The sequence below is a fragment of the Hyperolius riggenbachi genome, chromosome 1 (genome assembly GCF_040937935.1).
Source record: "Hyperolius riggenbachi isolate aHypRig1 chromosome 1, aHypRig1.pri, whole genome shotgun sequence".
NCBI classification, from domain to species: Eukaryota; Metazoa; Chordata; class Amphibia; order Anura; family Hyperoliidae; genus Hyperolius; species Hyperolius riggenbachi.
In genome coordinates, this window is record NC_090646.1 from 496607815 (window position 1) to 496736270 (window position 128456).

At 45.5% G+C, this 128456-nt stretch overlaps 1 protein-coding gene across 5 annotated transcripts; it reads left to right on the forward strand.

The window, feature by feature from the left end:
* Positions 1-60740: 60740 nt before the first annotated feature.
* Positions 60741-121494, forward strand: DGCR8 (DGCR8 microprocessor complex subunit). Of its 5 annotated transcripts, XM_068243401.1 has the most exons (16): positions 60741-60849; positions 68830-68908; positions 69086-69326; positions 79396-80383; positions 80704-80863; positions 81177-81319; positions 83061-83325; positions 87349-87546; positions 89827-89928; positions 98982-99080; positions 99175-99257; positions 102210-102310; positions 111308-111414; positions 117763-117890; positions 118225-118338; positions 119766-121494. In XM_068243401.1, exons 4-16 carry the CDS (start codon positions 79661-79663, stop codon positions 119847-119849), a joined length of 2307 nt encoding a protein of 768 aa, XP_068099502.1. In that variant the 5' UTR covers positions 60741-60849; positions 68830-68908; positions 69086-69326; positions 79396-79660; the 3' UTR covers positions 119850-121494. The 5 variants fall into 5 exon arrangements, with proteins under 5 accessions (XP_068099502.1, XP_068099504.1, XP_068099500.1 ...); XM_068243403.1 differs by lacking the exon at positions 69086-69326; XM_068243399.1 differs by lacking the exon at positions 68830-68908.
* The last annotated feature ends 6962 nt before the right edge of the window (positions 121495-128456 follow it).

Genomic DNA, 128456 nt, shown 5'->3' on the forward strand with positions numbered 1-128456 from the left:
CTGTCCACTATATGGAATCAGATGCAATCATAATCTGTGTATAAATGGCTAGTTACTGTTGTTTGGAATGATTGTTGGTGATCGTTCTGGACTGTAGCTTGTAGCTAGCCAGAGACTGACTGAGATTGTACAAACAAGATTGTATAGCTGATGAGCACATTGAAATGCACCCGAGACGAGTACACTTAAAGATTTTATACTTACCCTGGGCTTCCTCCAGCCCCGTGAGCACCGATGCATTCCTCGCCATCCTCCCGAGTGCCTCCGTCCATGCATTGAAGAGTGACTGAGCCACATTACCAGGACCGATACCAGGCAATTGGAGGCACTCAGGAAGATGGCGAGGGTTGCGCATGGGTGCTCATGGGGCTAGAGGAAGCCCCGGGTAAGTATAAAATCTTTTAATTTTCCCATATCAGGTTTTCTTTAAGGAATGATCACTGCACAGACATGCTGCTCAGCTACTGTTTAGCAGAATGTTCTGCTCTATGGATATGGGTGATGAGCAGCAAATGAGCAAGCGGCACCCACAGTGGAGGAAGGACAGAAAGAAGCATTTGCTTATAGTTTGTACGTTAGAGGTCTGTCATGACATTGATGTTGTGGGACAGCTCTACAGGCACTACATTTTTGCACTAGACGATCATGACCAGATTTTTTCCAGGTGATGGTTAAACAATGAAAGTGTACCTTTAATTTTAACGTGTATGAAGGCAGTGGATCCCATACAGCCTTTCCCAATCCTCCCTCCGTGCCCTCGGTCCACAACATTCCCCCCATGTTTAAAACCACTAAAATGCTATTGTGAGACATCTCCATTTATGCCAATTTGCCAGCACTCACAAGAGGCAGTTGAGTGCACCTAAATAAGCACCGTGTATTTGGAGACCATTTAGTGATAAAAAAAAGTCGTCCACCGCCAAATGAAAAATGCCTGTATATGTTTCCCAGGCATTCTGAAAAACGACCTTGTAAACCGTAAATATAAACATGTAAATAATAACATGGCACTGTTCACCCCATGTTTTGTTCAGTACGCTTACTTATGTAACCGTAGGATTTCCCACACTTATAAGTGTCCCGATAGGAAGTCCTATATCAAACACCTTATTTACTAAATTCTCTGCTAATTTATGCATTGACTAAACTATCACCTTAGCAATGCCCTAAAGCTTCTTACCTTTTTTTGTTTGTTTACCAATGGATTGATTATAAGTTAGCTCACTTGTTGCTAATTAACTAAGGAACTTGCAGTGCTCATTATGGGTTTAAAGATAAGCAAGCTGTAGGATGTATTTGTTTTGTAAGAAATGGTATTAATGAGGAACTGTAAAAGCAAAAAGACTGAATTGATCAATAGATGACTGAATGTCAGTATTAATTACAGTAGTGTTTTATTGAGGATTTTTTTATTATTATTATTAAAAAAGGAATCGTGTATGTTTTTCTTTCTAACCAATACTCCTTTATAAAGTACCTTATCACATTTATATTTTTGTTTTGCTCAGGTTAAAGTGTCACCTGTCATAAGTAGCTCATGGAGCATTCATTTTTGGTGACAACAGGAGGATCTGAAGTATCTGTAGCAGTTTTGACCAGAAGGTTAAACATTTACAATTGCTTCTCTTGGTGATCATGACCAACAGGCCACTATATAGAAAGCTACACCATTTTAACCTGAAGGTCTTCGAAGCACATAAGGCATGCCCATTGTCCTGTCATCAGAAGTCACACCTTGGCAGGAAATGAGGTGCCTGTACTTTTGATTTCTCAGTATTTTGAAATTGTGAAGTTGCAAGGCGCTTATTTATTCAGTCACCTAAAATAAAGGCCTTTCTCACACCCCATTGTACCTTCATCCAGACTTTATGACCCTATAGTGAGGTTGGATGGTGCTATGCTGAAGCTGGTTTTCATATAACAGAGTGTTGAATGTTTTGAGAAAAATGGCATGTGAGTTTGGTTGTCTGAAATAAAGTCCCTTTGCTAGTTTGTTAGGCCAAGAATAGGATTACAATGGAGGTAACCTTTAGGAAAGTGTCACAAGATTGTTTGTTTTATTTTTTGACAGTCAGACTGCAGTGTCTTCGATTGCAAAATATCTGCAATGTTAGAAACTGTAATTAAACCAGAAACAAGTTCCATTTTCCAGTTTTTAATCGTGAAAAAAAATGCTCAAAACACATTTAAAAGATTACTAGCTTGAAAGTTCCAAAGATAGCCAGTGTGAATTTTCTTGACTAAGAACTGCACCTGTGATTTCAGTTAAAATAGTGTTAAAGTGAACCTCCGGACTAAAAATCTACTCGGCAGAACCAAAAAGGCTTGGTGTTTCTTTAACAGTTTCACAGCACCAGAACTTTGTTGTTCTTACCAAAGCATCGTTTTTAGCTGCATTTTTAGCTAAGCTCCACCCATCAAAGAAAAATGTGCAGAGCATGATGGGATTTCCTATGTTGTTGTTCACGTTGCCTAGCAACTGGTAGAGGTGCTCAGGTCACAGGACAGTTGGAACTGTCTCATGCTCCCTGTCACCTCCTTTCAACCAATAAGATGGCTGCCATCATGAAATCAAACATTTGCCTGTTCTTTTAAAACAGTGTGGGTAAGAGATTATATTACTTATCTATTTTAATTAACATAATTAATGTAACTTAATGACAGTATGTTTGTTTAGGCTGGAGTTCCTCTTTAATTATTTTCCTCAGCATCTCAACATTAATGCTGACAATAGGGAATCCCGCAATCGGCAACATGTATACCATATACAGCTGGATAATCCTCACACCTGTCAATGATGGAGGAGGGCTGAGCAGTGTATGACGTAACTGTTTGCAGGTTCCCCTCCAGTCAGCACCAGTAAGAGAACAATTGCTGCACTACAATCTAGGAGAGTTCTCATACTTCTTACAGAGAATATGCTCTGGCTACAGTTATTTTGGACCTCTAACAGTGTTTTGTTTTGAGCATTTTTTTTAAGCGTTTTGTTCAACCACTTGACGGCCGCAGTGGTAACCCCCCCCCCCCCCCCCCCCCCCCCCAAAGACCAAGCTCATGTTTGCATTGCTGGGCTTTGCAGGCTTTTCAGCCTTCTGCACAGCCCAGCTTAGGTGCCCAGGGATCGGATTCGCCTCCTTTTTTTGTCCCTAAGGGGACATGCTGCCGGAGGGGTCCGATCATTGCAGGCTTTATTTATTTATTTTTTCCACTTGCCTCAGCGAGGCTCTCTCTCAACCCGTCCTCCTCCCTCCCCTTCCCTCCGTCACAAGAATTGGAACAGGACAGCGATCCGTCCTGTTCCGCCTCTCACAGCCATCAGCCTATGAGAGGAGGGCGATCCCCGGCCAAACAGAGGCCGGGGATCGCTGATCTGTACAGCGCTGTACGCTTGCAAACAAAGGGGATTTCTTTCCCCTTACATTTACAAGCAGCCTGCTAGCCGCGATCAGCGGCTAGCAGGCTATTGACGGAGCTCCATTCCGTGAAGCGGCAGGGAACGATCGCGCATGCGTGCGGCCGTTCCCTGGAAAACTGCAGCCCCAGAACTTGACGCCAATTGGCGTTAGGCGGCCCTGGGGCTGCCGCCGCGGTCACGCCCGTTGGCAAGACGCGATCGTAAAGTAGTTAAAGGATTTGTTGCTGTGAGAGAGAGCAGTTTCAGTTTCCACTGAACAATGGTCTGCCTCATATCTCTCACCCACATGGGTGCTATGTGATTTGGCTTCCTATCAGTTGCTGCTATAAAACCGGAAATCTTTTTCATAGTTACAAGATGGTCTGTGTAAGCAGCGTTAGGTTGGTCACTTTCTTGGTGTTCTGTTTAATAGTGCTGCTTCATCAGCCTGTGCCGAAGCACTGCACCATTACTTTTCTTCATGCTGCTCTTCATATTACACTGCTTGTGGTTTTGACCATGCTTATTAAAGGTAATTAAGTCCTTGTATTATACAGAGGAGCAGGGAAGAAATAAATTTGTTTTAATGGAAACTGCAAAGCTAGAGCCTACAGTAGTTTTTGGGCACTTCAGTGTAAAAATCCACACCCCCCCCCCCCCCTCCCTAAACGAATATGGTGGTTTGTACAGAGCCCAAATTTACAGGATGTGCAGGAAACACCAGTGGCTTCCAACAACAGATTTCAGATCCTCAGACCATCGCCATTCCGTTATGATGAAGGAACAACTCCCAAGATCCTGCAGGGATCCAGGGGGGGGGGCTGAAACTTCACATGCAAGTAGCTATGAGGGTTCCTTAGATTCCTAAGCGACCCACCACTTTCAAGATGAGAACCCACCACCCAAAAACCAGATGAGGCATCACTTCAGTGTCTGACAAAAACATACAATTTTACACATTGAGGGCTCGTTTCCACTATCGCGAATCTGCATGCGTCCAACGCATGCAGATCCGCACATGTAATACAAGTGGATGGGCCTGTTTCCACTGTAGCGTTGTTGAGGTGCGTTTTTTTCAGCGTGAAAAAAACGCACAAAAGAGCCAACGATTTCGCCTGCGTCGGGAATCCGTGCGAATCGCCGCTAATGTATTTAATAGTAAAAACGCATGCGTTTGTTACATGCGTTTTTACCCGCGATTTCGCACCTTTTTCAATTTTATTTAGCCCTGGCAGTGTCATGGTTAATTTCGCATGGCACCCTGCCATGCGAAATCGCAGGCGAAATCGCGGGTAAAAACGCATGTGGAAACGCATCCGCATGCGTTTTTACAAGCGTCGGAATGCGGCCGAAATCGCGTCGCAACAGTGGAAACAAGCCCTCTCTGAAAACTTGACATCACTGATGCCTTTTGAAGACTACTAAAATGGGCAACCCCCACACTGGTAAATGTTACTGCGCTAGCCGCATACTAAGAGAATTCTGCAGTACAATGCAAGGACTACCTTCCCTTTAACACTTTTGCCCAGAAACAATGGCAGAATTATCTGAGGAATGGTGGAGCCCTTGGTATAATGGGATCCTGCCTCGTCACATTATGCTACTTTAACTTCCACTATGTATGAATGTGATGTCACTGTGAACTGTTGTAAGAACACGGTGTGTATGTATGTGATATCCTGAGCAGTTCAAGCTAATAAACCGCCACCTGTGATAGAACACTGGCTGTACAGATAGTCTTGATTGCCCTTACAGCCACAAATAATGTAGAATGACAGCTAAAGGTAGAGAGCATAGGTGAAAAATAGTAGTATAAGATTATTGCACTCTGATATATTCCTCTCAACTCCCTGCAAATATTGTGCAGTAAGTGGTTTAATCTCATGCAGTTGAGTTCCTTGAATTATTATTTTTCAAGGATATAATCACCATTGTTTGGAGGATCACTTTATTTCACGGAGACATCCTGATGCTCTTCTCTTTTCCGTAATACTGTACTTTGGCCATGTGCTAAAAATTTTATTTAGATTGCACAGTCCAGGTTTTGTTTTCTGTTTACTTACATTGTTTCTAAGCTCAGAGGTAGCAGCTAATATCTGTTACATCCCTACTGATAATTTCTGTGTAAAACGTTCTAGTTTGTGCGTCATTCAGTTTTTTCAGGTGTGAACTGCTCTTGTGCATTTTTACCAAAATTGTAACCATAGATGTGACACTTTTTGGGTGACTGCTGCAAGAATGGTCTTCTGTCATTAAGGGAAGCTCTTTTTTCACCAAAAAACCTGATCCGGTAGGATAGAGATTCTTCAGCAAGCATTAAGGTAGCCTCTTGGTTTTGGCATCATCATACCTTTGGCGGTAGTTTGTTAGCTGAATCAGGGCAAATAATCATGGCAATACTCTGCAATACCTATAGGCTAGTGTGAAGATTATAGGCAGGCTGTAGATGCTTGTCAGGTTAAAGTATCTGTACATGGGCAACTTTAACAGAATGTCAAATCTAAAGGTAGATCATAGGAAGAAAAAAATAGCATAATGTCATATGAGAATGTTTTAAATCCTTTAAATGCAAAAGTACACATTTCTTTCCTCGCTGGAAACAAATGGGAATTGTTTTGATCCAGTAGGAATTGCTGCATTTTTTATTTTCCTTTCTCTGGGGCAGAGATGCATTCATTTATTGTTTAAATGACATGCAAGTCAATCTTTTTCATGTCCATGTGTGTTTGAAGGGTCTGGCATCCTCGGAACAATGATTAAAGGGTAGCTAATAGCTCCATTCAGTGGAAGTGACTGTAGGTCTCACTGATTGAGGTTCTCCCAAACTGGAGAACATAAGTGATCCTAGAAGCCTGCATTGAATTTATTAAAAACATTTCAGGAATGATTAGGTGGCAATCGTGTAACTATCAGCTGGCTTTCCTGGACTGTAATGCAGATTGCTGAGAACTTATTGAGTACGCGATTGAATGTTTATGGTCTCGTATTCACCTACAGCAAAGAAAATGATTTTTTGGTGGGTGCACATAGGCATCTACCATCTCACACCTGCTTAACTGCTAACCTCACCTAACGACGCAGGAAGATGGATCACTGCGACATTCCCCGGTCCATCTCCCTGCCAGTGGGTGCACACAATGGGCGAGAACTAGAGTTCAAACAATTGCGGTGCTGTGAGTGGGAGTTGTCAGGAATTGTAAAGATCCAATCTACCATGACAGTTATCACCGTATGTTGCCAAACATAGTTTGGGTAATCGTGTGCCTGAACCCAAGTTGAAAGATCACGGAAACGATTGCTTGTCGCTCAAACAATTGTCAGAAAAATCGCATAGTGGGTAAGGGCCTTAAAGAGAACTCGAGGAAGGTATTTTAAATCTTCAAGGTGGCCTGCATCCGTGAACTTCCTCAAATCGGAAGCTAAGCAGCGACCTGGAAGGTACTTCCTGGGTCGTGGCTTAGCTTCCGATTGGAGGAAGCTCATGGAGGCGGGCAGCGGTGGGGACAGAGGTTGGGGAGCCCAGATACAATGACAACCTGCAGGTAAATAGAAGGCTAGCGACAAGCAGATTGTCGCTAGCCTGGTGCTTTTTTCAGGGGGGCACAGCAGCCCCTGAGAGGGGGGGGACGACTAGAGCCAGCAATACAGAGACACAGAGGTATGTGATTATGCACAGAACATTCCTCTGTGTTCTCTAAAGATTTAAAATACCTGCCTCGGATTCAGGGCTACCTGTCTTATGATATGATGGATATGATGTGGTCCATGCAAGAGTTAATATTTATGCCACCTGACGGCAGATCTTTTTAACACAATAAATTCAACTCCGGTTTACAAGACCATTTATAATCTCCACCCCAAGAGAACTTTTGTACCTCAGTTTCCATTTGTGAGCTAAGCCAGTTTTTCTAACAATGCTGACTCCAGATTTGCTGATGAATCAGAACAGTACTGCTAAGCACAGCTGTGAGGTCAGTGGTCCCTAAGCAATCTATGGGATGGATTCTGGGTTACATCACACAATGGCTCTCATTGCAGGTGATTGGTATGCTTTATAAAAACAAATACAAAGTGCACTCCCTTTTTACAATTATTTATTAAAATGTTCTTTTGCAATTATGGACTTCACAATTGTGTAATGTGTATATTTAATATGTGATCATACTTGATATGGCATTAAAAAGATATACCATTGAAACAAATGTGTGTGCAATTCTTCTAGTCCTCTTTAACCTAATAAAAACTACAGCATAATGTGCAGTTTTTTTCACTGTATGCATTGTTCACAGTTTACATGGACTCTGTAAAGTCATGAGTAAAGGGGCTGACTTGTTAAAGACGTAACCTTCAGGCAAGTTTACTTTCACTATGCTGAAGCTTTTTATGAATTACCGACCCCTCAAAAAAAGACATGTAACCACTAAGTGTCAGAAGTCTCCACAGTGGTTTCATGTCAGGTCTCACAAAATACAGAAGTTAGCAAATATAAGAATGATGGCCTCAGAGCTTGTGTTTAAAAAAAAGAAAAATCAGTTGGGACAGCGTTCATCTTTGTTTTGATATGCTTACTTTAAAGGAAGCCTGTAGAAGATAAAATAAGCTAGTTTCCTAGCTGTTATTCTGGTTGTCTGCATTTGTAGGCCTATACTGAGAGATTATGAAAGCTGCCATTTCTGAGCTCATTCTAAGGTTTTGTGTATGGATGTACTGCATTGGGTCTGTCCAAACATAACTTGCCCTACTCTAACACAGGTGAGAGTGTTGATGATCAGAAGGCTGGGGATCATTCTGTCATGCTGATTGAGGTAGTATCGCAGCCTATTTATTTCAATAGAGGATATGGGCCCTTGGAAATAGACCCATTGGTGTCATTTTTCATTCAATAAATCAAATGAGCATTCAGAAAATGTTTGAAGGAATACTATCAATGCCCAAGTGTTCTAAAATGACAACGTACAAATAATGTCTAAGTAGCGGTGTTAAAAGGACTCCGAGCACCTCTCATGGGCATGCCTTTAACCACTTTACCCCCCGTGGTTCGAATTTCTCCTTCCCTTTTTCCCCCTCTAAAAAACCAAGGGACGGAGAAATCCGTACCTCCTGCGCTACTGCCGCTGTCCACCCTCCCGCCGCTCGTGCACACTGCCACGCGCTCGCCCGGAGATCAATGAACAGGAAAATCCATTCCCGTTCGTTGATCTAAGCCCCCGCAATGATCTGCTGCTTCTATGAGAAACAGCGCAATCATTGTGATTTTCCAAGCCTCGTAGTTCTTCCAGTAAGCGTCCTTCCGGACGCTTACAGGTCGCATGACAACACACTCACTGTGGCCATCTTGTGGCCAAATAGTAAAACTACACCCTAAAGCATTTTACATATACAAATGCATTTGTTTTACACAATAAATTTAACTCATTATCTCCCACACTCCCCAATTTATTTATTTTTGTAATTAAAAAAAAAATACAATAAAATAAAAACATAAATCGTTACCTTAGGGACTGAACTTTTTAAATATTTATGTCAAGAGGGTATAACACTGTTACTTTATAAACTACGGGCTTGTAATTAGGGATGGATGCAAAACTGAAAAAATGCACCTTTATTTCCAAATAAAATATTGGCGCCAAACATTATTAAAACACATTTAGAATAAAATAATTCTTGGCATAATGTCCCACCTAAAGAAAGCCTAATTGGTGGCGAAAAAAACAAGATATAGTTCATTTAATTGCGATAAGTAATAATAAAGTTATAGACGAATGAATGGAAAGAGTGCTGAAAGGTGAAAATTGCTCTGGTGTTCAAGGGGTAAAACCCCTCAGTGGTGAAGTGGTTAAGCCAGACGACTTCCAACAAAGTCGTGCTATGACCCCTCTGGAGGAGCCTCTTGCAATGGCCATGCGTGTCACTTACTCTTCCTGCTTCATTCAGCGATGCACTACTCTAACAGAGAAGACAAGGGTGACCCAGAAGTTATAACATATGGCAGCCGCGATTTGTAAATTGAAATCAAAGGAAAACTATTTGGTGTAGAATGGCGATTCAGGCATCAAATGAAAGAAGAGAGCACAAGCTACAGAAAGGTATGCATCTTTAAGTACTTTGCAGTACTGGTCGGAGTCTTAAAGGCATGCCTATGAGAGATGTTTTGAGTCCCTTTAACATTTTTCCACTATTCATGTTAAATATCAGAGCAAAAGCTGTAATTCATTGTGTGTAGATTTTAGCTATGTTTGGAATGTCTCATGCCATCAGAATTTCAGCAAATGTGAAAGGAATTAGATAACAGTAATCAGATAAGCAATGAAATGTATACACCAGTACTTGGCAGCACTTCCCAAACATTTCCTATCTCAATTGAAAAATAACATGTTAATCGATAGTGTCCCTTTAAAGAGACTCCGTAACAAAAATTGCATCCTGTTTTTTATCATCCTACAAGTTCCAAAAGCTATTCCAATGTGTCCTGGCTTACTGCAGCACGTTCTACTATCACCATCTCTGTAATAAATCAACTTATCTCTCTCTTGTCAGACTTGTCAGCCTGTGTCTGGAAGGCTGCCAAGTTCTTCAGTGTTGTGGTTCTTTGATGCATCTCCCCCCTCCAGGCCCCTCTCTGCACACTGCCTGTGTATTATTTAGATTAGTTCAGCTTCTCTCTGCTCTATTATCTTTTACAAGCTGGATAAATCCTCATCTGAGCTGGCTGGGCTTTCACATACTGAGGAATTACATACAGGCAGAGCTGTCTGCACTCTGCAGGAAGAAACAGCCTGACACTTCAGTGGAAGAGAGCTGCAGGGGGAAAGAAACACACAAATGATCTCTTGAGATTCAAAAGGAAGGCTGTATACAGCCTGCTTGTGTATGAATGTATTTTCTATGTGTGGACATACTGTACATCAACCTACTTCCTGTTTTGGTGGCCATTTTGTTTGTTTATAAACAAACTTTTTAAAACAGTTTTTCACCACTTTTAATGCGGCGAGGAGCGGCGAAATTGTGACAGAGGGTAATAGGAGATGTCCCCTAACGCACTGGTATGTTTACTTTTGTGCGATTTTAACAATACAGATTCTCTTTAAGGCACAGGTATCAAACTCAAGGCCTGCAGGCCAAATGCTGCCCTCCATGCCAATTTTATGGGGTCCTTGTGCTTCAAATGTGCATCTTTGTAAACAGTAAAAGAATGACGGCATGCTGCCTTCCCATCCAGAGAACACAACGGTGACGGTGCTTCTGCTTGAAACATTTGCAGCAGTTGCAACCACCCATGGGACCTCCCAGCAAAATTAACAGGGGGTCCCCTCTTGGGGTCCAACCCCCCCTAGGGTGGCTGGTAAAACACACCTTTCCCACCAGTACCCTCTTCCCACATTGGCCTCAATGCAGACTTTACCGACCACTTAGCAATGTGTCAATTCATAAAGGCTGTTACCGCATGAAAAACTACAATTACCGACAAGAGAGATAAATTACCGACTTGGCTGTAGTTACTTCCAACACATCAGCAAATGTCAATTCATAAAGCCTTCAACAAGTGGTAAGCCTGACGATAGTTACTGACAAAAGTTACAAACACCTCTGGTGAGGTGTTAACAATGCAAAGTGCAGGGAGCCGAAGTCTGTGTGAGTCATCTGTGCAGGCAGGGAAAGTCTGTGCGAGTCATCTGTGCAGGCAGGAAAAGTCTGAGTGAGTCATCTGTGCAGGCAGGGAAAGTCTGAGTGAATCATCTGTGCAGGCAGGGAAAGTCTGAGTGAGTCGTCTGTGCAGGCAGGGAAAGTCTGTGAGTCATCAGTGCGAGTCATTTGTGCAGAGCCGTCTGGGTGAGTCATCTGTGCAGGGCAAATGAGAGATATCGCCACACTGCTCTATTTTACCGCTCAATGGGCTGTGGTAATTTACCGACCTTCAACGGCAGCTGGGTAAATCTTTATGAATTAGCACACAGACTGGGAAAATACCGAGTGCGGTATTTTCCCGACAAGATTTTTTTTATCACACTGCTTTTTATGAATCGAAGCCATTGCCGAGTAGTGTAATATTTACCTGCTCCAGCGATGTCAGTCTCTTCTGTTCTTCCAAGCATCTGCCCGCTTTATATTTCCATATCCTCCAGTTTATAATCATGTGACCTGCATTCCGAGCCAGAGGTATGCAGCATAGAGAATGCTGTCAGGAGGATCAGAGGAGTCCCAAAGCAACTCTAGAGTAATTAAATATTAACAGCGAGGAGAATGCCAGCGCATACCACTAAGGCTGCATCTGAAATGACCACCAGCTCAGTGTGTAGCACCTATATAGACTTTCTACACAGTTCGCATTCAATACAGATGCAAATCATATGCAAATCTGCTACTACTTATCATGCAAACAGGAAACTCAGGAGGAGGGGCTGGGAGCAGCTAACCTGACAGTTACATAGTTACAAAGTTAAGGAAAGGTGGGGGGGAGGAAAGGCTGCGCATCCCTAAACACATGCTGCAATTGAATGGTTAATTGCACAGGCATACACCGCCTCTGAAAGACTGAAAAATGCATGCCCTGCATCCAAGACAAGTGCTAACATTTATTAAACTAGGAGGTACTTTAGCTTCCAATATGGTTTGCATGCAAAGTATATTATACTAGACACTTGCGCCACGGTGAGGCAGACCTCCGGGCAAGTGACCTAACCTAAATTTAAAACCTCGGGAGCAGCTAAGCAGAAAAAAATGTGTAACTTACATTTGGTAGAACAGCGAGGAGAATGCCAGCGCATACCACTAAGGCTGCATCTGAAATGACCACCAGCTCAGTGTGTAGCACCTATATAGACTTTCTACACACTTCGCATTCAATTCAGATACAAAGCATATGCAAATCTGCTACTACTTATCATGCAAACAGGAAACTTAGGAGGAGGGGCTGGGAGCAGCTAACCTGACAGTTACATAGTTGCAAAGTTGAGGAAAGGTGGGGGGAAAGGCTGCGCATCCCTAAACACATGCTGCAATTGAATGGTTAATCGCACAGGCATACACCGCCTCTGAAAGACTGAAAAATGCATGCCCTGCATCCAAGACAAGTGCTAACATTTATTAAACTAGAAGGGAAGCATGCCGGAGACCAGACCAGAGCGGAGAAAAAGAGTGGAGACCCGGGAGTCGCGCCGGCGGAGCAGGTAATGTATGCGGGATGGGGGGAAGCGGCGGCAGCACCACCACCACCACAGATTGTGAACGGTTTCAGGCTGAAATCGGTTCACAATCTGTTTGCATTAAAGGTAGCCATACGATCCCTCTCTGATCAGATTCGATCAGATAGGGATCTGTCTGTTGGTCGAATCTGATGGCAAATTGACCAGTGTATGGTTACCTTAAGTATGAGACAATAAATGTTAAATCCTAATAAACAATTTGGCCCACAACTTAGACTATGTTTTAGATTTCGGTCCCTTATGTGATTGAGTGTGACACCCATGATTAAAGTGTTTACTCAGGTTGTCTTATTACAGCAGAATCCCTTTATAGTAAATTCCAAGGGACCAGGAAAAGTAGTTTACTATATCAGAAGTGGTCATGCATAGATTATTTATACAGACACATTTGCTGGGACCTAAGGACTATGTTTACTATATAGGAGTTTACTATAACGAAATTCTACTGTACTAAATTTGGAAAAAAAAGTGTTAATATGAAAATCGGTGCTGCTCAGCAAGATTTCGGATATCCGAGTTACCCAGATAATATTTTCCACTATCTGAACTTTGACTAGCAATTCGGATATTTTTTAAAATCCGAATAGGCTATCCGAGCAAACTTGGATTTCCCATCTAGAATCCGAAATCCGGGCGGATAGTTAGTTCAGATATCCGAGCAGAAGCCAAAATCACCTTCAATGGCAAAAATCCCTGAGAGAAAGAGATTTTTTACCTTCCTAACCGTTTTGGAAGCATTTTAAAGGCCACTTCCGGTTTTCAATCCGGATATCTGAATCCGACCAGATATTGCGTTCGGATATCCGATTCTACTCAGATACCCAAAAGTTTGGATTCGGATATACGATTCGGATCCAGATATCTGGGTATCCAAATCTATTCGGATTTTAAAAAAGGGGTATCCGAGCACCACTGATGCAAATATAGAGAAAGTCAGGGGATAATGGTGTTTGTTTTTCACACAACTATCGATGAGGTGAGAATGAAAGGTGAGATAACATAAGAAAAGTAATTTTGCAGTAAATACAAACTAACTAGCAAGCTCATGGTGAACCAGAACTCATTGGAGTGTGTGAGGGGCTACAATGGTCCTAAAAGCCCCCTTACAAATTAACAAGCTGACACATCATTGCATTCCAGCGGATCTGGAGGTGTGTTTAGCTTCTAAGGGCAACAATGGTTAATTTGCATATATACATCAGGATGCACTGGGAGACATCTCAAGCTCACTCCAACCTGAATTATCGCAAATACTTTGTTTTAAGAAAGCAAACTTTTGCAATAAATTAATCTTTAATTTGTACACATGGACACACGGAAAGTATACACACAGGTAAATTACATGTAATACAATTTAGCATAAAATACAGTATTTCATGCTTCTCAAACTCCTTGAACTGAAGTAAAACGCCAAATTCCCAAAACTGCATTACATGTTACATCTACTGTTCTACAGGAAGAAAATATTCTTGTTGAATAATGAACAGATATTATTCCAGATCTTCACAGGCAGGAAAATAACCATTTCATTTTTTATTTTTTTAACAAAGCAAATGCTCACACAACAATGATCATTAAGTTACAGGAAATGTGCTAACAACAGACTGCCTGTGCAGAATTGTATGGTTATTATGCATAATTAAATGTGAGAAGTCCAGTTTCATTTATAGAGATGGTGATCATTCTGTTTTTCCTACTAAAATGAATGTCCAAAAGGGTACTAATGCACCGTATAAACTTCCGGAGCAACTGAGATTTTCCTTAATGAAATATTATAGCATTGCCATCACCCAAAAGGAGCTATTTCCCCCTCTTTCGGTTGTGAAAGTGGGTATTTTATACAAAAAGGTTGGACTTCGGGTTAGTCCACTTTGAGCAGTTGCCCTCAGTTTGCCTTTCGCCAGCGATCGTCAAAGTGCTAAAGCAGTGTCATCCTATGAGGGTGTTCTCACTAAAGCATTTCTATTTTAAGAAAATTGAAAAGTGCTGCCTGTACCATTTTTTTTTTAGCAATTTTTCTTAACCTCCCTGGAGATTAGAGGTGTACCGAACGGTTCGCCGGCGAACGGTTCCAGGCGAACATTGGGGGTTCGCGTTCGCCTGCGCCAGGCGAACTTTTCCGGAAGTTCGATTCGCCCCATAATGCTCTATGAGGGTCAACTTTGACCCTCTGCATCACAGTCAGCAGGCGCATTGTAGCCATTCAGGCTACAGTAAGCCCTGGAGCCCCACCCCCCCTTATATAAGGCAGCCTCCGGCGGCCATTACAGTCACTCGTGTGCCTGCTCGAGAGAGGAAAGGGACAGCTGCTGCAGACTTTTTCTCTTAGGGACAGATTAGTTAGGTTCTAGGCTGCTTTGCTTGTTCCTGACTGATTAATATTGCTTTTAAAGCACCCAGCAACAGCTCTTTTCAGAGCTCAACCTGTACATTTTTTTTTCTGACACTTTTGTTGCATGCACAGCCTTGCTAATTGATAGTGTGTGTGCCACTGCCAGCAGCCCAGCACATTCAGTGACTGACTGCCTGTGTGTGTGACAGGGAGCTGCACATTGTACTACCCAGTACTGCATATACCCCAGTACCTGTTGTGTTTACTTAACCCACCTCATCACTGCATATACCTAGCGTTGTGTTGAGTAACCCAGCTCACTGCATCTAAGTCTAACTACCTGTTGTGTTGAGTGAGAACCCACCTCACTGCATCTTAAGTACCTTTACTGTATACTGTTCAGTGAACCCAGCTCACTGCATCTAACTACCCAGTACCTGTTGTGTTTACTTAACCCACATCATCACTGCATATACCTAGCGTTGTGTTGAGTGAACCCAGCTCACTGCATCTAATTACCTGTTGTGTTGAGTGTGAACCCACCTGGCCACCTCACTGCATCTAACTACCTGTTGTGTTGAGTGAGAACCCACCTCACTGCATCTTAAGTACCTTTACTGTTGAGTGAACCCAGCTCACTGCATCTAACTACCTGTTGTGTTGAGTGTGAACCCACCTGGCCACCTCACTGCATCTAACTACCTGTTGTGTTGAGTGAGAACCCACCTCACTGCATCTTAAGTACCTTTACTGTTGAGTGAACCCAGCTCACTGCATCTAACTACCCAGTACCTGTTGTGTTTACTTAACCCACCTCATCACTGCATATACCTAGCCTTGTGTTGAGTGAACCCAGCTCACTGCATCTAACTACCTGTTGTGTTGAGTGTGAACCCACCTGGCCACCTCACTGCATCTAACTACCTGTTGTGTTGAGTGAGAACCCACCTCACTGCATATAGCTAGCATACCCCCGAGATGGACAAAATGGACAAACCAGGTAGAGGCAGACCCAGAGGAAGGCCACCAGGCACCGGCAGGTCTGTGGCTGTGCGAGGTGGTGTTGCTGTGATTTCATGCGGACCTGCCCTAAAATACAGTGCTCAGAAGAAGGCACGTGCCATCACTTCCCAAAATCGTGAGGAGGTGATTGAGTATTTAACACAGAACACCTCATCTCCCACAGCCACCAGCGCTACAACAAGCACCACATCCGCTGCATTTGACACTTCGCAGGAGTTATTTGGTGGTGGTGGTGGTGAAATCACTGATTCCCAGCCACTACTGCAACAACAACAAGAAGGCGCAGGTACACCACCTCATACGTCTGAGTTAGGTGGCGATAGTATGGACGTAACGTGTGTGGATGGGGATGATGGTGGACCACCTGAAGTTTGTGCACTTGAGGAGGTGTCTGAGGAAAGTGCAGCTGGCCAGGAGGATTATGATGACGATTATACGGATACCACATATGTTCCCGGTAGAGGAGATGACCAGGGGGACAGTTCAGAGGAGGAGTCAGAGAGGAGTAGGAGGAGACGACTCCATGATAGAAGCAGAGGGAGCTCGTCCTCAGAAACAGCTGGGGGCAGTGTCCGGTGCCATGTATCGCCAGCTATGGCCAGGGAGCACACATGCCCTTCAACGTCAGCTGCTGCTGATGCCACCGTAGCGCCATCACCCCAGGGGGGCTCAGCGGTTTGGAAATTTTTTCACGTGTGTGTCTCAGATCGGAGCAAAGCCATCTGTTGTCTCTGCCAGCAAAAATTGAGCCGTGGAAAGGCCAACTGTCACGTAGGGACAAGTGCTTTACGAAGGCACCTGGAGAGAAGGCACAAACAGCTATGGCAAGAACACCTGAGGAAAAGAAGGACCCCTCAAAAGACAAGCAGCGGAGAACAACCGTGGCAGCCGTCACAGGGGGCTTCTGCTGCTCCACGTTCCCATGGTATTGTTCGTGGCTGGGGGGAGGAAGAATGGATACACTTTTAAACAATTTAAAAATACAACCATCTAAACTTTCAAACAATTTAAAAATACAACCATCTAAACTTTCAAACAATTTAAAAATACAACCATCTAAACTTTCAAACAATTTAAAAATACAAACATCTATCATTTTCAAAAAATTTAAAAAAAGGGCAAAAAAACTTGCCCTCCGTAAAACATTCTTGGCAAATGCTTTCGACTTGGTTTGTCTTCCGCTGGCTCAAGGGTCCATCTGACCACAGATGCCTGGTCTGCAAAGCACGGTCAGGGCAGCTACAGCATGGGTCTCAGCAGGCTCCCACTTCGGGCCGCAATCCAACCTTCATTCCACGCGGTGACAATGGCAGACTTGCCCTCCATAACTGATTCCCGTTAAAGGATTTAAAGTTAATTCATTTCAAATACACAGCAGGGCCTCGAAAGTCCGCCTCCTGTATTGTTATTTTTGGTCACTACCTCGGGGCTGGCGTGCATGCCTACCTGCTGCCCTCCTTGGATGTGTAGTGGTAGCCATTTCTCAGGCTCCACACCGGATTCCATCCCTCATTCCCCGGCCATTACCCGGGGTCACAAATGACAGACTTGCCCGCCTCCATATGATTCTCGTGAAAGGAATGGGGTGTCATCTTTGCCCGCCATAACTGGTTCTCGTTAAAGGATGTAACCTTCTTGGCGGTAACCCCGAACGTAGTTCGGGGTAAGCCGCCGGAGGGTGCCGCTCAGGCCCTGCTGGGCCGATTTGTTTAATTTTTTTTTTTGCTGGACGCAGCTAGCACTTTGCTAGCTGCGCCAGCACCCCGATCGCCGCCGCCGCGCGCCCGATCGCCGCTATACGATGCGGCGCGCCCCCCCCCCCCCCCAGACCCCGTGCGCTGCCTGGCCAATCAGTGCCAGGCAGCGCCGAGGGGTGGCCCGGGACTCCCAATGACGACCCGACGTCAGTGACGTCGGTGACGTCAACCCGCCCGTCGCCATGGCGACGGGGGAAGCCCTCCAGGAAATCCCGTTCTTTGAACGGGATTTCCTGATCGGAGATCGCCGAAGGCGATCGAAGAGGGCGGGGGGATGCCGCTGAGCAGCGGCTATCATGTAGCGAGCCCTGGGCTCGCTACATGATATAGGAAAAAAAAAAAATTTAAAAAAAACTGCCGCGCTGCCTCCTGGCGTATTTTTTTATACCGCCAGGAGGGTTAAAGTACATTCATTTCAAATACACAGCAGGGCCTCGAAAGTCCTCCTCCTGTATTGTTATTTTTGGTCACTACCTCGGGGCAGGCAGGCGTGCATGCCTGCCCGCTGCCCTCCTTGGATGTGTAGTGGTAGCCGTTGCTCAGGCTCCACACCGGATTCAAACCTCTCATTCCCCGGCCATTACCCGGGGTCACAATGGCAGACTTGCCCGCCTCCACAGGATTCTCATTGTAGCGGTACTGAAAAAGTACACAGCAAGTAGAAAATGTAAATTAAAAACAAAACGTAAGCTTTTTAACAATGCCATGGTAAGTTGAGAAGGAAGTCACACATTACCTGACATCACTGAGTGAGGAAGAGCAATCACGCCATGTTGCGCAGTAGTCCAGCATGGCCGTCACTACACAAACAGCTGTTTGCGGTGCGTTACACAGTGAGTTTGGTGTGTCAGTGTGAAGCAGTACTCTAATTACACTCCCTGTTTGATGTATACACATGCAAGATGTTTGAAAGCACGTTAGGCCTGCAATTTAGCATTCAATGTGATTTCTGCCCTTAAAACGCTGCTTTGCGTCACATCCAGATTTTTCACCGGGACTTTTGGCATGTATCCCACTCCGCCATGCCCCCCTCCAGGTGTTAGACCCCTTGAAACATCTTTTCCATCACTTTTGTGGCCAGCATAATTTTTTCTATTTTTCAAAGTTCGCCTCCCCATTGAAGTCTATTGCGGTTCGCGAATTTTTCCGCGAACCGAACCTTCTGCGGAATTTCGCGAACCGAAAATCGGAGGTTCGCGACATCTCTACTGGCGATATGATTCTTTCCGGGTTTTAAGGTTTAACAGTGGTGCAATTTCTTTGAAAGACTTTAAGACCCTAAAACCTGGGGAAAAAAATCATGCTGCTAGAGAACCTGCAGCAGCCCCTGCACTTACTCACCTCTCTGAGGTCCAGCGCTGCAGCCCTCCGCCATCTGGGTGGCGCTGTAACCCTGTAGTGAGATCACCGGCTGATGTCATGACGACAGACGGCGGTCTCACGGGGCGGAGGGTGCAGAGCCTCCATACACAGGAAGGAGAATGGCTGCCGGCGTCTGGATCCTGGGGGAGGTGAGTTAAAACACCCGCCGTGCGCTATGCTCTGCACAAGCCTCCCCTGCGGCTAATATGAGTCACACTCAGGGTTAGTACTTCTGTCTGCTTTTTTCCACCCCGAGCCTGACTCGTAGACACCACCGTGGAGGTTAAAGGAATGTTTAAAAATGCTTTGCAAAATCGCAATCGCTAAGTGCTTATTGATTGTGTTTTGCAGTGTGAACTAGGCAAAGAGGATTTTCAGTCATTTTCTTTTTTTTATATTTTATTGGTTAGGTCCACAGTGGAAGTTGCTTTGCATCCCCTGTAAGGCTCGGTTCACACAAATCTGTACATTTCCGGTCCTGTAAGTTTGGCATCGGTTTTCTATCAGTTTTACCTGACGGGAATGAAACTGCACACCTTTTATGTGTTAAAGTGCTTCTGAACCTGTTCTTCCATATGTGTACTTTAATTTGACACTGAACAAGCAATCACTGGGTAAAATGAATAAAAAGTGTGTGTAACATTTCATAGTGTTGTCTATTTTGTTTCATACATTCCTATTGCAGCCACCAAAATGGTGGGAGATGCAATCACTTCAATGGACTAAATTGGACGTGCGACATCACAGTAGCTACTTTCAGGGTCGGATTTATAGCTAGGCCACATAGGACATGGCCTAGGGTGCCAGATTTATTGTGCAAATATGGGGCGGCTAAGGGGCATTAATCTTTTAGAGTCCCTCAAGTATAAGTTCCAGTCCATCCGCGGCCGCCCTGCACACACCCACCCACCCACGTAGACGCAAGCTCGCTCTCTTTCTCTCTCTTTCTCTCTCTCTCTCTCTCTCTCTCTCTCTCTCTCTCCCCTCGTATCCAGCGCCACCGTCAAAGCTTCAGCTCTGCTTCCATCAGCCGCCGCTTTCTCCAGCCCGATGTCTCTCACATGTGACTCGCCAGACAGTCACATGTTACAGACACCGGCTGGAGGGGACAAATGCACAGCAGCGGCTGACAGAGGCAGAAGTTTCGGCACTAAATACGACCTGGAAATTCTCGGAGGTGAGTGACACAGTCCGCTACTGCAGCAGTGGGGAGGAAGGGGGAAGGCATCTGGCTACCTGGGGGAGGGGGGGGGGAGGTGTAGAAGTAGGCATCTGGCTACTTGAGGGGAGGGGGAGAAATGGGCATCTGGCTACCTGAGAGGGAGGGGAGAAGCATCTGGCTACCTGGGAGGGATGGGGGAGAGAGAGGCATCTGGCTACCTGGGAGGGGAGGGGGAGAGACATCTGGCTAGGTAGGTAGGGGGAGAGAGGCATCTGGCTATCTGGGAGGGGTGGGAGTGAGAGCATCTGGCTAGCTATTGTAATATTTCAAAAATATGACCAATACCACACACCTATGTTCAATTTTTCCCCAATTATGATAAAAATGATTGGAAACTGAGAAAATTGCTTGGGTGTGTATATTAATAAATTTACAAACACACACCATACAATCTTTAGAGAAATTGAAGAAAAATATCTGGCATTCCGGATAGATAAAAAGCGAAAAAAAAAAAACGGGAAATCCGAGCGGATTTTTCAGTCGAATGAAAAAAAAGCTTTCGATTTTATTCGGGAGATCCGATCGTTTTTATCGAATTGCCGTAAAATCGGATCATTTTATTGTATCGTGTGTGGCCACCTTTAGGGAGAGAGGCATCTGGCTAGCTATGGGGAAGGAGAAAACACCTGGCTACCTGGGAGGGAGAAAAGAGGCATCTGGCAATCTGTGGGAGTGGGGAAGCATCAGGATACCTTAAAGAGAACCCGAGGTGGGTTTGAAGAATATTATCTGCATACAGAGGCTGGATCTGCCTATACAGCCCAGCCTCTGTTGCTATCCCAAACCCCCTAAGGTCTCCCTGCACTCTGCAATCCCTCATAAATCACAGCCACGCTGCTGACAAACAGCTTGTCAGAGCTGGCTGTGTTTATCTCTATAGTGTCAGTCTGCTGCTCTCCCCGCCTCCTGCAGAACTCCAGTCCCCGCCTGCATCCCTTCCCTCCCTGCTGATTAGAGGGAAGGGGGGGGGGCAGGGACCAGAGCTATGCAGGAGGCGGGGGAGCAGCTGAGACTGACACTACAGATGTAAACACAGCCTCACAGCATGGCTGTGATTTATGAGGGATTGCAGAGTGCAGGGGGACCTTAGTGGGGTTTGGGATAGCAACAGAGGCTGTGCTGTATAGGCAGATCCAGCCTCTGTATGCAGATAACATTCTTTAAACACACCTCGGGTTCTCTTTAAAGGACAACTGTAACGAGAGGGATATGGAGGCTGCCATATTTATCTGCTTTTAAATACCAGTTGCCTGGCTATCCTGCTGATCTTCTGCCTCCAATACTTTTAGCCATAGACCCTGAACAAGCATATGGCGATCAAGCGTTTCTGTCATCCGAAGAAGCACCGTGGAGGTGCGATACATGTGAGCCATTTCCCCTGCCAGGCGAGCTGAGGAGTTACAGTCGGCACACGGTGGTAAGCAGTGCTTTGACGGCATTGATTATTTATTACAACACCGTGTGCTCCCATATTATGTTACATTTGACCGCAGACATCGATTATTGGATATTGGTCTGATGTTCATGCAGGCGGGTGTTTTTGTGTATTTATCAGTATAGATGCTTTATCATTGCCTTCTGTTAACACTTAGCATTGTCTGATATATGTATATATTATTGACCCAGCTTTGTCTGGCAGTGTGGATTGTTTTTATCTTTCTGGGATACGTCCTTAATAAATTTATTTATTACTTTATTCTGAATATTTGTGTGCAGTATTTTGCGCAGTCATGGATTTCTTTTTTGATGTTATGTATTATTGTCAGATCTGACTGGATTAGCTGCATGCTTGTTACTGGTGTGTCAGACACTACTGCAGCCAAATAATTCAGCAGGGCTGCCAGGTAACTGGTATTGTTTAGAATGAAATAAATATGGCAGCTTCCCTATCCCTCATTATTATTATTATTTATTGTATTTATAAGGCGCCAACATATTACGCAGCGCTGCACAATAGATAAATGGGTTAACATACAGGTAGAACATACGGAAACTCACAACAAAACAAGATCATGCAAATGATTTGATAACAATACAGTGTCATAGGTCAAGATAGAGACTGTTGAAGTCTACAAGAAGGGTGGTTGTGAGTAAGATTGCATAATCAAGCTGGAAACACTAGGGAGGAGGGCCCTGCCAGACGCTTACAATCTAAAGGGTGGGGTGGAGACAATAGGTGTGTCTTTTGAGAGGGGGTCTAACAGAACATATTATGATGCTGGTGTAGGGGGGTATGCGAGCGTGAAGAGGTGAGTCTTGAGAGCTTGTTTGAAGGTATTAAAGGTGGGGGCGAGTCTGACGGCTGGTGGGAGAGAGTTCCAGAGAGTAGGGGCAGCCCTGGTGAAGTCCTGCAATCGTGCGTGTGACTGAGTTATGCGAGGTGCGACTAGGCGCAGGTCATTGGAGGATCGGAGGGGGCGGGCTGGTATGTGCCTGTGGACCAGATCAGAGATGTAGGTCGGGCAGGTCTTGTGCACTGATTTGTAGGCCAAGCACAGGATTTTGAAATTGATCCTAAAGCTGATGGGGAGCCAGTGTAGTGCTTTACAGAGCAGAGTTGTAGAGGCGCTGCGGTGAGAAGAATGTATCAGTCTGGCTGCCGCATTCATTACCAATTTAAGTGGGTCAGTACGGTTAGAGTGGAGGCCAGTTAAAAGAGAATTGCAGTAGTCTAGGCGGGAGATGACAAGGGCATGGATAAGGAGTTTAGTGGTGTCAGGGGACAGGTAGGAGCGGAACTTGGAGATGTTGCGGAGGTGGAAGTTGCAGGATCTGGCAATACCTTGGATGTGGGCTGTAAAGGAAAGTTCGGAGTCCAGAGTAACGCCTAGACAGCGGGCTTGGGAGGTAGTGTGGATAGTAGTATTTTCAATAGTGATGTGCAGATCTGGGAGGGGTGCAGCTGTGCGGGGTGGGAATATTAGAAGCTCAGTCTTGTCCAAATTAAGCTTCAGGTACCTGGCAGCCATCCAGGAGGTAATGGATGTGAGGCAGGCAGAGACTTTGTCCATGGTAGAGGAGGAGAGATCTGGGGTGTGGAGATATATCTGGGTGTCGTCGGCATACAGGTGATGATTGAAACCCATGGAGGAGATGATTTTGCCAATTGAGGCAGTATAGAGTGAGAACAGTAGTGATCCTAGGACGGAACCTTGAGGAACACCAACTGAGAGGGGTGTAGGAGTGGATGAGGAGCCATTGAAAAATACTGTGAAAGAGCGATTGGAGAGATAGGAGGAGATCCAGGCTAAGGCTAGGTCCTGAATGCCCATTAGCCGCAGGGAGTGGAGGAGGAGGGAGTGGTCGACAGTGTCAAATGCCGAGGAGAGGTCCATGTTACAGAGTTCCTTTAACCCTCTGGGCGATACTATTATATCGCCCAGGAGGTGGCGCAGCACTATTTTTTTAAATTATGTAGCGAGCCCTGGGCTCACTACATGATAGCCGCAGCGCAGCAGCATCCCCCCACCCACTCCGATCGCCTTCGGCGATCAGAGTAAGCAGGAAATCCCGTTCAGAACAGGATTTCCTGCTGGGCTTCCCCGGTCGCCATGCCGACGGGGCGGGATGACGTCACCGACGTCATGGACGTCGTGACGTCAGAGGGAGTCCCGATCCACCCCTCAGCGCTGCCTGGCACTGATTGGCCAGGCTGCGCAAGGGGTCGGGGAGGGGGGGGGCTGCGCGGTACGGCGGCGATCGGAAGTTACACGCAGCTAGCAAAGTGCTAGCTGCGTGTAACAAAAAAAAATATGCAAATCGGCCCACCAGGGCCTGAGAAATCCTCCTGCGCGATATACCCCGAGCTCAGCTCGTGATTATCGCTCAGGAGGTTAAGAGAGGGAGAGAGACATCTTGCTAGCTATGGAGGAAGCATCTGGCTACCTTGAGGGAGGGAGAGGGGCATCTGGCTAGCTATTGGGGAAGAAGAGGGGAAAGGCATCTGACTACCTAGAGGGAGGGGGGAGAGGCATCTGGCTACCTATAGTGGAGAGAGGGGCAAGAGGCATGTGACTATAGGAGAGAGGGGGAGAAGCATCTGGCTACCTATGGAGGGGGAGGGGGCATCTGGCCACATAGATGGGGGGGGGGGGAAGAAGCATCTCCCTACTTACATTGCAAGGGGGGAGGGGGTTAAGATGCTATTGGTCATAGGGCGGCTGGTGACAGTTGGCCTTGGGCGGTAAAAAAAAACAAACTACAAATCCAGCCCTGGCTACTTCAAGGTATGGCATTAAAATGCAGCGACACACATTAACAGTATACACACCCACACACTCCATTAAAGTGCCTCCCTTAGGGGGAAATTTGTTTGATGTATTTATTAAATATTGGTGTTCTGATCCCTTTGAAGGTGTCCATTAAAGAGACTCCGTAACAAAAATTGCATCCAGTTTTTTATCATCCTACAAGTTCCAAAAGCTATTCTAATGTGTTCTGGCTTACTGCAGCACTTTGTACTATCACAGTCTCTGTAATAAATCAATGTATCTTTCCCTTGTCAGACTTGTCAGCCTGTGTCTGGAAGGCTGCCAAGTTCTTCAGTGTTGTGGTTCTGCTATGAACTCACCCTTTCTGGCCCCTCTATGCACACTGCCTGTGTGATATTTAGATTAGGGCAGCTTCTCTCTGCTCTCTTATCTTTTACAAGCTGGATAAATCGTCCTCTGAGCTGGCTGGGCTTTCACATACTGAGGAAATTCAGACAAGGGCAAAGCTGTTTGCAAGAAGAAAAGAGCAGCCTGACACTTCAGTAGAAGATAGCTGCAGGGGGAAAGAAACACACAAATGATCTCTTGAGATTCAAAAGGAAGGGTGTATATAGCCTGCTTGTGTATGGATGTATTTTGTATGTGTGGACATACTGTACATCAACCTACTTCCTGTTTTGGTGGCCATTTTGTTTGTTTATAAACAAACTTTTTAAAACTGTTTTTAACCACTTTTAATGCGACGGGGAGCGGCGAAATTGTGACAGAGGGTAATAGGAGATGTCCCCTAACGCACTGGTATGTTTACTTTTGTGCGATTTTAACAATACAGATTCTCTTTAAAGGTACAACTTTTCCTTCAGATTCGATCTTTTGACGCAATTTGATCAAAATTAGTCGGAAGGCAAATATCGATAGTTCCCATTAATGTAAAGATTTAAAATGGTTCAATATAGCCTAAATAAGGCACCTTATTTGTGGCTACAAGCACTATTAGGCACTGCTATTTGGCCTGAGGAAGTGGGTATGCACCCACGAAACGCGTTGCCAGTGCAATAAAATTCTATTAATACGTGAATTTGTCTTCATTGAGGTAAGCCACCTCACTTTTAACGTATTTTATCTGCTCTGGGCGCCTCTTCCCCCTTTTTCCCCACAGTAAGGCCTGGAACCCACTACAAATCGCTATCCCTAACCGCAATCGCTAGTGTTTTGTATGAGCGTTTTGTAGGCGATTTCATGAGCGTTTTTGAGAGTGATTTTAAAAAGTGTACGGTTTTTGCCAGCGATTGTGTAGCAATTAGCGTTTTTAATTCTGATTGGTCCTTTCAATTAATTTTAATTTTTTTACAGTGTGCAGTAACTTAAGAACGCTAGCAAAATCGCTCTGTGCAGGTTTTGATGAGAGATTAGGCCAGCGTTTATATACTTTACATAGCAGAAACGCTAACGATATAAAAATGCTGCATGTCCTGCGCTTGGTAATCGCAATCGCTCCAGTGGAATTTGGCCCATCCATTAGCTGAGCATTTAGGAAAATCGCTAGTGGTTTGAATCATTCCCTAAACGCTCAGAAAATCGCTCTAGTGGGTTCCAGCTCTAAAATCTTATCTTAGGTTATCTTTAAGGGCTTGTCCAAGGGCGCTTTTGGGATGTTTTTTAAGCACCGGCAATTTTGAAAATCGCCCTCAGGCCTGGAACCCACTACAAAACACTATCGCTAATCGCAATCGCTAGTGCTTTGTATGAGCGGTTTGCAATCGATTTCATGAGCGTTTTCAGTAGCGCTTTTAAAAAGTGTATTCAATTTGCCAGCGGTTGTGTAGCGATTAGCGGTTTTAATTCTGATTGGTCCTTTCAATTAATTTAATTTTTTTTACAGTGTGCAGTAACTTCAAAACACAAGCAAAATCGCTCTGTGCAGGTTTTGATGAGCGATTATGCCAGCGTTAATATACTTTACATTGCAGAAAAATGCTGCATGTCCTGCGTTTTGCGATTTAGTAATCGCAATCGCTCCAGTGGAATTTAACCCATCCATTATTAACTGCGTGTTTAGGGAAATCGCTAGCGGTTTGAATCGCTCACCTTAAACGCTCAGAAAATCGCTCTAGTGGGTTTGAGCCCTAAAAGCGCTTGTGCAATGATTCCCTATGAGAGTGCTCATATCTGAGTGGTTCGATTACGATCCGCTCACCAAAGCGCTGCCTGTGCCATTTTTGGAGCGATTTGCCTATAATGGCAGGTGTAGGGAAATCGCTTGGTGTAGCGATTTCCCAAGCGCTTTTAAGAATAAATACATTGTAATTATTCTATTCCGGGTGAAAGAGTTCACTTCCTGACTGATGTCAGGAAGTGAAAAAAAACCAATCGCTCTGCACAAGTGCTTAGAAAAGTGCTTTACAAAATATCGCAATGCGCAGGTAAGCACCGGGAGGCGCTAAAAAAAAAAAAACACAAAATCGCAAAACGCTGGTGTCAGCAATTTATGGGGTGAACAAGGCCTAACTGTTTCTTTGATGTATAAATGCTTCAGAAAATAGCACTGCTCTTCTTAATAAATTAGTCGGAGAGCTCAGAGAAGCTATTTTGCATAGATAACAAGTTTAGTTTCTTAACTCTTCCTGTGCTGGAAACAATATGAGACTTGTATCTTTACTACTAATGTGCTATTTCTTAGCTGTACTACACATACAATTCATTATATCATAAGTTTATTTTCACTTCAGATTCCCTTCAAACTTTTGGGGGCCGACGTAGGTTGAATCTACGTCCAGTAGGTGGTGCTGCCGTCCTGACTGGACGTTGATTCAACGTCCGCGCTAACACACCGTCCCGACACGATCGTGCGCACCGGAGAGGGGAGATTAAGCTGATCGTAGTGATCACTTTGAAAGGATGAGTGGGTCGGCACCACCAAATGTATTCAAAAGCTCTTTTAATCTCCTGAGCGATAATCCCGAGCTGAGCTCGGGGTACGTCGCGCAGGAGGAGTTCTCAGGCCCTGGTGGGCCGATTTGCATAAATTTTTTTTGTTACACGCGGCTAGCACTTTGCTAGTTGCGTGTAACTTCCGATCGCCGCCGCTCGCCGATCCACCGCTACCCGCGTGCCGCGCATCCCCCCCCCTCCCCGACCCCTTGCGCAGCCTGGCCAATCAGTGCCAGGCAGCGCTGAGGGGTGGATCGGAACTCCCTCTGACGTCACGACGTCCATGACGTCATCCCGCCCCGTCGCCATGGCAACCGTGGAAGCCCAGCAGGAAATCCTGTTCTGAACGGGATTTCCTGCTTACTCTGATCGCCGAAGGCGATCGGTGTGGGTGGGGGGATGCTGCTGCGCTGCCCAGGGCTCGCTACATGATTTAAAAAATAGAAGCAGCACCGCCCAGCGTGACATCACGACACGCCTCCTTACCGCGCGTACACGCTAGCAATGCAGTCACTGGCTCCACTTAGCGTCCTGGCAACTAGTCATAGCGACCAAGCTCTGCCCTCAGAGAAAAAACTTTAACCTAATGCAGCAAGCGACAGAAGGAAAAAAAAGGATTCTAAAACCCCAATATTAAGGACAATATAGCAGATAATATAGGGATCCATAATGCTCCATTCTAATTTAAAAAAATACTGACGCTTGCAACACAAAAATCTGGCAGTGATAAAAACTTACAGTTCCCCATGGATAGGTCAGTGCAGTGTACCAATATAAAATCAGATAAAGAGCACCTAAAAAGTAATGATAGAAAACATAAATAAAGATGTATGAAACACAATGTAGTTGATATCTCCTAGCTAAAAGAGAACCCGAGGCGGGGTTCTTACAACGAAATCCCCATACAGAGGCTGGGTCTGCCTATAGAGCCCAGCCTCTGTTGCTACTCAGATTCCCACTAAGTACCCCCTGTGCTCAGAGAGACCCCATAAATCACAGCCGCGCTATGCGGCTGTGTTTACCTTTGTTATGTCAGTCTCGCCGCTCCTCCGCCTATAGCATCGCTCCAGTCACCGCCCACGTCCCTTCCCTCCAATCAGCGGGGAGGGAAGGGACGTGGGCGGGGACCGGAGTGATGCAGGAGGCGGGGGGAGCGGCGAGACTGATATTAGAGAGGTAAACACAGCGCGCTGCGACACGCTGTGTGTCGGCAGCGTGGCTGTAATTTATGGGGTCTCCCTGAGCGCAGGGGGGATTTAGGGGGAATCTGACTAGCAACAGAGGCTGGGCTCTATAGGCAGACCCAGCCTTTGTATTGGGATTTCATTGTGAGAACCCCGCCTCGGGTTCTCTTTAATTAAATACAGAACCTTAAGTCATATTACTTGTTGAGGCCGCCTGGTCCCATAACCTAATCCAGCACGCTTCTTTCCGAAGCAAGGCTTTCTCTCGACTCCCTCCCCTGTAACTCCCAGGGATCCCATCAATCAATTGGGAAACAGTATGTCTATGGTTATGAAAGTGTTCAGCCACTGACAAATTGCAATGGGGATTGCATATATCAGATTTGTGTGACGCAATGCGATCTTTCAATCGCTGAGTCGTCATACTGACATACGATAAGCCACAAGGGCATGTCAGCATGTATACCACATATGACGAATCGCAATTGTATAAACCATTGATATTCAAAGGAGTACACAGGGAGGGATGCGAGAACGTTTTGCCTCTTATAACGTTGTTACACATATGGCAACAGAGGCATGGGTACATGCCACGGCGGCCTTCGCTTGGACGTGTAGGAATGCCCGCCGTAATTTTATCGCGCACCGTCGGGGCTCGTTTAAAAGACATAAGGGGTGGGTACCTAAACTCAGGGATAGTAGGCAACCTGTCACGAAGAATATGCTAATGTTTGCGGATGCTGCGAGTAATTGCATCACTACAAACATTGTACGTGGAGACAAAAGGCACTCTGGATTCCATGCTCCCTGTACTCCTCCTACTCCTGGGCCTGAAACAGCGATCTGGATTTATCCACCATCTTTCGTCCATGTGCCTCACATGTAGACATGCTGACAATTCTGGCCACTCTAGAGAGTTGGCTATGTGGAATACTCTTCTTGGTGCCCACGGGGTGGAAGCTGCCAAAGTGAAGCACTGAATTACGATCCGTGCTCTTCACATGCAGATCCGTCTCCACCCCCTTCTCACCAATGGAGACTGATACGTCCAAAAATGGGACATTATTGTTGTCAGCGTGAGTAGTGAGACGCACGTGGTTGCACGAGCTGTGGAGTTGTGACATGAACTCCTGCAAGCTGCTCGGTGGCCCCCTCCATACGCAAAAGATGTAATCGATAAAATGCCACAGCACAAAACGTGCTGGTGGAATAACGTATTAGTGTGCACAAAAGCTTCCTCATAAAGCCCCATGTACAAGTTTGCGTAGAAGTGGCCACATTCGAGCCCATCGCAGTGCCGCATTTCTGTATATAATACGCCCCTGCAAAAGAAAAATAAATAAACTTCAAAACAATCTCAAGTAAAGTGATCCACCGGGGCGGTGGTTGTTATGGACACCATTGTGTATGAGGCCGAGGTGTTTCGCCAATTGGCTGACACCGAGGTTTATGAACCTATTGGGTATGACCCTGTACTGATGATTCGAACTAAAATTGATGTAATATTAAATTCTGCATTAGAAACTGGTGTTATAGATGCGGGTTTATTTAGGTATCTCAGGGAGGAACACCCTAGCACTCCCCATCTTTATATATTACCCAAAATTCACAAGCGGCTAGATAGACCTCCAGGGAGACCCATAGTGGCAGGGGTAGGTTCGATATTTCAGTGTTCTCCCCAGAGCCTATTACCCGGGCGTAGCGCCCGGCTGGTCTCAGCTTCCCGCCCGCCTGTGGTTACAGCGTGCATCAGATTTTCTTCTTCCACATTCAATGCAGTGTGCAGCGGCTGTGTTATTGGAGCCAGCCGCTGTCACTCACACTATCTCAGCCCTCCCCTCAGCTCCTGCATAGCCGTGATGTTGAGGGGCGGGGAGAGCCTGGTGGTAACTGAAGTTACACAGGCACCGCGGGAACTTCAAAGGAGCTGGAGCTAGTGAATCCCATCCCGATCTGCATGACTATTATGCAGAAGACGGGCTCTCTTCCTTCCTCCAGCAAGTCTTCACATCTCAGCAAACTTCCCAGCATGTGCTCCAGCCCCACCTCCAGCCTCGCAGGTCAGAAGTCAGAGCACAGGGAAGAGTGTGGGGCAGCGCTCGCTCATGCCGGGGAGACAGCATTGCAGGGCAGATGGTTATCTGTTTATCCCTGGTAAGGTGGTGACTGATAGCTATTAGCTGCCTCTGCTGCTGTGCCTGGTGTAGCGTCACCTCTATGGCCCCCTTTCAGATGCACTTTGCTGGGAGGAGAGGAGACAGACATTTTTACAGCTCCTATTGCTGTCCTTCCCCCAACTGCTCTGCTCGGTGATGTTACATTGATGTAAACCTGTCTGCAGACCTCCTGCAGTGTGCTGTGCAAGTTACAGGAGCTGTGAGAGTGCTGCATTCTTGTATTACATTCATATTTAGATGGTACTGCTTGCAATCCTCTCCTCTGTGACCCACACAGTGTTGTTGTTTTTATTGCCCCCCCCCCCCCTTCCTTTTCCACACTGATATACATATGTTTTCTTCTACCTTTAGTCTGTCTCTCCCTCTCACACATTTCCCTTTGTCTCTCACACATTCCTCCTTGTTTTTTCTTTCCCAGTCCTTTTTCCCCCTCTGTAGTACATGCTGCTTAGCACATAGACAAGCAACAAGCATGTGTACATCATGCTTGTGTGCATGTGAGATCTTCCAGTGTAACTCCTCATCAGTAGTTCCCAGTGTGTTTCCTCCTTACCCACTTCCTCATTCAAAAGCACCCAGCATGATCCACCTACACTCGTCCCTACCAAATAGCACCCAACACGATCCACCCTGCCCCTCCCTACCTAGTAGTGGCACCCAGCATCACCCTCCAACTCCACCCAACGTGACCTTACTTCCCCACCCGGCTACTTTTTCATGCCACCCGGCTGGTTAGAAATTCTGGGGAGAACACTGTATTTGTCCCCATTGCCAAGTTTATTGATGGTTTTCCTCCAGCCTCTGGTGCAGCCCTTGTCCGCAGGGCTGATTGTGATGGCAGTATTCCTCTGCAATCCACTCACTGCCCTATGCTGGTACAGGAATTAAATTGCATTGGATCTTAACAATGTAACAAAGTTGTTACATTGTAATAACTTTGTTACATTGTAACTGATTAGTATATTTCCGAGGATATTGCATGGGAACTGGCTTGGTAACTGACAGGTAAGTATTAATGGTTAATTAAGAATATTAAAGGACTTTTTTCGTGGTTATGTTTTTTGTTCAATTAAAATACTTTTTCTATGTGTTTGTGTGTTTATTTACTTTAAACTCTTAAAGGAAATGGGTAAGGGGTACAAGTACCTCTATACTCATTTCTCCTGGGAGGGGGGGTGGGCATCTGGGGGACCCCTTTTTAAAGGGGACTCCCAGATGCCACCATGAACCCCCCACCCCCCCAGGAAATCGCGGCCTCCACCTCCACCGCCCATCGGAGGTGGAGAAGAGCCCCTTGTCCTTGGATTGGAAAAGGGCTCGGAGGGGGAGGGGAAAGCTTGGCTGCCCCTCCCCTTCCGAGACCCCCCAATCCATGGACCATGCAGGCTGGTATAGTCAGGGTGCGGAGCCCCATGCGGCCGGTGCTCCGCATTCTGGCTATCCCAGTCTGCATGGGGGACAAGGGGTTAAAGAGGTCTGGGAGGGGGGACCCCACGTCGTTTTTTTTTTAAATTTCCCACACTCAGAACGAAGTAAGTAAAACTCCTCCCACTTGGGGGAATCTATGAAAATAAAACACTATTGTTACCTGTGCAAAAAAACTGACATTTTCCGCATTTAAAAGACATTTTTGCCCTTGAAACTTAAAAATCGATTTTCTCAAAAACTATAAGGTCTTTTTGAAAAAAAAAAATGTTCCTCTTATTCCCACTGATCCCCTTAATATACCCTGTGAATTTGGTGTTCCTAAATTTTAAGCAGGCTTTGCTATTAACCGTTAGTCGGCGGGTTTTTAAATGTATATATTTTTCCTTTGAAACTTTAACATCGATTTTCTCAAAAACTATAAGGTCTTTTTGAAAAAAAAATCTTTCCTCTTATTCCTTCTGATCTCAATATATTCTCCAAATTTGAGACTCTAAGCAATTAAGGGGGCTTTGCTATTAACCCTTAAAGTCGGCGGCTACCTAACATTGATCCATGCGTCAACTTTTCCGCTTGGCAGCATGACCTTACGCATTAATTGCTAGTAGGAATTTACGCGTAAGCCAATAACGTAACAACCTGAATTACGGTATTCTTACGCGTAATTGCGTAAGGGCTATGCGTAATTACAGACATGTACCGTAAATGAATGTCTACGCCGTAAGCGTAATTCCGTAATAGCGTAAAATTACGCGTAATGATCCGTAAGCGTAGTTTTTTCCATTATGCCCAGCACTGGGTTGTCTGCCTTTCCCAGCGCCTCCTGCGTCTGCCTCCTGACCCTCCCACGGCTCCCCCATTTGGGGATGGATCTCTGGAGCCAGTGCTGGAGGCATCAGATACAAGATCACCACCCAGGCCCGAACCAGGGATTCTTGGTTTCCGTCCTTTAGGAGGCTTTCCTCCTCTGGGTCCAGGGCATCTTGGTGCTGGTTGTTTCTGCCATGCATAGACATACCTAGAGGTGTGATCTGCTGGGATCCCAGGGAGTTACAGGGGAGGGAGTCGAGAGAAAGCCTTGCTTCGGAAAGAAGCATACTGAATTAGGTGATTGGGAACTATGGGACCAGGCGGCCTTAACAAGGAATATGACTTAAGGTTAGTACAATAGGTAGGAAGGGAGGTGCACAGGACTGCCAGACTGGGTCACTCCAGAGTGCTCAAAGCCCAATGCAGTAGCAACAAGTCAAAAAACTGTAGAGGTCCAAACGGCTGGGCACATCCAGTAAAACCAGACCTTTATTCAAAAATCCATTAAAATGCAATACATGCAGACACAGCAGTAGTCAGCCAGGAGAGAGGGAACAAGCAAAGTAAAGATGGTCTACAGCTGTTTCGCACTCGGCTCAGGAGTGCTTCCTCAGGAAGCACTCCTGAGTAGAGTTGGGCCGAACCTCCGATTTTAGGTTCGCGAACCGGGTTCGCGAACTTCCGCGGAAGGTTCGGTTCGCGTTAAAGTTCGCGAACCGCAATAGACTTCAATGGGGATGCGAACTTTGAAAAAAAAAAATAATTATGCTGGCCACAAAAGTGATGGAAAAGATGTTTCAAGGGGTCTAACACCTGGAGGGGGGCATGGCGGAGTGGGATATACGCCAAAAGTCCCCAGGAAAAATCTGGATTTGACGCAAAGCAGCGTTTTAAGGACAGAAATCATATTGAATGCTAAATGACAGGCCTAAAGTGCTTTAAAACATCTTGCATGTGTATACATCAATCAGGTAGTGTAATTAAGGTACTGCTTCACACTGACACACCAAACTGTTCACTGAACAGAACAGGTATGCAGTGGCGGGTTCACTAAACAGGTATACAGTGGCGGGTCCACTGAACAGAACAGGTATGCAGTGGCGGGTCCACTGAACAGAACAGGTATGAAGTGGTGGGTTCACACAACAGGTATGCAGTGGTGGGTTCACAGAACAGGAATGCAGTGGCAGGATCACTGAACAGGTATGCAGTGGTGGGTGGGTTTGTCAGAATCTCATATTAATGCAGAGAAATGATCATCCCCCTTGCCCAAATCGTATAAAAATGTTAAATGGTTTGCAGATAAATTGAGTGAATTTCAAGATCCGTGAGTACGGGCAAAATCAAAATTAGATTGTGTACTTTTCAATGTTATTATTGTAAGTGAGCTGTTTATTCCTACAAGGTTAAAAATGAGATAGTATTGAAGAGATGTTCACATGTTTACATGTCATGCAATATTGTTGTGTTAGTAAGTTTAACCATCTAGGTCAAGATATACACTGCTTAGCTAAGTCTATTTTATACGCACGATGTTAATCACATAGTGCTCACACAAATCTAATAAGCTGATCAATAATATACACTTTATTTCAGATTGTATAAAAACAGTTAGGCCATAAGCCTTGTGTCGGCCATTACCACTTATAACCACAGGAGGCATCTCTTGTGCCTGCTACTACCACTTATAACCACAAGGGGCATCTAGCTAACCCCATCTAAAAATAAAGGGTGAGGTAAATGTTATAAAAAGAACATGACTTCATGTAAAATCCCCTACCCCGACGCCATATTGGAAAAATCACAATAAATAGGCCTAGCAGGCTAGCACATTATAGCATCAAGCCTGAAACTCTACTGAGATGATTGAGGCCTAGCAAGAGACTGCCTTCCATTGTGATTCTGAAACCCAAGAGAGGTAATATGCAATTATTCTTGGTGAATTCTTTGACAATTAGTCTATATAAACGTTAAAGACTTGTCTTTTTAAACTTCAGCAGTTTTTTGAGTTTTTAGATAACTTTTTTTCTATGCTATAAGTTTTACTATTCAAATTGCAATTGCAAGCTTAGAAGCAATTATCAAGCTTTGAAGGATTAAGATATATCTACTTTAAGTTCTTTATATAAGAATAGAACTTCATAAATCATCTTTTAAGGATAAAGCTATATTGTGTGTAACATACACTGTTCAATCTCGAGACAACAACAATCGATGAAGCATAAAAGCTACAGCAGAATATTTGCTATATTGAAATGGACTCTTTTAACTAAAGGAACTTTGAAAATGTATTTTTGGATGAAAATGTATTTTTTGGATGAATTGACAACAACTGGAGAGATGTGTATTCCTGTATATAAATGCTTTATCTATTTTTCTTAACAAGATAATTTTATAAAATTCAACAGCTGAGTGTTGCGTTTTTCTTTCAGAGGTAAAACTGTTAACCTATAAATATTCTGTTTATAGTGAGCACGCACCCACTTCTGTCTAATTTTGGTTATGACGCTTTTAAGGCTGGTCCTTTACTGAGTTGGTAATCATTTTAAGCAGATATCGATCAGATATTTGACAGGTTCACAGAACAGGTATGCAGTGGCAGGATCACTGAACAGGTATGCAGTGGTGGGTTCACAGAACAGGTATGCAGTGGTGGGTTCACAGAACAGGTATGCAGTGGCAGGATCACTGAACAAGTATGCAGTGGTGGGTTCACAGAACAGGTATGCAGTGGTGGGTTCACAGAACAGGTATGCAGTGGCAGGATCACTGAACAGGTATGCAGTGGTGGGTGGGTTCACAGAACAGGTATGCAGTGGTGGGTTCACAGAACAGGTATGCAGTGGCAGGATCACTGAACAGGTATGCAGTGGTGGGTGGGTTCACAGAACAGGTATGCAGTGGTGGGTTCACAGAACAGGTATGCAGTGGCAGGATCACTGAACAGGTATGCAGTGGTGGGTGGGTTCACAGAACAGGTATGCAGTGGCAGGATCACAGAACAGGTATGCAGTGGTGGGTGGGTTCACAGAACAGGTATGCAGTGGCAGGATCACTGAACAGGTATGCAGTGGTGGGTGGGTTCACAGAACAGGAATGCAGTGGCAGGATCACTGAACAGGTATGCAGTGGTGGGTGGGTTCACAGAACAGGTATGCAGTGGTGGGTTCACAGAACAGGTATGCAGTGGCAGGATCACTGAACAGGTATGCAGTGGTGGGTGGGTTCACAGAACAGGTATGCAGTGGCAGGATCACAGAACAGGTATGCAGTGGTGGGTGGGTTCACAGAACAGGTATGCAGTGGCAGGATCACTGAACAGGTATGCAGTGGTGGGTGGGTTCACAGAACAGGAATGCAGTGGCAGGATCACTGAACAGGTATGCAGTGGTGGGTGGGTTCACAGAACAGGTATGCAGTGGTGGGTTCACAGAACAGGTATGCAGTGGCAGGATCACTGAACAGGTATGCAGTGGTGGGTGGGTTCACAGAACAGGTATGCAGTGGTGGGTTCACAGAACAGGTATGCAGTGGCAGGATCACTGAACAGGTATGCAGTGGTGGGTGGGTTCACAGAACAGGTATGCAGTGGTGGGTTCACAGAACAGGTATGCAGTGGCAGGATCACTGAACAGGTATGCAGTGGTGGGTGGGTTCACAGAACAGGTATGCAGTGGCAGGATCACAGAACAGGTATGCAGTGGTGGGTGGGTTCACAGAACAGGAATGCAGTGGCAGGATCACTGAACAGGTATGCAGTGGTGGATGGGTTCACAGAACAGGTATGCAGTGGCAGGATCACTGAACAGGTATGCAGCCAGGAAAAGCTAAGCCTAACTAATCTTTCCCTATGAGAGACAGACAGCAGCTCGCCCTACTCTCTCTAATGCAGGCACACGAGTGGCCGTAATGGCCGCCGCTGCCTGCCTTATATAAGGGGGGTGGGGCTCCAGGGGCTAGTGTAGCCTAATTGGCTACACTGGGCCTGCTGACTGTGATGTAGAGGGTCAAAGTTGACCCTCATAGTGCATTGTGGGGCGAACCGAACTTCCGGAAACGTTCGCCGGCGAACCGTTCGGCCCATCTCTACTCCTGAGCCGAGTGCGAAACAGCTGTAGACCATCTTTACTTTTCTTGTTCCCTCTCTCCTGGCTGACTACTGCTGTGTCTGCATGTATTGCATTTTAATGGATTTTTGAATAAAGGTCTGGTTTTACTGGATGTGCCCAGCCGCTTGGACCTCTACAGTTTTTTTAATATGACTTAAGGTTCTGTATTTAATTAAGCGGGGGGGGGGGGGGGGGGGGGGGGGGATATCAACTACAGTGTGTTTCATACATCTTTATTTATGTTTTCTATCATTCCTTTTTAGGTGCTCTTTATCTGATTTTATATTGGTACACTGCGCTGACCTATCCATAGGGAACTAAGTTTTTATCACTGCCAGATTTTTGTGTTGCGTCAGTATTTCTTTAAATTAGAATGGAGCATTATGGATCCCTATATTATCTGCTATATAGTCCTTAATATTGGGCTTTTAGAATCCTTTTTTTCCTTCTGTCGCTTGCTGCATTAGGTTAAAGTTTTTTCTCTGAGGGCGGAGCTAGGTCGCTATAACTAGTTGCCAGGACGCTGAGTGGAGCCAGTGACTGCATTGCTAGCGTGTACGCGCGGTAAGGAGCCATGACATCATGCTGGGCGGCGCTGCTTCTCATGTTTGATTGGCCGGCGGCTTTCTGCTGCTCTGATTGGCCCTGCATGGTGAGACAGCGCTGGGAGAGGCTTCCACACGGTGTACGACGGCTTCGCTCTCATATGGTGAGTTGTAGCTGTGTTTACATTATCCTGAGTTTCCCATCAGGTCCGCCAGTGTCTCCGCCCACTGGGAGTGTGTGTGTGTGTGTGTGTGTGTGTGTGTGTGTGTGTGTGTGTGTGTCCCCGTTTGTGAGCAGTTTGAAGAAGGGCTTGTTAGCCCGAAACAGCGTCTGTCACTGCTGTTTGATGACTCATTAAAAGAGCTTTTGAATACATTTGGTGGTGCTAACCCATTCATCCTTTCACAGCATTGATCCCAAGAGACACTGGGACGGGGTCGTGGCACACCTGCTTGTGCTCTGGTGCTCCTCACTTCACCTTTTGACAGCTGTGGCGGTAAGGGGGAAAGAAGAGGATCCACTCACCTCCCTGCCGTTCCCGCGACGATCGGCGCTCACCACCGCTCTTGCCAGCATCTCGGGTCGCGGCTTGATGACGTCCCAGGACTTAGCTTCAGTACGAGCGGGGATGTCAGAGAGAGCGGTGGTGTCTGCAGCAGCTCATCGCTGGAGCCTGGAAGGTGAGTCAAAGCTGCTGCTGCTGAAAGGGGGGGACACCTGGCCACAAAGGGGGACACAGCCCAAAAAGCCCAGCAACAGGATCCAGCTGCCTGACCCCCCCAAACGCGCACCCCCTCTCTCCCATGGAAAAGTGCCTGGTCCTTAAAGAAAAACTCCGACCAAGAATTGGACTTTATCCCAATCAGCAGCTGATACCCCCTTTTACATGAGAAATATATTCCTTTTCACAAACAGACCATCAGGGGGTGCTGTATGACCGATGTTGTGGTGAAACCCCTCCCACAAGAAGCTCTGAGTACCGAGGTACTTCTGGCAGTTTCCTGTCTGTGAACCCTGTTACATTGTGGGGAATAGCTGTTTACAGCTGTTTCAAACTGCCAAAACAGCAAGCAGCAGCTATAGCACTTGCCAGCAGTAAAAATGTCACCACGTAATAAATGTCAGAATATAAATCAGGGATTTAAAATATTTTACAATGGGCAAACACTGACTAAATCATGTATACATAATTGTAAAAATGATGCACTTTTTTTTATTACATTATTTTCACTGGAGTTCCTCTTTAGGGGGGGGGGGGGGGGTGTTAGGCGGCTGGTCCTGAAAGGGTTAAACAATACCACTGTGATGAGTAACTGTAAAATGTAAACATACAGTGCATGTTTACACATACATATGAAATGTCCATTAAGGCTAAGTCCACACTGGTCCGTTCAGGATCGGATCCGTTTCAAACGGATCCGTTTTTTCTAAACTTTTTTTTCTCCCCCGTTTTTCCAGAAATGCATTTTTATAGCATACGTTTCCAGTTTGTGGAAACGTATGCCCAGCTGTGGGGGGAGAGGCAGCCACCATGCTGGAGGGGAATAGCAGGCAGGACAGAGGTGGCAGCGGTCAGCAGGGACGTCCCCCCCTCCCTCACCTGGGTCCCCCGTTCCCGCCATCCCTCCAGTTACATTCTGCAAAACTTGTTACAATGTATAGCAGCCGGGAGCTTACCTTCTCTCCACTTCCTCCGCTTGCCACGTCACTGCCTGCAATGCCCTCTATATTTCGGAGGGCAGCATTGCCAGCAGTGACGCAGCGAGTGGGGAAGTAGGAGAAGGTAAGTTTCCCGGTTGCCGCTGCTCTACATTTTAACAAGTTTTGCTGCATGTCGCTGGAGGGGGTAGCGGGGACAGGGGACCCAGATGAAGGGGGCAGCGCCTGACCGCTGCCACCCCGGTCCTGACTGCTATAACCCTCCAGCATGGCAGCCCCCTCTCCCCCCACAGGCTGTGACACAGAAACAGATCAGTTTCTGTGTCCAAATCTGCCTGTGTAGAGGGTGATCCATTTTTCTATTGCCTGCCACTACCCCTGCTTGTATCAGGATCCAGATCAGTTGCGTGAAAATGCAGCAGATCCGGACCTTCCATTCAGTTTTTGAAAACGGATCTCCACAGATGGATCCATTTTTTGTTTGGGTGCTATTTAACTGCTATTCGTGGCTCAGGTTTTTAAAACGGAGCCACGGATCCGTTTCCAGACTTAATGTGAACGAGCCCTTAACCCTCAATAGAATGCACTGAAAATGTATTTCTTATATATACACGTCACTTACAAAAGGTATTACTAATCCAATCACTCTGAACCTATTTTAGACAGCTCTGGAACTAGTAAATATCCTTGTAGGAAATTCCAAACCAGGGGTCAGGAACCTTTTCGTCTGAGAGAACCATGAACGCCACATATTTTAACCTCCCTGGCGTTCTGAAAAATGCAAAAAAAAAAAAAAAACCTTCCCGCGGCCGTAGCGCCGCGGGAAGGTTTTTTTTTTTTTTTTTTGCATTTTTTTGTTATGTGGCTAGCCTAGCGCTAGCTACACGATGCCACCTCCCTGCAGCATCCCTCCTACCCCTCTGATCGCCGCCGGCACCTATGCCCGTCAGGAAATCCCGTTCTGAACGGGATTTCCTTCAGGGCTTCCCCGTCGCCATGGTGACGGAGTGATGTCATCGACGTTGTGACGTCACAGGGAGTCCCGATCCGCCCCTCAGCGCTGCCTGGCACTGATTGGCCAGGCTGCGCACGGGGTCTGGGGGCCCCTACTACGCGGCGGCTAGCGGCGCATCGGCGGCAATCGTAAGTTACATGCAGCTAGCAAAGTGCTAGCTGTGTGTTAAAAAAAATTTATTAAAATCAGCCCACCAGGGGCCTGAGCTGAGCTCGTACAGAACGATATTGAGGTTAAAATGTAATTCTGTGAGAGCCATACTGTCAAAAACCTGAGCGGTTCTTGCCTTTTTCATGATTCCTAACTCAGTAAAGGACAAGCCCTTAAAGCGTTGCTATCATATAAATCCGGCATAGTGGGGTGTGAACCCTCTATAACAGTAATTATAGATTGACGGTATACCTTGAAATGAATCAGAGCACTCAGTATATGATTTCATATAAAAAAAAATTGTATTTGCTTATCATACAGCATATATACAAAATATGAACAGTTCCAAGTAGTGTTTCCTTCTAACAGTATTCCATCTTATCAAGGCTTTAGAGCCAAGCAATTATCAATCTTCTAAGTATATTCAAAAAGTAATATAACAGTTGTGTTATGTAGAATAAGATCAAAAGTAGTCTCATCTGTATCAATAGCTGTGTACCTAGTAGCTGTGTAAAACTTGTAGTAATCTTCTTAACCATTTACTGACATTCTAACGTATTAAAACGTCATGTTTACCGCTATTAACAGCAACATGACGTTTTAATACGTCCCGCGTTCCCGCCGCTGCTACCGCCGTGTGTGCGCCGCTACCGCCGCCATTACCGTCGGGCTTCCGTGCTGGGTGATTGGGGAAGAGGACCGAACGGTCCTCTACCCAATCGCAGTGCCTGGAGTGAATGGATGTGACCGGGAACAGCGGCTACGTCCATTCACAATAACAGGAAATGTAACAATTAAATAAAGTGAAGAAAAAAAAAAATTGAACATTTCCTATGAGTGTTCACTAGCGCCATCTTGTGGCAAAAAAGTATATTACACCTACAAAATACATTCATTTTCAAGTACATACAGATCTTAATAAAATTACACTTCCAACCCTCCCCCCCCCCAAAAAAAAAACACTTGTAAAAAAAAAAAATCAGCTAAAAAAAATAAATAAATAGTTGCCTTAGGGACTCAGCTTTGTTAATTTATATTTTATGGGGGGAAATTAATTTTAATTTATTACATAGGGGCTTGTAATTATGGCCAGAATAAAAAAAAAACAGTACAGAAAAATAACACTTATATTTCAAAATAATATACTGTCGCCATACATTGTGATAGGGACATAATTTAAACTGTTTAATAATCGGGACGACTGGGCAAATAAAACGTGTTTGTTTTATCCACAGGATAATGTTTAATTTTAAAACTATAATGGTTGAAAACTGAGAAATAATGATGATTTTTCTTCTTTTTTTTTCTGTTTTTCTCATTAAAACGCATTTAGAATAAAAAAATTCTTAGCAAAATGTACTATCCACAGAAAGCCTAATTGGTGGCGAAAAAAACGAGGTATGGATCATTTTATTGTTATAAGTAGTAATAAAGTTATTAGGGAATAAAAGGGAGGAGAACTGACAACTGAAAATTGCTCTGGTCCGTTAGGATAAAAACCCTTGGGAGTGAACTGGTTAAAGAAATAGCATAAAAAATAGCTTAAAAAAAAACAAAAACTTCTTGCTAACATCTTAACAAAACTTAAAAAAAAAAAAAATTAATAAGGTAAATCACCAGAATATTAAGCATATTACCCCTTCTCTGTCATGCTCTTCAGCATCTAGAACCACGTGTGGTAAGGTAGCTTCTGCCTCATGTGTCTTTTCAGGAGATTGTTGGGCTTCTGCAAACTATGAGCTTTCAGTTCCTACTTTTATAGGGGTTGGAGGCAATATGGCTGCCTAATCTGGACTTTTCCTGAATCCCAGGTTCTGATTGGCTAAAGCTTCCGTGCGTCAAACGCTATCTTTGACATTTAAAATACCCATAACACTTTTTTGTTTTGAATACCTTAATCATAATATTGATTATAAATTCTTAACCACTTGACCCCCCTGCCCGTACGAATTTCTCCGTCCCTTTTTCCTTCCTTTAACCCCCAGGGACAGAGAAATCCGTACTTTCCGCACTCCGGCCGCTGCCCGCGCTCCCGCTCGCTGTAGCGCGCACTCCCGCTCGTAAACACGCCGCCCGCCCGGAGATCAATGAACGGGAAAATCCATTCCCGTTCGTCGATCTAAGCCCCGCAATGATCCGCTGCTTTTCCGCTAAGCAGTGCGATCATTGTGAAAAAAAAACAAAAAATAAAAAAAATTACCCAGCCTCCTAGAACTTCCTCCAAACGTTCGGAAGGACGCTTGGAGGTCGCATTAAACAAAAAGTTACTGTTGCCATCTTGTGGCCAAATAGTAAAGCTACACCCTAAATCATTTTTCAAATACAAATTCATTACTTATACACAAAAAATTAACTCATTACCTCCCACACTCCATTTTTTTTTTTCAATTAAATTTTTTTTTTAAATTTACAATTAAAAAATACATAAATAGTTACCTTAGGGACTGAACTTTTTAATTTTTTATGTCAGGAGGGTACAACACTGTTACTTTATAAACTATGGGCTTGTAATTAGGGATGGACGCAAAACTGAAAAAAATGCACCTTTATTTCATTTCCAAATAAAATATTGGCGCCGAACATTGTGATAGGGACATAATTTAAACGGTTTTATAATCGGGACAAATGGGCAAATACATTTCATGGGTTTTAATTACAGTAGCATGCATTATTTAAAAACTATAATGGCCGAAAACTGAATAATAATTTTTTTCCCACATTTTTCCTATTTTCCCATTAAAACATATTTAGAGTAAAATAATTCTTATCATAATGTCCCACCTAAAGAAAGCCTAATTGGTGGCGGAAAAAACAAGGTATAGTTAATTTCATTGTGATAAGTAATGATAAAGTTATAGATGAATGAATGGAAGGAGCGCTGAAAGGTGAAAATTGCTCTGGTGCTCAAGGGGTAAAACCCCTCAGTGGTAAAGTGGTTAATTACCTTATCTTGTGGGAATTTATGTAGGTTTACAATGTTTACACATTCTAATCAGGTCATTTCTGATGCAGTTAATTAAAAATTTACGTTACCAGCCATCTTGTCTGCTGGCTGCCCCAGACATTAAGACTAAACCATGTCATTCATGACGCATTTCTGATAAAGTGTTCTCTGCTAATTAGTTTTTGGAAGGTGTCTGTACTTTCCCACCTGTAAGAGCCTTCAGCAATTTAGGGCTTATTGAAACATACAGGGCTTCTAATATACTTATTTAAAAATAAAGCTTATTATATACTTCTTCTTAAAACAATTAATCATATAAGATATAATTGCATATTAAATCTTAATATAAAATCATGTTGTATATATTTGTCTTTCTTATAAAATAAATATTATATGTCTAACCGGCAGATGTCGCTATCTCATCATAAATAATCTATTAATACTAATGATCAGACTATGAAACCGCCAGGTGGCATCATGGAATCATCTTTAACTAATTGGGAAAACCCCTTGTTTTATATCTCTTTATTTTGACTTTCTCTGTCTGGGAAATGTTTATCTTTTCTTTCTGGCCTTGGCCTTCAAGCAAAGAAACATGTAAACAATTGTCTAGCTTACAAGTTAAAATAACCTTATAAAAATTTCACTGTCTCTATCACTGGCAGAATGCAGTTTACATGTATTAAATTATATTATAGGTTTTAACAATAATTATTTCTCTCTTTAGAAGGACTGTATTGATTATTAATATTTAGATTAATAATATATATGTGTAAGAATTGATAAAATGTACATATATAATTATTGCAGTAATGTGAGTTTAACTTGCTTCTCTGTCTTCACACAGAAGCCTCTTTAAATGTGAAGGCCACGCACTAACAAACAAGAATGTTCTAGCTTTTTGTAACTATAATAATCTTATAGGCATCACAGCTAGAGTTGGGCCGAACCTCCGATTTTAGGTTCGCGAACTTCCGCGGAAGGTTCGGTTCGCGTTAAAGTTCGCGAACCGCAATAGACTTCAATGGGGATGCGAACTTTGAAAAAAAAAAAATAATTATGCTGGCCACAAAAGTGATGGAAAAGATGTTTCAAGGGGTCTAACACCTGGAGGGGGGCATGGCGGAGTGGGATACATGCCAAAAGTCCCCGGGAAAAATCTGGATTTGACGCAAAGCAGCGTTTTAAGTGCAGAAATCACATTGAATGCTAAATGACAGGCCTAAAGTGCTTTCAAACATCTTGCATGTGTATACATCAATCAGGTAGTGTAATTAAGGTACTGCTTCACACTGACACACCAAACTCACCGTGTAACGCAGCGCAAACAGCTGTTTGTGTAGTGACGGCCGTGCTGGACTGGTGCGCACCATGGCGAGAGTGCAGGTTTTGGTGGCTTTACAGCCCATATGGTCGCCTGGCTGATGTAGCTGAATGACAGAACAGTGACTGTCCAGCTGATCAAATTTGGTCTGACCACAATGAGGCAACGACCTTATTATCGTGGGTGTGCCCCCCGAGACACTCATCTAGGCGCCGGTCATTGCTTCATTGTGATACGCAAGCCCCTTCACCACGGCAAGGTAATGATCACGAAGGGGAATGGGCGCATGTACATGCCTTTTCTTTTGTTGTTGCAGCTGCCCGCAGTGCAGCCAGAAAAATTAGGCAGTCATGTACACGCACCAGAAAAATTATTACAGCGGCCGCTGCTAGCAGCGGTCTAAAAAATTCAGCAATCCGCCTGGAGTCCCGGACCCTGTTGGTGGTGGCGGAGAAGGTAGTCAAGCGGCCTGCAGGCAGACATGCTGTGTGGAGGGACTGGGAGCGACTTAGTCTTCTTGGGGCAGGCCAGGCAGCCAGTCACACGGCATGCAGGCAGAGATGCTGTGTGTGCGGGGACTGACTTAGTCTTGGGGCGGGCAGCAGCCCTCCGGGATCCATGCCTCATTCATTTTGATAAAGGTGAGGTACTTAACACTTTTGTGACTTAGGCGACTTCTCTTCTCTGTGACAATGCCTCCAGCTGCGCTGAAGGTCCTTTCTGACAGGACGCTTGCGGCAGGGCAGGAGAGAAGTTGGATGGCAAATTGGGACAGCTCTGGCCACAGGTCAAGCCTGCGCACCCAGTAGTTCAAGGGTTCCTCATCGCTGTTCACAGCAGTGTCTACATCCACACTAAAGGCCAGGTAGTCGGCTACCTGCCGTTCCAGGCGTTGGTGGAGGGTGGATCCGGAAGGGCTACGGCGAGGCGTTGAACTAAAGAACGTCCGCATGTCCGACATCACCATGAGATCGCTGGAGCGTTCTGTCTTTGACTGCGTGGACACGGGAGGAGGATTAGTGGCAGTGGTACCTTGCTGGCGTTGTGCCGTCACATCACCCTTAAAGGCATTGTAAAGCATAGTTGACAGCTGGTTCTGCATGTGCTGCATCCTTTCCACCTTCCGGTGAGTTGGTAACAGGTCCGCCACTTTGTGCCTGTACCGAGGGTCTAGTAGTGTGGCCACCCAGTACAGCTCATTCCCCTTGAGGTTTTTTATACGAGGGTCCCTCAACAGGCAGGACAGCATAAAAGACGACATCTGCACAAAGTCGGATCCAGTACCCTCCATCTCCTCTTGCTCTTCCTCAGTGACGTCAGGTAAGTCAACCTCCTCCCCCCAGCCGCGAACAATACCACGGGAAGGTTGAGCAGCACAAGCCCCTTGCGATGCCTGCTGAGGTTGTTCTCCTGCCGCTGTCCCCTCCTCCTCCTCCCCCAAAGAAACACCTTGCTCATCATCCTCTGAGTCTGACTCGTCTTCTGCACACGACTTCTCTTCTTCCTCCTCCTCCCCCCTCTGTGCTGCCGCAGGTGTTGAGGAAACAGCTGGGTCTGATGAAAATTGGTCCCATGCCTGTTCCTGCCGTAACGGTTCCTGGTCACGCTCATTCACAGCTTCATCCGCCACTCTACGCACAGCACGCTCCAAGAAGTAAGCGTAGGGAATTAAGTCGCTGATGGTGCCCTCACTGCGGCTCACCAGGTTGGTCACCTCCTCAAACGGCCGCATGAGCCTGCATGCATTTTCCATCAGTGTCCAGTTGTCGGGCCAGAACATCCCCATCTTCCCAGACTGTTTCATTCTACTGTAGTTGTAGAGGTAGTGGGTCACGGCTTTCTTCTGTTCTAGCAGGCGGGAGAACATGAGCAGGGTCGAGTTCCAGCGAGTCGGGCTATCGCAAATGAGGCGTCTCACCGGCATGTTGTTTTTGCGCTGAATTTCCGCAAAGCGTGCCATGGCTGTGTAAGACCGCCTCAAATGCCCACAGAACTTCCTGGCCTGCTTCAGGACATTCGCTAAGCCAGGGTACTTTGCCACAAATCTTTGAACCACTAGATTCATGACATGTGCCATGCAGGGTATGTGTGTCAGCTTCCCCATATGCAAAGCGGCAAGCAGATTGCTGCCGTTGTCGCACACCACGTTGCCTATCTCCAGGTGGTGCGGGGTCAGCCACTCATCCACCTGTTTCTTAAGAGCAGCCAGGAGAGCTGCTCCAGTGTGACTCTCCGCTTTGAGACAAGACATGTCTAAGATGGCGTGACAGCGTCGTACCTGGCATGCAGCATAGGCCCTGCGGAGCTGGGGCTGTGTAGCTGGAGAGGAGAACTGCCACTCAGCCAAGGAGGAGGAGGACAGCGATGAGCATGTAGCAGGAGGAGAGGAGGTGGCAGGAGGCCTGCCTGCAAGCCGTGGAGGTGTCACAATTTGGTCCGCTGCGCCCTGCTTGCCATCGTTCACCACCAGGTTCACCCAATGGGCTGTGTAGGTAATGTAGCGGCCCTGCCCGTGCTTGGCAGACCAGGCATCCGTGGTCAGGTGTACCCTTGACCCAACGCTCTTCGCAAGAGATGACACCACTTGCCTCTCAACTTCACGGTGCAGTTGGGGTATGGCCTTTCTCGAAAAATAAGTGCGGCCTGGCATCTTCCACTGCGGTGTTCCGATGGCCATAAATTTACGGAAGGCCTCAGAGTCCACCAGCCGGTATGGTAACAGCTGCCGAGCTAACAGTTCCGCCACGCCAGCTGTCAGACGCCGGGCAAGGGGGTGACTGGCCGAAATTGGCTTCTTCCGCTCAAACATTTCCTTCACGGACACCTGACTGCTGCTGTGGGCAGAGGAGCAGGAACCGCTCAAGGGCAGAGGCGGAGTGGAGGAGGGTGCCTGTGAAGGTGGAAGGGAGAAAGCGGCAGAAGCAGAAAATGCACCTGATGGAGGAGGAAGAGGAGAAGGAGGGTGGCTTTGCTTTTGTGTGCTGCTGCTGCTTTTGCTCAGGTGGCCATCCCATTGCTGTTTGTGCCTTTTCTCCAGGTGCCTTCTTAAGGCACTTGTCCCTACGTGAGTGTTGGCCTTTCCACGGCTCAATTTTTGTTGGCAGAGCGAACAGATGGCTTTGGTCCGATCTGAGGCACACACATTAAAACATTTCCACACCGCTGAGCCACCCTGGGATGTGGGCACTATGGGGACCTCAGCAGCTGATGCTGAAGGGCAAGTTGGCTGGCTGTACATAGGTGGTGATACATGGTGCCGGACTCTGCCACCAGCTGTTTCTGACGAAGAGCTGCCCCAGCTTCTTTCAGCAACTTCTCTCCTCCTACTACTCTCTGACTCCCCCTCTGAACTGTCCCCCTCTTCATCTCCTCTATTGGGAACATACAGAGGATCCCTATTACCGTCATCATCGTAGTCATCCTGCCCAGCTTCGCTTGCCTCAGACAAATCCAAACTTGCACCATCAGTAGGTCCTTCATCCTCCTGACACGTTACATCCATAGTGTTGCCGCGTAACTCAGACATATGAGCTGGTGAAAATTCATCTGGCTGTAACAACAATGGCTGTGCATCAGTGATTTCAACACTAAATAATTCTTGCGAAGTGTCAAATGCAGCGGAAGTGGTGCTAGTAGTAGCGCTGGTGGCTGAGCAAGATGAGGTGTTCTGTGTCGCTAAATACTCAACCACGTCCTGACAATCTTGGGAGGTGATGGGACGTGCCTTCTTCCGAGCACTGTACTGTGGGCCAGGTCCACACGAAATTACATTTACACGACCTCGCGCAGACCTGCCGGGTGGCCTTCCTCTGGCTCTGGCACTACCTCTTCCTCTACCTGTTTTGTCCATATCGGGTATGCACGGAGTGGTATATCACACTGCGTGCACTCACGTAGGTAGGTGGGTTCACTTAACTGCACAGGTATGCGCACTGATGCGGTGGGTTCACTGAACAGAACAGGTATACAGTGGCGGGTTCACAGAACAGGTATGCAGTGGCGGGTCCACTGAACAGAACAGGTATGCAGTGGCGGGTTCACTAAACAGAACAGGTATACAGTGGCAGGTTCACTAAACAGAACAGGTATGCAGTGGCAGGTTCACAGAACAGGTATGCAGTGGCAGGTTCACTGAACACAACAGGTATGCAGTGGCGGGTTCACTGAACAGGTATACAGTGGCGGGTTCACTTAACAGGTATACAGTGGCGTGTCCACTGAATAGAACAGGTATGCAGTGGCGGGTTCACTGAACAGGTATACAGTGGCGGGTCCACTGAACAGAACAGGTATACAGTGGCGGGTTCACTAAACAGAACAGGTATACAGTGGCGGGTTCACAGAACAGGTATGCAGTGGCAGGTTCACTGAACACAACAGGTATGCAGTGGCGGGTTCACTGAACAGGTATACAGTGGCGGGTTCACAGAACAGGTATACAGTGGCGGGTTCACAGAACAGGTATGCAGTGGCAGGTTCACTGAACACAACAGGTATGCAGTGGCGGGTTCACTGAACAGGTATACAGTGGCGGGTCCACTGAACAGAACAGGTATGCAGTGGCGGGTTCACTAAACAGAACAGGTATACAGTGGCGGGTTCACTAAACAGAACAGGTATACAGTGGCGGGTTCACAGAACAGGTATGCAGTGGCAGGTTCACTGAACACAACAGGTATGCAGTGGCGGGTTCACTGAACAGGTATACAGTGGCGGGTCCACTGAACAGAACAGGTATGCAGTGGCGGGTTCACTAAACAGAACAGGTATACAGTGGCGGGTTCACTAAACAGAACAGGTATACAGTGGCGGGTTCACAGAACAGGTATGCAGTGGCAGGTTCACTGAACACAACAGGTATGCAGTGGCGGGTTCACTGAACAGGTATAGAGTGGTGGGTCCACTGAACAGAACAGGTATGCAGTGGCGGGTTCACTGAACAGGTATGCAGTGGTGGGTTCACAGCACAGGTATGCAGTGGTGGGTTCAATGAACAGGTATACAGTGGCGGGTCCACTGAACAGAACAGGTATGCAGTGGCAGGTTCACTGAACAGGTATGCAGTGGTGGGTTCACAGCACAGGTATGCAGTGGTGGGTTCACAGCACAGGTATGCAGTGGTGGGTTCACAGCACAGGTATGCAGTGGTGGGTTCACAGAACAGGTATGCAGCCAGACAGGAACAAGTTAAGCCTAACTAATCTTTCCCTGAGAGACAGTCTGCAGCAGCTCGCCCTACTCTCACTAACGCAGGCAGCACACGAGTGACCGTAATGGCCGCCGCTGCCTGCCTTATATAAGGGGGGGTGGGGCTCCAGGGGCTAGTGTAGCCTAATTGGCTACACTGGGCCTGCTGACTGTGATGTAGAGGGTCAAAGTTGACCCTCCATGTGCATTATGGGGCGAACCGAACTTCCGCAAAGGTTCGCCTGCGGGACGCGAACGCGAACCACTGAAGTTCGCATGGAACCGTTCGCAGGCGAACCGTTCGGCCCAACTCTAATCACAGCCTGGAAAATGCTGAGATGTCATAAAGCAATATATTAAAGAAGTAACCCAACTTTACAGTTTACAATGAAATTTTGCATAGAACATTAAAATTTAAAACCTATACATGACAGCTTTTCCTGCATAAATAAAACCGTTAGAATTCTGATAATACAATATGTTTTAAACTGGGACAGTGTGCATGCGCAGTGGTGGGTTCACGACCCTGTTGCCATGGTGATGTGTATACAGTTGATCTGCCAGACAGCGAAAGTGTCAGACATGTCTTCAGCTTCTCTTGTGTTTCAGCAACATCAGCAATTTCCCCGAGAGCCAGACAGTAGAAATACCAACAGCTTTAGCTAGCTGACTTGGGGGTTGAATCACTTTGTGGGACGAGATCCCCGCACTTTGGCCCAATAGGCTGCCTGTTGAGTGACAGGCAGCCTATTGGACCAATCAAAGTGCGGGGATCTCGTTCTACCATGTCACTGGACCTGACAGGGTCCATAGTGGGATAACTAGAGCAGTTGTTCCTTTTGGGGGTAGCGTAAGTTAGTAGTGCATGCTACAGCAGTAGCGTGCATTACTTTGAAAATTGTACTTGCGCTGCCACACTAAGCTGTGCTGCTTGAGCAATGTAGCTAAGTGAATCAACCCCTACTGATTTGTCTGTGAGCCAGATGTAGCCATCAAAAGACCACATCTGGCTCCTGAGCCATAGGTTCCCTACACCTATTCTAAAGTTTAATTTAAATCTATAAAAACTAAAAAATTCACTAGCAAGGATTTATACAAAGATGCCGATCTGCATTCTCACATGTCACTATTCTAGAGAATGGACTGAGCAGCTGTCATTGAGAAAGTAGTTTATACAATAAAAATCTTGAGACTCCCTTATGAGATGCACTAGTCAATGACCTGCCAGATTAATAATACCCATTTTAAGTGACAGCTACATAGGGAGAAATTCATTGAAAATGCAATTACTCCTAAAGAAATATATTTCTTCCACGAATGTGTACACATGTATTTAACGTTTTTACATTATAGTGGTCCTTTTCTGTCTACCAGATTTTTCCCTCATATCCTTAGTGCAGCCTGGAATGTATAGTGCTGCACCATCCCTGGATCTTTATCCTACATTCACCATCACTGGATACACTTCTGCTTTTCTTTATTACCTCCATTTCTAATATGGCGCTAATCCTGACATAGCTTCCAGGATGGCTTTGCAGTTCCACACTTCATGTGCTTGTGCACAAAATTAACTCTAATTATCCCTCCAAAAGAGGGAGTTGGTTGGCAGTTTGGAGTTATGGCTTTATACAAACACCTGAATGCACCAGGCACTGCACCACCACTGTCCCTAAATCATTAAAAGAAAGCTACCCTGTGGGGAATCTCTCTCCTTCCCCCCTAGCCATTCCACGCCTGGGCCTTCCTTCCCTAAAGGGAACCTAAACTGAGAAGGATATGGATTTTTCCTTTTTGCCACAGCCCCTCAAGCATGCAGATCAGGTGCTCTGACTGAAGTCTGACTGGATTAGCTTCATGCTTGCTTCAGGTGTGTGGTTCATCCAATACTGCAGCCAAAGAGATCAGCAAGACTGCCCAGCAACTGGTATTGTTTAAAAGGAAACATCCATATCCCTCTCAGTTAAGGTTCCCTTACAGGGAACCTAAACTGAGAGGGATATGGATGTTTCCTTTTAAACAATACCAGTTGCTTGGCAGCCCTGCTGATCTCTTTAGACACAATAGTGGTTGAATCACAGACCTGAAACAAGTATGCAGTTAATCCAGTCTGACTTCAGTCAGAGCACCTGATCTGTATGCTTGTTCAGGGGCTGTGGCTGAAAGTATTAGAGACACAGGATCAGCAGGAGAGTCAGGCAACTGGTGTTATTTTAAGGCTAGTTTCACACCAGGACGTTGCGTTTTAGGGGACGTTATGGTCGCATAACGTGCCCCTAACGCAACGCCTGGTGCTACCTAAGGTGGACGTCAGAGTGAGCCGTGTGGTGCAGCTCACTCTGGCGTCCGTGATGCGTACTATTGTGTGCATGCGGCATCACGTCGTCCCGCCGGCCAATCGCTGCACAGAGCGGCCGCTCCAGGAAGTAAACACTGCACGTCACTGAGTGCAGTGAATATTAATTAGCCATGTGCCTGGCCGCTCTCCGCTCCTCCCCAACGTTACTGAGCATGTGCAAGCAGTCTAACGCGGCTCTGCCGCTTAGAAAATACTGCATGCAGTACGTTGTCTGGTGGCGCAGCGTTACTATGTAACGCAACGTGAGCACTGTGAACAGCCCATTGATTTTTCATTGCTGTGCGGTGGGGTGCGTTACAGGCTGCTCTAACGTGCGCCTGTAACGTCCCACTGTGAAACCAGCCTAAAAGGAAAAATCCATACCTTTCTCAGTTTAGGTCCCATTTAAAGTGGGGACATATGCTAGTGTATTCAACATGATTGTGTGTTCCTTTCCTATGACCGCTTCATACTTGAATTCAGTGGGGCATCTACAGACCTCTGGGCTCCAATGCAGAATTTGATACATTTAAAAATAACAACAATAATATTTTTATAGCGCTTTTCTCCCTGGGGACTCAAAGCGCTGTGACCCTGCATTATGCAGTCTCAAAGGCTCGGGAAAAAGAAGTGTTTTTAGCCTTTTTTTAAAGCTGTCCGGAGAAGGAGCCTCTCGTACTGATTTTGGAAGTGAGTTCCATAGAGTAGGGGCTGCATAGGAAAAGGCCCGAGCACCAAATGTTGTGTATCCTGGGAATAACTAGCTTCATCGGAGGGTGCGTGGAGGGGAATAAAGATTTGCTATGTATTTGGGTCCCATGTGGTTTAGGGCCTTGAATGTCAGCAGGCAGACCTTAAAATTGATTCTCCAAATTACTGGCAACCAGTGAAGAGTTTGCAGTACTGGGGTGATGTGTGAGCTGCGGGGGACATTGGCTAGGAGTCTGGCTGCAGCATTCTGTACTAGTTGTAAGGGGTGCAGAACCTTTTCTGAAGATCAGATGAACAGGGCGCTGAAGTAGTCTAGGCGGGAGGATACAAATGCATGAACCAGGGCAGGTAGGTCTTCAGCTGGGATAAGGTGTTTGATTTTCGCTAGATTTCTTAGATGGAAGAAGGAAGACTTGACAACAGCTGATACCTGCTGTCTGAGTTTTAGATTTCCATCTAGGATCACCCCAAGGTTTCAAACAGTCCTTATACTGTATGATATCTCCCCCAATTGCTAGTTTGAGGTGGTGAGAGTTTTGAACTTTATCCATCATGAGCAGACCACATACCACCAACACCTCTGTTTTGTCAGAGTTCAGCCTCAACCAGCTGGTGTTCATCCAATTTTATAAATCCACTAGACATGCACTTATGGATGCTGATGGGTCTTGAGTGCCAGGCTTGAAGGACAGGTACAGTTGTGTGTCATCTGCATAAAAATGGTATCCTAGGCCAAAGTTCTGGATTATTTTGCCCAATGGGAGTATGTAGACTGCAAAGAGTAATGGTGATAGTACAGAACCCTGTGGAACTCCATAGGCCAGTGGCACTGCATTAGAGTAGTGTGTGTCCAGACAAACTTGTTGTGTCCTGCCAGATAGGAAGGTCTGAAACCAGCTAAGAACAGTACCCCTTAGGCCACAGTAATTCTTCAGTCGCTGGATTAGTATTTCATGATCCACAGTATCAAATGCTGCAGACAAGTCAAGAAGAATCAGAATTGAGCAATCACCCTTGTCCCTTGCAGTAAGTAGATCATTCATTACTCGGACTAATGCCGTTTCAGTGCTGTGCCTTTTCCTGAATCCTGACTGAAAATTATCAAAAATCTTATCAGTAAGTCTGGATTCTAGTTGGTTGCCCCCCCCCCCCCCCCTCCTGCCCCAGTATGCTAGCCAGATGTGCCCTGCTTCCTCCCCCCCCCCCCCTTCCCCTGTATGGTAGCCAGGAGCCCCAGCATAGACAGCCAGGAATAGGTGCCCCCTGTATAGGTAGACAGCCAGCTATAGATGCATCCTGTATAGGTACCCAGAAACATGTGCCCTCTATATAGGTAGCCAGGAACAGGTGCCCCCAGTATAAAAAGCCAGGAATAGGTGCCCCAGTATAGGTAGCCAGGTGGTGGGACGGAAGCAGCGGCTGGGTGGGTATTCGGATAATTAGGGCTCTTTTCCACTAGCTGCGTTTTTGCCAAAAATGCATGCGTTTGCTGATCCTTAAGTGAAGCCTGTTTAAAATAAGAATCTTGGGTGGTCTTTTGCACTGCTGCTTGTGCACCTGCGCTCACCAATGTAGCACGTGGGGAGTACCGCTGCGACCGTGGCCACTACACCACTTCTTGAATTCCTGTACCTACCAAACCAGCACCAAATAACATGATCATTTATTTTGTACCATTTGCCTCATATAAAACTTTGTTCTACCCTATATAATAAAGGCCCTGTCCCCGAGTCGTCCTGTGTTGTGCCTGGCACTCATGCGCGGCATGTGGACGAACTTCAAGCAGCGGAGGGGGGCAGGTGTGCATTGCAGGCCAGTTGCGTCCGTGCCTTAGCACCCATTTTTTACTAGTGTTGTATAACTTTGTTACGTTATGACTGCCTTCCTTTGCACAATTGTAATTATCGTCCAGCACTGCGTAATATGTTGGCGCTTTATAAATACAATACATAATAATAATCAATCATCATCATCATCTAGACCCTGATATTAAAATCCCATTACTTTTTCTGCGGGAGCTGCTAATTGCATAGTATGTGGTGGCCTTTACTAAAGGTCTTCACTAAAAAGCAGCCACTTTACCAAGGCACTAGGTTTTGAGTTTCAAAGGTGCTCCGAGCGCCTTGTCCCCTTCTGCCTTGCACGTTTTGTTTCATGAAGTGAAGTAGCCAGGTACCATGAATTGAGTAGCGAATAGGTTCTCTTGCTGATGTTCAGATAATAATAATAATGGCAGTATTTGTATAGCGCCTTTCTCCTGTCGGACTCAAAGCGCTTGCGAGGCAGCCACTAGAGCGCACTCAGTAGGCAGTAGCAGTGTTAGGGAGTCTTGCCCAATGAACTCCTTACTGAATTACTGGCTTACTGAACAGGCACAGCCGAGATTCGAACCCAGGTCTCCCATGTAAGAGGCAGAGCCCTTAACCAGTACACCATCCAGCCACAGATAGAGGTAGATAAGCAGCATTAACTATCTCCTATCACCAGTCCTTGCTGCGCTCACTCTGCGCTGCTATTGGCTCGCCGTGCTATTTGATTTTCCATTGGAAGTGAGCTTGCCATGCACTCACACCTCCACTGCTCCGCTAGCCTTGCTCCTGTCCCCTTAGCTGATTGAACAGTGGAAAGACGCAGTTATGTACTGCCAGTTGCTACCTTTAACATAAAATTCGGCATCCCTTGCATCCCCTACCAGCGTGCACGAGCTTGTGGGCGTTCCAGCTGCTCTTCTCCTCTACAGTTTTCTAACGGAGAGCTGCACTCCGCCGAACAGATCATCTGAGCTCCTCCCTCTACTGCAGTTAGCGGTGTAATTAACTCCATGTGCCTAGAATTGACGTAATAGAATTTCATCTATTTACATTACAGGGTACCACGGTGTCAGCACTGACAAGTTTCCATCCAACCCACAGTGGTGGTGATAAGAGGGTTGAATAAAAGAACAGAAACAGACGAAGAGCAACGGCGAGAGACAAACAAGATGAGACTCCGTGATGTAGCTACACTCCTTGGCACAAAGAGTTAACCTATAGACCAGCTGCAGCAGAGGGAGGAGCTAGGTGACTTCAGATGATCTGCTTTGTACTCGGGAAGGAGCACAGCTTTCCATGCCACATGCTCGGTAAGGAGGAGGGTTGCTGGAACGCCCACGGGCTCGAGCACGCAGGTAGGGTATGCAGGGCATGCCGAATTTCACATAACACATGTGAGGAGTCTAGGTGATGTACTTTGTCGAGATACATTATACCCAGACTACTTTGGTAGAGTAATTTTATAGGTTAGTATGTCAAACTAATATACCTCATAGAATTGTACTACCTTGTAAGATTGATTGACAATTGATATGTCAATTTGTCTAGGTATCCTACTCAATGCAGCTTACCTACCAAGTAGGATAAAACGATAGAGATTTATTTATGACAAATAGACCTGACTGTCTTAGATTTTAAATAAATATAAACAACAACAGGTAGGATAAATTGACAATCGATTTGTTAATGTGTCTAGACATCCTACTTCATCAAGATTTACTACTAATTAATTTCTTAGTTACAGGTAGGATATATAGACAATTGATATATAAAGGTGTCTAGATATCATAGGACATCTACATCTCCAACTTTATAGCTAAGTAGTTTCAGGTAGGACAACTTGAAATTCGATAAGTTAATGTGTCTAGATATCACACTTCATCAGGATGTACTACCCCAAGGTTAATATTATCAGGTATAATATATTGATAATTGGTACCGGTATATAAAATGTGTCTAGATATCCTACTACATCTAGTTTTCCTACTTTCTAGGTTTATATTTTTACAAGTAGGATAACTTGACAATCGATATGTTAATGTGTCTAGATATCCTACTTCATCAGGATTTACTACCTTAGGGTTTCTATTATCTGGTATGATATTTTTCCAATTCTCTATAATAAAACACCCTGTATCTCTGCGTCCCGTTGTCCGTATACAGGTCCTTCTAAAAAAATTAGCATATTGTGATAAAGTTCATTATTTTATGTAATGTACTGATAAACATTAGACTTTCATATATTTTAGATTCATTACACACAAAACTGAAGTAGTTCAAGCCTTTTATTGTTTTAATATTGATGATTTTGAAAACCCCAAATTCCTATCTCAAAAAAATTAGCATATCATAAAAAAAAAGGTTCTCTAAACGAGCTATTAACCTAATCATCATGAATCAACTAATTAACTCGGCACCTGCAAAAGATTCCTGAGGCTTTTAAAAACTCCTAGCCTGGTTCATTACTCAAAACCGCAATCATGGGTAAGACTGCCAACCTGACTGCTGTCCAGAAGGCAATCATTGACACCCTCAAGCAAGAGGGTAAGACAGAGAAAGAAATTTCTGAACGAATAGGCTGTTCCCAGCACCTCAGTGGGAAGTCTGTGGGAAGGAAAAAGTGTGGCAGAAAATGCTGCGCAACGAGAAGAGGTGACCGGACCCTGAGGAAGATTGTGGAAAAGGACCGGTTCCAGACCTTGGGGGACCTGTGGAAGCAGTGGACTGTGTCTGAAGAAGAAACATCCAGAGCCACCGTGTACAGGCGTGTGCAGGAGAGGTCGGTGTCGGGCAGAGGGGAAGAAGGAGAGGTCGGTGTCGGGCAGAGGGGAAGAAGGAGAGGTCGGTGTCGGGCAGAGGGGAAGAAGGAGAGGTCGGTGTCGGGCAGAGGGGAAGAAGGAGAGGTCTGTGTCGGGCAGAGGGGAAGAAGGAGAGGTCGGTGTCGGGCAGAGGGGAAGAAGGAGAGGTCGGTGTCGGGCAGAGGGGAAGAAGGAGAGGTCGGTGTCGGGCAGAGGGGAAGAAGGAGAGGTCGGTGTCGGGCAGAGGGGAAGAAGGAGAGGTCGGTGTCGGGCAGAGGGGAAGAAGGAGAGGTCGGTGTCGGGCAGAGGGGAAGATGGAGAGGTCGGTGTCGGGCAGAGGGGAAGATGGAGAGGTCGGTGTCGGGCAGAGGAGAAGAAGGAGAGGTCGGTGTCGGGCAGAGGAGAAGAAGGAGAGGTCGGTGTCGGGCAGAGGAGAAGAAGGAGAGGTCGGTGTCGGGCAGAGGAGAAGAAGGAGAGGTCGGTGTCGGGCAGAGGGGAAGAAGGAGAGGTCGGTGTCGGGCAGAGGGGAAGAAGGAGAGGTCGGTGTCGGGCAGAGGGGAAGAAGGAGAGGTCGGTGTCGGGCAGAGGAGAAGATGGAGAGGTCGGTGTCGGGCAAAGGAGAAGATGGATAGGTCGGTGTCGGGCAAAGGAGAAGATGGAGAGGTCGGTGTCGGGCAAAGGAGAAGATGGAGAGGTCGGTGTCGGGCAGAGGAGAAGAAGGCGAGGTCGGTGTCGGGCAGAGGAGAAGAAGGCGAGGTCGGTGTCGGGCAGAGGAGAAGAAGGCGAGATCGGTGTGGGGCAGAGGAGAAGAAGGAGAGGTCGGTATCGGGCAGAGGAGAAGAAGGCGAGGTCGGTGTCGGGCAGAGGAGAAGAAGGCGAGGTCAGTGTCGGGCAGAGGAGAAGAAGGCGAGGTCAGTGTCGGGCAGAGGAGAAGAAGGCGAGGGCAGTGTCGGGCAGAGGAGAAGGAGAGGTCAGAGGAGAAGAGAGGTCAGTGTCAGGCAGAGGAGAAGAGAGGTCAGTGTCAGGCAGAGGAGAAGAGAGGTCAGTGTCAGGCAGAGGAGAAGAGAGGTCAGTGTCAGGCAGAGGAGAAGAGAGGTCAGTGTCAGGCAGAGGAGAAGAGAGGTCAGTGTCAGGCAGAGGAGAAGAGAGGTCAGTGTCAGGCAGAGGAGAAGAGAGGTCAGTGTCAGGCAGAGGAGAAGAGAGGTCAGTGTCAGGCAGAGGAGAAGAGAGGTCAGTGTCAGGCAGAGGAGAAGAGAGGTCAGTGTCAGGCAGAGGAGAACAGCGGTCAGTGTCAGGCAGAGGAGAAGGGATCATTTTAAAATTTTACATTTGCCCCCCTTGTATATTTTCATGCAGAGTTGTCCAGCGGTTGTGCATTCAGTTAAATAGACACAGAAGTGTCCTAAAAATCATCTTTTTATTTAAAAAAATGTGTTTAACATCATAGCCCTACCTAAACCGTCACATCCCCGCAGCTGAAATCTAACTAAATCCCCCATAACGCCCCCCTCCCTCTCCCCCGCAAAATCCACGATTTTCTTGTTCATGGATTTTGCTGCTGTAGGAGGCAGAGCTTTCAGCAGCAGCTCTGCCTTCATGTGCGCCTATCAGCGCATATCTCCTCCCCTTCCAGTAAAGGAAGACAGAGGAGCGGGGGAGAGGCGGCGATCCGGCGCTGATAGACGCATGGAGAGGCAGAGCTGCAGCTGAAAGCTCTGCCTCACACGGAAGCACTGCCCGGATTGCCCCCCGGTGAGAGGGGGGGGGGGGGTGGGGGGATTTAGTTAGATGGTTTAGGTAGGGCTAGCATGTTAAACATTTTTTGAAAAAAAAAGAGGATGGTACTTATCCGTTAGCCGGGCGCATCCGGCAGGTGGCGCTAATTACTATTCCCCCTCCAGGCCGACATGGATAGTAGGGAAAGCTGTAACTCTGGTGGAGTTTTGTCGCCACCTAGAGGATGCGCCCGGCTAACGGATAAGTACCAAGAGGATTTTCATGAGACATCAGTCTCTTTAAATACATTACTGCGTTTCCTCATCTAACTGTGGTCTTCTCTCCGTGCCCGGTCCTCGTCCTCTCACACCGACAGTGCCATCCACAGGCTTTTAGTTTTCTTCTCCCTCCAACAGCTGCAGCATCCAAGGGGTCAAACCTTTAGGCACAGGATAGAGGGGGTGAGTGTTAGGCAAACAGGTAGTTTCCCCCAGTATCAGTATAGGCAGGTAGGTTCCGCCAGTATAGGGATAGCGAGGTAGGTTCCGCCAGTATAGGGATAGCGAGGTAGGTTCCGCCAGTATAGCGAGGTAGGTTCCGCCAGTATAGGGATAGCGAGGTAGGTTCCGCCAAATATAGGCAGGTAGGTAAGTAGGTTCCGCCAGTATCAGTATAGACAGTTAGGCACCCCAGTATATGCATAGGCAGTTAGGCACCCCAGTATATGCATAGGCAGTTAGGCACCCCAGTATATGCATAGGCAGTTGTCTCTTGTCTCTATTGCACGTGGTAGCCTTCCTGCCCCCCTCCTACCATTCTTGCTCGCCAGTCGCCACCCAAAGATAAATTAAGCAAAAATAAACTTTGAAGACATGCAATAAATCATTTCCCACCTCCACCGATTTTCAGTGAGCATAAATAAACCGATTTCATGTAAAAAACATTCCCCACTTCACCCGATTCTGGATCGTCACACAGCTTGTCTCTATTGCACGTGGTAGAGGCTTCCTACCCCCCCCCCCCCCCCCAGATACTTTCTCGCCACCAAAAGATAAATGAAGCGCAAATAAACTTTTAATGTATGCAATAAAGCAATCCCACCACCTTATCAGATTCTAGGTAGATGCAGCTCGTCTACCGACCTGCGGAAAAAACTCTCACTCTCTCTCAGCCTCCAAGTTATGTTGTTGGCTCTCGTAGTAGCCCCCCTATACCAAACTGCTCTCTCCTCCTCCGCTCCCGGACCTTTTGGCTAACCACGGCGCGGCTTGTCTCTTTCTGGCTCTGCTACACGACACGTATAGTTCAGTCCCTGAAGGCACAGATCTATAAGCCGCGGATGGATATTGAGTGATTTAACTAGAGTTGTTCTGCGCATATGCTGTGCGCGTGCGCAGTTATGAAGGTAGAACAACTTGATGGGAATTGAGAATCGACAGGACACCGGCTCGTCTCTGCAAGATGGCGATGGGAATGTCTCAGGAGCGGAGACAGTGATCTGCGGCCGGTAGAGGTGCGTGCACGGTGGCTGGAGGGTGGCCGCTGGACTTTGCTCCTATATATAGCAACAACTAGAGGGGCTGGGCAAAGTGCGAGCTGTAGGGAGCAGCTAGTCTGGCCTGAGTGAGGTTTTCTCCGCCTATCGCTGCCTGCAGCACCTGGCCTATTCTGCTAGAGTTCTTCCTGTTGTGCTGTGTACATATAAAGATGCATGGAACTACTACCTAGATCTCTATGTAAAGCTGTGTAGCTCTGGCCCGGGGAGAGGGACTGCTGAAAAGTCAGCATCAGCACTAGTTATTTCCAAATGCAGCTTACCTCTTTTATGCTTCTTTTTCATTCTAAAATCCAGAATTAAAGCTGGGTACTTTCTTCTTAAAGGAGCCATCAGGCAACGTAAAGTAAAATGAGTGGTACTTACTGGGGGCTTCCTCCAGCTCCAAGCTCCCAGGATGTCCCTAGCCGCAGCTCTCCCCGCAGCCGTTCGCCGCAGGCCCGTCCCGGTCCCCGGCGGCTGCGTGAGCGTCGTCGTCAATCACCGACACGTGGGCTGGAGCGGACTGCAGTAGTTCTGCGCTTGCGCAGTCCGCTCTGGCTCACGTGGCGGTGATTGACAACGCCGCTCACGCAAGCGCAGTACAGAGCGACCTGGAGGTTGCTCTGACGTCATCGTCGGGGACCGGGTCGGAGCTGTGTCGAACGGCTGCGGGGAGAGCTGCGGCGAGGGACATCCTGGGAGCTTGGAGCTGGAGGAAGCCCCCGGTAAGTACCACTCATTTTATTTTACGTTGCCTGATGACTCCTTTAAAGCACAATACTATTTGCAATGGCTTAGTACTCTCTCTTTGCTGTGCTGGAGTCCCAGATTCATATCTCAGCCAGGATACTATGACTATGTAGCGTGTGTGTTATCTTTGTGGGTTTTCTCTGGGTAGGTGGGCTTCCTCCCACATCCTGAAAACATATAGACTGGTAAATTGGCTTTTGCTCTCCCACAATTAGCCCCAGGCGGTGGTAGGTATGCAAGACTGTTAAGCTAGCCATACACTGGCCCGATTTGCGGCCGTTTCGACAGCAGATTCGATCACTGGGATCGAATCTGCTGCCAATCGTTCACGGTAAACGCACCCGCCGATCCGATTTCCTCCCGAAATCGGATCGGTCCGTCGATCGCGCTGTGCGGAAAAATACCGTTGATCCCGCTGGTAGGGAGCGCGTCGCTAGCGGCCGATCCGGTATACATTACCTGACGCTGGCTCCCGTGCATCTTCTCCGCGCTGCACCGCTCTGTTCCTGCTTCCATCCCAGCGTACATTAACTTCCTGTGTCACTGCAGTGACCAGGAAGTTCAAATAGAGGGCGCTCTATTTGAACTTCCTGGTCACGGAGTGACACAGTGTACGCTGGGATGCGGTGCGGGGTGCAGCGCGGAGAAGAGGACCCAGAGCCAGCTTTAGGTAATGTATACGGGGGGGGGGGACAGGCGGCAGGAACAGCTCAACAGATTGTGATCGGTTTCAGGCTGAAACCGATTCACAATCTGTTTGCAGTAAAGGCAGCCATACGATCCCTCTCTGATCAGATTCGATCGGATAGGGATCTGTCAGCTGGTCGATCTAATGGGAAATCGACCAGTGTATGGCTACCTTTTTACTACATTCACGTATGATACACACCCCCCACAGTCATCTGAACTGTGTGTGTCCTTGGAGGCAATTTTAAAGACTTTTTAATGTAAAATATACAGTGCTGCCCATAATTATTCATACCCCTGGCAAATTTTGACTTAAAGTTACTTTTTATTTGACCAGCAAGTAATTTTTTTGATGGGGAAATTACATAGGTGTCTCCCAAAACATAATAAGACGATGTACAAGAGGCATTATTGTGGAAAAAAAATCATTTCTCATCTTTTATTTACATTTGAGCAAAAAGTGGCCAGTCAAAAATTATTCATACCCTTCTTAAAGGGGAACTGAAGTAAGAGGTATACGGAGGCTGCCATATTTATTTCCTTTTAATCAATACCAGTTGCCTGGCAGCCATGCTGGTCTATTTCTATGCAGTAGTATCTGAATAACTCCAGAAACAAGCATGCAGCTAGTCTTGTCAGATCTGACTTTAAAGTCTGAAACACCTGATCTGCTGCATGCTTGTTCAGGGGCTATGGCTAACAGTATTAGAGTCAGAGGATCAGCAGGGCTGCCAGGCAACTGGTATTGCTTAAAAGGAAATAAACATGGCAGCCTCCATATACCTCTCTCTTCAGTTCCCCTTTAATTATCAGTGGAAAATCCTCTATAGGCTATTACTGCAATCAAATGCTTTCTATAATTGCAGACCAGCTTTTTGCATGTCTCCACAGGTATTTTTGCCCATTCATCTTTAGCTATGAGCTCCACATCTTTCAGGTTGGAGGGTCTTCTTGCCATCACCCTGATCTTTAGCTCCCTCCACTGATTCTCAATTGGATTTAAGTCAGGACTCTGGCAGGGCCTCTCTAAAACATTAATGTTGTCTGCAAACCATTTCTTCACCACTATTGCTGTGCGTATTGGGTCATTGTCATGCTGAAATGTCCACTGGTGCCCAAGGCCAAGTTTCTCTGCAGACTGCTTGATGTTGTTGAGAATCCTCATGTATTGCTCTTTATTCATGGTGACGTTTACTGTGATTAGGTTCCCTGGTCCGTTGGCTGAAAAAGACCCTCAACGCATTGGGCTCTATTCACAATCTTACCGCTAAATTACCACTGCATTTTTTCCACATTCACTAAAATTTTCTGCATGTTTTCCACATGCAGGTATATTGCGGGCAAAAAGTGTGGTAACAGGTGTAAACTGGCATTACTTGCGAACAAAGCACTTAAAGGATACCCGAGGTGACATGTGACATGATGAGATAGACATGGGTATGTACCGTGCCTAGCACACAAATAACTAGGCTGTTTTCCTTTTTTGCTTTCTCTGCCTGAAAGAGTTAAATATCAGGTATGTAAGTGGCTGACTCAGTCCTGACTCAGACAGGAAGTGACTACAGTGTGACCCTCACTGATAAGAAATTCCAACAATAAAACACTTTCCTAGTAGAAAATGGCTTCTGAGAGCAGAAAAGAGATAAAAAGGCTCAATAGTTCATAGATTAGCTCTGACATACTTCAATGAATGTGTAATTGAGCAAAAACAATACAACAATTCAAACTTAAAAAGTAGATTTAAACATAAAATAAAACTGGAATATCTTAGTCATGTTTAGGAGAAGGAAGATAGATACACTTGTTTACTTCATTAGTTTATTTTTGCCTTGGGTGTCCTTTAAGCCTCCAGACTCCATTTAAAGAGGAGCTGTCAGCCATACTATGCCAGGATAAACGCACACACATATAAGTAGATAAATACTAGCTCTACTTACATGACAGATGTATTGCACTGTCCACGATTTCATTTCAGTGAATTTTATAAAACAAAAATACGGAAATGCAGAGAATTCTGTTCCCTGGCAGGGGCCATCTTTATTCCCTCCAGCGAAGCCAATGCTGAGGTCATTTCCTCCCTTACCCCCCTTCCCTCCTACCTACAGCAATTGCCAGCGCTATATTACTGACACCCCTGCATCCATGAGAACCCCCCAGCCCTGCTACTATATCAGTAGTGATTCCCCCTGTATTTACCCTCAGCCCTGCAGCGTCCATCTCGTCTCCCAGCATAACAGCACTTAGCAGGGAAGAATATATGCAGCTCCAGCACCAGAGGAGAATCTGTGTGCTCTGCGTGTGTTCTTCCCCGCTGGGCTCTGTGGTGCTGCGGGCGGGGATGTTGCGGGGTGGAGGGATAATGCAGGGGGAGTCCCTTTGTAAATGGTGGCGGGGCCGGGGTCCCCATGGATGCGGAGATGCCCGCTGCCCCCCGAATAAAGTTACGGAGATGCCGACAGAGTGCAGGGAGGGGGCGGACAGTGCAGACGCGAGGCGGCCAATGAGAGAGGGACAGGCTTGAGTGACACAGGCTGCAGCCAATCAGGCTGAACTAGCTGTGTCTGGGCAGAAAAGCAAAGGAGAACTCCCTCCCGCCCCAGCCTGCACTGCATCTTCGGTTATGCGGCCTCTTGCTGCGGCCTTTAGAGATGGGGACATGAGGATTTATCTACAATTTAAAAAAAAAGTAAGATTTGTTTTTAAGTTAGGCATTGCCTTTTTAGTATCCATTTTATCTTTATTACCGATAGAAATAGGGAATAGATTTTTGTTTTTAAGCCTATCAGCGCTGCGCTGCGTAATATGTTGGCGCTTTATAAATACAACAAATAAATAATAAATAAATAACAGTTACTCTTTAAGCCAATGGGAAGCAAAATATATCACCTGCTACTTGTAGGTGATAAAAAAATCAGTACTTAAGGCAGAAATAATGCGCCCAGTTTTCATTGTGAATTTGGATCTTTTTTTTGTGGTTTACCTTTATGTGGAAAATTATTGTGAATAGAGCCCATTGGGTTTCCACCACCATTGGGGATGGTGTTCTTTGGGTTTAAGGCTTCTCCTTTTTACACCAAAAGAAGGAAACATCATTGAGGCCAAACAATTCAATTTCTGTTTCATCTGACCATAACACAGAAGACCAGAAGTCTTCTTCTTTGTCCAGATGAGCATTTTCAAAAGCCAAGCAAGCTTTTGTGTGCCTTACCTGGAGAAGTGGTAACCTCCTTGGTCTGCATCTGTCGAACCCAGCAGTGTCCAGTGTCCGTTGGATTGTCTGCCTTGAGACGTTGCTACCAGCAGAGCCCAGATTCGCCAGGATGGCCTTAGTGGTGATCCTTGGATTCTTTTTCACCTCAATACTTTGCACTGTAGCCACTGGAACTTGAAAACATTTAGAAATGGCTTTCTAGCCCTTTCCTGACTTGTGAGCAGCTACAATGCACAGCCGCAGGTCCTCACTGAGCTCCTTTGTCTTGAGGTGCGTACACACATGCGACTATAGTCGTTTGTAACGATCGTTCCCCGATCTTTACCAACGACGATCGTTACAAAAAACGAACCAACGACTATTAAGGCAAACGACGAGCGAGGCAAATCGCTACAAAACAAAGTTCTGTCTTGGCGGATTTTTACCACCGACGATCGTTAGCAAAAGTGGTACATCGTTGGAAACGATCGTTCGTACCAGGCTGGACATGCGTATTTCACTTTTTCTCCAAGGAACTTCACAATTTTATGCGCAGGCGCATAAGTGCTTTTACGTGGTGTAACGTTCGTTCTAACGATGTGATCGTTACACACTTTTTACAACTAACTTTACTTCGGTCGTTCTTTCGTCAATTAAAAGTTCGTTCGTCGTCCTCAACGAACGATCGTTGTCGCATGTGTGTACGTAGCATAAGCCATGACTGTCCAAAAACCAAATGCAGAGAGCTGCTGTTTTTCACCTGTTGAGTTGATTAAAACAGCTGTCCCCAATTAATCAGGGCAAATTGGATGCTTTAGAACAGCTTGGACTATTTGGAATGGTATAAAACTTTGGATTTTCCACAGACTGTGACAGTTTGTGAAAGTTATGAATAATTTTGGACTGGACACTTTTTGCTCAAATGTAAATAAAACCTGAGATTTTTTTCCCCCACAATAATGCCTCCTGCACATCGTCTTATTATCTTTTGGGAGACACCTATGTCATTTCCTGTCAAAAAAAAAAAAAATACTTGCTGGTTGTATAAAATAAACTTTGTCAAAATTTGCCAGGGGTATGAATAATTATGGACAGCACTGTATGTAGTGTGCGTGTATATCAAGCAACATCCAGACAGTTATTTTAACCCCATGCAGGGGGCGTAACTGGAAATCACTGGGCCCCCCTGTGAAACTTTGGTCGTCCCCCCCCCCCCCCTGCTTTCTGCACAGGTAAACTGAGAACCAATGTCATTTAATTGGCTAGTGCACACTTGAATGTGTTTTCCCTATGCAGATAAAAACAGACAGCAGTGAAGCACTGCATGCATTTTCTCTATCAATTACATTGGCTTCTGTGAAAAGCGTGCATTGTTTTACACATACAGACACACAGTGCAGAAAACGCACACTGAAAACAGGCTGATGAGTGTGCTCCCAGCCTGGGCTTATTACTCACTCTGTCCATCTTTGATGGAGCAGAACTTGCTCTGCAGACTTCTCAAGCATCACTACAGTAAAAAGCACTTGGGGAGGGGTAGAGAGGTTGGGTGCTGGGCGCTGTAGCCTGCATCATACTGAATAGGGCTGTCTACAAAACTTTGTACAATTCGTTATCAGTGGCTGAGCAGATGCAGTCATTAGAACAATTGTACCGAGAGCAGAAAGTTGTTTTTTTTTCTCTCTGTGCCCTTAGTTTTCAGTCACTCAGGACAGGGGGGAAAAATTCTCACCCCACGGGGCCCCCCTGCGGCCTCTATTTTAGCGATTTCATAGCATTTGCGATGGATGAGTCTCAATTTGGTGGATTCAAATGCACTGTGCTTCTGGGTATTTTTAGCGTTTTAAAATCCCATGCAAATTGCTTACATTTACGATTTATGCACGCTTTGCCTGTGCTCCTATACTTTGCATTGAAGTGAAAGTGCTCACAAAATGCTGCATGTTCTGCAATTGTGATTTTCAAAATGGCAATCTCTCTAGTGGGCTCACCTGCATACACTTTCATTAGCAAAGCATATTTAAAGCGCAGGCGATTCTGAAAACTTCAAAATTGCTCAAAAAATAGAGCTCTAGTGTGCCCCAGGCCTCAGGCTAGTTTTCCACTGTACCCAAATTGCAGAGATACGCAAAACCCTAAGACACTGGCAACTTAATGGAAACTGCAGGAACACGGTTCTATTAGAGCAAATGTGGCGCCTCCATAATTTTCCCTGTATTTGCATTTTGGGTTTAAGTTTATGTGAGCCCAGGAAACCTGAATACCCAAATGTGCTTCTAATTTTTTTATGCAATTTCCCTGTTTTTTTTCCCCCCTAAGAATCAGGAGCTAGTATACTTGACCCGGCAAGAAACCTCATAGAGACAATTCTCCAATCACAGCACCCTCTTAGGGCCTGGTGCGCACCAAAACTCGCTAGCAGATCCGCAAAATGCTAGCAAATTTTTAAACGCTTTTTTTTTTATTTTTATGAGGCGTTTTACGGATTGCTGCTGCGGATTTCAGTGTAGCATATTTCATATATTGTTACAGTACAGCTGTTACTGAACAGCTTCTGTAACAAAATAATAATAATAATAATCCGAACATTTGTATAGCGCTTTTCTCCTGTCGGACTCAAAGCGCTCAAGAGCTGCAGCCACTGGGACGCGCTCAGGAGGCCACCCTGCAGTGTTAGGGAGTCTTGCCTTGAACTCCTTACTGAATAGGTACTTGACCTAGCCAGGATTCGAACCCTGGTCTCCCATGTCAAAGGCGGAACCCTTAACCAGTACACTATCCAGCCACTACTGGATGAGCCTCACCCTGGGAGAACCACCTTCGTGATCATGGTGTCTCCCCTGCCAGGTAAGTATGCTCTGATCTGCCGTTTTTCAGAGCGGTTTGCGTTTTTCCTATACTTAACATTGAGGCAGAAACGCCTCCGCAATCCAAAAAAATGCCTCACCCCGGGAGGATTCGTTTCTTCAAAACGCCTCCCGCTGTGGTGTGCACACCCCCATTGAAATACATTACCCTAGCGTAAACGCACAAAAAGCCTCTCGGTGTGCCCCAGCCCCTACATCACAAAGCGTTGTGATTTGTCCAAATAGTGTGGGCGTAGTTTACGACAACCTATTGGAAACAGCAGTTAAAGAGGGTGCTGTCCACCCAATCACTGTATTCGATTTTCCTATGGGGTTTCCTGCTGGGTCCCCTATAGTAGACTGAAGCCAAGAATCACTGCTGCAGATGATTATAGCACTATATAAACACATAACAAAAACAAAATACACCACTTGTCTGTAACTGATCGGTTTTTTTTTTTTTTTTTTTTTTTTTTTTTTTAGCTCTATAGCACCAACACTGCAGAGCACTTCAAAGCAGCAGGGTCAGCCATACTATGCCAGGAAAAAAACACATATATAGGTAGATAACTACTTGTTCTACTTATGTAACAAATGTATTACACTGTCCATGTTATGATTGCAGTGAATTATATGTAGTAAATAAAGAGAATTCTGCTCCTGGCATTTACCATTTTGATTCCCTCGGACTGAAGCCAATCCTGATGTAATTTCCTCCCTTACTTTTTTTTTCTCCTAGACTCTGCACCTTCATATCTGGCTTGCTTTGTAAACACGAGAGCACAGCTGCATAGATTGTATTTCTCAGTAGCACTGAACTGCCCTCAGCCAATCAGTGAGGAGCATGAATGTGGGAGGGGAAATGACAAGCTTCCTTCTCGACGGCAATGATTTATTACAGCAGCAACATTTCTGAATAGATTGGAGTGCATGCAATGCAGGGTGAGATTCCAGGCTGCACAATTAACACCATACAGTAGGTAAATAGAATTTTATTTTGTGGCTGACAATCCCTATGCCCATGTGGCACATAGATTACAGTCAATCAATTACAGATACTCCTGAACTCAACTCCTTCTATTCATTAAATAATCTGTTTAACTGGAGGTGTGGTGTATCATCTTCATCTTATGAGTTTAAACAAAATTCCTCTAAATTTTGTAATGTTTGCCCTGCCTGTAAGAGCTCCTTACATGTTAGCTATTAGTTTGAGTGAACTGCTATGTCTTTATTTCGATTGACAGTTTATAGAGTACACAAGACAATTCCTTCTTGACCATACTGTACAGTGGTGTGAAAAACTATTTGCCCCCTTCTTGATTTCTTATTCTTTTGCACGTTTGTCACACTTAAATGTTTCTGCTCATCAAAAACCGTTAACTATTAGTCAAAGATAACATAATTGAACACAAAATGCAGTTTTAAATGATGGTTTTTATTATTTAGTGAGAAAAAAAACTCAAAACCTACATGGCCCTGTGTGAAAAAGAAATTGCCCCCTGAACCTAATAACTGGTTGGGCCACCCTTAGCAGCAATAACTGCAATCAAGTGTTTGCGATAACTTGTAACAAGTCTTTTACAGCGCTCTGGAGGAATTTTGGCCCACTCATCTTTGCAGAATTGTTGTAATTCAGCTTTATTTGAGGGTTTTCTAGCATGAACCGCCTTTTTAAGGTCATGCCACAACATCTCAATAGGATTCAGGTCAGGACTTTGACTAGGCCACTCCAAAGTCTTCATTTTGTTTTTCTTCAGCCATTCAGAGGTGGATTTGCTGGTGTGTTTTGGGTCATTGTCCTGCTGCAGCACCCAACATCGCTTCAGCTTGAGTTGACGAACAGATGGCTGGACATTCTCCTTCAGGATTTTTTGGTAGACAGTAGAATTCATGGTTCCATCTATCACAGCAAGCCTTCCAGGTCCTGAAGCAGCAAAACAACCCCAGACCATCACACTTCACCACCATATTTTACTGTTGGTATGATGTTCTTTTGCTGAAATGCTGTGTTACTTCTACGCCAGATGTAATGGGACACGCACCTTCCAAAAAGTTCAACTTTTGTCTCGTCGGTCCACAAGGTATTTTCCAAAAAGTCTTGGCAATCATTGAGATGTTTTTTTAGCAAAATTGAGACGAGTCTTAATGTTATTTTTGCTTAAAAGTGGTTTGCGCCTTGGATAGCTGCCATGCAGGCCGTTTTTGCCCAGTCTCTTTCTTATGGTGGAGTCGTGAACACTGACCTTAATTGAGGCAAGTGAGGCCTGCAGCTCTTTAGATGTTGTCCTGGGGTCTTTTGCGGCCTCTTGGATGAGTTTTCTCTGCGCTCTTGGGGTAATTTTGGTCGGCTGGCCACTCCTCCTGGGAAGGTTCTTCACTGTTCCATGTTTTTGCCATTTGTGGATAATGGCTCTCACTGTGGTTCGCTGGAGTCCCAAAGCTTTAGAAATGGCTTTATAACATATACCAGACTGATAGATCTCAATTACAGTAGTTTTGTTCTCATTTGTTCCTGAATTTCTTTGGATCTTGGCATGATGTCCAGCTTTTGAGGTTCTTTTGGTCTACTTCTCTGTGTCAGATATCTCCTATTTAAGTGATTTCTTGATTGAAACAGGTGTGGCAGTAATTAGGCCTGGGGCTGACTACAGAAATTGAACTCAGGTGTGATAAACCACAGTTACCGTATTTTTCGGACTATAAGACGCTCCGGACTATAAGACGCACCTAGGTTTAGAGGGCAAAAACCAGGAAAAAAAATACTACTAAACCTACTTGCGTCCATAGTGCAGAAGTGTCTTATGGACCCCTTCCCATGTCTCTATCTAAGTAACTCTGCCCAGCTACACTAACCATAGCTGCCCCCACCAAATACACACTACACTACACTAACCCTGATGCCTCCCCCCTTCAGCTACACTGTACTACACAAACCCCCTCCCCTTCTCCCCTCCCCCACCAGCTACATTAACTAACCAGTACAAGAATATTGCAGATCTCACCAGTCTGGGTGACAGCAGCTTCTTCCAAAAGTAGCTGGGTCCAGTGTGGGTATCCAGGCTGGTAAATGCTAAGGAGGTCCGCAGCGGGCTCAAGCAGCCGGTGTTCCAACATTTTAACATACATTGACCGGCATAGCAGCAGCCGCGGTAATGGCTGGCTTTGATGTTCTCGCCCTGCATCAGCGCAATCTTAAGTTTCTTAGGGCATAGCAGGAGCCGATGTGATCACCTGCGTGACTGAGGTTTTTCTGTCCATTCATCAGCGTGATCCAAAGTTTGCTAGCTGCATACCAGGAGCCGCTGTGATGACCGGTGTGGCTTCCATGACATTCTTTTCCTCCATTTGTCCGTGCATCTGCCCTGCAGAGTTTCCTAGTTGCCGCTGTGATGATCGCCGTGACTTTGTCCCTTCATCAGCAGATTCTGGCACGGACATACCATAGATCTTCAGCCGCTATAACGGCAATGTCCTCAGAGGCTTCCGTACTGCTTTTACTGGCGCCCTCTCATGACCTGCCACGCACGTGCGCCGGGGACATGGAGTAACACCCAATAAACAAAGCAGTACGGAAGCCTCTGAGGATATTGCCGTTATAGCGGCTGAAGATCTATGGTATGTCCGTGCCAGAATCAGCTGATGAAGGGACAAAGTCACGACGATTATCACAGCGGCAACTAGGAAACTCTGGATCGCGCTAAAGCAGGGCAGATGCGCGGACAAATGGAGGGAAAGAATGTCATGGAAGCCACACCGGTCATCACAGCAGCTCCTGGTATGCAGCTAGCAAACTTTGGATCGCGCTGATGAAGGGACAGAAAACCATCAGTCACACGGTGATCACAGCGGCTCCTGCTATGCCCCTAGGAAACTTAAGATTGCACTGATGCAGGGACTGAACATCAAAGCCAGTCATTACCGCGGCTGCTGCTATGCCGCTCAGAGACACCACTGCGGACCTCATTAGGGTTAATTACAGCTCACAAAAGACAAGCGGCAGAATAGGTAAAACTGCTACATTCGGACTATAAGACGCAGTAACTTTTTCTCCCTACTTTTGGGGAGAAAAAGTGCGTCTTATAGTCCGAAAAATACGGTAAGTTATTTTTTAACAAGGGGGGGGCAATCACTTTTTCACACAGGGCCATGTAGGTTTTGAGTTTTTTTTTTCTCACTAAATAATAAAAACCATCATTTAAAACTGCATTTTGTGTTCAATTATGGTATCTTTGACTAATAGATAACGGTTTTTGATGAGCAGAAACATTTAAGTGTGACAAACATGCAAAAGAATAAGAAATCAGGAAGGGGGCACATAGTTTTTCACACCACTGTATATGAATTGTCACAGGCTGCTAGAAGACTGTTGACCATGTTCCTAAATTATTTTAACTGGCGAAAGTCACTATAGGCCTTTCGTTAAATATTCCTATAAGGCTAGGTTCACAGTGGGCATTGCTTTCCCTGTAAAAGCAGCAACAGAGCAGGATAGTTGCGCTGCACGTTATCTGTGCATTGCGTCGCATACTGTGAAACATACAGTCAATGAAAAGTATGCTTCACTGTTCACACATGCATTTTGTGGTAATGTGTTACATCCAGTGTGTTGCAAGGCTGCACGCCATTAAAGCAGACCTGAACTCAGGACTTCTTCTTTTCTCTAAATGACATGCAACAGCATAATAACCTTTAACCTCCCTAGCGGTATGAATGAGTCTGACTGGTCCCAACAAAAAATAGCTGGAATCGGTAAGGACAAGCCAAGCTCGTCCAGTAATTACTGGGATCCCCGGCGGCACCTCGTGGCTTCCCTGTGCGCATATTCCTGTCTTTGCGGTGATCTCTTCCTCCGTTGCTTCCTGTCCCCCGCTGTGCCTCTCTCATGACGCTACGTGAGCCCCCTGGTGTCGGGCATACACCCTGTCATCACATCAGGTGGCAAATTCAATTTTTTTTATGTATTGGATTCAATACAAACATCTGTATTGTATCCAATATAGTAAATTCTAAGTGTTAAAAGGAAAAAAAAAAAAAAATATGGGTAGAGAATTACACAAATAATAAAAAATAATAATAAAGTTTAATTTATACTGAACGCATGTTTGTGGACAGCTTGCAAGACCATAACTTGCAAGGGGTATGCAAAAAATGTTTACAATATAAAGAAACACTTTAAAAAAATTGTATGGTTTAACGCCGGGGAGGTTAAAGAAAAATATTTCTTTGCTACAGCTGATACAAATCCTGCAATAAATCTGCAGTGTGTCTGCTTCCGACCTACTCTACTGCGCCTGCGCGAGTGCCGCTGTCAATCAAGTCCATGTTGTCCACTGTGCAGATGCAGTAGTTCTGTGCCTGCACAGTATGCTGTGGACAAGGTGGACTTGATTGACAGTGGCGTTTCACGCAGGTGCAATAAGGACGACCTCAAGGTCGGCCTCTGCACCAGCGGGACCCTGGGCCAGTGGCTGCGAGTGAAGATGCTGGGTGGGAATGTTGCAAGGGCTGGAGGAAGCCCCGAGTAAGTATATCATGGGGCAGCACAATTTGCTTTGTTTCCTTTAAGGAAAAGTCGCCTTACAGAAACACCTAGGGCTGTGGAGTCGGAGCAGTTTTGGGTACCTGGAGTTGGAGTCGGTGGTTTCATAAACTGAGGAGTCTGATTTTTGTACCGACTCCACAGCCCTGGACACATTACTGACTAGTGCTAAGGAAAGATGAGGCAAATAATTTGCTTGCACTCAAATTTAATGTAACTCTATTTTTTTATGGTGGTGGTGGGGGGGGGGGGGGGGGGGGTGTTCAGTGTGTTTTAATGTGTTTTAAACTACTTACAGTCTATACAGTACTGTGTCAGGTAACAAAATACCGTATGTAATAAAAACATTACTGTATATTTTGTACGTGATGGCAATGTTGTTTCTGTATATGAAACATTGTAACTTGTCGTTTGTATATAGGGCACTATCTGTACTGCTTTTCTGCTGTTTAAAGAGTCTGTATTCTCTTTTTGCTTTTGTGTCAATTGTGGGCACTCATTGAAGTATGAGAGTAATGAGAAGCATTTTGATACCGAGCATGTGACTGTAAGCACTACTAATCCTAACCACAGCAGCTTAAAGGGATACTGTAAGGGGGGGTCGGGGGAAAATGAGTTGAACTTACCTGGGGCTTCTAATGGTCCCCCGCAGGCATCCTGTGCCCGCGCAGCCACTCACCGATGCTCCGGCCCCGCCTCTGGTTCACTTCTGAATTTCAGACTTTAAAGTCTGAAAACCACTGCGCTTGCGTTGCCGTGTCCTTGCCCCCCCCCCCTGATGTCACCAGGAACGTACGGCGCAGGCACAGACCATACTGGGCATGCGCAGTACGCTCCTGGTGACATCAGCGGCAGTGAGGACACAGCAACGCAGGCGCAGTGGTTTTCAGACTTTAAAGTCTGAAATTCCATGAGTGAACCAGAGGCGGGGCCGGAGCATCGGTGAGTGGCTGCGCGGGCACAGGATGTCTGTGTGGGACCATTAGAAGCCCCGGGTAACTTTAACTCATTTTCCCCCGCCCCCCCCCCCCCCACTCCCCCTACAGTATCCCTTTAAGGGAAATTAAGGGAAAATAAATAAAAGCAGTTTAACTTACCTGGGGCTTCTTGCAGCCCCCGCATTCATCCTCTGCCTACGGCATCCTTCCAAGATCCTCCGGCCAGCAACAGTGACCCCCTCAATGCTGGGTAGCCACACGGCTCCTCATCACGTCCCTGTGCACAGCAGCGTTCTCCGCATGCGCCATACAGGGAAATCGCTACTGCGCATGTGCAGAACACTCCCGGCCCTATGCGCAGTTGCCTCCAACTGGCCATGACTGACCAGCTTTCAGGGATCGCCGCTGCTTCCTGGAGGGTCGAAGAAGAATGGGGTGGGCAAAAGATGGCACCAGAGTGCGTGGATTCCCGTCTTCTTAGCAGCGATCTCCTCTTCTTCTTCGTGCCCCTTGGCGTGTCACTCAGATGTGTCACCCCCTTGTGTTGGATGCACGTAGCAGCATCAGTTCAGGCATCAGATTTATATTTTTTCTATTGAATCCAATACAAACATAAGTATTGCATCCAGTGCTTGCCAGGCAGCTGGTAGTGTTTACAAGGAAATAAATATGGCAGCCCTCCATTTTTTTCACATCAGTTATCTTTTTAAAGTGGATCGAACTATTGCACAGGACAGAAGGAAAACATAGCGAAATGCACCCTGTATGTATTCAGAGAGATTAGGCTGTCTAAGGGCTGGTTCAGACGGACGTCTGCGTAGCGTCGCGTCTGGGGGCGTTGCGGCGGCTGAGCGGTCAGGCTTTCAGTAGCCTTCGGTCGCGTCGTGATGCTGTTGCGGTTTTTTTTTTCCCGTAGGGGAACATTAGCCGTCGCGGTTGGCCGCTCCCTGGAAGCTACATGTTGCTTCCAGGGGCAGCCCGAACGCTCGCGAAAATCGGGACCCGAACGCCGCGTTCGGGTAAAAGCGCGCAAAAGCTTGGTGTAAACGCTCTCATTCACTTGAATGGGAGCGTTTACCGCGACGGTCCGAACGCTTGCGGTAAACGCTCCGCAAGCGTCCGTCTGAACCAGCCCTTATTCTCCCTCTTTTGTGTCTAATCACAAGTTGTAATTTGATCCTACCCAAGAGACATAAACCGGAGTCCCTGCAGGAAACCCACACAGACACAGGGAGAACATACAAACTCAGTGTAGATGGTACTCTGACTGTGATTCAAAGCAAGTCAAAAGTGCTAACTGCCTATGGCAGATAAGCCGATAAGCCCATTTGAAAGCCCTGGCTGTAAACAATACGTCTGCTTCCATGAATCAGGAAGTAGAAACTGCAGATTTATTTTAGGAATTGTGTCAGCTGTAACATGTATTTTTTGTTTTGTTTAAAGGTTATTATGCTGTTGTGTATATTTTAGAGCAGAGAGGAGTTCGAGTTCAGGTCCGCTTTAATTAACAAGGATTATTCTACAAATGAAAGAGATGAAGTAACCCCCCCCCCCCCAAAAAAAAAAAATCATATAAAGTCAAGTGAACCTCTTCCTTTTCTATACTTGCTACATGCAGCCTCTTGTCTATGTACAAACTTGTTATCAGCTGCAGAGGGTAATTGCATTTTTTCTATATTACAAAAATTTGACATCTTTGTGAACAAAGCCTGGTACACACCTGAAATTATAATTGGCCAATCACTGACCAATTTTACCACTTCCATGTAGTATGAGAGGCAACATATATTGAATACTATGAGCAGATTGTCTAGGTAAGCTCTCATACTAGATAAACGTATTAAAATTGGTTGGCCAGTTATTGAGTGTGTACCAGGCTCTCATATTGGATGGATGTAGTGAAATTGATCAGTGATTGGCCAGTTATAATTAAAAGTGTGTACCAGGCTTAGGCCTCTTTCACATTACATAGCGCATGCACAAACCCGATTTCATGCACGCCTTATGACCTGTGGCATTGCATTGGGAAGTTGCGTTGCAACACTGATAAGTGGCGGTAGTTCTAAATCACCTGACGGGAAAGCGCCGCAGCTGGACGATTAAAAGCTCCCAGATGTGTTACAACGGAATGCTCTGTCTAATCTAATGAGAAAGTGTAACGATTGTGGAATTCTCTCCAGTATCAGCGCACAAGACGTGCGCTGACACTGCGGAAATCCTCCACAAGCGTATAATTTGCGGGAACCCAGCAAAAGGTGCATTGCACCTGTAGAGGGAAATTCCTGTCGACAAGCGGAGCTGTGGAGTGCAGAGGAACGGCTCCTCTGCCCTGCCACACACGCCAGACAGGAATTGTACGAATGGAAGAAACGCAGGGCAAGATAGCCCTGAAAGAGAGAGATCAAAGCGACAGAGGGTATGTGTGTTCACCAAACTAGTCGCCACCCTGCGACGATGAACACACAACCAGGAAGACAAAGCGAGAAGGCAATCGCCGGAGATGGCGATTGCTAACGGCGACACAAGACCGAATAAGCACAGATGAGGAATGTATGTTTGTCCACCAATCTAGCCGCCACCTGCGATGGTGGACACACAACAGAAGAAACCAAGTGAGAACGCAATCGCAAGAGAAGCGATTGTGGAAGAGAATGAGCACAGGGACAGATTGTATGTGTGTGCACTAAACTAGTCGCCAACCCGCGACGGTGCATACACAACAGCAGATATGAAGTAGGAACGCAATCGCGAGAAGGGCGATTGCCAGAGGTGACACAAGGCTACAGCAAGGCAGAGCACGAAAGTAGCAAAGGCACAGCAAATCATACAATGAGGAGATACGGAAAACAACAAACGCTAGCTAAACGCGAAAACACCGCACTCATTCGCAACAGTGCACGTGTTTATGCGCGGACCGCGTGATAAGCACAACAGAGACAAGCACGCCTAACTAACCACCGACAGACAAACATGAAACAGAGGACGCGAGCGCTTGCTTAACGGTTACCTCACCGAGCCTCCAGCAAGCGTTCGTAGCAGACAAGACAGACACACGAAAACATGAATAAGCGAGAGATAGTATCCACAGCACTAGCGAAAGTGGCTAGTGCGATCCAGGAAGACAGAACAGAAGGATCCACAGCGCTAACGCAAGAGGCTGGTGCGATCCAGGGAAACAGATCAGAAGGGGCTACCAGTAACAACCGCTGTTCCGGTTAGCACCCAGACACACAGAACGATTTCCTGTCGACCAACGCTGGGACAGGACAATCGCAACATACAAACAAAACAGATAAGCAATCCTAACTGCACTAGGGAAACCTGCCTAGCGCAGTCCCAGGAATTACTCTAGGCTAATCTTCAAACAAAGAGCAAGGCTGACACTCCAGGCGAGTGTTCCACAGGACTAACTCTTATGACCAGCAACTTACTGTGGGAAACATAGCTCTTTATAGAGCAAGCCCACAAGGGATGTGGCTAGGCAATCTGCATGACAAACGTATGCAAATTCCTCAGCAGCAAGCTGCACAACTGACAAAAGGTCTCTCTTCCAGAGACCTGCAGAATGCAGACCTGAACAGTGGTCAAAAGGCTGCCTGCCTGTGCAGGCAGCCACGTGGATCCTCACAGAAAGTTAACATGACAGTCAAATAGAATTTCATGTTACTTTTCTCAACGAATCCTAGGATTGATCCGTCGAAACGCACGGATCAGCTCCTAGTGTGAAAGAGCCCTTAAACTGAAGTGAGGAGAATATGGAGGTTGCCGTATTTATCTCCTTTAAAACAATACCAGTTGCCTGGCAGCCCTGCTAATCTATTTGGCTGTAGTAGTGTCTGAGTAACACCAGAAACAAGCATGCAGCTAATCTGGTCAGATCTGACAATAATGTCAGAAACACCTGATCTGCTGCATGCTTGTTTAGAGTCTGTCGCTAAAAGTATTAGAGGCAGAGGATCAGCTGGGCTGCCAGGCAACTGGTATTGCTTAAAAGGAAATAAATATGGCAGCCTCCATATCCCTCTGACTTCAGTTGTCCTTTAAGACTTTTGCTCACATAAATAGTGTTGCAAAGGCTACTGTAGTTAGAGACCTCACTATGACTGAAATATAAGACATACGTCTAACAAGTGTCACACATGTCAGACTTTTAACTTGAAGTTTACCTTTAGTAAAGCATGGCGGACAGGATAACAAATGGCCATTTACATTTTGGCCTTCTTTCCTGCAAACCTGAGATGATGATGGAAAAGTGAGGACTGCTATTGTTATTTTAGATGCTGGCTGTGTGCTCATCCAATGAAATCCCTTTCTGGTGTGGTGAATCAAGTATTCCGACCAGGACTATCAGACATCGGTTGAAGTTTAGTTTTCTAGGAGAGCAAATCACTAAATGGGCTGACATGACAGCCAAATGGCTAGCATCTTCTAAAAGCATTGGCAATGGAAGACCTCAGGTTCACCAAACCAACCAAAAACAAAATAGTTTCTTTGGTCAGTATTTTTAACGTGTGTTTTTTCTTCTTTCTTTTTTTGTTTTCTTCTCTTCCCGCCCTTCCTGTTTTTCAACAGGTAGAAAAAAAGAGCATCAAGAACCACAATGTCTACCAAAGGATTACACTTATTAAGCTGAATACATTGTGATTTCCAGTAATAGAGACAGTATTTCTGAAGGCTGTCTACATTAATGAAAAGAGCAATGTAGTCAGCTTAACTGACTCCATCTGAGCTACCAGTGGAATAATGCATTGCACAAGCTGGACATTTGCCTGCTAGAACTAGAAGTAATAATTTGTTAAGTGCATATATTGTTTAGTCTTTAGAATTCGTGTTAAGTATGGATCAATGTGAGGGTTTTCCCCCTCTCCCTGATGAACCTGGATGCAAGGAGATGAAGTTCACACTCGCTTGTCCCCCACCACTGCCGCCAAATGAAGAGCCTCCACCACCTCCCCTGCAAACGTCCAGTGACGCAGAGGTAATGGACGTTGGCTCTGGTGGTGATGGACAGTCACAAACCCCAGCTGGGGACCTGCAACTAAGCAACGGAGCACAGCTACTCACAAAAGGCTCGTCTACGTACAAGAACCATCCTACAGTGATAGATCCATTACAATGTGACCAAAGCCCAAGGACAGCTCGCCATGCCCCACCCGTTAGGAGGTTTACCCCCGATCTTAAGCTACTTAAAGATGTTAAAATTAGTGTAAGCTTTACGGAGAGTTGTAAAAGCAAGGATAGAAAGGTGCTTTACACTGGAACAGGTCCAGAGAGTCCAGTAGACGTAGATAGCAATAAAAATGTCAATGGAGACGTGCATGTTTGTCCATTTACTGGTAGTAGCAATGGCGAACATATGGGTAGTGATGACAGTGCAAATAGGACAAATGAGGACCCGGAAACAGATCAGGAAAACAAAGTGGAATATGCTGTCCTTGATGAACTGGAGGATTTCACAGAGAATGTGATGGAAGTTGATGAGGATGGTGCAGAATTTGTATCGGAGGAAAATATGCAAAGGGATAAGCTTGATGATGAATCCTTGATATACAACTATGAGGTATGTTTGTAAATGCTAACCAACCCTGTGCCCTACTAATTACTAACATTTCATTTATTTGAACAGCTCGCCTGTGTAAAGAATTGTGCTTTGTCATATGCATCCTAACCATGCACTGGTCAGATCTGTTGACTGTATTTTTCTGGTTGTCCTGTGTTGTATTGCTGTGAGTGTTGTGCAGTTCAGCAGCATATTGTAGACATTCTTTGCCATCCTTTCTAGCTCCAGACTTGGAGGTACATGCTTGTTCTCGGTGTAAAGGGGATTTGACCTCTCCAAAATTTTGGAAGAGGAGAAGTGCCTGATAATTTGTTTTGCAGGATGATTTTGATAATGATGTGGATGCACTATTGGAGGAGGGCCTTCACACTACCAAAAAGAGAAGACTAGAAGAGAAATTTGATGAAGACAGCGACCACCACTCTGACGGCGAGACCAGCATTCAGCCTATGATCACCAGGATAAAAACTGTTCTAAAAAGTAAGTAACTTTTCCTTAATTTTATATATATATATATATATATATATATATAAATAAATAAATATACACACAACACACAACACACCACACACCACACACACACACACACACACTCACTCTATCTATCAGTTGTACATGATAATCCTGTAGAAAAGCGATGTGAGCACAGTGAGATACTTTTAGAAAAGAGATCAGCAATGTATAGGAGGGAGGTTTTTGATGAGATGCTGTAACTTTTTTTTCTTTTTTATTGGTGAATAAAAGTTACCAGAGACACATAAGAATATTTTCTTTTTATGTGAAATCTGTTTAGGTCGTGGACGTCCTCCTACTGAGCCGTTGCCTGAAGGATGGATTATGACATTCCACAATTGCGGCATTCCTGTTTACCTGCACAGAGAAACGCGGGTGGTGACCTGGTCCAGACCTTACTTCCTCGGAACTGGAAGCATCAGAGTATGTCTCAAGGAATCGCATCCCATTATTTTCTAACTTTTTGAAAACTTTTGTTTTCTTCAAAACTTTTTTTTGTTTCTTTTAATATTTTAAAGTGTACTTGAGGCGAACTTTGGGTGCAAAAGAAATGCTTACCTAAGAAGAGGGAATCCTCTGGATCCTGTAAAGGCTTTCCATGCTGTCCTCTGGTCCCCAGTCGCCCTCCAAAGATTACCAACAAGGGCTTCTCAGTAACCACATTGGGTCACACTTCTCTTCAGGCACCAGTATGGCCATGCCTGCCCAATACGCCGGAGCTGCTTATTAACGAGAAGCCAGAAGAGGAGCGTGGCCCTGATGTTAATTAGGGTCCCGGGCAGTGGCATAGGACAGCGTGGGTTGTCTCTGTAGGATGCAGAGGTTTACCTCTCCTCTGCTATTTAAACTTATTTACACCATGAGCGTTTCTAGCAACAGGAATAGGCATTCTTATGCTTGAATATCTGCAACCAGAGCCCAATCAATCCTTGATGAATGAGAAGTAAATAATTTCTGGAAATTACTATTAAATCTGGTGATGTCTTCTGAAGTTTTTGCCCCTTTCCTCCCTTAGTATGTCCAGTGACTGATCATGGGAGGCTCCTTGAAGAAAATGTATAGTTTACTTTGTTGCAAAATTATCATTATGAAGAAACATAGAATGTACGGAATAACTTAAGTGTTTTTTGGTGCTCCATAAAACGTTTTGTCTGAGCGATTACTGTAAAGGCTAATAACCATGTTCTCTAGATCAGTCTTTATAAAGTCGGACAGCAGCACAATTTTCCTTGTTAGGAGTTAGGTCGTAAACCTTGTGTGTGGCAGTGACAAACCTAGTTCTTAAGGTCATTGTTGCTCTGTATAGGAGCTAAATGAACACTAGAGCAGCAGTGGATGCCAGTGAGACAGTCTAATCTTCTAACCTAGATACTTTACCATTTAAACCAAAATAAAAATATGACACTGTAGAAAAGTCCTATTTAGGATTAGTTCTATAGATGTTCATTTTCACTTCAGGCTCATGTTAAAATTCTGGAGAGTAATGCAGGCCATTCATGTATCAATTTTTTTCCCTTTCCCAATTTCCAGCCCATTCAATCATTTTGACTGTACCTGACAGTCACCTCTTGCCCCAACATGTCCGATCAGTTAATTTTCCATCAATTTTGGGCAGGTTACTGATCTAAAGCCTGATCAGCCGTGTTGTAAAATTGTAAAATGCATGAGAGGGACAGGTTGGGGAAGGACATGTGGCCTAACGATGGCCACAAAGCATTGCACTGCATCGAGTAGTACAGTGCTTGCAGTTCAATGCTTCATGCTGAAATCTGTTGAAATTTGTGATGTGGTGCACAGATGGCATATTATCCAATCAAATTCCAGTTCTATGGAGATAGCAAATTATGCCAAGTCAATCTATTAACAGCCTGTGTCTAGCTTTAAAAAAAAATTGGGTGTTCTTTGAATTTACTTAAATCCATTTCCTAGTTCTCTACCAGTAATAGTTATTTTACTGTACAGTATTAACAGTTATTAACCCTATCAAGTCCTGGGGTGAATTCATCCAGCACTGTTATTCCTGGTTAGCAGTCTATGAAATTTTGGGTAATGTAGGAATTCTTAATTTCTTGTCTGTTTTGCTGTGTAAATTATTTTGGATGATTATTTTTTGAACTGTAGAAGTTCCAGTTGATATGTAGCATGGTGCAATGTTTCTTTCCAGAGACATGATCCTCCTGTCAGCAGTATTCCGTGCTTGCACTACAAGAAAATGAAGGATAATGAAGAAAAGGAGAAAATCAGTGATATGACTCCAGTCCGTGCTCCCTCTGTATCTACCGATGAGAAGAATTCAGAACACGGACCTGAGGAAGGAGAACAGCCAGCTACTACTGATAGTATTTCTTTAGAGGACAAAAGTGAAATCGCACAGGGAGCACTTGGACAAGTTAAAGCCAAAGTGGAAGTCTGCAAAGATGAATCCATTGGTGAGTAAAGAAGTAGACTGCAGAGCTATAAAATAAAGGATTATTCTATTTTTTTTTTTTTTTTTTTTTTTTACTGATTTTATTAATTTTATGCATAATCAATCCAAGCATTAAGAGCAAAAGCCTACAAGAGTTACAACTGCATAGGTTCATCGACAATTTTAGATTTCTTGATAAAAGAGAATATCAGCTAAATCTAAACAATATCAGGTTAACTACTAAAACCCCAAATCCTATCCCTTAACACCCCCCGCATCCCCGGTCTGCATTTGGCAGGGAGAATTGGGAGGAGATTGGTGAATAATTATAATTTGGAGATTTATACTTGATGTTAAAGGCATATTTTGCCCCTATGGATGAACTTGAGTTGAGACTCCAAGTTTCCCAGAGATAATTTCATCAACAACCCGATACCCTTCCAGTGTTTTTGTTTCCATATATCCCCTAGGTATTTCCTTTGCCCATTTTGATAGATTATGAAGTTCTTTATTGGACGTATTTATTTGTTGCAGGCTAGCTTGAATATTTGACAAGGAGATTTGGGGAGGCCAGAAAGCTATCAAAGCTATTCAGTGTAGCTACCGTGGCTTTGCTAAGAACATGGGCTTGTAGTTGGCCATAGAACAGGAAATTATTCCCAGGAATATTGAATGTAGGCCTGATCTGTAGAAAAGACAACAATTTACCATCATGGAGGTTTAAAAGCTGATCTCCTCATTCCAGGCTAGGAATCCGACATGGGCTAGGCTGGCCGAGAATCCCCTGTGCCCTCAGGAGTTAGGAAAAAGTTAGCGGAAAATGACACTTTGTGAAAAAAAAAAAAAACAATAAAAATCAATTTCCGCTAACTTGTGACAAAAAATAAAATCTTCTATGAACTCACCATACTCCTAACGGAATACCTTGGGGTGTCTTCTTTCTAAAATGGGGTCATTTGTGGGGTTCCTATACTGCCCTGGCATTTTAGGGGCCCTAAACCGTGAGGAGTAGTCTTGAAACTAAATGTCTCAAAATGACCTGTGAAATCCTAAAGGTACTCATTGGACTTTGGGCCCCTTTGCCACACATGTGCCACACATGTGGTACCGCCGTACTCAGGATAAGTAGTATAATGTGTTTTGTGGTGTATTTTTACATATACCCATGCTGGGTGGGAGAAATCTCTCTGTAAATGACCAATTTTTTTTAAATATTTTTTTTTATTTTTTTTATACACACAATTGTCCATTTACAGAGAGATTTCTCCCACCCAGCATGGGTATGTGTAAAAAATACACCCCAAAACACATTATACTACTTCTCCTGAGTGTGGCGATACCACATGTGTGACACTTTTTTGCAGCCTAGGTACGCTAGGGGGCCCAACATCCTATTCACAGGTCATTTTGAGGCATTTGGTTTCTAGACTACTCCTCACGGTTTAGGGCCCCTAAAATGCCAGGGCAGTATAGGAACACTCAAGTGACCCCATTTTTAGAAAGAAGACACCCCAAGGTATTCTGTTAGGAGTATGGTGAGTTCATAGATTTAATTTTGTCAAAAGTTAGCGGAAATTGATTTTTATTGTTTTTTTCACAAAGTGTCATTTTCCACTAACTTCTGACAAAAAACAAAATCTTCTATGAACTCATCATACACCTAACGGAATACCTTGGGGTGTCTTTTTTCTAAAATGGGGTAACTTGTGGGGTTCCTATACTGCCCTGGCATTTTAGGGGCCCAAAACCGTGAGTAGTCTGGAAACCAAATGCCTCAAAATGACTGTTCAGGGGTATAAGCATCTGCAAATTTTGATGACAGGTGGTCAATGAGGGGGCGAATTTTGAGGAACCGGTCATAAGCAGGGTGGCCTCTTAGATGACAGGTTGTATTGGCACTGAAGTGCAGGAAGCGCAGGATGTTCTCAAATCGTGACCTGGACATGGCAGCAGAGAACATGGGCATGTGATTGATGGGTGTCTCTGGGTGATTAGAGGGGAAAATAGATGCAATCATAGCACTGGGGAGGTGATCGGAAGGGGATCTGAGGGTTTGACCAAGTGATCAGGAGTCCACACGGGGCAAATTAGGGCCTGATCTGATGGGTAGGTGTGCTAGGGGGTGACAGGTGGTGACAGGAGGTGATTGATGGGTGTCTCAAGGTGTGATTAGAGGGGGGAATAGATGCAAGCAATGCACTGGCGAGGTGACCAGGGCTGGGGTCTGAGGGCATTCTGAGGGTGTGGGCGGGTGATTGGATGCCCTAGGGGCAGATAGGGGTCTGATCTGATGGGTAGCAGTGATGGGGTGATTGGTGGGTGATTAGATGGCAGAATAGATGTAAAAAATGCACTTTGGAGGTGATCTGAGGGTGGGTCTGCGGGCAATCTGATGGTGTGGGTGGGTTATCAGATGCCCGTAAGAGGCAGGTTAGGGTCTGATCTGATAGGTGGCAGTGACAGGTGCTGATTGACAGGTGATTACAGGGGAGAATAGATGTATACAGTACACGGGGGGAGGTCTGAGGTCGTTCTGAGGGTATGGGTGGGTGATTGGGTGCCCTAGGGGCAGATAGGGCTCTGATCTGATGGGTAGGAGTGACTGGGTGATTGGTGGGTGATTAGATGGCAGAACAGATGTAAACAATGCACTTTGGAGGTGATCTGAGGGTGGGTCTGCGAGCGATCTGATGGTGTGGGTGGGTGATCGGATGCCCGTAAGAGGGTCTGATCTGATAGGTGGCAGTGACAGGTGGTGATTGACAGGTGATTACAGGGGAGGATAGATGTATACAGTACACGGGGGGGGGGGGGGGTCTGGGGAGGATCTGAGAGTGTGTGTGTGGGGGGGTTGATCAGGAGCCCCCGGGGGCAGTTTAGGACCTAATCAGAAAAATAGTGTTGACAGATAGAGACAGGGAGTGATTGATGGGTGATTAGGGGGGTGATTGGGTGCAAACAGGGGTCTGCGGGTTGGGCAGGGGGGGGGGGGTCTGAGGGGTGCTGTGGGCGATCAGAGGGAAGGGGGGGCAGATCAGTGTGCTTGGGTGCTTACCAGCGTGGCTGCAGCCTGCCCTGGTGGCCCCTCGATCACTGGGACCACCAGGGCAGGAGGCAGCCTGTATAATACGCTTTGTATACATTACAAAGCGTATTATACACTTTGTATTCGGCGATCTGGCAGCTAGTAACCCGCCGCCGCTTCCGAGCGGCCGGCGGGTTACTGCGCAAGGGGGGCGGAGCCTGTCGCCGACGGCTGATCGCGTCACGAATGATGCGATCGCCGCATAACCACGCCCTGCCGATGGGCGTATTGCGGTCGTTTGGGCCCAGCCCTAGCCACCGCCCATCGGCTGTGGGCGGTCGGCAAGTGGTTAAAACAAAAAGATTTTAAATTTTGATATCGTCTCCTCAGCTGAACTAGGTAGACTTAGGCCTGGTTCACACTTAAATCTGCACATGTCCAGTCCAGTCCAGTCCAGTATGGGCATGCCTGTCAGTTATGTATCAGTTTTGCATACGTTTTCTATCAGTTTTACTAAAATGACAGGACTGGACTAGACCGGAAATATACAGATTTATGTGTGAACACAGCCATAGAAACACATGCAAAACTTGGCAAAAACTAACAGGACTGGATACCTTTTTTCTGTGTGAACCAAGCCTAAACCCTCAGTTATGATGTTTCCTGCTCTACCACAGGCAACAGTGTTCTAAACACAGTGTAGAGAAACATGAGTGCTGGAAAGATGGTGGTGATTACCTGAAAGTAGAAGATGAATAATGCAAAAATTGCTCACGTGCAGTTCAAAAACTTAGCAAATTGCTAATTTTGATAAATTCTACACAGTAGGCACACACATGTATCTGTGCTGGGGATTTAAAGCAGAGAGAAGATCATGATATGGTGAGCTTAGATAATGATACTAACTGTACATAATTTTGTATTCATTATGGTAAAAATACAGTATATAACCAAATTGTTTTACCACATTTTTAGCGCCTCTCCTCAATAAATTCTGTTACCTTTTTTATACCACAATAGATCTTGAAGACTTCCGAAGCTACTTAGAAAAAAGGTTTGATTTTGAACAGGTCACTGTAAAGAAGTTCAGGACGTGGGCAGAAAGAAGGCAGTTTAACCGCGAAGTGAAACGCAAGCTGGCTGAATCCGAAAGACCAATTTTACCTGCCAATCAGAAGCTTATAACCCTGGCTGTTCAGGATGCACCAACGAAGAAAGGTTTGTTGCATGAAGTTGGTGTAGCTTGCATGAACATTTCAAGGTGTAGCTTGACTAAATAAAATTAAAAGGGTTAAGCAATTTTAAGGCAGAATTCTGAACAAAAAAGCAATTCTTTAAAAATGATTTACCATGTTTTTGTGTGGCTAAATCACTATTTCCAGAGGAGACACATAGGCCCTTATCCAATTAAATTTTCTCCTGAATTTTCTCCCTGTTGATAATTTTTAATCTTATCTAAAAATACTTTTCAGTACTAACGGTAAGCACTTGATAAAAGAACTGAAATGCAGGTAAGAAAGTAATATCAAACTTATGATTATTTTTATTGCATTCCACTTCCATGTTTCACTGCGGTGATGTACTCAGTATTTTTCTTCCTCCGAACACAGCTATTCCAGTTGATGCCAAAGAGCACTTTTTTTGTATTATCTGACCACAGCACTTTCTTCCAAGCCTTTCCTAAATTACTTTTTCACTTCCAGCCACTTACAGGCCGTGGGCTCCCTCGCCATCTCTGCTGGCCGGCCCGGTATATTCTGTTGCCCATGTGAGGCAAAGTCCAACTGTACAAATATACCAGGCTGGCCAGCAGAGGATCGGAGCGATCCGAGGAGACAGCGAGGGAGCCCCAGGGCTTGGGGACACCCCAGGTAAGTATAAATGCTTACATTATATTATTACATATTTTATTTGTCTCAGGTATACTTTAAAGGATTTCCGAGGTGAGGATTAATATTTCTGTTTACTCACCTGGGGCTTCTTCCAGCCCCTAGCAGCCGTTTCAGTCCCTCGCTGCAGCCCCGGTCCGCCTCTGTGTCCTGCTGGCATTTGCCTGTCTAATTCCCCCTCATCTGTGACTAGTCACAAGTTGTAATTTCATCATTCAGCTGGGTCAGCTGACTGCCATGGCAGAGCACCTAATTGGTAAACACAGGATGTAAACAATCTTTCTGCTTCCATGAAAGCAGGAAAAAGACACACTGCAGGATTTGTATCAGCTGTATCAAAGAAAAGTTTTTCTTTAAAGGAGTTATCAGCTGTTTTTTAAAGAAAATAAGTGCTACTTACCCGGGGCTTCGTCCAGACCCAAGCTCCCAGCATGTCCCTCGCCGCAGCTCTGTAGTCAGCTGTTCGCCGCAGCTGCCTCTCGGTCCCAGGCGATGACGTCAGGTACACCGCCACATGGAACGGAGCATACTGCTCCCATAAAATTTACAAAAAGTAAATTTTTTTGTAAACTTAAAAATTCAGCAGGGGGTCAAATAATTATTTTCCCCTCTGTACATAGAAACAAGGATTAGTTGAGGCAGGAGAGGTTGCTTTCATTTGTGATAAAATGATGGTGAGGGTGGTGATAGTAAATGTTTATAGGATTTGTGTACATTATATGGTTGCGTGGCAAGCTCTTGTAGGCACAGTGAAAAACAATCCGTTTTAAAATGACCACAAAAGTCTTAAAGAGTAACTGTCAGGCTGCAGAAGCTAATTTAAACCTCTATTCTCCTGTGTTAAACAGTTTAGAAGGAAGCCAAAAAGGCAATACTGTAGTTAAAATCTCTCTTACATTTGATGTGTGCTTATCAGCAAAGCTGTTAGACCCAAGCTCTTAAGAGGACGCAAGCCGCATACCATACTGCAAAACATTCTGGGGCCCTCCCCTCGGCTGCTAATGAGAAGTTACAGGATCAAGTTTCAGCAGTTTGTAACTCAGTCCAGCACACAGCACTGAAAAATCTCCGGGCAGAGTACACTGCAGGAGTCTGCTATTGTTCCTAGCCACATGGCTAATTAATTGAATTAATATTCACTGCACACTAGTGTTATTCAGTACGAGCTTTTCTGTGATCAGGAAGCAGGCAGGACATGACGACACATTTGGCTTCATAGGAGACAGACAAACATGGAACCTGCCATGAGCTGTCAGGAGCATCATTCTCTGCAAATACTATATACAAATTCTGTGAAATCCAAACGTGGACAGTGAAATGCATATGTAATGTAAGTACAGCCAATCTTTAGCTACTGATATGTGTTTATTTTCTCTGAGACCTTATACCTAACAGCTCCTCTTTAAGTGATTGATAGAGATGCTTTTATGGCCTCGTCAGAGTTTTTTGCTATCATTGGACAAGATCACACTTTTGAATTTCATTGTATGACTGCAGTACTGTATGACAGGTATTTGCTTCCACAGAATTGATTAGAACTATGTATTCTTCATTCTATGCAATGCTACAGTGACCTGCTTTCATGTCCAATATTTTGTTTTTCTGGCAGAATTTGTTATTAATCCCAATGGGAAGTCGGAAGTCTGCATCCTCCATGAATATATGCAGCGTGTCCTGAAAGTTCGTCCTGTTTACAACTTTTTTGAATGTGGTAAGGATGTAAAATGTTTCACGTCTTATTGGGTGGAATTGAAGATGCAGATATAGATAAGTTTGTGTGTATATGTATGCATATAATTGTTTACAGGCCCCTTTCCTGTATATTAACCCTGGGCCACAGCCTGCTGCCAGACAAGCATCCCCCGCTCACTTGCTTCATAAACCTCACAGCCCTCTGTCCACTAATAGCCCCAACATCATTTACATCCATCCCACCCACAAACACACTCCCCCCTACCCTGCGGTCTCTGGAAGGTCCGATCTGTCCACAATAAACTTACAGCAGTCCACGACCTCTTCCTCTCCAAAACCCTCACCATCCTCGCACTCACTGAAACATGGCTCACTCCCTCTGACTCTGCCGCAGAGCCTGCCCTCTCCTATGGTTGGCTTCACATCAGTCACACCCCCAAACCAGGCAACAGGACTGGGGAAGGGGTGAGTCTGCTCCTCTCCCCATCCTGCACCTCCCGTGTCCTTACCCCACCACCCTGCCTACAATTTACATAATTCGAGGCCCATGGCATCCCCCTTTACCATCCCCTCCCAGCCATTGTTGCGGTCTTATATACCCCCCCGTCGAGCTCCATCACACACTTTCTTGACAACCTTGCCTCCTGGCTCCCACTCATCCTCTCATTTGACCTCCCCACCATCATCCTTGGGGATTTCAACATTCTCATCGATAAACCCAACAACTCTGTCGTGACCTAGCTACTCACCAACACCCCCACCCTCACTGCAGGTCACACTCTAGACCAGTGTTCCCCCAACCCTGTCCTCAGGGACCAACAACAGTGCATGTTTTGTGGAAATCCACACAGGTAGTTAATCAGCTCTGCCAAGATACTAATTACCTCACCTGTGATTGTGAGTGGTTTTCTGCAAAACATGTACTGTTGGTGGGCCTTGAGGACAGGGTTGGGGAACTCTGCTCTAGACCATGTACTCACTAAATTCACCACCATTACAGACCTTGACATCGCACCCTTCCCGTCCTTAGACTACCACCTTCTCACCTTCAACCTCCTCACAGAAGGCACCTCCAAACCACCCGCTCACCCACCTGGTTGATGGCGTGACATCTATGTCAGCTCAAACCCAGTGTCCTAGCCGACCCCCTCCATGCCCTCTCCTCCCCTCTCACCACCCAAACTTGTCCTAATCTTCCTGCAGTTCAGTATCCTCAAACCCTCTCATCGGCCCTAGAGGAAGCTGCTCCCCCAATATTCCGCCGCAGCTGCCCCCCTAACCCCCAGTCCTGGTGCACCACCCATACTCACAACCTCCATAGGGTAACAGGTGCCACTGAATGGAAATGGAGGAAAACTCAATTTAACCAGGATTTTCTACAGTACAAGACTAACCTGCTGCATTTTCACACTGCCCTTGCTGATGCAAAGCAGGAATACTTCACCAAGCTCATCGGAGCACAAGCATCCAACCCCAGCGTCTCTTTGCCACTTTTAACTCCCTGCTTAACCAGTTCCTGTCCCAACTACAGTATAATCACGTCATTGCAAGTGGCTTGTGAAAGCCACATGACGTGATTATAAGTTGTCCCCTTTTATATGAGCACAGCGTGCGTGCTAGCACGCACCTGGGCTCATCAACCCCCCTCCCTCTAACTACACTAATGAGGCATCCCCTCCCAGGTGTCCGATTTCCCCTCCCCCCCCCACCCCACCCCACACCCGATCCCCTGTAATTACAACCCTCCTCCTCCTCCATGCTGCGATCGGGCAGCATGGGGAATTACAAAGCAAACTCTCACCCAATCTTGTTCCTGCGGCGGCGATCGGCTCCCCTCCATTCAGTACCGCTGACAGCCTCTGTGCAGAATGGATCGGGTCCCGGCTTAATGACGTCATCAAGCTGGGACCCGATCCATTCTGCACATAGAGGCTGTCAGCGGTATTGAATGGAGGGGAGCCGATCGCCGCCGCAGGAACAAGATTAGGTGAGAGTTTTCTTAGCTTCCCTGCGCTGCCTGATCTCTGCAAGGGAGGGGGGGGGGTGGATGGGGATCAGTAAAGAAACACCTTTGCTCGGGGGGTGGGGGGGGGGGGAGGCGGAGCAGCACAGGATCAACAAGGGGGAGAGGGGGGGGGGGGGGTAAAGGGGTGCACACGCACCTGGCTATGGAGGGGGTGAATAGACACAACCAGATAGCTTGGGGGGGGGGGAGTGAATAGAGAAATCTGGATAGCTGGGGGGGGGGGTACTAAGGCCTGGCTGGCTGGGGGGGGGGGGGTTATCCAGAGGCACATCTGACCAACTATGGGGGAGGGAGGCACATCTGGCTAACTGGGGGGAGGATCGAATTATAAAGTAGGAAAAAAATAACTAAATAAAAATCAGACACAAAATGAAAAAATGCATTTTATTTCCAAATAATTTGTTGTCATCATACATTGTACTAGGATTGAACTTTAAATGGTGAAATAACCAGATCGAATGGAAAAATAAAATGTGTGGGTTTAACTTACAGCAGCAACTTTTATTTTAAAACTATAATGGCTGTAAACTGGGAAATAATGACTTTTTAAAAAATTTTTTACCCCTTGTTCCCTTTAAAATGCTTAGAAAATAATATAATTCTTAGCAAAAAGTACCACCCAAAGAAAGCCTAATTGGTGGCGGAAAAAACAAGGTATAGATCATTTATGTATGATAAGTAGTGATAAAGATATTGGCAAATGAATGAGAGGAGTGTGAAATGTAGAAAATTGTTCTGGTTTTTTAGGGGGGAAAACCCCAGGGACGCGAAGTGGTTAAACCAACCCCCCATGCCCCCACCCTCTGTTTCCTCTTTCTCTACCACGGATTTAGTGACCATCTTCACCAACAAAATTGTCTTTATTCGTCAAGAAATATCCAGCCTTCAATCCTCACCTCCCACTTCCTCCCATCCTGCTCCTCCTCTACCCTATGCTCCCCTCACCTCCTTCACTCCTACTACCATTGAGGAAGTCAACCATCTACTGCAGACTTCCCATACCACTACCTCCCCCTTGATCCCATCCCTTCTGACTTACTCCGTCCTCACTTCCTGGATTTGGCCCCAGTCCTCACTTCTCTGTTTAATCTCTTCCTATCCACAGGCACCTTACCCTCAGAAGTAAAGCAGGCCACTGTACTACCCCTGCTCAAGAAACCCTCCCTCGACCCCTCACTACCCTCCCAACCGCCGCCCTATTTCCCTCCTCCCCTTTGCCTTAAAACTCCTTGAGCGTCTGGTTCACAAACGCCTGACCCAGTACCTCAGTGCCAACTCCCTGCTATACCCACTGCAATCTGGATTTCGGCCTGCCCACTCAACCGAAACAGTTCTCACCAAAGTGTTCAATGACCTTGCCTTAGTTGAAGCTGAAGGCAAATCCTGCATTCTCCTCCTCCTCCTTGACCTTTCAGCAGCTTTTGACACAGTGGATCATCCCCTACTCCTCCAGTCCATGGGCATTCATGACCTCGCCCTGGCCTGGCTCTCATCCTACCTTTCCAACTGCTCCTTCACGACCTCCTTCAAGGAGTCCTCAACCCCCCCCCCCCCCCCCACCACCTCTCGGTGGGAGTCCCCCAAGGATCGGTTTTTGGCCCCCTACTGTTCTCCCTATACACATCCTCCTTTGGCAAGGTTATCTCCTCCATGGGCTGTAGCCTTCCTGGCGGTATTGACGAGCCTGACTCGTCCAGCAGAAACATGCTGAAAGCGGTATTGATGAGCTGAGCTAGTCAATACTGCCAGGGAGATTTCCTGTTTGTCTAGCCCGCCGGCTTCACTTTTCCCTCATCAGAGGGATTCCCCAGGATGGCTGGATGCCTGACTGCACGCTGCGGGTAGCGATCTGTGCTACCCCCAGCGTGCAGAACTAGCATCCAGCCACCCTGGGGAATCCCTGGGCAGCGGATCAGCGGGGCAGAGTTCTGCAGGGCTGGCGGGGACTCCCCCTCTATGCGGTGGGTGGGGGGTCCCTTCTGTACGGGCTGGTGGCCGGGCGGGGATCGGGAGGGAGAGGAGATGGTACAAGGGAGGGAGAGAGGCCACCCACAGCCCGCCCACATAGAAGGGGACTCCCCCCATAGAGGGGGGAGTCCCCGCCCGAGCCACCAGCCATACAGAAGGGACGCCCACCGCATAGAGGGGGAGCCCCCCATAGAGGGGCTTCAGACGGGGGAGCAGGGAATCGGAAGGGGGGGGGGGGGGGGGGGGACGACACATCTGGCTACCTATATCTGGCTACACACCTGACTACCCTTACATCTGGCTATACACCTGGCTACTCTTACATCTGGCTATACATCTGGCTCCCTATACATCTGGCTACCTATATACCTGGCTACACATCTTGCTACCTACATACCTGGCTACACATCTGGCTACCTATATACCTGGCTACACATCTGGGTCTTTTACTCACCATTGGCGTGCTGATCCCTGGTCCACGTACCTCTGATTGCTTACCCAGTGCCTTCTTCCATGTCCCTTGGCGGATTTTGCTTCTCCCTCGGCGATCACATGTCCCCCACTGATCGGCGGTGATGACACCAGGGTCACACAGCGTCAACATCTTGCAGCAAACAGTTTTTTTTTTTTTTTTGTTTGTTTGTTTTTTTTATTGACTTCAATACAATAACATGTATTGCATTCAATATAAAAAATTGATTGCAAAAAAAAATTAATTGGAAATTAATTGAAACACTTTTTGCACGGAAATCCTGGGGAAATTGAAAGCCAGGGTGGTTAACTATCATCTGTATGCAGATGACACCCAGATCTACACCTCCACACCCCTGACCTATCCACTACTACCATGGATAAGGTCTCCTCCTGCCTATCAGCCATCTCCCCCTGGATGTCCGCTAGATTCCCGAAACGAAACCTGGATAAACGGAATTAATGATCTTTCCACACCGGCCATCCCTGACCCTCCCAGATGTAAATGTCACTGTTAATAATGCTACCATTCGCCCTACCTCTCAAGCCTGCTGTCTGGGTGTCACTCTGTACTCCGCACTCTCCTTCACCTCCCACATCCAAAACCTCACAAAGTCCTGCAAATTCCACCTTTGTAACATCTGCAAGATCCGCCCTTTCCTGACCGCTCTCCCCACCAAACTTCATCCATGCCCTCATAATTTCCCACCTTGACTACTGCAGAGCTCTTCTGTCTGGTCTCCATATCACCCGAATTGCCCTGCTGCAGTCCGTCATAAATGCGTGAGCCAGAATTATCCAGTCCTCCCATCGCTGCACCACGGAGGCTCCTCTCTGAATCCCTCCACTGGCTTCCTATCCAGTCCTGAATCAGATTCAAGATACTGTGTCTGGCCTACAAATCTGTCCACAAAACCTGCCCAACCTACATTTCCAACCTTACTCAGTGGTACAGACCTAGCCACTCACTCTGCTCCTCCAATGAACTTTGCCTGACTGCCCCCCGCATCACCCAATCCCATGCACGCTTTAAAGACTTCTCAAGAGCCTGGCCAACACTATGGAACTCCCTACCTTCCCTCATTAGGGGTTTCCTCCTCCTTCAACATCTTCAAGAAGCTCCTCAAAACTCACCTTTTCACTCTGGCCTAAACCCCCCCCCCCCCCCCCGCCTATGCTCTAAACCCAAGTCATTTCTGAAACTTACTAACAAGTCAACTTCACTTTTGGCCTTCTCTAGACCAGAGCTTTCCAACCCTGTCCCAAAGTAACAAGTACAGTTCTTGTTTTGGAGGGAGCCTCGCAAATTCATAGGTGAGGTAATTTGTGTCTCAGCAGAGCTGATTAACTAGCTCTGTGGATTTCCACAAAATATACTCTGTTGGTGGGCCTTGAGGACATGGTTGGGAAGCCCTGCTCTAGACATCCTGCCTACCTCCCAACCCCCATTAGTGATCAGCTGACCTTGTGAGTGTTGTTATGCCTACAGGAGTCTGCAGTAAAGATTGAGATGCAAATTATACTGAGTTGATGCAGGATTATGCAAATGTATGCAGCTTGAATGTGCACCAGTGAAATGAAGCGATGGTGGGGTTAAGGGTCCATTTCCACTAGCTGGATTTTCACACTGCAGACAGCCACGGGTGTCTTCCGATTTGTGTTCTGGAAGTCTGGATGCTGCTGTCACTCGCTGCTAAGGGGAATCGGATGCATGCTGCAGAAATCTGGATGTAGTGGAAAAGGGCCCTTAGTTGGTTTATCTTCAATTTGCATATATTTGAATTACAAATTTGCTTATTTCGGCAACGCATTGACCACCCATACCTAGTTAGCTAACATCATAACTGAGTTTGTTGTTGGGTTTCCTTTCAATAAATTCCTCTTCAAAAATATAAATAAAGAGTGTAATTTTATTGAGTCAGCCCAGCAGAGGTATATAATTACTGGATGAGTGTAATAGATATGCTTACTAAAACATTTAAAAACAAAATATTGAATCTTTTATAAAAGTCATGTTAAAAATGGTACAATACAATAACATTTCTATAGCGCTTTTCTCGCATAGGACTCAAAGCGCTTAGGCTCTCTCAGATTCAGTAATTGGTAGTAGGATGAAGTATTCACACAACAAAAGTTATATTTCTGCAAATGCCAAACTGAACAGGTGGGTTTTCAGTCTGGATTTAAACACGTCCAGGGATGGAGCTGTCCTGATCTGTTGAGGTAAGGCGTTCCAAAACGTAGGGGCAGCATGACAGAAGGCTCTGGGACCAAAAGTTTCCAAGTGGACTCTGGATATGACTAGATTATTAGAACCTGTGGATCTGAGAATGCGGGGATTGCTACGCAGCTGCAACATATCTTTCATGTATCCAGGGCCCAGATTATTCAGGGATTTGAATGTCAGTAGGCCGATCTTGAATAGGACCCTCCATTCTATAGGTAGCCAGTAAAGGGAGTGCAGGACTGGCGTTATGTGGCAGTGACGAGGTTGGTTGGTTAGCAGTCTGGCAGCAGTATTCTGTATCAGCTGTAGGCGTTACAAGACCTTTTTTGGAAGGCCAGTGTAGAGAGCATTGCAGTAGTCCAGTCGGGAGGTAATGAAGGCATGAACTAAAGTTGGTAGATCTTCTGGGGGGATGAGGTGCTTGATTTTTGCGATGTTCTTAAGTTGAAAATAGGATGATTTCACCACAGCAGAGATGTGAGTTCTGAAGTTTAAATCCCCATCAATTAGAACTCCCAGGCTACGCACATGATCAGAGCTGCGTAGATCCGTGCCTCCTATTCCCAGTGGTGAAGACTGCAAGTTAAGTTGTTTTGTTGTCATGCGCTGCCCTCCGATCAGAAGGACTTCAGTTTTGTCTGCATTCAGTTTCAGCCAGTTGTCATTCATCCATTGCTGTAGTTGACGTAAGCAGGCGTTTACAGTTAGAGTTGGGTCTGTCACACCAGGCTTGAAGGAAAGATATAGTTGAGTGTCGTCCGCACAGCAGTGGTATGTCAGGCCATGTTTTTGGATTAGTTTTCCAAGCGGTAACATGTAAATCGTGAAAAGCAGGGGAGAGAGGATTGAGCCCTGGGGCACCCCATACTTAAGTGGTACAGGGGTGGACAGAAAGGGCCCCATTGACACTTTTTGGGTTCTGCCACTCAAGAAGGATTGGAGCCAAAGAAATATGCCAACAATGCCGCAGTATTCCTGTAGCCTGTTTATTAAGATGTCATGGTCAACTGTATCAAAGGCTGCAGAAAGGTCTAGTAGGACTTCAAACATTGTTTTTGGAGCTTTGCGACGTGCCAGGTTGATTTTATTTTATATTTTTTACTAGTGTTACATATTTAATTTATCACAATCTATAACAAAACAATGCACATTTTGTAGAAAAAGAGTTTCTACAACATTGCATCTGGTCTTTCCTGTTAAGATGGCAAAAGTCACTTTTTTTGCCACGTTTTAGTTTCTGTTCATAACAAGAAGTTACCAGGTCAGGTGTTTCCTTGAAAATGTATTCCTAACTCCCATACAGTACAAATGAGTGGTTACTTCACTTCAATATGTTAGGCTGCTGCAGTGATGTCATAGCTCCATTGTCTTACAGACACATCAGTTGCCATCAAGGGCTTAGTTGAGACTCTCTGGGCTCCATAACAAAAATCATAATTGGCCCTCCATTATAGTTGCCCCTGTTATAATCGCTCTTCCTGTAATTCACCCTTGTGATGCTGGATCCACACCATACAATTTTTCGGCAGATTTACCTGCCAGATCAGTTATTTCCAGCATTTCCGATGTGAGAATCGATCGATTAAATTTTTTTTTTTTTTTTTTTAATAATTTTCTGACTGATTTCTTTAGAAACAAATTGAAATCGGTCAGAAAATCGCTCAAAAAATCTATCGATTCTCAGATCGGACATGCTGGAAATAATCAATCTGGCAAGTAAATCTGCCAAAAAACTGTATGGTGTGGATCCAGCATTAGTGTCTTCCCATTATCATGCTTCCCTTTGTTGTGTACCTTATATTCTCCCTGGCCACCTGCAGAGCTAGCAACTGAGCATTCCAGTAGGCATTTTATCTACCCTGTTTCTGCTTCCAGATGCCATCATTCAAGTACTGAGCCTTCTAAGTCTCTTCTGCACCCTGCTTCTAGTGTCACATAACCTTTATGTGGCAAATGAAGTATGGTCAGGTGTAAGTCGTGGAGCTTACAATAAACGTTGATTTGGGTAATGCGTTAAATGACTAACATACATGATTTATTGCAAGCTTTCAAAAAATAAGTTTCTTCTTCAGGCATTATATAGAACTGGAACAGAACTGAACGTAACGTTGTTTGTGTTGTTGTCAGCAACCTTGATGTGGGGAGCAGAGGACATGCTTTTGAACCCAGGACACAGTGCCAGGGTACAGGAACAGAGAGGGAAATCTAGTACCAGCATGCTTTGCAGTGGTGAGGGAGATTTTTGATGCCCCTGGCCAGTCACTGAGGGGACCTTCCTGTCGTCTGGCCCCAAAACTGTGTGGTGATTCCTATACCCTGTTTACCTGTGTTGTATACATGGAAAAACTTGTGAAGTAACTGTGCTCTGCAAAATATACAGAAAACCCAACTGAACCTTTTGGAGCATCTGTGATTATCGATGGCGTGACCTATGGTAGCGGCACAGCAAGCAGCAAAAAGCTGGCAAAGAACAAAGCTGGTAAGGTTCGCTGAATTATGTAATGTTGGATTTAATGTTCTAATAGAACTCTGCATCTGCAGTTACTTTATTATTGGTTATGTTTTCATCTCAGCTCGGGCTACACTTGAAATCCTCATTCCTGATTTTATAAAACAGACCACAGATGAAAAGCCTAAAGACAGTGATGAGCTGGAGGTGAGAGCATCAAATAAGTTCTTCTTTTTAAGATATTTTTAAATGCATTGTTGCTTACATAATGTGATGCTTTTTAACCATTACCTTACTCAGCATCTCTAGCTCTTAAATGACCAGAGGATTTTTTTCACAAATAGGAGCTGTGATCACTTTGGCTCACTGTGATCATGGGCCCTTGCCTGAGATATGGCGCTCTGCTGTCATTGGGACAGCAGAGTGATCAGACTGCAGCATCACAGGATCGCGGCGAATAGTGGGTGCATGCGAACATGGAAGTTGAAATCTGTCCTGGCAGGAATCAGCGGCCACAAACAGGACGTAGTTTTCAATTGCGGTGGTTTAAATATGAAAAACAATACAAATGTCAGCGCAAGCAGTATAGTCCAAAAGGTGTGCAGCCAAAGTGATTGCTCCTTAGCCGGTATTGAGCGCGGAATCGATCCGGCTGGGTATCGGACACGTCGGAAATTATCAATCGAGCCACCACCGGCTCGATTACATGGTACAAACATACCGTGTATGCCCAGCATTAAATTCTAAGATTCCATGCACAGTCTTTTAGGATAAGACAAGGGGATGTTCACCACTAGTGGTTTAGCATGTCACGTGCTAGCTCCTGTGAGAAAAAACCCAAATACAATCCGACCTTATTTTGGTCACCTAAATTGCAGTAAGCATAGCAATATCCCTGGCGGTGGGCACTCGTGATGTGCTGAAGCACTAGTGGTAAAAATCCCCTTGTCTTATTCTAAAGGATTGTGCACTGAATCTTGGAATTGAGTGGTGAGATATATCATTATTATTATTATTATTATTATTATTATTTTTACATTTTATCTTTAATTCCTAGATAATGGTATTTGATACTTTCATCGTATTGCATTGTAATGAGCCAGTGGCAGACACACTGCAAGCAGGACCAGATTTGCACTCTTTACGGCCATAGGCCACTGTCAGTAGCCGCCCCCCTTCAGTATAGGTAACCAGATGTCCCCTCCCCCCTCCAATTTAGGTACCCAGATGACCCTTCCCCCTCCCTCCAGTATAAGTAGTCCGTTGACCCTTCCCTCTATTATAGATGGCCAGATGACCCTTCCCCCCCCCCCCACAACTCCAGTATAGGCAGCCAGATAACCCTCCCCCCCCCCCCCTCAAGTTTAGATGCCTGATGACCCCCCCCCCCCTCATGTTTAGATGCCTGATGAACACCCCCCCCCCCCCCCCCCCCGTCCCTAGTATAGCCTGCTGCCCGCCAGACCCTTGATCCTGTGGTGCCCTAGGCCATGGCCTATGTGGCTTAAATCCAACCCTGACTGCAAGACTGTGTTACATTAGTACAAATGCTGCCAATATCTAACTCCTATTTTTACAACCGCTTCATTTTTCCACCCTTCTGAGTAAGAGCTGGATACTCTTTGGCTATCATTCATAAAAGTATGTTCGGTAAAAAAAAACCTGGGCGGGAAAATATCGCATTCGGTATTTTAGACTTCTGTGTGCTAATCCATAAAAATGTTTACAGTTGCGATAGAAGTTCGGTATTTTCCCAAACTAGGCTGGTAGTAAAATGAGAGACTGCCTGAGTTGATACATTTTCTCCGTGCAGAGACAGCGTTACAATAAGAGGCATGCTCAACTTCCCTTTAGATGTGCATTTTTTTTTTTTTAAATTGCCTCTGTTTGTCCTGAATCTGCGCTGAATCTATCTATTAGTCTTTCTAAACAGTCTATTTAATTGCCACAGCTTAGAAGAACTTCAAGAAATGTTACACATGCAGGCTTTCTGATATAAAAAAACATATGAAAACAGGTACCCAAGAGGTTAAAAAACACAGCCTGAGGTATTCTGAAAGCCTTTTTTGTTCTGCTCTCAACACTGCTGCCTGGGAGATCTGTCATCATTAACTTTGCTATTATCCACACCCTTATCACCTCTTCAAAGCAATGGTATTCTCCGTCCCAATACCACCTGCTCTAATCTTTATGAATTGACATTTAGTGACGTGTTGAGATAATCACTGCAAAAGGCGGTAATTTACCTCACTGCTCAGGAATGTCAGCTTTTCATGCGGTAAGGGCTGGTGCACACCGAGCGGCTTTTTGGGCGTTTTCAGATCCGCTTGCGGCTGCGGATCTGCTTGGTCAATGTATCTCAATGGGGTGGTGCACACCAGAGCGGCAGGCGTTTTGCAGAAACGAAAAATGCCTGGGTGAGGCATTTTTGGATTTCGGATGCGTTTCTGCCTCAAGTTTAGGAAAAACGCAAAACGCTCTGAAAAACGGCACTTCAGAGCGGTTTTGCAGGCGTTTTTGTTACAGAAGCTGTTCAGTAACAGCTTTACTGTAACAATATATGAAATCTACTATACTGAAAACCGCAGCAGCAATCCGCAAAACGCTAGCAAAACGCCTCATAAAAATAAAAAAAAGCGTTTAAAAATCTGCTAGCATTTTGCGGATCTGCTAGCGGGTTTTGGTGTGCACCAGCCCTAACAGCTTGTTTGAATTGACATTTTGCGAAGTGGTCGGTAAAGTCAGCTGTTTTCAGCATTACCGAATTCGGGAATGCTTAATGAATGATAGCCTTATTATACTTTAATCACTTAACGACCAGCTAACTTTAGCTATTTCCATGAGGTTCTTATGAATGATGCTGTGTTGCGTAATTGATTAAAGCCCTCTGTATAATACTAACATGTCACTTTAAGTATATCTACAGTGTCTACAGTGTGGGCTTATCCCTGTGTGGGAAAGGTGCTTGTAAAGTGTTCCCTCCCTTCTCTCTTTTTTAAATTGTCTATCTACATTCATCCTTATGTAGGTCATTATCAATGCTTCAACAAGCTTACAATATACTTATGATGGTTTCTTACTTCCATAATGTAAATCGAGGATACAACCTTGCCAAAGTACAGTAATCTTTTTTTCTTTGCACTCTCTTTTTTGTTGTAGTATTTCAACCATATCAGTATTGAGGATTCTCGCGTTTACGAGTTGACAAATAAAGCTGGACTGTTGTCACCACATCAAATTCTCCTTGAGTGCCTTAAACGGTAGTATTTCTATGAGTATGACGCATAACTCGCATTCTGCTATAACCTAGGTTCTCAACGTGTGGTACACGTACCCCAGGGGGTACTTCAGATGGTTGCAGGGGGTACCCGAGCTTGAGTTACCAGTACTTAAAGAGATTTTCACACATAGTTTTCCTATTGTAGGACTAAAACATAACTTTTATTGTATTAGCGTTAAAAACGAATTGGCTGCTAGTTTGCAACCATGATACTGAACAGATAATGTAAGGGGTACTATGGTAAGTATATGAAATATAAGGAGACCTCAGAACCCCTAAACATTATAAGAAACATACATAAACACTACCCCCACCAACAACCAAACATACTTATAGGAAACTTTCTCAAGGGAAAAAGTGCTATCATGCAAAGGTGCTAAAACGTGCTAAGGTGCATGTATACATTTAAAAATACATCAGTATATGGTATAGCGTAATGGCTATATGGTAGCGGCCAGAATTTCCCAAATCAGGTTTTTGTTTGTTGGTACTTAGAGACCCTGTAACAAAAAAAAGTTTCCTTGGGGGGGAGGTACTTACCTCGGGGGGAGGAAGCCTCTGGATCCCATTGAAGCTTCCCCTATCCTCCTCCGTCCGACTGTGGTCTCACTGGGCCCCTCCAAAGTCACAGCCGACAATTTGTCAGGCTGTGGCGCATATTTACTTCCCCGCCTTCAGCGCAGGTGCAGTAGTTGCTCCGGGCTTGGAATAAGGCTAGAAATAGCCGATCCCAGTCCGCTCTACTGCGCAGGCAACTTTTGTCTGTGCAGTAGAGCCGACCCGGCTGGTGATCGGCTATTTCTGCCTGAGCCGAGAGCCGCTACTACGCCTGCACTGGAGCGGAGAAGGTAACTATTTACATGCTCACTGTTCAGAGGGGCACAGCGAGACCACCGTGAGATGGAGGAGGACAGAGGAAGCCTCGATAGGATCCAGAAGCTTCCCCTTTGTTAAAAGTTTTCTTTAAAGCGGCATTGTCACCATAAAAATCAAATTTCAACAGCAACTGGTCTGAGTGTATTAAGTGATAAAGATGATAATCCTGCATTCAAAACTTTTTTCTGCTGTTATGGTTTGGAGTTATCACATACCTTAGGAGCACTGGCCCTTTAATTGCCATTGCCAAACCGTTGCATTCTGGGGGATCTTTTTTTCTATAATAATCATTTTCTTCCGTTTATTTCCCCTCCTTCTAATGACATAAAACTGTGCACTTCCTAGTATAAACCTCAGTGGTAGTGTGTGAAGACTCTGGGAGGAAGGTGGGTAACGAATACACAATTAGCAAGAGCAGAAAAAAAAGTGAGAGAGGAAATGTCAGGAGTAGCTTCATCATGGTTACCCAAGATGGAAGCTGTCTAGAATAGGATTTTCTATTTTTCCTTTATAAAATTCACAGGAATCATAACGTGGACAGTGCAATACATCTGTTATGTAAGTAGAACTAGTATTTATCTTATATAATGTGTTTTTATTTCTAGGTTAGCATGGGTGTCACTTGTTCTTTAACCAAGAATAACAAATTTAGAATATTTGTAAATGATAAATCTTATTTAAACTACACCAAATTAGTATTTTAGCTAAATAAAAAAAATAGTAAATGCTTGGAAATTGTTTAGGAACTATTATCATATACTACAATTAACCACTTAAAGAACTTACGAGCCCAAATAGGTAAAAAAAAGAAAAGTACCTTAATCACTTTTAAATGCACGGAGGACGCCATCCGCACCCTCCGTGCAGTTCCGCCGGGTCCCCGCTACTGTGCATGGATCGGGGGGAGGGCCCTAGAGCTGCGCAGCCGCACTAACGTGTATGCGGACTGCGCAGCCGCAGCCAGCTCCGGCGGCCATCTTAGGAGAGGAAGGGGAGCCCGACCCCGTTTGTGGGGGCGGCACGGGTGGCTATCACACTGCGGGGACCCGGCGGAACTGCACGGAGGGCGCGGATGGCGTCCTCCGTGCATTTAAAAGTGATTAAGGTACTTCTCTTTTTTTACCTATTTGGGCTCGTAAGTCCTTTAAGGACTGCAGTCTTAAAACCCTTTAAGGACCAGACACTTTTTTTCCATTCAGACCGCTACAGCTTTAACGGTTTATTGCTCGGTCATACAACCTACCACCTAAATGAATTTTGCCTCCTTTTCTTGTCACTAATACAGATTTCTTTTGGTGCTATTTGATTGCTGCTGTGATTTTTAGTTTTTATTATATTCATCAAAAAAGACATGAATTTTGTCAAAAAAAGTTTTTTTTTTTTTTTTTAACTTTCTGTGCTGACATTTTTCAAATAAAGTAAAATTTCTATATACATTTTTGTCCACATATATTGTGCTACATGTCTTTGATAAAAAAAAACCCCCAATAAGTGTATATTTATTGGTTTAGGTAAAAGTTTATAGCGTTTACAAACTATGGTGCAAAAAGTGAATTTTCCCATTTTGATGCATCTCTGACTTTTCTGAGCACCTGTCATGTTTCATGAGGTGCTAGAATTCCAGGATAGTATAAATACCCCCCCAAATGACCCCATTTTGGAAAGAAGACATCCCAAAGTATTCACTAAAAGGCATGGTGAGTTCATAGGTTTTATCTTTTGTCACAAGTTAGTGGAAAACGACAACTCTGCTAAGTTGTGACAAAAAAAAAAAAAATGAAATCTGCCACGGACTCACCATGCCCCTCTCTGAATACTTTGGTGTGTCTACTTTCCAAAATGGGGTCATTTGTGGGGTGTGTTTACTGTCCTGGCATTTTGGGGGGTGCTAAATTGTAAGCACCCCTGTAAAGCCTAAAGGTACTCATAGGACTTTGGGCCCCTTAGCGCACCTAGGCTGCAAAAAAGTGCCACACGTGGTATCGCCGTACACAGGAGAAGTAGTATAATGTGTTTTGGGGTTTATTTTTACACATACCTATGCTGGGTGGGAGAAATATCTCTGTAAATGACAATTGTTTTTTGTTTTGGTTTTTACACGCAATTGTCCATTTACAGAGATATTTCTCCTGCGCTAAGGGGCCCAACGTCCTATGAGTACCTTTAGGATTTCACAGGTCATTTTGAGGCATTTGCTTTCCAGACGACTACTCACAGTTTAGGGCCCCTAAAATGTCAGGGCAGTTTAGGAACCCCACAAGTGACCCCATTTTAGAAAGACAACACCCCAAGATATTCTGTTAGGAGTATGGTGAGTTCATAGAAGATTTTATTTTTTGTCACAAGTTATCGGAAATTGATTTTTTTTCAGTTTCCACTAACTTGTGACACAAAATAAAATCTTCTATGAACTCATCATACACCTAACGGAATACCTTGGGGTATCTTCTTTCTAAAATGGGGTCACTTGTGGGGTTCCTATACTGCCCTGGCATTTTAGGGGCCCAAAACCGTGAGGAGTAGTATGGAAACCAAATGCCTCAAAATGACAGTTCAGGGGTATAAGCAATCTGCAAATTTTGATGACAGGTGGTCTATGAGGAGCCGAATTCTGTGGAATCGGTCATAAGCAGGGTGGCCTCTTAGAAGACAGGTTGTATTGGCACTGATGTGCATGAAGCGCAGGATATTCTCACATCACGACCTGGACATGGCAGCAGAGAACATGGGCATGTGATGTATTGGGTGCGTAGACCAATAAGACCGCAATACATTCTTTTTGACTAGACCCATGTTAAGAAGGCCCCAAAAAATGTTACGTTTGGAAACTTGGAGTGGTTTCCACCAAAAAGACTGGGCATGGTAGCTTCTTGGATTGGTGGTTGCACATTGTGTGGCATAACGGTTGGTCTCAGCCACAATTAAGTCATAGAGACCAGCAGTGATCAGGAAAAAAAATTCTGTCACTGCGGTGGGGCGGGTGAGTGTTTGGCCGGGTGATCAGAAGCCCACAGGGGGCAGATTAGGGCCTGATCTGATGGATAGGTGTGCTAGGGGGTGGCAAGTGGTGACAGGAGGTGATTGATGGGTGTCTCAGGGGGTGATTAGAGGGGAGAATAGATGCAAGCAATGCACTGGGGAGGTGATCAGGGGGGGGGGGGGTCTGAGAGCGATCTGAGGGTGTGGGCGGGTAATAAGGTACCCACAAGGGGCAGATTAGGGTCTGATCTGATGGGTAGCAGTGACGGGATGATTGATAGGTGATCAGGGTGTGATTTAGAGGGGAAAATAGATGCAAGCAATGCACTAGCGAGGTGATCAGGGGGGGGTCTGAGGGCGATCTGAGGGTGTGGGCGGGTAAGTGGGTGCCCACAAGGGGCAGATTAGGATCTGATGGGTAGCAGTGACGGGGTGATTGATGCGTGATCAGTGGGTGATTAGAGGGGAAAACCGGTGTAAACAATGCACTTGGAAGGTGATCTGAGGGCGGGTCTGCGGGCGATCTGAGGGTGTGGGCGGGTGATCAGGTGCCCGCAAGGGGCAGGTTAGAGTCTGATCTGATGGGTGGCAGTGACGGGGTGATTGATGGGTGATTGACAGGTGATCAGTGGATGATTACAGGGAAGAATAGATGTATACAGTACACAGGGGTGAGGGGGTCTGGGGAGGATCTGAGGGTGTGTGTGTGTGTGTGTGTGTGTGGGGTGGGGAGTGATCAGGAGCCCCCAGGTGGCAGTTTAGGACCTAATCTATAGGATAATAATAATAATAGCCTTGACAGATAGTGACGGGGGTGATTAATGGGTGATTAGGGTGGTGATTGGGTGCAAACAGTGGTCTTAGGGGGTGATCGGGGGGGCTGAGGGGTGCTTTGGGCGATCAGGGGGTAGGATCAGTGTTTGTGTGTGCTTACTAGGGGGGCAGCCTCCTGCCCTGGTGGTCCCTCGATCACTGGGACCCACCAGGGCAGGAGGCAGCCTGTATAATACACTTTGTATACATTACAAAGTGTATTATACACTTTGTAGCGGCAGATCAGGGGTTAATAACCCGCCGGCGCTTCTAAATAGCCGGCGGGTTGACGTCGCGGGTGGGCAGAGCCTAATGCCGGCGGATGCGCACGTATCATTGCACGCAATCCCCGGCTAATTAGTCCCCCAGGTGCCGCCGCCAATCGGCGTAACGCGGTCCTGGGGGTGCCACTTTGCCGCCGCCGCCAATTGGTAGTGGGCGGTCGGCAAGTGGTTAAAGGATACCCGAAGTGACATGATGAGATAGACGTGTATGTACAGTGCCTAGCACACAAATAACTGCTGTTTCTTTTTTTTCTTTCTCTTCCTGAGGGCTGGTGCACACCAAAACCCGCTAGCAGATCCGCAAAATGCTAGCAGATTTTTAAACGCTTTTTTTTATTTTTATGAGGCGTTTTACTGAACAGCTTCTGTAACAAAAACGCCTGCAAAACCGCTCTGAAGTGCCGTTTTTCAGAGCGGTTTGCGTTTTTCCTATACTTAACATTGAGGCAGAAACGCATCCGAAATCCAAAAAATGCCTCACCCAGGCATTTTTCGTTTCTGCAAAACGCCTGCCGCTCTGGTGTGCACCACCCCATTGAGATACATTGACCAAGCAGATCCGCAGCCGCAAGCGGATCTGAAAACGCCCAAAAAGCCGCTCGGTGTGCACCAGCCCTAAAAGAGTTAAATATCAGGTATGTAAGTGGCTGACTCAGTTCTGACTCAGACAGGAAGTGACTACAGTGTGACCCGCACTGATAAGAAATTCCCCTTTTTAACCCTTTCTTGCTCTCAGAAGCAATTTTCTGCTAGGAAACTGTTTTATAGTTGGAATTTCTTATCCGTAAGGGTCACACTGTAGTCACTTCCTATCTGGCCTGGAACCCACTGCAAAAACGCTATCGCTAATCGCAAGCGCTAGCATTTTGTATGAGCAGTTTGTCAGCGGTTTCATGAGCGTTTTAGGAAGTGATTTTACAAAGTGTATCAATTTGCCAGCGATTGTGTAGCGATTAGCGTTTTAAAGTCTGATTTGTCCTTCCAATTAATTTTGTTACAGTGTGTGGTAACGTTAAAACGCTAGCAAAATCGCTCTATGCAGGTTTTGATGAGCGATTACGCCAGCGTTTATATTCTTTACATTGAAGCGCGAACGCTCCCAAAATGCTGCATTTCCTGTGTTTGCGATTTGAGGAATCGCAAACGCTCTAGTGGAAGTTGCCCCATCCATTTACATTAGCTGAGCGTTTTGGCAAAACGCTAGCGTTCTGTAACGCTCCAAAAATTCTCTCAAAATCGCCCTTGTGGGTTCTAGCCCTCAGTCAGGACTGAGTCAGCCACTTACATACCTGGTACTCTTTTAGGCAGAGAAAGAAAAAAGAACACAACATAGTCATTTGTGTGCTAGGCACTGTACATACACATGTCTATCTCATCATGTCACTTTGGGTATCCTTTAAAGAGAACCCGAGGTGGGTTCTAAGAATCCTATTAGCACACTGAGGCTGGGTCTGCATATAATGCCCAGCGTCTGTTGCTATACTGTACCCCCCCCCCCCCCCCCCGCGCTCTGCTGTCCCCCATAAATCAACGGCGTGCTAGCGACACACAGCGTGTCGATAACCGGCTGTTTTCATCTACACTGTCACTCTTGCCGCTCCCCCGCCTCCTCTACTTCTCCGCTCCCTGCCTGCGTCCCTTCCCTCCAATCAGCGGGGAGGGAAGGGACGCAGGCGGGGAGCTGCGACATAGAGGAGGCGGGGGGAGCTGCAAAAGTGACAGTGTAGATGTAGACAGCCGGCTAGCGATCACTGTGATCCTAAGCTTAAAGGGAACCTAAACTGAGGCTATGGATTTTTCCTTTTTAAAATACCAATTGCCTGACTCTCTTGCTGATCCTGTGTCTCTAATACTTTTAGCCACAGCCCCTGAACAAGCATGCAGCAGATCAGGTGCTCTGACTGAAGTCAGACTGGATTAGCTGCATACTTGTTTCAGGTGTGTGATAACCACTACTGCAGGCAAAGAGATCAGCAGGACTGCCAGGCAACTGGCATTGTTTAAAAGGAAACATCCATATGACTCTTAGTTATGGTTCCCTTTAAGCAGGCATGGTTATCAACACATTAGCTGAAAAAAAAGAAAAACTAAAATGTAGTACTTTGAACCAGTTCTGTGGAAGTAATTATTGGATACCTGGAGTTGGAGTCAGCAAAAATGTAATTGAAATTGAATTTGTAATTAAGAAATATGATGTGATAAAATGGCCTTGTCATAATAAAGTACTTCCCTGCTGTAAGAATAAAGCCTGGTGCACAGGTGCTTCAAAAGTGGGAATTTCAGCTAAGCTATTTGGAAACCTGCTATCCAGGCATAAACATTATCTGAATTCTAGTACATTTCAAAACTTTTTTTCATCCAACTTGAGCTGTAAATAAGAGTAACTATTAATAGCTCTAAGACCAGTTCCACATGCGTTTAAAATAGTTTTGGTATATTTAACCTTTTGCGGACCCACGCAGTTGAAATCTGTATCCTGTATGTGGCAGCACGGATCTGACAGGACGTAGATTTCAACAATCCTCGCCGTGCAGTCACGCCTCTCCTGTCGATCACGCCGTCCTCTCCCCGCCGCAATACTCTCTCCCTGCCGTTTCTATGATGGCAGAGCTTTGTGAGCCGGTCAGGAGCCGTTTTCATTGGCTCTTGACCCTGTCATCACTGTAAGCCAGAGGTGCCCACGCTTTTTCGGCTTGTGAGCTACTTTAAAAAATTAGCCAAAAGTCAAAATGATCTGCCTATGTACAATTTTTGGAGCGCACATGTATATACAGAATGGAAAATGTAGTCGGGTCAGGCTCTACCATGAAATCCTTCGCGATCTACCGGTAGATCGCAATCTACCTAATGGGCACCCCTGCTGTAAGCCAATCCCATTGGCTTACATTGATGGACAGGGTCAGGAGCCAATGAAAGCGGCTCCTGACCGGTGCACAGCGCTCTGCCATCATAGAGACGGCAGAGAGGAAAAACCTGCGGTGATGGGTGAGCTGCGGGACTGCGTGGAGATTCATTGGTAAGCGCCGCTTTGCTGTGCCCAGCAGTCTCTGGTCCTCAAGGGGGAAGAGACTGACAAAACAGAACAGGTTAAGGTGGGCTTAGTGAATATAGAATTATCAGGATTATACAGTACCACTATATTCAACTTATATGTTCCCTGCTGGTCTTCTGTAAATCCACTGAGAATATTGTGTACATCAAAACAGACAGGCATTGTCTGTATTGCCCACAAACTATGTTCAGGGAGGGGAGTGAAGAATGTGTAATAGAGGAACATACTTCCAATTTTGTTCAACTGTAGATTGCTCTCAGAGTTAGATTGCCCAAGGTGTTTTAGGCTTCTTCCTAGGGTCTGTAAGGTGTTCAGGGGGACTGTCTACATTCTCCACCTCTACTTCCACCCAAACGTAATTTTTTTGTACGAAAGCTTTGCCGGTGATGAAACACTTTGTATGTTGTGTTCTTCCAATAAAATTTTAAAATGCATTAATATATAAAAACGCTGAGAAATCACTGGTACCATAAACTGAGGAGTCCGAGTTGGATTCATGGACCGACTTCACAGCCTTTCTTTTAACATCGTTCCAACTGTGAATATACTGTAATTCTATAGCTCTGCTATACGTGTTATTTTGGCTTTCTCACAAATAATAAAGCAAATTCAGGTCTGCATGTAGCTTGGCTGCATTTTTTAAGGCAAAGTATTCAGCAATAGATAAAAAGAGAGCAATACTTACCTAAGAAGAGGGAAGCCTCTGGATCCTCCAGAGGCTTCCCACTTCCTCCTGGCACCCACTGTGGGGACCCCCGGAACCAATCCCACAATTTTTTTTTTATTATTTTATGCCACCAACGGTTCTCTTTAACTAATAGGAACTGATGGCAGGAATTCCAGCTGCTCTCTAAGTTTACCCGGGTTTAATAAACGGCATATAAACGGAGTAAGAACTTGTCTCATGTTTTGTGATTTGTGTTTTTTCATAATTGACAGGATTACATTCTAATTTATCTAATTTTACTAATAGAAACCATGGGATGGGTGATACATCCATAAAGTTTGAAGTGATTCCTGGCAAGAACCAGAAGAGTGAATATGTTATGACTTGTGGCAAGCACACTGTGAGAGGCTGGTGTAAGTGTTGCATTCCTTTCTTTCACTGCTCACTGGAACTTTTTTGTTTTTTACTTGTTTTATTAACTTTGCTTATTTTATAGCACTAACATATTTTCCAAATTGGTTTACCAAACATTAATGTCAACACTTGTCATATCGGTTTGTGTTCCTCAGAGCAGCTCACACTTGTACATAAGACAATGTAGGGCCACTCTAAGGGAACTCAGTTAATGGGGCATTATGGTGAAAATGATGCTGTTCCATTATCTCCATCATCAATTGTGTATAAAGGCCCATACACACGTCGGATTTGCGCGAACGACGGGTCGTTTGAACGTTCCGTCGTTCGCACGTTTCCGCATGAAATCCGGCGTGTGTACAGACTATCGTTCGGGAGATAAGACTGGTTACCAGCGATCCGCCGGGCGGATCGCTGGTAACCAGTCTTATCTCCCGAACGATAGTCTGTACACACGCCGGATTTCATGCGGAAACGTGCGAACGACGGAACGTTCAAACGACCCGTCCGCGCAAATCCGACGTGTGTATGGGCCTTTAGGGACAGCATACATTTCACCATAATGCCCCTTTAATGTTTGTTTGGATTGTGAGTGGAGACCCACACAAACCCAGTGTACTGGCTCCATTTAGGAAGTGTCTTCCCTGGAAACCAAACCCAGGAACTTAAAGCTGCATGGCCAGAGTGATACCCACATAGCTGATGTTTTGATAATTTAGCTATTCCAATGAATATTCATAAGAAGATTTCTTCTTCACAGTTTTCTATCCCACCTTTATTTTTTTTTTTATTGCCTTTTTTTTTTTTATTGCCGTTTAATTTATGAAGTAGCATGCTTCAACTGGCTGCACTGCAGCACCATGCCTGCCCATTGAGGAATTTATATGTGGGTCCATATAGTGGCTTAGGACTGCAGGCTCATTCACACTTAAAATCGTTGCGTTACCTTTCTAGCGTTAACCTCCCTAGCGGTATGGACAGAAATGTCTGTCCAAAAAAACATGCTGTGAACAGTATTGTCGTGCATACACATCAATACTCTCCTGCACTGTATACTAGACCCTTGCTTGACACATTTTGGCAAGTTACAGGAAAAAAAAAAAGTTTTAAAAATACATTTTATCACTTTTTGCACAGAAATCCCGGGGAAATTGAACGCCAGGGAGGTTTTAAAGACGAGCCTGACTCATCCTAAAAAAAAAAAAAAATAAAATAGCTGGAATTGGTAAGGACGAGTGAGGCTCATCCAGTTATTATTATTACTCGCCTTCGGCATAGCTGGCGTGTGGGATCCCTCGCCGGCATATTGCTGCTTCCCTGCAAGCGTATTCCCATCTTCTTCCCAGTGATCTGCATCAGCGATCTCCTCCTCTTCCACGTTCAACGGTCTCCTCTGCTTCCTGTCCCTTGCCGATCTTGTTCCCCGACGTCCCTCTGATGACGCTGCATGCGCCCACTGGTGTCAAGGTCAGCACATCAGGCGGCAAAAAAAAAAAAAAGGCTATGAGCGCACGCACGCACGCACGCACGCACGCACGCACGCACACACACACACACACACACACACACACACACACACACACACACACACACACTTATTTGACCCCTCACTGATTTTGTAAGTTTGTCCAATGACAAAGAAATGAAAAGTCTCAGAACAGTATAATTTCAATGGTAGGTTTATTTTAACAGTGGGGCAGATAGCACATCAAAAGGAAAATCGAAAAAATAACCTTAAATAAAAGATGGCAACTGATTTGCATTTCATTGAGTGAAATAAGTTTTTGAACCCCTACCAACCATTAAGGGCCCGTTTCCACTGTAGCGTTACGAAATCGCCGGCGAATCACCGCAGGCAAATCGCATGCGGGTGCAATTCCGCATGCGTTTTTTGCCGCGATTTCGCATGCGATTTCGCATAGGTAAGGCTGTATGCGATTTTAACCATGTCACTGCCTGTGTGAATTAACATGGGTACCTATGCGAAATCGCATGCGAAATCGCGGCAAAAAACGCATGGGGAAAACGCATGCGATTTCCCTATTAAATACATTGTGTGCGATTCGCCTGCATTCCACACGCAGGCGAATTCTGAGGCCCCTACCCTGCAGATTTTTTCTGCACAGAAAAACGTGCGGGGAAACGCACAAGTGGAAACAGTCCCATCCACTTGTACTGACTGTGCGGATCCGCATGCGTTGCCCGCATGCGGATTCGTGATAGTGGAAACGGGCCCTAAGAGTTCTGGCTCCCACAGAGTGATTAGACACTTCTACTCAATTAGTCGCCCTCATTAAGGACACCTGTCTTAACTAGTCACCTGTATACAAGACACCTGTCCACAGAATCAATCAATCAAGCAGACTCCAAACTCTCCAACATGGGAAAGACCAAAGAGCTGTCCAAGGATGTCAGAGACAAAATTGTAGACCTGCACAAGGCTGGAATGGCCTACAAAACCATTAGCAAGAAGCTGGGAGAGAAGGTGACAACTGTTGGTGCGATTGTTCGAAAATGGAAGGAGCACAAAATGACCAGCAATCGACCTCGCTCTGGGGCTCCACGCAAGATCTCACCTCGTGGGGTGTCAATGGTTCTGAGAAAGGTGAAAAAGCATCCTAGAACTACACGGGAGGAGTTAGTGAATGACCTCAAATTAGCAGGGACCACAGTCACCAAGAAAACCATTGGAAACACATTACAGGATTAAAATCCTGCAGGGCTCGCAAGGTCCCCCCTGCTCAGGAAGGCACATGTGCAGGCCCGTCTGAAGTTTGCCAATGAACACCTGAATGATTCTGTGAGTGACTGGGAGAAGGTGCTGTGGTCTGATGAGACCAAAATAGAGCTCTTTGGCATTAACTCAACTCGCTGTGTTTGGAGGAAGAAAAATGCTGCCTATGACCCCCAAAACACCGTCCCCACCGTCAAGCATGGGGGTGGAAACATTTTGCTTTGGGGGTGTTTTTCTGCTAAGGGCACAGGACAACTTAATCGCATTAACGGGAAAATGGACGGAGCCATGTATCGTGAAATCCTGAACGACAACCTCCTTCCCTCTGCCAGGAAACTGAAAATGGGTCGTGGATGGGTGTTCCAGCACGACAATGACCCAAAACATACAGCAAAGGCAACAAAGGAGTGGCTCAAGAAGAAGCACATTAAGGTCATGGAGTGGCCTAGTCAGTCTCCGGACCTTAATCCAATAGAAAACCTATGGAGGGAGCTCAAGCTCAGAGTTGCACAGAGACAGCCTCGAAACCTTAGGGATTTAGAGATGATCTGCAAAGAGGAGTGGACCAACATTCCTCCTAAAATGTGTGCAAACTTGGTCATCAATTACAAGAAACGTTTGACCTCTGTGCTTGCAAACAAGGGTTTTTCCACTAAGTATTAAGTCTTTTATTGTTAGAGGGTTCAAAAACTTATTTCACTCAATGAAATGCAATTCAGTTGCTATCTTTTATTTAAGGTTATTTTTCTCTCTCTCTCTCTCTCTCTCTCTCTCTCTCTCTCTCTCTCTCTCTCTCTCTCTCTCTCTCTCTCTCTCTCTCTCTCTATATATATATATATATATATATATATATCTCTATATCTATATCTATATATATCTATATATAGAGAGAGAGAGAGAGAGAGAGAGAGAGAGAGAGAGAGAGAGAGATAGAGAGAGAGATATAGATAGAGAGAGAGATATAGATATATAAATATAGATATATATAGATATAGATATATAAATATAGATATATAGATAGATATATAGATATAGATAGATATATAGATATAGATAGATAGAGATATAGATATAGATATAGATAGATAGATAGATAGATATAGCTAGATATATAGATATATAGATAGAGATAGATATATAGATAGATATATAATATTTTTATATTTATTTATATATATTTATTAACCACTTTACCCCCGCGCGTACGTATTTCTCCGCCCCTTTTTCCATCCTTTAAAAACCAGGGACGGAGAAACACGTACTTTCCGCGTTCCCGACGCTGTCCGCGCTCCCGCTCGTAAACACGCCGCCCGCCACTAGTAAAACCGCCGCCGCCCGCTCGCCCGGAGATCAATGAACGGGAAAATCCATTCCCGTTCGTTGATCTAAGCCCCACAATGACCTGCTGCTCTCCTATGGGCAGCGCGATCATTGTGAGAAGAAACTCACGTGTCCAGCCTCCTTATTCTTCCTCCAAGCTTCCGGAAGGAGGCTTGGAGGTCGCAATAAAGCAAAAAGTTACTGTGGCCATCTTGTGGCCAAATAGTAAACTACACCCTACACATTTTTCACATACAAATAAATGACTTTTACACAAAAAATTAACTCATTACCTCCCACACTCCCCATTTTTTTTTTTTTTTGTAATTAAAAAAAAATTCAAAAATGTACAATTAAAAAAAATACATAATTAGTTACCTTAGGGACTGAACTTTTTAAATATTTAAGTCAAGAGGGTATAACACTGTTACTTTATAAACTATGGGCTTGTAATTAGGGATGGACGCAAAACTGAAAAAAATGCACCTTTATTTCCAAATGAAATATTGGCGCCAAACATTGTGATAGGGACATAATTTAAACGGTTTTATAACCGGGACAAAAGGGCACATAAATTTCATGGGTTTTAATTACAGTAGCATGCATTATTTAAAAACTATAATGGCCGAAAACTGAAAAATAATTTTTTTTTCCCCACATTTTTCCTATTTTCCCATTAAAACACATTTAGAAAAAAATAATTCTTGGCATAATGTCCCACCTAAAGAAAGCCTAATTGGTGGCGGAAAAAACAAGATATAGTTCATTTCATTGCGATAAGTAATGATAAAGTTATAGACGAATGAATGGAAGGAGCGCTGAAAGGTGAAAATTGCTCTGGTGGTCAGGGGGTAAAACCCCTCAGTGGTGAAGTGGTTAATATATAATTTTTTTTTATTTTTTTTTTAATAGCTTGCAAGACTGCAACTTGCGAGCAGTCTACTAAAATGCTTACAATACAGATAAACGCTTTAAAAATTGTACCACAATGGTGGTGCAGAGAAATTGAATGGCGGAGAGGTTAAGACAATCATTGGTAATAATTTTGGGTGATAATTTCGCAACAGACACTGTAAGGTCACATCCCCTGGTGAAATGACTGATCAGTTCACTTCTGTTACTTCAAAGGATGTTACTGAAGGAATCGTAGTAGTCAAGAGACAGTGACTTGTCCTGTCATGTTTCTGAAGAGGAACGTTAACACTATCCAGGGAAACCTGTATGCACTTTATTTCCATCTGAGATGATCAGAAATGAAAATCTAAAGTGCGTTCATAGCTTTAATTTCTGGTTTTTAGGTGGAGTGATTTGCAGCGGCTGCTGCTCTGTCATCTTTGTTATGAATTCCTGTCTGTATTTTTTTCAAAGGAGACATGTCTTTTTCGATGGCAGTATAAAGATCAACAAAGTGAAACCGTAGACAAAAAAAACAAACAAACCGTAGACACAGATATCCATTTGCCCTCAGAGTGCTGCTTAAAGGGACCCTGAGCAGTAGCACTGGGTATGCATTTAAGCATACCCACGTATAATTGGTTATGCCCCCTCACTCACCCTGCTCCGCATTAACCTCTCTGCCTGGCATTTTTTGGGTTCCAAATTATATTACAGAGGTGACTCTGCCAAAAGTCGTGCTATGACTCCCGGTAAAGGAAGCCTGCAGGTCCTCGCTGCGCATGTGCAGGCTTCCTGGCTTCTTCCTCGTCTGTTCCCCTCTGCCTCGCATTACATGACGCGCGGCTGAGGGGAGGGGAAAAGAGAAGGAAGAAGCCTGCACACGCACAGAGGTCCAGCAGGCTTCCTGTTCCGGGGTTCACATTGCGACTTACAGTCGCAGCTGTAACGTAATTTGGAACGCAAAAACCGTCAAGGAGAGAGGTTAACGTGGGGCAGTGTGGGTGAGGGGGCATAACCAATTATACATGGGTATGCTTAAATGCATATCCAGTGCTTCTGCTCAAGGTCCCTTTAAATTTTCCTGTCACTACTCCCCAGTGTGGTTCCATAAGAAGATATGGTGACTGTGGTCTAGTTAGTACAAGTGCTGTGCAGACAAGGGCAACTCTGCTGTGTGGGGGGGGATGTTTTTGTTTGTTTGTTTGTTTTTTGCCTTGTTTTTTTTTTTTTTTTGGGCTGAGTAAAATCTAATGACGTTTGTTGTTTTAGAGAGAGCAGCATTGTCCCTAGTAAGCAGGGGTCATTAGCATGAAGTAAAGCTGATTGTAGAGCTTTAACAAAGCCAAAGATGAACTTTATATGGCTGCTTCTGACTTTTCAATGTACTGTTTTGCAGGCAAAAACAAAAGGGTTGGAAAACAGTTGGCATCACAGAAAATTCTTCAACTACTCCATCCTCATGTAAAAAATTGGGGATCCCTACTACGTATGTATGGAAGGGAGAGCACTAAAATGGTGAAACAGGTTAGTTTTTAACTAGATGAAATGGGCTTGGTTTTCTATTGAGTGGTGTATGTTCCAAACCTCCAGCTAATGTTTAATGAATATTTTATACTCTAACAGAACACTCAGTCAATTGCTTTTGTACATTAAGGTCCTGAGCCCACTAATGCAGTTGTGCGCAGTTGTGTCCGCTTTTCAGCATTTGTAACATTGATGTGTAACTGAAAAGCGGACACAACTGCATTAGTGGGCGCAGGCCCTAAAAACATTGTTCACACAGAATATTTTTTTGTATTCATTTACCCATCTGTGCATTTATCATCCTTTAAACCTCATTATGTGGGTCTTTTTTCAGGAAACCTCAGATAAGAGTGTGATAGAATTGCACCAATATGCTAAAAAGAACAGGCCAAATCTTCATATTCTGAATAAATTGCAGGAAGAGATGAGAAGGCTTGCACAGGAGAGGGTAAGTAAACATGCCACTGAAAAAATAGTGGTCTGGTTATATATTATAGACTCTACTTCTGGTGATTTCTCAGTAGGGATTTTTATCTTTTTGGTTCCTTAACCTTCCTGGCGGTAAGCCCGAGCTGAGCTCGGGCTATGCTGCGCAGGAAGATATCTCAGCCCCTGGTGGGGCGATTTTCTTCATTTAAAATGCTGTACGCGCAGCTAGCACTTTGCTAGCCGCGCGTACAGCTTGATCGCCGCCACTCTGCGGCGATCGCCCGCACGCAGCGGCGCAAGAGGACCCCGCCAGAGCCCTGCGCTGCCCGGACCAATGAGTTCCGGGCAGCGCTATGGGCTGGATCGGAGGCGTCTGACGTCTATGACGTCATTCCGATCGTCGCCATGGCGACAGGAGAAGCCAAACAGGGGAACACGTTATATACGCGTTCCCCTGTTTGCTATTGATGCCGGCGACGATCGCACTAGAGGGACACATGCGCCCCCTCTAGTGGTGTTTCATGTAGCTACCACTCTGGTAGCTTTACATGAAACAAAAAAAAAAAAGGATTTTTGCCTTTTTGGCAAAAACAATTAACCGCCAGGAGGGTTAAAGCCTCAAACACACGTATGAGGCATGTCGCCCGGAGGGGATTGGTACTCAATTCTTTTTGCGGCAGTGCAGGGCCGAGGCTGTACAGACACATCTCTAGGCTAACTACATTGTCTTGTTATGCGATGTTGGGGGCGACGTAGAGGTATATGCGGGGTGAGTGCAGAAAACCATTTAAGGCGCTTATGTTTGTGACCAAAAGTTCTACAGGCACTTGTATTTACCTGAGGAAGCGGGCCAATACCCGTGAAACTCGTTGTTTACCGTGTATCAATAAACATTACTTTCTCTGTTAAATAATGGTTTGTCTTTCTGAGAAGGTAAGAAATTACACTTCTCATATATAAAACATCTAGTAGTATCATATCATCAAGGGCACCTCCACCAGTGTTTTTAAGTATAGTCCATACCCCATAGAGTTGTTTTTTTTAGCCACGAGGACCTTTAGTCCTCACAACTAATCCAGAAGAACGACCGACCAGCATCTGCACCAACAGACTTGGGACACCGAGCGGGGGCGGTTATATACATGCAGGCTCACATGGTGGTTGCAAGTTTTGCAACCCACCCTTGTGAGTATTGTACCTACACACGTGTGCTTACATCCCTTTGGGCATCCCTGCACCATTGGGCTCCTGGTCTCTCTCATTCACAGAGACTTGGAGGTTACTGGTAACCATCAAGGATCCAAACTTTTTGTACCATATGATAAACTAGATTAGTAAAGTGCTAAAATCAGTAATTAAAGCACATGTCTTTGTTGATCAGGACCCAAGTTTTAGTACAATTAAGTATAATTACATCAACACTAGTAAATAAATGATTTGTTTTAGGAGGAGACGAGGAAGAGACCCAAGATGACGATTGTTGAATCTGCACAGCCCGGCAATGTACCTTTGTGCACGGTAGACGTCTGAGTGTATTGAAGGAGCAATAAGAAACTTGGGAGACTTGCTTTACTAAACTTTTACATGGATACTGAAGATGATGGTGATATGCAAATGGGGCTGCTTCCTGATGCATAGTCCATTTTTCTTCATCTGGGCAACACTGCGGAAACAATACCAACAATACCTCCCTGAATTGTGTGCCATTTCACAATGATTTGAGTTCCGTTTTTGTGATTGAAAAGAGCAGTGCTGAGATGTGCACATGTAAAATGTATGCATTCTGTTTAGGACGCCAAGCACTTTCCCCCTCCCAGGGACAAATCTGGTAACAATGCATGTATTTTTTTTTCTTTATGCTTTCTAAACTGGATCTTAAAGAGACATAGTATTTTTTTTTCAATCATGTTTTAGTTGTAAGCGTACTAAATGCACTGAGTTGTTGAGTAATACAAATAGTTGTATTTATAATGTATAGACAGCAATGTTTTGCTTCCTGTTTCCTGGTGGCATAACACTATGGTTGTGCTGTCTGCTCTAAAAACAAAGCCTCTGTGAATAGAGCATCAAGCATCTTTACGTTTTGAATAACAGCTTCATGCTATAGTAACCACGGCAATATGTTTCTTTGTGGTTACTGCACAGACAGTGGATCAGTATGAGAACAATAAAATAACATCCTCACACACAAGTGTGGTTGAATTCCAAAGCACAATATTCAGCACATACGCAAGTATCTGGTATTCGTGCTTTGCACACACTTCTCAGCTGCTTGTTGAATCCTAAACAAAATGTTGCTCTGTCACATCTGCTGCACTGAGTGCTTTGTGCTGCAGGTGTGCCTTCTGCTGGAAAGTTCATAGTAATACACTGCTGTTGTTTCTTGTATAGGGAAGATTCGCTCACCTGGCATCTTGAAAGCACAGCCCATATGCAAATAGAATGCTGTTGTCCTATGCCCTTTAATAGCTGCATCAGTCTGCAATGCAAATATTACTCTATGTCACTGTGGCGCACACATGTGCCATTTAAGGGGCCTGTGCAGTCACACTGCCTTGAATTGTAGAGGTCACATGAGCAGGAAGTTACACAAAGGGTGCTCAAGCTGTCTGATTATGTTCACTATTTTAAGCACACAAAAGATGACCGGCTCTCAAAGCCTTTGTTCTTTCCTGTGGGGCATCGATATGTTGAGAAAGCAATTAATATTACTCCGTAAACAAGGCTTTAAGTATTAGTTTTAAAACTGATGTGCTTGTATTTGATGCATTTTTTTGTACTTATCATGGATGTGTATTTTTAGTGAATTATCGCAAGCTGCTTATGTTGAGTTTTATTTAACAAGTCATGTACATGTTTTGACCAGATCTGAATGATAGCCAGTAAATGCTATTAGATTGCTGTCACTATTACAAATATGAATGATGGTATTCTTAACGTGGTGTATTGTAAGCTCTCTTGACTGCATTATCTTTACTGCTTTGTGTGTCTAGCAAGGCCTTACGTGAACCAAAGGCAATGGAGGCCTGGCCCCTAGCCATGCTTATTTCAATGACTGCTTATTTAAAATTGCAGGGTACAAAGACACTACAGTCTTCTTTAAAGGTCCTGTTTTTCTTTCCATATAAAGTGGGGAGAACCATCAAGATGTTATTAAAACATTGTTTTGTGCCTATCTGTTGTTTATTCATTGAATGTTGTACAATGGTATGTACAATGGTCTGTTCTGTGTATGGATAGTACAGAATGTATGGGCTATTGCATCAGATCTGCAAAGCCAGCAGTATTTACATTTCAGCAGGCTAGAAAAACATTTCTGTTTACAAAGTGACTGTTTGAAATAGCAGCGATGCTGGTGGTTTGTGTCCTGTCTTAATGCTGACTAATGCACATTTCAGATTACGTTGTCTCGATAACTGTATCTGCAGGGTGTTCATGTATGAGGGCTGATTGTGCAGTGAAAGTGTTCCTTTTCCTCTTTCAGGGAGGTAGAAGTGGGAATGTGGTCCATACATCAACATGTCTAAGGGACTGGAAGGCGTGTCGGCACTACCTACTGTAGGATAAACTGGACGACTTTATGTATAGATGCCGTATCGCACAAGCCCATAGCATGCTCAGGATTAGATCAGGCATGAGCATGCATATTCCAAGAAAGACATTGGTATCCGGCGCTGCTGCAGAGCTTTTTTGGTATTACAGAAAGCCTCAGAGGAAGCGCTGGCAGCGCAAAATGGCCATCAAGCTCGTCTACATCTAGAACCCACTGACCACTTATCACCTGCCTAAGCTTTTAAAACACTGCACAATGTGAAGGTGTGATGTGAATGACACTTGTAATGCCAATAAAGCTCTGTAGCAGTTCCAGATATCAACGTATTTTGTTGAATTTGCATCAGCATGACTAAACCTGCAGTTGGGCTGCTGTAGCTTTCATCCTTCTGTTGGGGCTGGGATCCATTAGAAAGTGCAAGTCGCAATCGCTGAGCTCTTTTGTTGGCAAAAAATTTTTAATTTTCACTAACGTTTATTGAAGGCAAAAATAGTCATCCATATGTAACGTTCAGAAACCTGTTACTCAAAGATAACAATGACAAAACAGCCATACCATCATGTTTCAAATAGTGAAAACACAAAAAAAAAATCTGAGAATCACATATAGGGTTGCAACGTATGAAATTCCACGGTATAACCGTCAAAAAAAATACCACGGTATACGGTATTATACAATTATTTGGACCCAGGGCCCCCCTCTGTAGCCAGTAGTAGGGGGCCGCAGCATAGGTAGCCAGGGATAGGTGTAGCCAGTAATAGGTGGCCGCAGTATTCGTAGCCAGGGATAGGTGTAGCCAGTAGTAGGTGGCCGCAGTATTCGTTGCCAGGGATATGTGTAGTCAGTAGTAGGTGCTCGCAGCATAGGTAGCCGGTGATGGGTGTAGCCAGTAGTAGGTGGCCGCAGCATAGGTAGCCAGGGACAGGTGTAGCCAGTAGTAGGTGCTCGCAGCATAGGTAGCCAGTGATAGGTGTAGCCAGTAGTAGGTGCTCGCAGCATAGGTAGCCAGAGATAGGTGTAGCCAGTAGTAGGTGCTCGCAGGATAGGTGTAGCCAGTAGTAGGTGCTCGCAGCAAAGGTAGCCAGGGACAGGTGTAACCAGTAGTAGGTGCTCGCAGGATAGGTGTAGCCAGTAGTAGGTGCAGGCAGGATAGGTGTAGCCAGTAGTAAGTGCTCGCAGCAAAGGTAGCCAGGGACAGGTGTAGCCAGTAGTAGGTGCTCGCAGGATAGGTGTAGCCAGTAGTAGGTGCTCGCAGGATAGGTGTAGCCAGTAGTAGGTGCTCGCAGCATAGGTAGCCAGGGATAGGTGTAGTCAGTAGTAGGTGCTCGCAGCATAGGTAGCCAGAGATAGGTGTAGTCAGTAGTAGGTGCTCGCAGGGATAGGTGTAGTCAGTAGTAGGTGCTCGCAGCATAGGTAGCCAGTGATAGGTGTAGCCAGTAGTAGGTGGCCGCAGCATAGGTAGCCAGGGACAGGTGTAGCCAGTAGTAGGTGCTCGCAGCATAGGTAGCCGGTGATGGGTGTAGCCAGTAGTAGGTGGCCGCAGCATAGGTAGCCAGGGACAGGTGTAGCCAGTAGTAGGTGCTCGCAGCATAGGTAGCCAGTGATAGGTGTAGCCAGTAGTAGGTGCTCGCAGCATAGGTAGCCAGAGATAGGTGTAGCCAGTAGTAGGTGCTCGCAGGATAGGTGTAGCCAGTAGTAGGTGCTCGCAGCAAAGGTAGCCAGGGACAGGTGTAACCAGTAGTAGGTGCTCGCAGGATAGGTGTAGCCAGTAGTAGGTGCAGGCAGGATAGGTGTAGCCAGTAGTAAGTGCTCGCAGCAAAGGTAGCCAGGGACAGGTGTAGCCAGTAGTAGGTGCTCGCAGGATAGGTGTAGCCAGTAGTAGGTGCTCGCAGGATAGGTGTAGCCAGTAGTAGGTGCTCGCAGCATAGGTAGCCAGGGATAGGTGTAGTCAGTAGTAGGTGCTCGCAGCATAGGTAGCCAGAGATAGGTGTAGTCAGTAGTAGGTGCTCGCAGGGATAGGTGTAGTCAGTAGTAGGTGCTCGCAGCATAGGTAGCCAGTGATAGGTGTAGCCAGTAGTAGGTGGCCGCAGCATAGGTAGCCAGGGACAGGTGTAGCCAGTAGTAGGTGCTCGCAGCATAGGTAGCCGGTGATGGGTGTAGCCAGTAGTAGGTGGCCGCAGCATAGGTAGCCAGGGACAGGTGTAGCCAGTAGTAGGTGCTCGCAGCATAGGTAGCCAGTGATAGGTGTAGCCAGTAGTAGGTGCTCGCAGCATAGGTAGCCAGAGATAGGTGTAGCCAGTAGTAGGTGCTCGCAGGATAGGTGTAGCCAGTAGTAGGTGCTCGCAGCAAAGGTAGCCAGGGACAGGTGTAACCAGTAGTAGGTGCTCGCAGGATAGGTGTAGCCAGTAGTAGGTGCAGGCAGGATAGGTGTAGCCAGTAGTAAGTGCTCGCAGCAAAGGTAGCCAGGGACAGGTGTAGCCAGTAGTAGGTGCTCGCAGGATAGGTGTAGCCAGTAGTAGGTGCTCGCAGGATAGGAGTAGCCAGTATTAGGTGCTCGCAGCATAGGTAGCCAGGGATAGGTGTAGTCAGTAGTAGGTGCTCGCAGCATAGGTAGCCAGAGATAGGTGTAGTCAGTAGTAGGTGCTCGCAGGGATAGGTGTAGTCAGTAGTAGGTGCTCGCAGCATAGGTAGCCAGAGATAGGTGTAGTCAGTAGTAGGTGCTCGCAGGGATAGGTGTAGTCAGTAGTAGGTGCTCGCAGCATAGGTAGCCAGAGATAGGTGTAGTTAGTAGTAGGTGCTCGCAGCATAGGTAGGCAGGGATAGGTGTAGCCAGTAGTAGGGGATTGCAGCATAGGTAGCCAGAGATGGGTGTAGCCAGAAATAGGTGGCCGCAGCACAGAGAGCAAGGGGGAGGGAGAGGGGAAGCAGCAGCAGGGATAAATACTCACTTGCCGACAGCAAAGTCCTTTACCGATGTACGAGCTTCATTCTACTTCCTGTTCTTGCATCATCTTGTAATAGCACCCAGGGGGCGCTGTTTCAGGGAAATGTGATGCAAGAACAGGAAGCACAATGAAGCCAGTACATCGTTCAGGACAGGATGGAGCTGGCTGCCTGCAAGTGAGTATTTGTATCCCCGCCTCTGTTCGTGCGCTCGTGCTGCATTGCATCCTCGACGAAGTTGTAAAACATTAGGAGGAAGTGAGGCTAGCTTAAAATTCAAATATCAAATCCTAATTGCCAGGCTATTCAGTATGCCAGCCATCCATGAAAACAGAATTAGTTGAACAAAACAGATTACAATCTTACCCATACGTTATGGTAGGTCCATGCTTTAAATAGCCTTGGTATAAGAAAAAAACCCACCCTCAAAAAAAAAAATTAAAAAAAAATTCAGAACTAAGAACTAACCGACTTGAGCCTGATGGAAAGGAAAAGGAAAAGAAGAAAACCCCCATAGAATTTCATTTACAGCGATTGGTATTATACAGGGATTGCGATTTCCATAGCGATTTGGGATTCCCAAAGGTTTGGAAGCTGAAGTGCTGCAAATTGGCTCTGTACAGAGATTGAAAAAGGATTTTGCAGCGATTCTTTTCTTTTTGTATTGCAGCTTGAACATGCCAAAATGCTGCAATTGCGATTTGGGGAAATCAACATTGCTGCTTTGACTTTGTGCATTTGCAATCGCCTGTGATTCCAAAATGCAGCTGAAAGCGCTCCAGTGTGCTCCAGGCCTTGGATGCACCTTGTATGGCCTAGTGCACACCAGAGCGGTTCTGCTGCGGTTTGCGATCCGCTTGCGGGTGCGGATCCGCTAGGGTAATGTATTTCAATGGGCTGGTGCACACCAGAGCGGGAGGCGTTTTGCAGAAACGCATACTCCCGGGCTGCTGCAGATTTTGGATTGCGGAGGCGTTTCTGCCTCAATGTTAAGTATAGGAAAAACGCAAACCTCTCTGAAAAACGGCACTTCAGAGCGGTTTGCCAGGCGTTTTTGTTACAGTAGCTGTTCAGTAACAGCTTTACTGTAACAATACATGAAATCTACTACACCAAAAACGCTTCACAAAACCGCAAAACGCTAGCTGAAACGCTACAGAAAAAGAAAAAGCATTTCAAAATCTACTAGCATTTTGCGGATCTGCTAGCGGTTTTTGGTGTGCACCAGGCCTGAGTGCAGATTTATATATTACTGTGAAGTTATGCTAGAGGTGTTTGAATGAATTAAGATTGATGAAACTCTTTGAGAGGTTATAGTGAGTATACAGTAGAAAGTATGTTTGGAGGCTATGCTCTTTCAGTGTTAACAGCGTTCTTGCATCCCTCATGATGACATGTGGACATGGTGTTTCCTCTCTCTGTGACATCAAGATGAAAAATATGGCTGTCCAATTGCAGGTTTACACGCATCAATATATACCATTCACAAACGCCAACACAGCATTCCCATGTCTACATCCCTGAAAGAAAAACGGGGACACTGTCATACTAGTAAATCAGTCCTCAGCTTATGAGACAAGGAGGTGATTGTAAGCTGGAGCCTGCTAGTGGCAGCATGAGCAAAGCTTCTCTCTTTGCCCCAGGAACGCAAGATGTCTCCAAGTTGTTTAAAAACTTTCATGGTAGTTTTCTGGCCTTTCTCAAGCTGCTAAGAGAGTGTGTCATACTTGGCAGGAGGTATTTTTTACAGCAGCCCTGTAGGTGTGGCCTGAGAGATACTGTACTGGTGCCTGTGCCATTGAGCCAGCCTATCACCAAGAGGAGGGTTGAAGAGAGAAAGCCCTGAGTACTAAGCACAGTATTCAGTGCCAGTGATAGTATGAGGCCTTTCAGTGCTGCCATGTTGATTAATACAGAGGTCAGCTGTTGCTGCAATGGGAGAAAAAGAGGGGGTCCGCTTTACAGGATAAACGCACATATTGCGCACTGTTGTCTACCTGGCTTTTTAGCTTAGAACAGCCTCAATCTCCTCCCCTGAACAGTCAGTATCCTAGTCAGGCCCAGCTGTCAGTATGTTCCTTTCTGGAAAAACGACCAATGGGAAGGTGAAGACTGCAATATGCCACAGGCAGTTTACTTACAGTAATGGAGAGACACTTTGGCCCATATAATTCACTTTCTCTCCTGAGTTTTCTCCTAGGTGATATTTTCACAACTTGCCATAAAATACCTTAAGCCACCAATAAGAAAGAAAATACTCTAAATAAATTTGATAGTACTTTTTCACCTACTTTTGGGTACTTTTTCATTTTGTAAAATGCTGCAAAGTTAAACAGAAGATGGAAAGTATCTCCTAGGAGATAACTCAGGTGAAAAGGTTAATTGCGTATGGGCCTTTGTCTGTAGTTTTCTGTGCTTCCTGGAAGTATACAGCCTATTTAATCTTCAGTAAGGCCCCGTTCACACTGCATGCGTTTCCAGACGCGTTTTGGAAACGCGTGCGGGAGGCCGACACGCACAACATTCGACAGTGCATAGACAGCACTGTCTGATGTTCACACTGCATGCGTTCTGGACCTGTGTGGTCCGGGAACGCATGCCGCACGCATTTTTTTGCAAAAACGCGTGGCTGTCCCATTCACTTTTCAGTGATGGGATCAGCCACGCAACGCACACAAATGCGGATGGTGTGCGTTCGCATGCGTTGCGGTCCGCACACATGGCCATCCGCGTTTGTAATGTGAACGGGGCATAAGGAACATACTGACAGCTGGGATTGATCAGGGGAAAATACCCGGACTCATGCAGGAGAGGCGAGTGTGACAGTTTTGTTTCTTACAGGCATGTGAACCAGTTACATGAGGACGAATGTGGATAAGAGTCCAGCTGTAATGCATCACTGGATTGCCACTATGTTAAACGGTATACATTAAAGAATAAAAAGTATGTTACAAATATCAGCAGAAGCTGACACAAATTACTTTTCCCCCTTAGTTGTTGCCAATCTCAAGAGCAAATATTTTTTGAGACATTCACGCTCTGGTGGCCATAGGTGCAGAGCACCAGGGCAATGCCTGGGGGAAACAAATATAGGAAGTGTTGCTGATTGCACTATGGAGAATGCAGTGGCTTGCACTGATTGAGGGTGAGTAGTTTTTTGCTGTGGTTCCTTTAACCTCTTGAGGACTGCAGGGCTAAACCCCCCTAGTGACCAGGCCATTGTTAGTGAAATTGGCCACTGCAGCTTTAAGGCCAAGCTGCAGGGCCGCACAACACAGCACACAAGTGATTTCCCCCCCCTCTTTTCTCCCCCTCTTTTCTCCCCACCAACAGAGCTCTCTGTTGGTGGGGTCTGATCGCTCCCCCCATGTTTATTTTTTTTTTTAATAAATATTTTTGTTTCTGTAAAAAAAAACAAAAAAACCTGTTCCTTTAAACTTCTTCCCTCCCTCCCCCCAGGCAGCCAATCATGGCGATCGGCTCTCATAGGCTTCACCCTATGAGAGCCGATCGCTCTCTTGTCCCCAGTGCAGCGCTACTGCTGATTGCAGCGCTGCACCATATAAATAGACGGCGATCACGCCGTCTAACAGTCTCCCGAGTGGCAATAGTTCCGCCCCCCGAGCAGGAGATGCGCGCGC

Excerpts from the sequence above, each read along its gene's own strand:
- DGCR8 (XM_068243401.1), top strand. The coding sequence starts at position 79,661 with ATGGATCAATGTGAGGGTTTTCCCCCTCTCCCTGATGAACCTGGATGC. Across the intron at positions 81,320-83,060 it reads TCGGAACTGGAAGCATCAGA|AGACATGATCCTCCTGTCAG; the intron begins GTATGTCTCAAG and ends GTTTCTTTCCAG. Across the intron at positions 87,547-89,826 it reads GGATGCACCAACGAAGAAAG|AATTTGTTATTAATCCCAAT; the intron begins GTTTGTTGCATG and ends TTTTTCTGGCAG.